The sequence below is a fragment of the Nicotiana tabacum genome, chromosome 24, assembly GCF_000715075.1.
Source record: "Nicotiana tabacum cultivar K326 chromosome 24, ASM71507v2, whole genome shotgun sequence".
In the NCBI taxonomy this organism is placed as follows: Eukaryota; Viridiplantae; Streptophyta; class Magnoliopsida; order Solanales; family Solanaceae; genus Nicotiana; species Nicotiana tabacum.
Window position 1 is genome coordinate 45,063,053 of NC_134103.1, and position 144,179 is coordinate 45,207,231.

Genomic DNA, 144,179 nt, shown 5'->3' on the forward strand with positions numbered 1-144,179 from the left:
CTATCAAGCTCCTTTTCGCGCTTGAATAAGGACCCGTCCCTCTAGAGTCAGATGATAACCCATATTACTTTGGGCCTTACGAGCGTGGTGGATACATGGATTGTATATCGGGTCGATACATGAATTTTGTATCGGATTATGGTGATGCATGAATTGTGTATTAGGTTCAGTGATACACGAATTATTTGTGGTACATGGATCGTGTACTGGTTATGGTAAGAGATAGAGTTTTGAGCATACATAAATATCCTTGACTCATTTAGATGCTAATTGTTGCATGTCATCTATATATGCTAGTTGGGAGCCTCGACTCTGCTGATTGAAGCATGCCATCTTTAAATACTATATCTGAGCAGCGTTATGATTATCTCTTGAATTGAAAAAGCATGCTTTATACCTTTCGACTGTTGATATCTTTGATACTTATTATTCATGAGATTATTTTCTATTCAGTTCCAAGCTCTGTTATCTATATTTGTATTGTAAGTATCTTGATGCCTATAGCCTCGCCACTACTTTTTCGAGGTTAGACTTGATACTTACTGGGTATCGACTGTGGTGTACTCATACTATGCTTCTGCACATCTTTTTGTGCAGATCCTTAGGTGGGTACTAGCAGAGCTTCTTGTTGAGCCTAGGTATTCGCTCTGAGACTTAGGGTGAGCTGCACTCCATGGATTCATTTCGCAGCACCCGAGTTCTTGTCCTTTTACCATTTTCTCTCTATTTTATAATTTCAGACAGGTTTGATCATGTATTCAGACTTGTACTTATTCAGTAGTTGCTTGCATACTTGTGCCACCTAGTTTTTGGGGGTTATACTGTTTTGGTCGTGTTCGGGCCATGTTATGACTGTATCAGACATTTTACTGTTTTGAGATTATTCTTGTTTTTATTTATGATATGACTCTGCTAATTAAAGGAATCTAACTATATTATTTGTTGAATGTGAGTTGGCTTGCTTAGCAAGTACAAGTGTACAACTAGGCGCCAACACGGTCTAAGGTGGGATTTTGAATCGGGTCAGCACATGACTTTGGCCTCTTGTAATTGTGTTAAAACGAAACAATTTCGTTGTCAAAAACAGAATTTTAGTTGTTGTTTGAAAAATAAGGATAATATCAATATATTTTGTTTAGTGTAACATACAAGAAGAAGTGTATCCTTGCCAATGAAGTTTGACGGTAAATCAACATGCCTTCTAGCTAAAACCTTTAAATTTTCTTCAATTGTGAAAGGTCAAGTTAAGGGATGAGGTAATTACTCCACACAAGCTAAGCATAATATGGAGGAGATGTTTTGGGTGATAATGGTGGAAATGCTACGAGCTTCCTAACATATTCACCTATCCTTTTCTCGTTACAGTCTCCAGAGTCAATTTCAAGTTCAGTTTGGACTTCAGAAGCATCTGGTATAATATCACATATCATGATTATTTTTGTACGACATTTTTTTTGTACTCTTAATGTGAAAAACATACTGTAACTAATGATTATGTTATGCTCTTTTGGTCTGATATCTTTTTGTTCACAAATCTCTTTAGCCAATATTCTGCTCTCTTTACTCTTTTGATTAAAGTATGTCGTAGCTTTTCCTGTTTTTGCATCCGGTGATATGGATGCCTCGACATTGTGCTAAAGATAATTCTACTTTACTTGTAAATTCAAGACTCAAAGAAAATGAGGAAAACCGAAATTGATTGTCAAGTTGGTTTGAAGAACCTCACAGTGGTGGAGCTTCACTAAGGGGATTCTAATTATAAAAAAGTAAACACATGAAGAATCCAACGAGATTCACCATCTACTATATATACATAAAAAAATAATTTTAACTTTTTATATACAGTTTAAATATCTAGAGAAGGGAATTTGGATGAACCCTCTTGCGCCTCCCGCTCCGCCCCTGGTATCGACTCTAAAAGAACTGGCAAAAATTGAAACCAGCGCATAGTAAACAAGGGTTATAGTGTTCATAAAGAACAACAATCAGTGTGTTTTAATCTTGAACTAATTAATTAGGTAGACAACATGAATCTTCTTCATTCATAATTTGTCATTATTAACATATTGTAATTAGCCTCCTCCTTTATATGGAGGACCATCGTTTGTAATTTATAAAGAAGCACAAAGAGAGCAAACCAAGGTACCCATCACCCAATACATTTTTGCAAATCAGGAAAGCAATCATAATTGACATATGGCTTAGTAGGGTGCTTTTTAGTATCGTTTACTGAAAGAGATTTCCTCAAGAATAGGTTTGGTCTCTTAAGGGTCACGCAACACAAAGTGCTGAAAGGAAAACTACTAGTACATAATGTTTTTTCAATCTAAGACTTTGAATAAGCATCTCTTCTTTTGGTGGTCTCCACTTATTTTTATATTATTGTGTTTCCTGAACTTTGAGAGCACTTTTCTCTCCCAACACATGAACATATATGCGCATAGGCTCTCAAACTTGTTGATAGACACACGTATTCTTTGAGAGATTACTCTAATCTTAGCCTGTTTTAAGTTGCATAACAAGAGTGCGAGTGTGGTCTTTAGTTCCTATGATCCATAGAGCAAGTCAACTGTTCTATGCGACCTCTCAATCTGTTAACTTTCTTCACTTCCAGCCCCATGAGTTTGTTGGAACAATTTGATCCATGTTCCTTGTCATCTATAGAAGAAGATCTATTGATTAAGAAGATTCTCCAAACCCATGATCCTGATCCTGATGGTCGTGAGCTAGATTCTAGTCAATTGCTTCTTGTCATTGAGAGCACCATGCATTTCATATCACCTAAGGTTATTCAATCTTGTGTTGTCTATCTTCTTTGTTCATGTATATTTCCTTGGTTCCATATGCTAATTAAATAATATTATTCTGCTGTGCCAACAACATTGCAAAAGCAGTTAGCTGTAATTATGAGTTCCTATTCCGGTATTTATGTATTCGTAGAGGTATCATGGTAAACACATGGATTTATCAATTGTTTGGTGATCATAGTACACTGTAGCATGACAACCTCATAATAGTTTTGTTTCAGTTCTCTTATCCTCGAAGCGATTGTATAAATTCATGGAATTTCGAAGTGTTTGGATTAGAAGGAAAGCTTGGATACACCGTTAATAAGATCTCACATGAGGTAAGTAGTGCTTTCCCTCTGTTTCACAATCATAGATCTTTAAGCCGATCATTGTTTATGTTCATGGATCTAAATACAATAATTTGGTTATCGTAGATTCTCTGCAAATGCTATGAGGATGGAGACTTACATGCAGAAACTATGATGTTGTTTGAAACTTTAGGCCCTTTCAAATGGGATGCTAAAGTAGTTTTAACACTTGCAGCATTGGTGTCAAAATATGGCGAGTTTTGTCTCATAATGCTGCTAGTCCATCACAACTCTCTGGCAGCTTTAACTGCAGCACTTAAGCAAATGCCTCGAGAATTAAACATGTTAAATATACAATTTAAAGCTTTGAACTTGTTGTTCAATACTATGATAGAGGCAGCAAATCTTGTCCTCGAGTTTGAAGGCCTGCCTTTGCAACAACAACTTTTGGATGATGAGGCAATCGTTGTTACAAAGTCAAAGATGTACATAACAATCTACTGGATTTTAAGAAGCTCAATCTCATGCGCTCCTCTGATTGCAGATTTCAGAACCATGAAAGATAACCAAGTGCATGTTTTTTCCCTTCATTTACCTCTTCAGTAGTATATAATATCTCATAATTTGGAAGTATCTTTCTCTTCACCAGTAAATAAATTGACTCGAAAAATTTCTAACTCCAGGCATTCAAATTCAACAACCATTGCAGCATGGACTGTATTCAGCTTGGTATACAAGCTAAGTGGCTTATGCAATGACCTCAGAGAGAAATTACATATGTGCCATATGCAAATAGGTGATTTTCTTTCTATGAACTTTTATTATAGAAAATATTTTATTCGACAATAAATTGAAATTCTTTTGTTGCTCTCAGATAGAAGGTTTCCTGAAAAGATAGGCGATCTTTTTAAACTCTCCCATTGTCACAATCAAGAGGTGCTTCATGTGTTATTCTCATCGACAAATGACTTACCATTGAAAGATGGTTCACGAGAAAAGGTACTCTTCTTCGCAAAACTTAATTTGTTACTAATATGTAAGACGGAAATCAATAGTCTTATGAGTTAACACTTGAATGCTGGAAAAGAGACGAACATTTTGATTTATGCGTCAGAATGGTAAGACTTGAAACCAGGAGGCAGCTAGCAGTTTGATGAGTCAATTCTAATTACTTATTAATAACTAGAAACTTGTTTGTCTTCAACAGTATTTTGGCATCCAAGAACTGGAAAACAAGGTGGTCATACTCTTGATCTCAAAGCCAGAACTCTTTGCTGTGGAGAAAATATTTTATCTAGTGCAACAAATGCATGATCATCCCTTACGAAAAAAATTTGGAGGAAGCTATGCAATTTTATGGGTCCCAATTCCATCTTCACACGCCTGGAATTTGACTGATGAGATGAATTTCAAGTTTCTGTCAAATTCACTGCCCTGGTTCTCAATCCGACACCCGTGGTTACTACATTCAGCTGTTATAAACTTTATTAGAAAAGAATGGAGCTATAAAGAGGAACCCCTAATGGTGGTATTAAGCACTGATGGTGTTGTCACAAACTTAAATGCTATTGATATGGTATGGCTATGGGGGGCCAAAGCATTTCCTTTTTCAGCCTCAAGAGAAAAAGAGCTGTGGGAACAGGAAAACAGGATCTTGCAGCTTTTAATTGATGGGATTGACCCTTTATTGACCAATTTGGTAAGCTTCTTATATGTTGCTTTCTGCCCTTTAACAAATAATTTAATACAGTAGCAAATTAAGGTCTTGTAGTTTTAGTTCTTAATCAACAGAAGATCAATTCTTTTGATGTCAGGTAGATGAAGGTAAACATTTTTGCTTTTATGGAAGTGACAAGATTAGTTGGATCAGAGACTTTAACAACATATTACAGAAAATCAAAAATAACATGGGAATTCAGCTTGAAGCTATTTATGTTGGCTATAGAAATCCACATAAAGATGTTGGGAATATTTTAGACATCAGCGTCGAAGAAAATTCGAGTATTTTCCTATCTACGACGAAGATGAAGTTGTTCTGGCTTAGACTGGAGAGCATAAAAAATTCAGTTGCTAGACTAGATCAGGCAGCTCACTATAACAGCATCATACAACCGTTACTCGATGCTTGTGAAACGTCGACTGATTGGATGATAATTGGAAAGGGATCATCAACTGATATAATAATCCTCAAGGGGAGAGAAGTCCAAGAATGCTTAAATCTTTTTCCAGAATGGGCAGAAAATGTCGCGAAATTGGGGTTATTTGGTGCTATTCGATGTGCCATGGGATCTCCTCTGCCTGTTAAACCCTGCTATCACAATGAGATCCTTCAATCTGAAGAAGGATTGACTGAAGAATTTTTATTTTGCTCCCGCTGTAACCGTCCTGTGGAAAAGTTCGTTGTCTATCAGTGTATTGTAACAGAGTCAGTAGAATAGTAGGCCAAGATTGATTAGCTTTGAAATAATATATGATTTTCATAGAGAGGTAAAAGAGTTTGCTTATATTTGCACAACTCATTGTAACTAGGCATTCTGATGAGTGATCAGCACTATCACCTTTAACATCAAATTTCAGAAACAAATGTAATGCAGTACACATGCATGTTTTGTATTTCTGATGATATTGTTTCAATAATATGCTGAAACAAAATAAACAAGTACTCCATTTTAGTTGGAAAACCTTTCTCCCATTGGTTGAAATTTTCTATATAAAAATCGTATAAAAGAGTGAGAGGAGCTGTAATGTCGTTCTTATGTGTGACGCAGATCATAGATAGTCTAAATTAATTAATACTATCAAATATTGAACAATGGATGACATATATAAGTACTTTTAGATTAAAGTACCATAAGTACATTTGTTAGTGCCATGAGACGAATACAAACTATTAGGACTGATCATGATTACACGAGGGATTTTTTATATCTAAATTAAATCCAAGAACCGGTGGAGGTGAGTGGAGGAAGCTATGAAGTTTGTAACTCCTATTACCACCTTGGGACTATAATAGTACGAAACAACACTTTCCTTTACTCAATTCCCCCTCGCTTACCATTATGAACAATAATTTGACCTTCACTTTAGCCTTCGTTATGGGGAAAATGGCCCCTCCCAATGTGTCAATATCGCATCTCGACCTGTTCGTGCTGCAGAGAACACGCATTTTGAGGAAAAATATGATATTACATATCGTGGCCTTCATTTTTTTTGGAGTAGAACCAGAACTTAATGAATTTAAGTACTTTCTATTCCTTAGCCATGCGACTAATACTTACATGTTTTTTTTTGGGCAAACTCAATTTAGCCTTTTCGAGAAAAATGCTATAAATATTAGTCAATTCATAAGATACTATCAAAATTAGGTAATACTCATAAAATGCTGCCAGATTTAACATTAAATTCTATTCTTATGAAAAAATGACCGATTAATCTTCCTTCTTTCTACTTCGTGCTTCTCCTGCCAAATTCGCTTGGCAATAAAATTTTCTATACGAGAACATGATATCATGAAACGAGAAAAAAACACACTAGGTACAATGATTACATGCCAAACAATTGCAATTGGTGACATAATACTAAAAGAATAAACTGTAAGGGTGTAAGTCATGTTAGAGACTTTTTCTTTATTTGTACGTACTCTCTCCGTTTCAATTTATGTGAACTCATTTGACTGGGCACGAAGTTTAAGAAAAGAGAAAAGACTTTTGAATTTGTGGTGTAAAATGAGACATATATATTTTGTGTGGCTATAAATCATTGCGTAAAGCTAAATTGTTTCCAAATAAGGAAATAGATCATTCTTTTTTGCACGGACTAAAAAGTAAATAGGTTCACATAAATTGAAACGGAGGGAGTATGATTCACCATATTTTGCAGATATCTCGAACACAAAATAGCTAAATACAATTAATCTTCCAAATGGATTCAATTGCTTTTCCATTTATATTGGTTATTGCTATTGTTTTCATCTATTTTTTGACTTTTATGATGCTGTTATTATTCCTTTTGTTTCTGTTGATGGTACTGATATATTGTCTTTTTTTTTCATTTTCTTAAGCCGAGTGTCTTTCGGAAACAACTTCTCTACTCCCTCGGGATAGGGGTAAGGTTTGCGTATAAACTATACTCCCCAGACCCCAGTAGTAGGATTTTACTGGGTCATTGTTATTGTTGTTGTTGCTTTTCCATTTTTATTATACAAGTTAGACCAAATTCTTTTATTAAAAGTTATTGAAGCTCCTTTAAACGTGAATCTGAAAACTTGGATTTTGGAAATTGAAATTTATTTCGAGTGGGTATTGTTCCAATAGATTGGGTACATCTTAAAGAGTTTGATTCTCAATTTTGGGACAACGTGGTGGAGATTTGAGGTGGTTTAAATTAAAATTTGAGCCAAATTCGAAGTACACAAGATGAACATGGAAGAAGATGATATGCGTATCTCCCGTGTATGCCCATATGTATCAAATGTATATCGATTGTATATCCCCAGTATATCCATGTATATGTATATGTGAGATACATGTTATAAGATATATATGTTGCAGTCTGCAGAGAATTTTAAGCTCGACTTCAACTACAAATTTTGATTCAAAACTAGTCAAAATTACCTCCAATCTTCCTCAAATTATTAAATCCTCTTCTATGTGTTTCAATAAATTTTGACTCCAAACTAGTTCAAATTACCTCCAATCTCTCTCAAAATCAAATTTTGTATGTTGCCTGATTTATATGTTTTCAACTAACTCCAAAATACCTATTGAAAATAGTCATTGTTTGCCTAGATTTTTTGAATATTGTATATTGTTGGTAACTTTTTATGGCTATCTATGGTAGCATGATTTAATGACTAATTGTTGGTAGATATTATCTATTTAGGATTCATAAAACCTTCTTCTTCATTGCGGACACACTTCACTGAAATTTTCCGCAGCTTCTTTACTGGTTTAATTTCAGTAGATACACGTTTCTGTACTTTATGCCAAAGTTGGATCAGAAAATATACCTATTGGGGAATGCTCTTGTTTCCTACTCCTCTAGATGACTTTAACTTGTTTAAGATTGAGGCGTACTTATTGTTATTGTTAAGTTGTACCAGGTGAAAGTCTCACATATGATTCTCGGGATCAATTAGACCATTTTGCCTAAAGTTTATGTTTGTTTTCAAGTTTGTAAAATTGAATTTGTCCATTAAGATTATCTTATCAATGTCTAACTCTAGATAGTATTTTGAAAGAAAAAAAACGGTTATAATTTGGGGTGATGTCTAAGGACATTGGGCAGAGAGACTTTTCGGTACGAATTCGAATTTAATCAGGTTCGATACGGATATCGAACACCAAGTAGTAAACCAAGAAAAGAAAAGGATGGTAGAACATCTAATTATGAATCATTTCCTTTCTCACCTCGTTGCCCTCGCTGAAATTTAAAGTGAAAACCAGCATGAAAATCTTGAAAAAGCAAAAAAAAATAAATAAATAAATTAATTAAAGGATGAAGCAAATGGCATATTTTTACATTCTGAATAGTTAAATTCGGATTGTAACTAGGTTTGCTGCCAATAAAGCAAAGCACCCCATTTGTGGTCTTTGAGCTGTCATTCTCAAGATAAAGATTTACCTTAGCTTGTACCAAACATTTTATCCTTTTTTCTACAGTATTCAGTTTCGTTTACCAAACAGAATTTCTTGTTCTTCAGATGAATAATTAATAATACTTTGCAATATTCGCAAGCTTCAAAAGGGTCCACAAAATCACCCCTTTGAAGTAACAAAAAAAAAAGTGAAAAGGAAAAAGAGATTCTTAATTCTTAGCTAGCTTTTTCTAATGGGTCTGTATCTACCGAAACACAGGAGCACTTTACGATATGACATGTTTTTGTTTCAACTTGACAAGATCATCTTCCCTCTTTTATTCTAAAAAACAAAACAACTTCTTATGAGAACTTCTCTTATAATAATTGAGAAATTAAGCTTTTATAACTATTGTAGCTACTTATACTAGCTAATCCATATCTTATTAGTAGTAATTGTTTCGGTACCAACTAAAGTGAATAGTCTTTCAGCAGTGAATGAAGAGCTTTACTGAATTGTATCTTCTTGCCTTTTTTTTTTTTTTTTTTGTTTTTTACTTTTCTGGACTTTTAGGGCGTTTGAAGTATAAAATAACAAATCCTTCATTCCCAAATTTAAATGTATTAGGCAATGAGTCTTAACTTGTATCTATCGTCAATGTAAAAAAAATTTAATACTATTAGATTATCTAAAAGATATTTATAGACAGCCTTTCACCAATATTGAAATTTGTTATCTTGAAAATAAGGTAATTATCTGCTAAAATAAATAAAGATGACATGCAAAAATTATTTACAACTTTTGTATATATAATTTAAACTCTTAGACAATTCCAAAACATCTCCAGTTTCATCTAATTTGATTGATACCACCTAGATACTTATTACCCTTCATGTCCTCATTATGCAAATTTTGCTAAGCAAGGATGACCATGTACAAATAAAATTGAGCATTATTATGCTATAGACGCTTTTTTCCCTTTATCCCCTTCCCCAATATTTAAGTGAACATCATTGATAATAGTATGTTGTCTATCACTAACTGATAGAGTTTAATTCTCTCCTTTAATCGAACAAAAAATATTTACATAACTAGATCGCGTATAAGATTGATACAGGTAAATCTCTATAGTGAACATTGGTCAATAACCTAATAAACAAAAATGATAGCTAACCTACTATTACGGTATAAAAATCTTTACACAGTTAGAGTATATAAATTAAATTATGATAATACTCTTGGATGCTGACTCTCCATGTCCTTCATTATGCAAAACTTGCTAAGCTAGGATGATTATATGTGTGCAATAAATAAATTGAGCAATAAGTGTTTAACTGAATTTTATTGATAAAGAGTATGTTTACCCTTTAGGGTTGATACTTCTCATTAATAAGTCAAATTTGTCTTGTTCTTTTGGTATTGATAGCATTCTTCCTACCATCCTACTGAATGGATTAGTCATGTGACCAGATGAAGAGGCATCACACTCTATACTTTTTGGAACTTTAATTAAGACTCAAATTAACAAAACTAAACGGGAACTGTTGTACCATATATATAGATATAGCATGGATCACGTGAAATGAGAAGCAAAATCTTAATGGTAACGATAATGAGAATGCTGTCTAAATTACGTTTTATCCTTTCTACTGTGAAAGAGACAAAGATGTTTGCTTCATAGGAGCCATTCATAGGACCAATTCCAAACCTCTTCACAACTTTAGACCCCATTAGAAGCAAGGAACTTGATTCATACCACCTTTATACTATTTCCAAATGTTATATAAACCCCTCTCATGGGTTCATTTCAACACACAGCTAGCAGTTGTTATAACTACTTGCCTTTTCTAAAACCCTACCATTTTTTAATTCCTTTCAAATGGCTCATGTTAACCAATTGACTGAAAAGGGAGCCATGAACCCAGTGACTAATGATTCAGCTGCTGCTGCCAACAGGATTCATCCAATGAGTCATGATCATATGGTGCCAAGTACTGGCCATCACATCAACCCTCTGAATGCTCAGATCAATCCTGTGATGAATCATCCTGTGGTCAAACCAGTGAGTCATGACATGGTACGATCGAATTTGTGCCACCATTTTATTTAAATGCTTAGTACCCTTTTTAATAATTTAATTCTATTATGTCGTAACATGTTTCTCATGGGTAGGTCTGATTCTTTTTCATGAACCAAAAACACATAGATATGCACCGTATAACCCTTTCTGAAGTCACTCTTTAAATTACTTCTCCGGTAGTCCAATGGCCTAAATTTCTCCTTTAAAAGTATATAGTTGAATGAGTTTCTCTTGTTGCAAACAAATTTAGCCAACTAGGCTAAAATCGATATAATTTAAATACTGGCCTCAAAGAATGCCATTTGTGCACGTGCGCCAATATATTTTTGGGTATTTTGGATAGAAGTGAGGTCCGGACTCAGAACCCCTGCCTACTCTAATACTCCCTCCGTTTCAATTTATGTGAACCTATTTAACTGGACACGAAATTTAAGAAAAGGGAGAGGACTTTTGAACTTGTGGTGTAAAATGAGGCATATATTTTTTGTGTGGCTATAAATCATTGCATAAAGGTAAATTATTTCCAAATATGGAAATGGGTCATTCTTTTTGGCACGGACTAAAAAAAAATAGGTTCACATAAATTGAAACGGAGGAAATACATATTATATATGTTGAATTGTGCGACCAATTGATTTAAAATTTTAAGCTATTAGCAATAACATAATTTTAATTACTTAATTATATATTATGTCTCAACAGGTACCCGCTGTCGCTCATAATACTCATATCAATCCACGGACTCCAAATCGAATTCACCCGAGAAGGGGTGATCATCATCTTTTCTTAACATCTGATGATAACGCAATGATGAAGCACATTGAGGATACTCATTCCCCAGATGGCCGTGACTTTGACGTCAAACCTCTTCTCCATACCATTGAGGATATTGTGCATCGTGCTCCTGCTATTCCTGGCCATCTTCATGTATGTATCATCTCATTTTTCTTGTTATATCAGAACACAGTTTTTCTACGTGAACCAATAAAGGTTGTGATGGAGTGGTAAATACTCTTTCATCCTTAACCAGAGGCTTCGGGTTCGAGTCATGGGCATGGTGTCGCCTTTGTTAGGGAGTGCTTTACCTCCCAATATGGAACTTCCGGATGCGAATTCGGATTTAGTCGGGCCCTAATGTCTATATCGAATACCGAGTTGAAAACAATAAAAAGTTTTTCTACATGATCTTTTGTTTGTTTTTGTTTTGGATATTATAGGGAGGTCAAGCTCAAGCACATCTGGAAGCATTGGAAGAGAAGGTTCCCCACAGTGGACTTTCTGAAATACTCAACTATTTGGCATATCCTATACATAGAATTTCTATGGAGGTAAGTGCATTAAAATTTAAATATAACTCGCTTTGCTATTTAAATCCCAATATTAATAATTCTATACTACTTAAACATTTTTAAACTTGGACTACTTGTAATTAAGAGAACAAGTTCAATTACCATTTCTATATTCTATTTGCGACCTGGTCAATGTGTTAATAGATACATGTAATTTTGCCATAGTTTGGCTGCACTGAAACTAAATCATGCAAACCATTTGATTTAGAAAAGGAAAAAGAGGATCTCATGTCTAGAATGATTAAAATATATGGATCCTAATTCATTTGGTACGGAGCTTGTATACTCTTCCCCTCCTCCCTAGCGTAAAATTACTTCTTTGTTAGCTATTAGATCACCTAATTATAAACAGGAAAAATTAGTAACTTGCAAAATAAGACATATAATAACCTGCTACAACGGGTAGTAATGCACCGATACTCTAAATTCGTTTTACATTCAGCGGATGCAAGTAAAATCCTTCTTGGAAGTCTCCTAGCTAGAGTCAAATATTTGAGATGAATTTGATGGTTGATGTGAATGTAATTATGGTACAGTTGATATGCAAATGTGCTAACAAAGAAGACCCGCACTCAACAACAATGGCGTTGCTTCACTCGCTCACAACCTACGCTTGGGATACAAAAGTAGCAATAACATTTGCAGCCTTCGCTCAGCAATATGGTGAATTTTGGCTACTTGTTCATCAATATCCAACAAATCCACTGGCCAAATCAGTTGCAATCATTAAGGAACTTCCAGAAATCATGGAGCGCACCGATGTTCTTAAGCCAAAATTTGATGCAATCTCTGATCTGATCAACAAAATGTTGGATGTCACAAAGTGCATTATCGAGTTTAGAGACATTCGAACATCTCATCATCAGTATGCTATCACCCAAGAATTGGAAATGCTGATCAATACTGCCCATATTTCCACTGCTGCCTACTGGACTATAAGGGCCGCTGTCATGTGTACAGCCATCATTTTGAATCTCATTGCCACCGGCCACGAGTATGTTTTCTAAACCACTTTAACTTCTATGAGCTGACGGCATAAATTTTTTTTTACATTATCATGCCGCATATGTGATAACTACAACTAACCATCCATTGAAAGTTAGATTAAAAACCTTGAAAATAAGAGAGGTTACTAGGTTAAAATATACAACTTTTTCTACTGTTTGCGCATATGAGTGAACTCCTTTCTTAATTGGGTAGTCAAGCTAAAAAATAACTCTAATATCGACAACACAATGATAGAAATATTAATAATAAAGTGTTATTTCTCCATTTTGACAATTTACCATATACTTTGTGAATGATAAAGGTTCTTGATCAATATGTGTTTTAGGTATATGTCCACAACATCCGAGACTTGGGAGATATCTAGTTTGGCTCACAAGCTTGCCAACATATTGGATCTCCTGAGAAAGGTTCTAAACCAATGTTACCAAAAGATTGGTAAGTTGGATCTCATTAGTTCAGTGGCATGTTTACTCTTTTTAATTAAATTGATGTTTAAAAAACAAACTAGGATATTTTAAACACTAAGCACATATTGTTGTTTGTGATATAGAGGAGAAGAGGCAACATGATGCATTTGAAGCACTTTTGCGACTTCTGAGGACACCCCACATTGATAACATGAAGATACTGTCAATCTTGATTTATTCCAAGGATGACCAGCTCCCACTTTTTGATGGAACTCATAAGAGAAGGGTTTGTATCAATCTCTACCTCTTCTTTTGGTCCTTAACCAAATGATACGTTTGCAAGTTTTAATTGTGTAGTTGTAGTATCAGTTTTGTTCCTTTTTCTATTACAAAAAAATATACTTTAGTACTTATTTTACGATTTAAGTATATACACCAACACACTGAAGATTTTTACCTTTTTTTTACCAGATTAGCAATTAATATCTTCAAGAGATTTAGTTATAATTACTTAATAGATACACTCTTATTTACGACAGGTAAGTCTTGATGTGCTTAGGAGGAAGCATGTTTTACTTTTGCTGTCAGATCTCGACATTGCACCAGAAGAGCTCTTTATTCTCCATCATATGTACGCGGAATCAAAGGCACAACCAAGTAGGCCTGAGAGTAACTATGAGGTTGTTTGGATTCCTGTAGTTGACAAAAGACTAACACCATGGACTGAAGCAAAGCAAATGAAATTTGAACAAGTCCAAGCTTCTATGCCCTGGTACTCAGTAGCTCATCCTTCTATGATTGATCCTGCAGTCATCAGATATATCAAAGAGATCTGGGGATTCAATAAAAAGCCTCAGCTTGTTGTTCTTGATCCTCAAGGTAAAGAAACAAACAACAATGCATACCATATGTTGTGGATTTGGGGAAGTTTGGCATTTCCCTTTACTAAAGCTAGGGAAGAAGCTCTATGGAGAGAACAAACTTGGAATATTGAACTATTAGCTGACTCCATTGATCAAAACATATTTACCTGGGTAAGTTAAACTGTCTTAAGCATTGTATTTATGTACTACTACCATTTTTTTATAAATTATGTTCGGGTAAGCTTATAAACTATCAAACTAAACTTATTGACGCGCGTTTGATAAGCAAAAAGTGTTTATAATCCCAACTTATGACATTTTGGTTATAAGAAATTTTTATTTGATTACCAAAATTTTTACTAGTTTATCCTTAAAATTTTTTTAACCCCCTTCTCTTAACCAAACTTAACCCCTGTCTATTCCATTTATGTCATTCGTCTAGATATTTTAAAATTTATATTTTTGAATATAGATATAGGGGCATTGTGATTATTTTAATGACAAAACTAAACATAATAGTTGTTTATTATCAGTTTCATCATTTTTCAATAAAACTTTCAACACTTAAAAAGTATTTTTCAATCAATTAAGCCAACTAAACTCTCTCACATAGGGGTGTACAAACCAAACCGATAACCCACACCAACCCGATAATACGAGTCAACCCGGAAAAAAAACCCGACTAGTGGTTTGGTTTGACTTGGTTTGGTATTGAAAAATAAAACCCGACCATAATAAGTTTGGTTTGGTATTAACTAAAAAAAAATCAAACTGAAACCAAACCAACCCGACATTACATGTATACATATTTTATATATTAGGTAGATAAAAATATTTATTAGAATGTATGTTATAAATATTTCTTAATTTTTTTATAATTTTTGTATTTAGCATAATATTTTAAATTGGTTATGTAGCCTATGTAAATGTTTTTTTTTGTCTGGCCCATAAAAGAATAATTGAGCCCAAACCAAAAACTAGTCCTAAAGTAGAATAAGACTAGTCCTAAACTAGTTCTAAAACACTAAAACAATCGAAACCATTTTGACTCTTCTCCACTAAATCGTGACTATTTCGCTGTCTCCGGATGCGATTGCAATGGACACTATTAAACATGAGAAAGTAAGAAAATTTGAGGAGTTTGTTGATTGCCGTGTGTACCGGATCTTGTGGATGTGCAAATGTTCTATGAAGGACATCTCTATATGTTCCTTTAAAAAGATTGTCTTTGGAAGAGAATGGATGATTGATTAAAGTTTCCATAAGTTTTCTAGAACGGAAATTGGAACCATACAACCTATTGACTAGCATAGTTGAGGTCAATGCTAAAAAATAAAAACATGGTTGTTATTGGTAAAATATTTTTAGGACTAAAGAAATATTTGGAGCATAAGTTTATCAGAAAAAAAGCCCGAAAACCTCGAAAAATCCGAGAAAAACCGATATTGAAAAACCCGACTTTTGTTGGTTTGGTTTGGTTTATAGATTTAAAAATCCGATACAATTGGTTTGGTTTGGTAATTGCAAAATCCGAACCAACCCTACCTATGTACACCCTTGCTCTCACATACACATAGATCATGAGGTATCATCATCTTTAAAATTTAAATTATCTCTTTTTTTTTCCATGCAGATTGGGGAAGGCAAATGCATATGCTTGTATGGAGGAGAAGACATTGAATGGATCAGAGATTTCACAACTGTGACAAGAGCTGTTGCAAATGCAGCCCGTATCCCTCTAGAGATGCTCTACGTGGGTAAAAGAAATCCAAAGGAAAGAGTTCGCAAGAACAGCGCAATAATCCAAGTTGAAAACCTAAGCCATGTTGTGCAAGACCAAACTCTCATTTGGTTCTTTTGGGAAAGGCTAGAAAGCATGTGGCACTCAAGGACTCAACAAGACATCCCTGGAGAAACAGACCCAATTCTTCAAGAAATCGTCACCATTTTAAGCTATGATGGAAGTGACCAAGGATGGGCTGTTTTTAGCCGGGGATTGGCTGAAATGACTCGAGGTAAAGGTGACCTGATGGTGCAAGTTATGAGAGGATTTGAACGCTGGAAACATGAAGTCACAGATATCACTGAATTTGTTCCTTCAGTGGACCGTCAACTTCGTGCTCTTCATACTCCTCACCATTGTACACGTCTCATATTGCCTGGAACCACCGGTCATATTCCTGAGAGAGTGGTTTGTGCTGAATGCAGCCGTCCGATGGAGAAGTTTATCATGTACAGCTGCTGCATTGATTGACCATCTTTAATTTATTAATTATTGCTCCTAGAGGACCATATGTTTGAATAAAATTACTACCACTTCTAGTCCTCTTTTAATTATTGCTCGCTCTTAATTAACAGTATGCTTAGAATAAAATGCCATGTACTGGCTTTTTGATGTACTTCTTTTGAGATTTGAGTGTGTGATCCATGTAATTCTATAGCGTTATGCATGAGTTAAAATAAATCTGGTGACAACGTGTGTTTCTTAATTAGTTTGTTTCTATTTTGCTCACTACTAGAATTTGCAAAAACCTTCGACGAAAAATTTGAAAAATGTGGTCGATGATAACATATATATATATATATATATATTGTTACCCATGTGGTCAATAAAAGGTAAAATTGATAAAGTAGGAGTAACATGACATATGTATAGAGGGGCAAAGCTATAAATAACAGTAGGATTTAGTGGTTAATTGTCAGGTTGTACACGTGAAGTTAGTTGGAGGTTGGGGAGTTAGTGTCATTAAAGGCAACTAGTATACTTACCCGCGCGATGTGCGGATCGATTCAAAGAAAAAAAGATCGAGGATTAAATTTAGACAACAAAATAAATAGATGAATTTTATCGGGTTGTCTCTATATTATTGTTGCCAAGAACCACCAATCCCAAGTGACTTGTGAAAAAAGGGTTTGAGTTAAAAACTTAGCAGCAAGAGAATAATAAGAAAAAAACATTAACCTCAAAAAGTTTAATTTCTTAATGAGGCGAAAAACCAACTAACTCATTTAGCTTTGCTAATATATCCATCGGCTTGCCACTTTCTGTTAATAAGCTACCTGACAATAAAAAAAAATTAAAGAGAGACAAAATAAATACTCCGACTAATCCATAAGGACTTAAAGTATGCTTCTATATTAGTCGATCAAATAACTCGACCAACTTACTTGAATTACCATCAATAGAATTTTTAAGTACCTCAAATATCAGGGGTTAAATTGGATAAGAACTACTTCATTATTATCTGCTCTATTGAAGGCTATAGTCTGCTCAGAATCTTGTAACCACAAAAGCTGCTAGTGGCATATGGAGTCTATCCGATATTAAAGAATAGATGTGATTTACTGGAGAATATGAATCTCCAGTAAATCATCCAGCATTTTGCAATTGTCTTTTTAATCCTTTCTTCATCAACGATATCAACTAACGCCGAAAGAATAGCACTTGTCTGCAAGAAATACTCTGTAATTTGTGAAAAGTATAAAACGTGATTAAATGACAATATAAGACTGCAATTTGCAATTCAGTCTATAACATAAAAATATATATCACCTTCGTCTAATTGGAATACTAAAATCATGAAGTAAATGAATTGATTTAATAGAATTGCAAATAAACAGTCCAGAGTGAGATTTGGACTACCAACTTCACTCGTAGATGTGCACCAAATTGTGTCCTTTAAATGAAAGCAATTTAGATATCCAGACTCAGTCATTAGAAGAACGGTATGGTAGATGAAGATGTAATACATAGAATTCAAAACCGGATGACTGAAATGGAGGAGCCTTGCGGGCAAGCAACGTAAGTGCGACTTATTACAATAATTGGAAGACCAAAAATGTTACATGTGTGTAAATACTGGGCCTAGGTGTCTTAGAAATTTGAATACTATGAGGGTAATACCAGATTATATCGGATTAGAGATGATTGCGTTGGAAGAGAATGCAACTAACTCACGTACATGTATATGATAAAATGAATAAGTAAGCCTAAGATGATCTGGTTATGCTCCACGTATTCCTATAAAAACATCATTTCGTACGTGTGGCACTACAGACATATCATTTCGTAGTTCTACTTACCTTCAGTTTATATTCTTCAAAATTGAACTGAGAGTGGTGTCCAGTGACCCTGCAGGACAATTAAGTTGAAGGTATAGTTGCATCACTGTCCCTAGTCTATTTTTCTTTACAACTTTGATCTCCCACCAATTTTGTTAACCTGCATATCATCATTAAAAACTGGCAAGACAGTCAATATTCTTCACTTGTATGCTTAAAGCCTATTCCAAGGGGAACTTTCTTAGCAATGATGAACAGTGTGGAATTTTGGTTTGAGAGTTGATGTTTATGCCATCCATTGGCTTGTAAATGGATTAAGATGTCATGAAATACAGTAAATCGTAAAGATAGAACTTGAACTCTTTTTCATGCCAAATCCAAATTGAAATATTTTTTCTTGCAAATTCGAAGTCTCAAATTCCTGAAACTTATTTATTTGAAACAGGAAAGAGTTGAACTCACAAGGGTACGTACAATGCAGAGTCCAAGGGCAGTGCCACATGCCTGAGTATGAAAGTAATCAGAGTATCAAACAATGAAATATCTTTAGTTAGTTATTGTTGTTGAACCTTTAACTCTAATCCCTTTCTTACTCTGAACCACATGGTTCTCATCTTTCACCCTAGACTATTTTTATCTAATATCACATCAAAACAGAATGCACCACATAATTGAAGGCGCTAAAGAGGATTGTTAGAAGATTTATAATGACAGAGAAACATAAGATGCTAAAAGGCATAGCAATTAAAAAATAACACAAGCTAGAAGATGATAGAAAAATAAATTTGTCAACAAAATAGAATTCAGCAAAGAAATTGGATGATTAAGACTTGCTCAGAGATCCGCAAGGCTTGCAATCCCCATTATTATGCTAGAGCGAATGAATTCATGATTTTGCCTATAAGTTCATGAATATATCAATTATCTTAAAAGTTAGTCTCACTACTTGAATATCGACAGGAAATAAGCGAAACATTATAGTTCCATTCCCTTCTACACTTTGGAACACTTTGTGCGGTATTAATTCAACTTGAAGCATATATCTTATGTCCTTTTTGCATCCACTCGTGTATGAAATTTGTGCACTCGGTATCAACTATGCGCCAACGGTTCGTGATACTATAGAGGAGTTATGAGAGAGCCAGGGTTGCTAAACCATTATTACAACGTGTCGTACAGATAGAGGATGCGGAAGTATTGAGAGATCATTCAGTTGTGCACATTGGGGTGCAGCAGTTTCTGACATCTGGTTGATAAGTTTGATATTAAGAAGGTTTAATTAATTGCCTAATCATCATAAATTGTGGTAGAGTCACGAGGTGGATGTAGATCTGAAATAGCTGGTGGTATTAAAGATTATGTAGTTCGTATGGGATTTCTATTTAGCGAAGGGTACGTACGCAACCAAGGCACTAGAGGAAGCGAGTTTAACTATCACGAGGATGACATGCGCCAAATTAATGGTTTGAGATGTCTTATGACCGGAGTCTTATGAGCGATGAAGGTTAGTATTTTGGATCATCATAATGTGCCCTATGTCTTCATGCCAAGTGAGGGGAGTCCACTATCAACGATCAGATTGTGGGGGTCATGTGTTATATCAGTTTTGGCCTGAGATGTATTTATGTGGTATTGAAAGGTTCTCCGAAAATTATATATGATTAAGAGCTGAGATTGGTATGGGATGATGCTGGGACTTGCGGTACTCCCGCTTTCTTAATAATTCTACATTTCAGTACCAGCGAGGTCACAAAAACAATTTCAAAATACTCGGGGTGTTACAGTAAGTTCTTTTAATACACCACCGGCACAGGGTTCCTATAATGGTTATTCCAGTTATCCGACAAAGACTCAGTATGAGCAGCCAAACCCGTAGAGGGGTTGTTATCAGTGTGATTGTACTAGACACATCAAGAGGAATGTCCCAGACTTGGAAGAGACGGATTTCATCAGAATAATTAGGCTACAAGATTTATTCCACTTAATACTCCACGTGCACAGTCAGCTAGAGGTGGAGGACAGGCGGGTAGTGGGCACCTAAGAGGTGGAGACCCGACCCATTGATTTAATCACTATGATTTGGCTGAGGCCAATACACTAGATGGTGTCATTACATGTACGATCTTGATTTTTATTATAAAAGGATATTTTCCTTAATTTGATTCGGTTCTGAATATTGAGGTGAGTCCTCTTATCATGCTCCACTTATGGGTGAGCTTCATAAATTTGTGATCCACTTATATGTTTATCCCTGTTGGGGGATTTGAAGGTGTGAGCTCGTGTCTGTAATTTATTTTTGTACACCATTGAGGGCTATAAGTCCAAAAGTAATTTTTATTATTCATTACAGTGGGTTTAATGTGTTTCCGAATAATTGATTCCAATTTTTATGAATATTACGCCATACCGGTATGAGAGTTAATTATGTATTGTGAAAACTGTTTATGAAATATATTGAAAAGTAGGAAGAAAAAAAATTGAAATTTCAGTTGGCAATGTGCAAAATACTTGTGATTCAGAGTTGAGGACGAGATCCTCGTATTTTATATATGATGTGAAATATTTAGACCGGGCTACAAGTCGCGGTGGAAGTTATATAAGGACGAGGTCCTTGTGGTGAAATATTTATGAGTTTAAAATTCTTCCTTTGTAAAATTTAATTTGTACAATAATATTAATAGGGAGTCATGCCTGTTAGGCTTATTTGATAATTCTTGTATATTTTTTTTTGTTCATATTCAGCCATTTTCGTGTTGTAAACGTTGAGTTTTAGCATATGAGGTGAGTGCCCAGGTGGCGTTAAATGTGACTCATTAATCCGAGTAAGTAATCATGAGGTCTTATGCATCGCGTTCTATTATCAGTGTTGTGAAAATTCGAAATGAGGTGGTGGTTAATATGAGATTAATTGATGATGCAGGAATTAATTATGAATAGCTTTTAAGACCAGAGATGTGGTGATGAGCATACATATGATGTGCTTCATATCCTGATATCATTATGATAATGCAATGCTGAGATTAGTATTATTGATATATACCTTGAGGTGTTTTGTTGGGTTGCGGATGTGTTGTAGGAGTTATTTTGGTGTTACTCTGGCAGGTGGTTAGGCCCAATTACAAGGGAGACTCTGCCGAAATTTTCCGAAAAATTTGGGAGTTAGTAAAATTTGGGGGATTGAGATGTGCGAAAGAAGAGATAAGTTATATTGTGTGTTTGAGGGCGAATGATCCTAAACGGAGAAGAATGAACTACCTCAGAAAAATTTTGAAGTACTTCAACACTATCAAGAAAGTTGATGTGTGCATAGGCACGAGTTGCTATAGCCAGTTGAGACTAATACCGTCCGTCGAAGTGAAAATCAGGCATTTTGGAAATGATTGGAGAGTTAGGGATTTTTGCTCTAAAGCTTATAAGAATAGAGAAAAGAAATAATCTCAATTGAGATGGTGTTGTTGGACCCGTGTTAAATTGCGGAAAAATAGAATCACCCACAAGTATGTGTGCAAGAATATACTCAGTAATTTGAAGTCCTCGGGAAGATTCTTAGCACGTTCGAGGATGAACGTTTGTTTAAGAGGTGGAGAATGCACATTCGCAATATGTATTATGACCCGCGGGTGTGGTCGAGTTTGATTTTCGGAAAGATTCAGAATTTAATTAAAGGAACAATTTTTATTTAGAAGCTTAAATGGAAAGAGTTGACCGGAGAGTTGACTTTTGAGCAAAAGACCTCAGAATGGAATTTTGATGATGTCAATAGCTTCGTATGTTGATTTCGGATTTAGGCGTATGTTCGGATTCGGATTTGGAAGTCCGTAGACAATTCGACGCATTTTGGCGAAACTTAGAAAATAGAAGATTTTGGAAAGTCCGATCGAAGGGTAAAATTTTGATAACGAGGTCAGATTTCAATTCCGGAAATGAGGATAGCTCCATGTCATCAATTATGACTTGTTTGGAAAATTTAAAGTTATTCCAGAATGATTTGATACGTTTCGGCGCAAAATATAGAAGTTGGAGGATTTAAAAACTTATAATTTGATTTGATGCGCGATTCGTAATTTCTGAATTGTTTGATGTGGTTTGAAGCCTCGACTAAGTTTGTATTGTATTTTTGGACATGTTGTTATAATTGGTTGAGGTCCCGAGGGCCTCGGGTGAATTTCGGAAGGTTAACGGAGCAATTCAGACTTGGAAGAAGCTGCTGAAAATGGCAGCAGCTGTTGGAATCGCACCTGCGGAATTTTGGGCGCAGGTGCGACCACGCAGTAGTAAGGGAGCCATTGCAGAAGAGAAGATGGAAGGGCATGGCAGTGGTCGCAAGTGCGAAGAAAATCCCACACCTGCGGAATCGCAGAAGCGGGAAAGGAAGGCATAGAAGCGGCTATTTGCGCAGATGCGCATGTTGCATCGCACTTGCGAATGCGCAGGAGCGGAAAGGATTCCGTAGGTGCGATGTGTTTGTTGGCAGTGGACGTCGCAGAAGCGAGAATTGGCTCGCAAAAGCGAGCTCGGAGGTGCAATAAAATGGTCCTCATGTGCGCAAACTGGGCAGAATGTTAAGGACCAAAAATGGTCATTTCGCCATTTCGTTTTGGGATTTTTTTTGGAGCTCGGATTTGGGAGATTCTGGAGGGATTCTTCACAAGCTTGGTTGGGATAAGTGTTCTATATCCTAAAGTGATTATATTTCATGAATCCACGATTATATTTATCGTTTAATTCGGATTTAAATGGAAGAAATCAAGATTTTTACAAATCCTTTCAAAAATGAAAATCTAAGATTTGGAGGTCGAGTTGTTATTGGAATTCAATAAAATTGTATGGTTGAACTCGTATCGGAATGGGTGTTCGGATTTCGTGAATATTATGTCAGATTCCGAGAAACGGGTCCCGTGTTGACTTTTTGGAATAAATTTTTAAGTCAACGTATTATTATCCGGAATTGTTTCCGATGAATTTTTAACGAAGTTATACAATTATTTTGGATTGATTTGAGCTGTCCGGAGGTCAATTCAAGCAAGAAGGCGATTTTGGGAATATTGGTATAACTTCAAAAAGGTAAGTATCTTGCCTAACCTTGAGTGGAAGAAATTACCCCTTAGGCATTGAGTCTTATGTGTAAATTGTGTAATTTAAAACTATGTACGCGAGGTGACGAGTACGTACTTGGTTTATATGTGCAAATTACATTGGTTAAAATTCTTAGGCGCCCTTATGTATTAAGTCGGAAATTATTGGCACTTATTAAATCCTCTATTTGTCATGCCTAGATCCTTGTTTGTTGAAATTATTTTTATATGATGATTTGGTGTGATTGCCACCTTGAATTTATTAGAAATATATTTTGTTAAGATTTTGTGCACATTATGGTCGAGCCATGGGTTCCTTATTGTGGAAAAATGATGTATAGTTGATTTCTGTGGCAAGTTGAAATATTTGAGAAACTTGATGAGCCATTTGTGATATGTGAGCACTTGATGTGCGGTTGTTGAAATCATATTTACTTCTGGAATACGGAACGGTATTCCGGGAGATCCCCCTGCCCTGCATATTTACTTTGGGATTACGAAACGGTATTTCGGGAGATCCTCCTGCCCTGTATATTTACTTTGGAACTACGGAACGGTATTGCGGGAGATCCTCCTGCCCCGCATATTTACTTTGGGACTACGGAACGGTATTGCGGGAGATCCCCCCTCGGAAGATTCCCCTTGTCTTGCATATTTACTTTTGGGACTACGAGGCGGTACTTCGAGAGTGCCCTTTTGTTGATATTTTTTTCTATGGATGCACTTGCCTTTGGTTATTTTATTTTTCCGTGATTTATAAATTCTTGTGTTCTTCCGTGATGTATTATTTGATTTTATTATTTGTTTTGTATTCCTTGTTGTATCGTGTTGGTTTTGGCTCTTTGTACAAGACTCTACAGATTTGTGTTTATGGTTTTTACTGGTTTTCGAGAATTGAGTTGTTTCGAATAAAATAAATTGCTATTATGTTTTAATTTAATAAATTTTACATCCAAATTAGTAGTCATCAGATGCTTCATTTTAATTGAAATGTCATTTTCTTTACCCAAATAATTTCTAAAATAAATTCATTCCTTTGTTGATTTCTTACTTGATTTAAAGATTTTAACTTTTTTTTAGTGAAAATAAATTGATTCTGTGGATCTTATATACATTGATATTTTGACACGCGAGTTGTCCGTGTGATGGGGATAGAAATATGGGCTCGAGGTGCCGTGGAAAAATATGAAAGTGGGCTGAGACCCGTAATTTTTATGATTGTGATATGAGGTATCACATGGTGACTTTTACTTGAAAATATATTTATTGGAAAGTATTATATCCTGAAGACTTTTATTTGAAAAATATATAGGCGAAAGAATTTATTTTTGGAGGACTTGATTAATTGGTTGTACTTGTGTTCCTTATTCGTCTGAGCAATAATTATGATGTTCTTGTTGCATTGTTGTTATATCACTGGTTGATTTTATTGTTATCATTGCTAGTTATTTTTCAGTATTATTTTGTATACTATATTGCATAGGCTGTTAGACTAGTGAGTGTCTTGACTGTACCTCGTCTCTACTCCACTGAGGTTAGTCTTGATACTTACTGGGTGCCGACCGTAGTGTACTCATACTAAATTTCTGTACATTTTTGTACAGAGCCAGGTATTGGAGGTATCGGACCCGGACAGAGTTAGAGTGTGATCGCAAGGATTCAAGGTAGAGCTGCTTGGTCGTCGCATTCCTTTGGAGTCTGTTCGTTTCATTGTACTATTAATTTTTAATCAAATGGTATTATATATTTTGTCCTCGTGATCATTCCATGTATTCAGCTAGAGTTCATGACTCAGTACTACCAGTCTTGGGGGGAGGGTTGTATGTTCTTATTTCTTCCGCTGTTAGCTTTGATTACTTATTTAATTAAAAAAAATGACTTTAAAAATGTAATTGAAATCGGCTTACCTAGTATTAGAGACTAGGTGCCATCACGACGCATGTGACGGGATTTTGGGTGGTGACAGTCACTTCTTTTGCACGTCTCAATCCCCCAAATTTTTACTAACTCCCAAATTTTTAGAAATTTTGGCAGAGTCTCCCCTGAAATTGTGCCTAACCACCTGCCAGAGTAACACCAAAATAACTCCTACAACACATCCGCAAACTAACAAAACACCACAAGGTATATATCAATAACACTAATCTCAGCATTGCATTATCATAATGATATCAGGATATCAAGCACATCATATGTATGCTCATCACCATATCTCTGGTCTTAAAAGTTGTTCATAATTAATTCCAGCATCATCAATTAATCTCATATTAACCACCACCTCATTTCAAATTTTTACAACACTGACAACAGAATGTGAGGCATGAAGACCTCATGATTACTTACTCGGATTAATGAGTCACATTTAATGCCACATGGGCACTCACCTCATAGGCTAAAATTCAATGTTTACAGCACGGAAATGGCTGAATATGAACAGAAAATATAACAGAATTATCAAATAAGCCTAACAGGCATGAATCCCTATTAATACTATTGTACAAATTAAATTTCACAAAGGGAGAATTTTAAACTCATAAATATTTTATCACAAGGACTTCGTCCTTATATAACTTTTACCGCGGCTTGTAGACCGGTTTAAATATTTCACATCATATAAAAATATGAGGATCTCGTCCTCAACTCTGAATCACAAGTATTTTGCTCATTGTGCCAACTGAAATTTTCAATTTCCTTTCTTTTCTTCTGTTCAATATATTTCGTAAATAGTTTTCACAACACATAATGAACCCCCATACCGATAGGGCATATAATTCATAAAAACTTGAATCAATTATTCCGAAACACATTAAACCCACTGTGATGAATAATAAAATTTACTTTTGGACTTATAGCCCTCAATGGTGCACAAAAATAAAAATGACAGACACGGGCTCACATCCTCAATTCTCCCAACAGGGATAAATATATAAGTTGGTCACAAAATTATGAAGCTCACCCATAAGCGGAGCATAATAGGAGGACTCACCTCAATATTCAGAATTGAATGAAAATAAGAATAATGCTCCTTTTATTATAAATTAAATCATACATGTACGATACCATCTGGTGTATTGGCCTCAACCAAGTCATAGCAATTATATCAACGGGCCGGGCCTCCCCCTCTTTGGCGCCCTCTACCCGCCTGTCCTCCACCCTTAACTGGTTGTGCACGTGGAGTATTAACTAGAATAAAGCTTGTGGCCTAAGTATTCTGATGAAATCCATCTCTCCCAAGTCTGGGACATTCTCTCATGAATTGCCTAGTACAATCACACTGATAACAACCCCTCTGCGGGTTCGGCTACTCATACTGAGTCTCTGCCGGATAACTGGAATAACTATTATAGGAACCTGTGCCGGTGGTGCATTGTAAGAACTTACTGTAGCACCTCGAATATTCTGAAATTATTTTTGTGACCCCGTTGGTACTAACATGTAGAATTATTAAGGACGCGAAAATACCGCAAGCCCCAGCATCATCCCATACAAATCTCACTTCTTAATCATATACAAGTTTCGGAGTACCTTTCAATACCACATAAATATATCTCAGGTCCAAACTGATATAGCACATGACCCCGCAATATGATCGTTGATAGTGGACATCCCCTCACTTGGTGCGAAGCCATAGGACACATTCTTATGATCCACAATGCTAACCTTCATCGCTCATAGGACACCGGTCATAAGACACCTCAAGCCATTTATTTGGCGCATGTCATCCTCGTGATAGTTAAACTCGTTTCCTTCAGTGCCTTGGCTGCGTATGTACCCTTCGCTAAATAAAAATCACATATGAACTATATAGTCCCTAATACCACCAACTATTTCAGATCTACATCCACCTCGTGACCCTACCACAATTGTGATAATTAGGCAATTAATTAAACCTTCTTAATATCATACTTATCAACCAGATGTCAGAACCTACTGTACCTCAATGTACACAACTGAATGATCTCTCAATACTTCCGCATCCTCGATCTGGACGACATGTTGTAATAATAGTTGAGCAACCCTGACTCCCTTATAACCCCTCTATAGTATCACGAACAATTGGCGCATAGTTGATACCGAGTGCACAATTTCATACATGAGTGGATGCAAAAGGACATAAGATATATGCTTCAAGCTGAATAAATGCCGCACGATAAGGAATGAAATAAGTGAAATTTCCTAACAGTTCTGTAGCCTCTCGAAGATAAGTACAGACGTCTCCGTACCGATCCGTAAAACTCTACTAAACTCGTTTGTGACTCGTAGAACCTATGAACCTAGAGCTCTGATACCAACTTGTTACGACCCAAAATCCCGCCACAGGCGTCGTGATGGCACCTAGACTCTAATACTAGATAAGCCGATTTCAATTACATTTTTGAAGCCATTTTTTTTTTGAATTAAATAAGTAATCAAAAGTAACAGCGGAACAAATAAGAATATACAACCTCCCAAGACTGGTAGTACTGAGTCACGAACTCTAGTTGAATACATGGAATGATCACGAGGACCAAATATACAATACTGTTTGATTAAAAATTAACAGTACAATGAAATGAACAGACTCCAAGGGACAGCGACGACCGAGCAGCTCTACCTTGAATCCTTGCGATCACACTCTAACTCTGTCCGGGTCCGATAACTCCAATACCTGGCTCTGCACAAAAATGTGCAGAAGTGTAGTATGAGTACACCACGGTCGGTACCCAGTAAGTATCAAGACTAACCTCAGTAGAGTAGAGACGAGGTACAGTCAAGACACTCACTAGTCTAATAACCTGTGCAATATAGTATACAAAATAATACTGAAAAATAACTAGCAATGATAACAACAAAATCAACCAGTGATATAACAACAATGCAACAAGAACATCATAATTATTACTCAGACGAATAAGGAACACAAGTACAACCAATTAATCAAGTCCTTCAAATATAAATTATTTCGCCTATATGCTTTTCAAATAAAAATCTTCAGGATATAATACTTTCCATTAAATATATTTTCAAGTAAAAGTCACCATGTGATACCTCATTTCACAATCATAAAAATTACGGGTCTCAACCCACTTTCATATATTTTCACGGTACCTCATGCCCATATTTCTATCACCATCACACGGAAAACTCACGTGTCAAAATCTCAATGTATATAAGATCCGCAAGATCAATTTATTTTTACTAAAGTGAGGTTAAAATCTTTAAATCAAGTAAGAAATCAACAAAGGAATAAATTTATTTTAGAAATTATTTGGATGAAGAAAATGACATTTCAATTAAAATGAAGCATCCGATGGGTATTAATTTGGATGTAAAATTTATTAAATTAAAACATAATAGCAATTTCTTTTATTCGAAACAACTCAATTCTCGAAAACCAGTGAAAATCATAAACACAAATCTGAGGAGTCTTGTACAAAGAGTCAAAGCCAACACAATACAACAAGGAATATAAAACACATAATAAAATCAAATAATACATCACGGAAGAACACAAGAATTTACATATCACAGAAAAGCAAAATAACCAAAGGCAAGTGCATCCATAGAAAAATATTAACGAAAGGGCACTCCCGAGGTACCGCCTCGTAGTCCCAGAAGTAAATATGCAAGACAAGGGGGATCTCCCGAGGTACCGCCTCATAGTCCCAAAAGTAAATATGCAAGACATGGGGATCTCTCGGAATACCGTTCCGTAGTCCCAAAGTAAATATGCAGGGTAGGAGAATCTCCCGGAATACCGTTTCGTAGTCCCAAGGTAAATATGCAAGACAGGGGGATCTCCCGGAATACCGTTCCGTAGTCCCAAAGTAAATATGCAGGGTAGGAGGTTCTCCCGGAATACCGTTCCGTAGTCCCAAAGTAAATATGCAGGGTAGGGGGATCTCCCAGAATACCGTTCCGTAATCCCAAAGTAAATATGATTTCAACAACTGCACATCAAATTCTCACATATCACAAATGGCTCATCAACTGCTCAAATATTATAATATATCACAAATTGCACATCGAGTGCTCAAATATTTCAACTTGCCACAGAAATCAACAATACATTATTTTTCACAATAAAGAGCCCATGGCTCGATCATAATGTGCATAAAATCTTAACAAAAATATCCGGGAGTGAACAACTCAACAAAATAATATTTCACATAAATTCAAAGTGGCAATCACACTAAATCATCATATAAATATAATTTCAACAAATTTTTCAGCCCCAAAATTGCTTTTCGCGATCGCGGAAAACCAATCGCAATCGCGAAGAACAAACTCCCCAACTCTTCCAAACAGCCTCTAGTATAATAGTCATAACATTTTGTACAAAACTCCAAATGATGAAATATAAGCTTATATCTCCAAATTATGCCGAGCCTCGTAATCTCGTGCATATCCACGCCGGAGAACCCACCTCCTAGCTAGAGGGAGAAACTGAGGTGGTACATCCGAAGGTAATGGTGGTAGAGGTGGCTGCAACTGCAAGAACCGCTCCCAGGCCCAAACCTAACATACAAAGTTAACGTAAAGTTTAAGATAAATTTTGACTAGATATAATTGGAAGGAATGAACAAAGTATTCGAATGTGTTGTCACCTGTAGAAGCGGCAAAAATCCACATACGTCATGCTGGGTGCCCATGCTCGCCCGGCACAGATGCCTGTGCAAGTAGGCGAGAACAGCAGCACCCCAGCTGTACTGGGTAAATCATCTAGCAGCTAAAGATGATGAAGAAATCGTAAGCTGACTAGGTTCCCCGAAGTGTTCAGGAACAAGAAGGAGCAGCAACAACCTCATATACCGGTGAATATGCAGATCATCTATCTCGCCGGTGATGTCGGGGTGCAATATCTCCAAATGATGTCTAATAGCTGTCAAACTCATGCGATTGGCCCCTGAGTGTGCAGTCTCATCCTGTGGCCTGAAACCAGTGAGCTGCTGCAGCATGTCCAAATACTGCCCACGCGTTATCTCTCTCATAGCTTGAGGCAATGCAACGGGCAGTCCATCAACAGGCATCCCATATAAAACCTCCACGTCCTGCAGCGTGATGGTGGCCTCGCCAATGGGCAGGTGGAAAGTGTGCGTCTCCGGTCGCCACCGCTCTATCAGGGCCGTGATCAAAGACCAGTCGAGCTACAGCCGCCCGATCTCCAAAATTCTGTAGAAGCCCGTATCCCGCAGGCGCTGGACTACATGGGGATGGAGATCTCTGTCCTTCATAAAATTCCACATGTCGTCCACTCTCCTGGCGCGGAGAGTCTGGGCCAGTAACTCTCCCTCCCATACGTCGGCGGACCTTTGATCGCCCTGTAACACTAATAGCTCATCGGAGACAGGTCTGGGATGCATAGGCGGCACGTCCATGTCGTCTACTGTAAATTAAACAACATTAATTGTATATTTGATCTGTAAATTAAATAATTATTTTTTATAATTATATAATATTTAATTGGACAGAGTATATATCTATGGGTTTCAGGCTCGATATTTGAGGCCCAGTAGCACCAAGCTATCCTGAGTTCTTGTATGTATCAATTTTATTATTTTCGTAATTTTGTATATTTGATTTGTAAATTAAATAATTATTTTTATAATTATATAATATTTAATTGGACAGAGTATATACCTATAGGTTCCAGGCTCGATATTTGAGACCCAGTAGCACCAAGCTATCCTGAATTCTTATGTGTGTCAATTTTAATATTTTCATAATTTTGTATGTTTGTTTTGTAAATTAAATAATTATTTTTTATCATATTTAATTGGACAGAGTATATACCTATGGGTTTCAGGCTCGATATTTGAGGCTTAGTAGCACCAAGCTATCCTGAATTCTTATGTGTGTCAATTTTAATATTTTCATAATTTTGTATATTTGTTTTGTAAATTAAATAATTAATTTTTGTAAATTGGATAGAGTTTGTGTTTGATCTATCAGTATAAAAGATACTTAAACTACATGGATTTTATGCTAAAAGGCTCTACATTTTACTACGCTAAAAGGGCACTAGTCTTTAAGCAAATAAATAATCTAAACTAGATAAAAATAACAAATACATTTTAATCACAAAACATTCACTAAAATACATATAAAATAGTAAAAGAAATTTATTAATATTTTTATTAACAAAAAATAATGATTTCTCAATTTTTACATATTTGTTTAGAACACTAATATCTTAGTCTGAATAAAAATAATATACTAGTTTAATCGCAAAAAAAAAACACAAAACAACATGGAAACATATTCAAAACTATTAATATGCATTATTATACGAGTTTCGACATAAACTAAATCGGAATACCTCGATTTATGTTTTTCGGAAAGTCGATGTATTAAAAATTTGAGCCCGAAACGAGGAAACCACAACAATAGAAGGCTTGGCTAGGATGTGGGACCTACAATCTTATCTTTTTGTGTGACGAGTGGGGTCCACTACAATTATTTTAGAAGAAAATTTGGGGGGGGGGGGAGGGGGACCAAAGGAGAATTAAAATGGGGGGGGGGGGAGGGGGGTCGTCTGGTTCTAATGTGAGGAAGAAGGAGGGGAGCGTTTATTTATCTATGTATACTAGTTTAATCGCAAAAAAAATACAAAATAATATGAAAACACATTCAAAATAACTAATATGCATTATTATACGAGTTTCGACATAAACTAAATCGGAATACCTCGATTTATGTTTTTCGGAAAGTCGATGAATTGAAAATTTGAGCCCGAAACGAGGAAACCACAACAATAGAAGGCTTGGCTAGGATGTGGGACCTACAATCTTATCTTTTTGTGTGACGGGTGGGATCCACTATAATTTTTTTTAGAAGGAAATTTTTTTTTTGGGGGGGGGGGGGGGGGTCGTCTGGTTCGAATGTGGGGAAGAAGGAGGGGGAGCGTTTATTTATCTATGTATAGCGCGGTATATAACTGCGCTATACATATATAGCGCGGTTATATACCGCGCTATGCATAGCTGTCTTATCAGCCCTGTATAGCGCGGTTTACCGTGGCGTTATATATATATAACGTTCTTTTAAAGAGCGCTATACTTTAACGGCCAAAATTTCGTTAAAGTATAGCGCTCTTTAAAAGAGCGCTACATATAAAAATATCACTTTTTTTTTAATACACTATATATAGAAAGGTCACTCTTTTTTTTAAACACACATTTCCGTCACACTTGTCCAAAAAACCACAAATGGGTTCTGGACTCAAAACCAATAGTCAGCGCAAAGAAAAACTACCATGTAGCAAACCGCCGTATAGTTTACAAATATTCCTTGATTTTTATTTAAACCTCACTTCTTTTTTTCTCTTCATCAAGAGCTCCTGTTCTTTTTCGTTTTTTTTGCGGGCATGCACTAAATTATATATTAGCACCTCATAAATAAAAAAGTCACTTAATTACATATGATGTGACTTAAGTATTTGAATGTTTATTTTGAAGGTTCAGAAAATTCCCCTTAATTTGAGCTTAAATTATCAAGTCGCTAACCAATGATCATATCTTCATCATTTACGGTTATTCTTCAATATTTATTTTAGTGCATTAAAATATGTTTTAACTAATGATTTTATGTGTTTATTAAAAATTTACTTTTAAATGAATCGAGTTACACCCATTTATTTAAAAGTTAAATTACATATTTACCCTTCTTAATTAAAAACCTAAATACCCTTAAAAGAAATATGCCTAAAAACAGCCTCAACCCAATCGTTTGGTACTCCTCACTAAAAGTCATAACCCTTCATTCAAAACCTTTTTCTTCTCAAGGCCGATTAACATTTTTTATCTATGCTTGGAGTAATGTATTTCAGAATGAGATGAATAAATGAAGAGAGGTTGATAAATAATCATAAATTATTTCTCCTTTCAGTAGAGAAGCCTTTTGAATTAAGAAAATTCAATGGCTTTTGTTGATGCATCGAACTCGAATTCTCTATTGCTTATCGATCGACAAGATCATCATTGCTTCATGGCCAAGGCATGAAGGAAAAACAAGAGACTTTCTATGTGAAAGGGTGCAAAGTGAATAATGAACTGAGCATCTTCGGAAAGTTATAAAGTTTTTTCCTTACAAGATATGATTTTGAATATGGGAATGACAACAACGTCAAAGCAACAAATCAAAATGAAACTGGCAAAAAATTTTGGGTCTTAATTTTTTAAACTCACACCTCTTAAATTTTTAATTTCCTAACTTTGTGTTATTGGAAAAATCAAATAGATATTTGTTGTATTAAGGAAAGGCATATTAGTTAGTGTTATAATTAATTTTGTTTTTCTATTGCTAAGTTGAAATCCATTAATTGACTTATATGGTATATGTATAAGAATTATGTGAAAATTTACGTTTAAGTTGAAGGTTGATATTAAGTGGAGTATCTTATTTGGAGGGATCTTGTCCAAACAATAAAAGTTTTAAGATAGTGAGAATAAATTATATTTGCATTTTAATGCTATAACCTTTTCGGAATACACATGATTCTCGAAAATTACATCAATATTATTTAAACATATTATTCTTTTTGCATAGATTCACACACATATCGATTATTTAAATAAAAAATAAAATGGCATTCATAAATCAATAAATAAAGATAATTTTATAAGAAGATAAAATTGTCATGCTTTTGTGATGTAGTTTGCATGTTAATAATAGTGAAACTACTTATTGGAGGACAGAGCAGGAGAAAAACAAAATAATAATTACAAAAGAAATATAAATGAAAATTACACAAGTTTTTATGATAAAAGTTCATTTGATAAACTATATTGATATAATATATAGATAAATAATGTAATTTTAAATATATATATATATATATATATATATATAAGTATGATCATATAACTCTACTAACATTCTTGAAAAATGTAATGACCCAACCGGTCATTTTGACTTTTACAACCTTGTTCCCCTAAATAAAACTCCATGTATGTGCTTTTATTAATTTATGACTTGCGGAGATGGTTGGTTCGAGATTTGGAAGTGTTCGGGTTGAAATCGGAACACTTGGTTCCGTAAGTTGGCCTTAAAATGCTAAGTTTAACTTCGGTCAATATTTTTTTAGAAAAATGACCCCGGAATAAAATTTTGATGATTCCAACAGCTCCGTATGGTGATTTTGGACTTAGGGGCGTGTTCGGAATTTTATTTGGAAGTTTGTAGTTAAATTAGGCTTGAAATGGCTAAAATAGAAATTTAAGTTTGAAAGTTTGACCAGGGACTTGACTTTTTGATATCGGAGTCGGAACCCAGTTCCAAAAATTTTCATAGCTCTATTATATCATTTATGACTTGTGTGCAAAATTTGAGGTCAATCGGACTTGATTTGATAGGTTTCGGCATCGAATGTAGAAGTTAGAAATTTTAAGTTTCATTAAGCTTGAATTGGAGTATGATTCGTGATTTTAGCGTTATTTGATGTGATTTGAGGTTTCGACTAAGTTCGTATGATGTTTTAGGACTTGTTGGTATTTTTGATTGAGGTCCCGAGGGACTCGGGTGAGTTTCGGACGGCTAACGAATCATTTTTGGACTTTGGGAGATAGCTGATAGTTGCGGGTATTTTTCTTCTGGTTTCCTTAAATGCGATCGCATAGGTTCATCCGCGATCTCGTAAGCTAATTTGGGGCAAAGGCGACTTTATTCTACGTGATCGCGTGAAATGTTTTGCGATCGCTTAGGCTTGTTTGGGGGCAGTGATGATTTTTGTTCTTCGCGATCGCGTGAAGAGGGCCGCGATCGCGTAGCTATGGGAGTTTGTTATTTGCGAACGTGTGAAGAAGGTCGCGTTCGCGTAGAGTAAGTGGAGGTCACGCGTTTGTGCTTCGCGATCGCGTAGGCCTGTAAGTTTGAGCTTCGCGATCGTGTGGACAAGTCCGCGATCGCGTAGGCTTAATTTGGGCAGTGGAAAAATTGTGCTTCGCGATCGTGTAGAGCAAATGACTGGACAGAGAGTTTAAGTCCCATTTTCCATTTTTACCGATTTGGAGCTCGGATTGAGGCGATTTTTGGGAGATTTTGTGATGATCCAAAATGTCATCTTTAAATTTAATAATTAATTTTGTGTTCTAAGACCTCGTAAAATACTATTTATCATTTCTCGATTTGCGTGCGCAGTCCGTAAAATTTTCCGAAAAGTTCTTATGTGAAAAATAGATTAAAAGGTGAATCAGAGCTTTAAAAACTCAACTGAGTTGACTTTGGTCAATATTTTAAGCAAACGGACCCGAATCAGTATTTTGATAGTTTCGGAAGATTTGTATCGTAATTTGGGACTTGGGCGTGTGCCCAGAATCAAATTCTGAGGTCCCTAGCCTGAGATATGGAATTTTGATGAAAAATTAAAAGTTTGAAAGCTTAATAATTTTTAAGAATTTACTGATGTTGGATTTATTGATACCGGGTCAGTATTTTAGTTTCGGATCCCGGTATAGGTCCACTATAATATTTATGACTTGCTTGCCGAATTTGGTGAGAAACGGAGTTGATTTGACGTGATTCGGACGTCCGGTTATAAGTTTTAAAGTTTTCTTTGAAATTTTCTTTGATTTGGGGTCTGATTCGTAGTTTTAGGTGTTATTTGGGCAATTTGAATACGCGACCAAGTTCGTATAATTTTTTAGGATATGTTGGTATATTTGGTTAAGGTCCCCGAGGGTCTCGGGTGAGTTTGGGATGGTTAACGGATCAAATTCGGACTTAGAAAAAAAATCTGAAATTTCTGCCTTCTGGAGTAATCGCACCTGCGGAGCTTGGCTTGCAGGTGAGACCACGCAGAAGCGCAATGAACCTCGCAGATGCGCAAGGTTCGCAGAACCGGACAGGAAACTCACACAAGCGAGCTCGCAGGTGCGAGCTGAAATGCGCAGAAGCGGAGGCTGGGCTGGTGACTGTGGAGCGCAGAAGCAAAAATTTCGCAGAAGCGAGGGAAAAATCCGCAAAAGCAGATGCACAGAAGCAGTTCAAATTCCGCCGGTGCGAGACTCCTGGACAGAAGGTTAAAAACAGAGGAGTCCGGGATTTGGTCATTTTTGACATTTCTAAAAGCGGGTGAGGCGATATTTGAGTGAGAAATCACGGGAAATTTTGAGGTAAGTCCCTTGTGAGCCTTTCTACTCCATAATACAGAATTATCATCGAATAATCCGACTAGATTACATGTTTTTGAGGTGAAATTAGAGGATTTGGGTCTAGGGATTTCAAAATGAGAATTTGAGATTTGGAGGTCAAGTTAATGTCGGATTTTAGTAAAAATGGAATGGTTGGACTCGTGGTTGAATGATCGTTCGTATTTCGTAACTTTTGCCGGATTCCGAGACGTGGGCCCCACATGCTATTTTTGAGTTAATTTCGAATTTTATTGAAAAATATAGTACTTTCTTATGGAACTGATTCTATAATTTTTGTTGACTGTATCGAATTAATTATGACTAGATACGAGTCGACCGAAATCGAAAAATCGAGGAAAAGGCGTACTACTTAGTTAAATTGGAGCAAGTAATAAAAGTCAAAAAATAGTCAACTACCGTTGGAAGGAATGAACGGAGTCTATCTATTGGATCAACAAGAAGTTTGAAATCTAGCCACGAGCTTTGTCACCTGCACACTCAACGCCTATCACACGATGTGGGAAGCGAAGGGCTAAGTACCTCCAAGGATACCCAATAAGTCTTATTGACAACCCCTAAGGAGTGGACAAGACTGGCATGGGCTATACATAAGTATAATAAAAATGTATTAAGTATAGCAGATAATTCACATAAATACTATTAAATAATATGAAATCTGAAACTGATTCTGAGAACAAAACTTAAAACTGAAAGCGATAATTGAAACTAATTCATGAAATCTGAGGTGTGCATTGAATCTGAATTTAGCTTAATTTAATTATTTTGAAGAACATGTCTGACCAAGAGTTGCACCTTCAAGTGTGATGATGTTGTCACATAACTCAGCACTAGCGATTTTTACACTCGGAGAGGTTGGTCATTTTTTCCAAATAGATAAATCTGAACAATCAATGAAACCTACAAGTGTGAGGATGGATGTCCCATTCCCCAGCACTGGAAGCTTTTAAACTCGAGAATGTTAACCATATTTTTCCTTTCTTAATCTGGATCTAAACGTGGAGCACATGTGAGTGTAGGGTACTTAACCCTGTCAACTACGCAACTCACACCCAAGAAGGTTGGCTACTTCTCACATACAGTATGTGGTCACATTTATCTAAGCTGCAACTAAATGAATACAAGCAATGACATAACAATAATCAAATCATACAAGCGGTTCAATCACTTATGATACTCTGAGCTAGCTAAGTTACCAAGGCAATTCAATTTGTGTAAGATAATCAGTATTATGAACTAGAGATGGATCCATAGTATTTAAGCAATCAAGGGTTTTCAAACAAGCAATCAAAATATTTACACTTAAGAATCAGTCAGGTACTTTCTTGTCAAATAGTTTTATTCTTAAGCATTTTCTTATTAAGCTCTTGACTTAGGGAATTATAAACTCACTTACCTTAAAATAACTATCCAACTTTTTTTCTCATCAACCTCGCATAGTTAACTCTTCGGAATCTACGATTTAAGCGGCTAAATATGTTAACCCAAACTATTCATTAATCCAATTCTTTCATCAAAATATCTTTTAGCTATTTAGGGCTTATGGTTGCTTCTACCCATGATGACCATCAATTCGTACATTCTATAGTCATAATATATCGTAAAGATCTAAATTTAATATTAAAAGTAATGAGAATTACCTTTTTGGAAAAATCCTAGTTCTTCACCTCTTGAATTCTTGAAGATAATCTAAGAATTTCAAGATGAAATCTTGTTAAAATTTATGTTGTGGAGCACTAATCCAACATCAATCATGTTAAAATCTCCCTTTAGGCATTGAAAAATGATCTTGGGTCAATACCTCCCTGAATAGAACAAATCCTAACTACTTGTGGTGTTACGAATGAGAAATAAAACACGTTTTTGGACCTTTTATAGGCCTAGGGTAAGTCGTTGCCACAGTTTGGATCTGTGGCCACCGTTGGCCAAGTCCCTTAGGCCTTCCTTCGAAGCCACAAGCTGAGGTTCGCCACAGTTCAACAATGGCCACAGTCGGCCACCATGGTTTGAACCGTTGGCCACTGTTGGCTCGAGGTTCAAGCTACTACTCTGCTGTCCGTCAGCAAAAAGGCCATAACCTTTTGTAGGAATGTCAGAATGATGAACAATTTGAAGTTTTCAAAACTAGACTCAGAGAGCTTTCATTTGGTATATGGATAACCCACCAATGATAGTCATGAGCCTCTAAGTACTAAAACTATGAATAATCTCTTCGGTGCATCCCCATGGAATGAAATAAATGAAAGTCAAAATATAGTCAACTACCGCTGGAAGGAATGAACGGAGTCTATCTATTGGATCTACAAGAAGTTTGAAATCTAACCACGAACTTTGACACCTCCACACTAAACGCCTATCACACGATGTGGGAAGCGAAGGTCTAAGTACCTCCAAGGATACCCAATAAGTCTTATTGACAACCCCTAAGGAGTGGACAAGACTGGTATGGGCTATACATAAGTATAATAAAAATATAATAAGTATAGCAGAAAATTCACATAACTACTCTTAAATAATCTAAAATCTGAAACTGATTCTGAGATCTAAACTTAAAACTGAAAGCTATAATTGAAACTAATTCATGAAATCTGAGGTATGCATTAAATCTGAATTTAGCTAAATTTAATTATTTCGAAGATCATGTCTGACCAAGAGTTGCACCTGCAAGTGTGAGGATGTTGTCCCATACCTCAGCACTAGCGACCTTTACACTCGGAGAGGTTTGTCACTTTTCCCAAATAGATAAATCTGAACAATCAATGAAACCTACAAGTGTGAGGATGGATGTCCCATTCCCCGGGCCCTGGAAGCTTTTAAACTCGAGAAGGTTAACTATATTTTTCCTTTCTTAATCTGGATCTAAACGTGGAGCACATGTGAGTGTAGGGTACTTAACCCTGGCAACTACGCAACTCACACCCAAGAAGGTTGGCTACTTCTCACATACATTATGTGATCACATTTATCTAAGTTGCAACTAAATAAATACAAGCAATGACATAACAATAATAAAATCATACAAGTGGTTAAATCACTTATGATACTCTGAGCTAGCTAAGTTACCAAGGCAATTCAATTTGTGTAAGATAATCAGTATTATGAACTAGAGATGGAGTCATAGTCTTTAAGTAATCAAGGGTTTTCAAACAAGCAATCAAAATATTTACACTTAATAATCAAGCAGGTACTTTCTTGTCAAATAATTTTCTTCTTAAGCATTTTCTTATTAAGCTCTTGACTTATGGAATTATAAACTCAACTTACCTTAAAATAACTATCCAAGTTTTTTCTCAACAACCTCGCATAGTTAACTCTTTGGAATCCACAATTTAAGCGGCTAAACATGTTAACCCAAACGATTCATTAATCCAATTCCTTCATCAAAATCTCTTTTAGCTATTTAGGGCTTATGGTTGCTTCTACCCATGATGTCCATCAATTAGTACATTCTATAGTCATAATATATCATAAAGATCTAATTTTAATATTAAAAGTAATGGGAATTACCTTTTTGGAAAAATCCTAGTTCTTCACCTCTTGAATTCTTGAAGATAATCTAAGAAATTCAAGATGCAATCTTGTTAAAATCTATGTTGTGGAGCACTAATCCAACATCAATCATGTTAAAAGCTCCCTTTAGGCATTGAAAAATGATCTTGAATCAATACCTCCCTGAGTAGAACAAATCCTAACTACTTGTGGTGTTACGAATAAGAAATAAAACACGTTTTTGGACCTTTTATAGGCCTAGGGTAAGTCGTTGCCACAGTTTGGATCTGTGGCCACTGTTGGCCTGGTCCCTTAGGCCTTCCTACGAAGCCACAAGCTGAAGTTCGCCATTGTTCAACAATGGCCACGGTCGGCCACCATGGTTTGAACCGTTGGCCACTGTTGGCTTGAGGTTCAGGTTACTACTCTATTGTCCGTCAGCAAAAAGGCCATAACTTTTTGTAGGAATGTCGGAATGACGAACAATTTGAAGTTTTTAAAACTAGACTCAGAGAGCTTTCATTTGGTATATGGATAACCCACCCGTGATAGTCATGAGCATCTAAGTACTAAAACTAAGAATAATGTCTTCGGTGCATCCCCATGGAATGAAATAAATGAAAGTCAAAATATAGTCAACTATCGCTGGAAGGAATGAACGGAGTCTATCTATTGGATCTACAAGAAGTTTGAAATCTAGCCACGAGCTTTGTTACCTTCACACTCAACGCCTATCATACGATGTGGGAAGTGAAGGGCTAAGTACCTCCAAGGATACCCAATAAGTCTTATTGACAATCCCTAAGCAGAGGACAAGACTGGCATGCGTTATACATAAGTAAAATAAAAATTGCAATAAGTGGAGCAGACAATTCACATAACTACTATTAAATAATCTGAAAGCCGAAACTGATTCTGAGAACTAAACTTAAAACTGAAAGCTACAATTCAAACTAATTCATGAAATCTGAGGTGTGCATTAAATCTGAATTTAGCTGAATTTAATTATTTCGAAGATCAAGTCTGACCAAGAGTTGCACCTGCAAGTGTGAGAATGTTGCCCCATACATCGGCACTGGCGACTTTTACACTCGGAGAGGTTGGTCACTTTTCCCAAATCGATAAATCTAAACAATCAATGAAACCTACAAGTGTGAGGATGGATGTCCCATTCCCCGGCCCTGGAAGCTTTTAAACTCGAGAAGGTTAACTATATTTTTCCTTTCTTAATCTAGATCTAATCGTGGAGCACATGTGAGTGTAGGTTAGTTAACCCTGGCAACTACGCAACTCACACCCAGGAAGATTGCTTACTTCTCACATACAGTATGTGATGACATTTATCTAAGTTGCAACTAAATGAATACAAGCAATAGCATAACAATAATTAAATCAAACAAGAGGATTAATTAAATCAAGCTAGCTAAGTTACCAAGGCAATTAAATTTGTAAGATAATCAGTATTATGAACTAGAGATGGATTCATAGTATTTAAGCAATCAAGGGTTTTCAAACAAGCAATTTAAACATTTACAGTTATGAATCAATCAAGTACTTTATTGTCAAACAGTTTCCTTCTTATGCATTTTCTTATTAAGCTCTTGACGTAGGGAATTATAAACTCAACTTACCTTAAAATAACTATCCAAGTTTTTTCTCAACAACCTCGTATAGTTAACTCTTCGAAATCTACAATTTAAGCGGCTAAACATATTAACCCAAACTATTCATTAATCTAATTCCTTCATCAAATTCTCGTTTAGCCATTTAGGGATTATGGTTACTTCTATCCTAGATGTCCACCAATTCGTACATTCTATAGTCATAATATATCGTAAAGATCTAATTTGAATATTAAAAGTAACTGGAATTACCTTTTTGAAAAAATCTCAGTTCTTCACCTCTTGAGTTCTTGAAGATAATCTAAAAAATTCAAGATAAAATCTTGTTAAAACCTTTGTTGGGGAGCACTAAACCAACTTCAATCGCGTTAAAAACTCACTTTAGGCGTTGAAAAATTATCTTAGGACAATACCTCCTTGAATAGAACAAATTCTAAATACTTGTGGTGTTACAAATGAGAAAAGAAACACGTTTTTGGACCTTTTATAGACCTTGGGTAAACCATTGCCACCGTTTGGATCTGTGGCCAGGGGTGGCCTGGTCCCTTAGGCCTTCCTTCGAAGCCACAAGCTGAAGTTCTCCACGGAACAACCATGGCCACGGTTGGCCGCCATGGTTTGAACCGTTGGCCACTGTTGGCTCGAGGGTCAGGTTACTACTGTGCTGCCCTTCAGCAAAAAGGCCATAACGTTTTGTAGGAATGCCGGAATGACGAACAATTTGAAGTTATCAAAACTAGACTCAGAGAGCTTTCATTTGGTATATGTCTAATCCACCAATGATAGTCATGAGCCTCTAAGTACTAAAACTAAGAATAATATCTTTGGTGCATCCCCATGGAATGAAATAAATGAAAGTCAAAAAATAGTCAACTACCCCTGGAAGGAATGTACAGAATCCATCTATTAGATCTACAAGAAGTTTGAAATCTAGCCACGAGCTTTGTCACCTGCACACTCAACATCTATCACACGATGTGGCAAGCTAAGGGCTATGTACCTCCAAGAATACCCAATAAGTCTTATTGACAACCCCTAAGGAGTGGACAAGTCTGGCATGGGCTTTACATAAGTATAATAAAAATGCAATAAGTATAGCAGACAATTCACATAACTAATATTAAATAATATGAAATCTGAAACTGATTCTGATAACAAAACTTAAAACTGAAAGCTATAATTGAAACTAATTCATGAAATCTGAGGTGTGCATTGAATCTGAATTTAGTTGAATTTAATTATTTTGAAGATCATATCTGACCAAGAATTGCACCTTCAAGTGTGAGGATGTTGTCACATACCTTAGCACTAGCGATTTTTACACTCGGAGAGGTTGGTCACTTTTCCCAAGTAGATAAATCTGAATAATCAATAAAACCTGTAAGTGTGTGGATGGATGTCCCATTCCCCGTCCCTGACAACTTTTAGACTCGAGAAGGTTAACCATATATTTCCTTTCATTATCTAGATCTAAACGTGGAGCACATGGAGTGTAGGGTAGTTAACCTTGGCAACTACGTAACTCACACCCAGGAAGGTTGGCTACTTCTCACATACAGTATGTGATCACATCTATCTAAGCTGCAACTAAACGAATACAAGAAATGGCATAACAATAATCAAATCAAACAAGAGATTCATTCACTTATGATACTCTGAGCTAGCTAAGTTACCAAGGCAATTCAATTTGTGTAAGATAATCAGTATTATGAACTAGAGATGGATTCATAGTATTTAAGCAATCAAGGGTAACTTCAATCATGTTAAAAGTTCCCTTTAGGCATTGAAAAATGATCTTGGGTCGATACCTCCTTGAATAGAACAAATCCTAACTACTTGTGGTGTTACGAATGAGAAAACAACACGTTTTTGGACCTATAGGCCTAGGGTAAACCATTGCCATAGTTTGGATCCGTGGCCACGGTTGGCCTGGTCCCTTAGGCCTTCCTTCGAAGCCACAACCTAACGTTCACCAACGTTCAACCATGGCCACATTCGGCTGCCATGGTTTGAACCGTTGGTCACTGTTGGCTCGAGGGTCAGGTTACTACTCTGCTGCCCTTCAGCAAAAAGGCCATAACCTTTTGTAGGAATGTCGGAATGACGAACAATTTAAAAATTTCAAAACTAGACTCAGAGAGCTTTCATTTGGTAAATGGCTAACCCACCAATGATAGTCATGAGCCTCTAAGTACTAAAACTAAGAATAATATCTTCGGTGCATCCCTATGGAATAAAATAAATGAAAGCCAAAAAATAATCAACTACCGCTGGAAGGAATGAACAGAGTCTATCTATTGGATCTACAAGAAGTTTGAAATCCAGCCACGAGCTTTGTCACTTGCACACTCAACGCCTATCACACGATGTGGGAAGCAAAGGGCTAAGTACCTCCAAGGATACCCAATAAGTCTTATTGGCAACCCCTAAGGAGTGGACAAGACTGGCATGGGCTATACATAAGTATAATAAAAATGCAATATGTATAGCAGATAATTCACATAACTACTATTAAATAATCTAAAATCTGAAACTGATTCTGAGAACTAAACTTAAAACTGAATGTTGCAATTGAAAGTAATTCATGAAATCTGAGGTATGCATTAAATCTGAATTTAGCTAAATTTAATTATTTTGAAGACCATGTCTGACCAAGAGTTGCACCTACAAGTGTGAGGATGTTGTCACATACCTCAGCACTAGCGACTTTTACACTCGGAGAGGTTTGTCACTTTTCCCAAATAGATAAATCTGAACAATCAATGAAACCTACAAGTGTGAGGATGGATGTCCCATTCCCCGGCCCTGGAAGCTTTTAAACTCGAGAAGGTTAACAATATTTTTCCTTTATTAATCTGGATCTAAACTTGGAGCACATGTGAGTGTAGGGTACTTAACCCTGGCAACTACGCAACTCACACCCAAGAAGGTTGGCTACTTCTCACATACAGTATGTGATCACATTTATCTAAGCTGCAACTAAATAAATACAAGCAATGACATAACAATAATTAAATCATACAAGAGGCTCAATCACTTATGATACTCTGAGCTAGCTAAGTTACCAAGGCAATTCAATTTGTGTAAGATAATCAGTATTATGAACTAGAGATGGATTCATAGTATTTAAGCAATCAAGGGTTTTCAAACAAGCAATCAAAATATTTACACTTAAGAATCAATGAGGTACTTTCTTGTTAAACAATTTTCTTCTTAAGCATTTTCTTATTAAGCTCTTGACTTAGGGAATTATAAACTCAACTTACCTTAAAATAACTATCCAAGTTTTTTCTCAACAACCTTGCATAGTTAACTCTTCAGAATCTATAATTTAAGTGGCTAAACATGTTAACCCAAACTATTCATTAATCCAATTCCTTCATCAAAATCTCATTTAGCTATTTAGGGCTTATGGTTGCTTTTACCCTTGATGTCCATCAATTCGTACATTCTATAGTCATAATATATCGTAAAGATCTAATTTTAATATTAAAATTAATGTGAATTACCTTTTGGGAAAAATCCTAGTTCTTCACCTCTTGAATTCTTGAAGATAATCTAAGAATTTCAAGATGAAATCTTGTTAAATCTATGTTGTGGAGCACTAATCCAACATCAATCATGTTAAAAGCTCGCTTTAGGCATTAAAAAATGATCTTGGGTCAATACCTTCCTGAATAGAACAAATCCTAACTACTTGTGGTGTTACGAATGAGAAATAAAATACGTTTTTGGATCTTTTATAGGCCTAGGGTAAGTCGTTGCCACAGTTTGGATCTGTGGCCACTGTTGGCCAAGTCCCTTAGGCCTTCCTTCGAAGCCACAAGCTGAAGTTCCCCACAGTTCAACAATGGCTACAGTCGGCCACCATGGTTTGAACCGTTGGCCACTGTTAGCTCGAGGTTCAAGTTACTACTCTGCTGTCCGTCAGCAAAAAGGCCATAACCTTTTGTAGGAATGTCAGAATAATGAACAATTTGAAGTTTTCAAAACTAGACTCAGAGAGCTTTCATTTGGTAACCAATGATAGTCATGAGCTTCAATGTTCTAAAACTAAGAATTATGTCTCTGGTGCATCCCCATGGAATGAAATAAATGAAAGTTAAAAAATAGCCAACTACCGCTGGAAGGAATGAACGGAGTCTATCTATTAGATCTACAAGAAGTTTGAAATCTAGCCACGAGCTTTGTCACCTGCACACTCAATGCCTATCACACGATGTGGCAAGCTAAGGGCTAAGTACGTCCAAGGATACCCAATAAGTCTTATTGATAACCCCTAAGCAGAGGACAAGACTGGCATGCGTTATACATAAGTATAATAAAAAATACAATAAGTAAAGCAAACAATTCACATAACTACTATTAAATAATCTGAAAGCCGAAACTGATTCTGAGAACTAAACTTAAAACTGAAAGCTATAATTTAAACTAATTCATGAAATCTGAGGTGTGCATTAAATCTGAATTTAGCTGAATTTAATTATTTCGAAGATCATGTCTAACCAAGAGTTGCACCAGCAAGTGTGAGGATGTTGTCCCATATCTCAATACTGGCGAATTTTACACTCGTAGAGGTTGGTCATTTTTCCCAAATAGATAAATCTGAACAATCAATGAAACCTACAAGTGTGAGGATGGATGTCCAATTCCCCGACCCTGACAGCTTTTAAACTCGAGAAGGTTAACGATATTTTTTCTTTCTTAATCTGGATCTAAACGTGGAGCACATGTGAGTGTAGGGTAGTTAACCCTGGCAACTATGCAACTCACACCTAGGAAGGTTGCTTACTTCTCACATACAGTATGTGATGACATTTATCTAAGTTGCAACTAAATGAATACAAGCAATGGCATAACAATAATCAAATCAAACAAGAGGTTCAATCACTTATGATATTCTGAGCTAGCTAAGTTACCAAGGCAATTCAGTTTGTAAGATAATCAGTATTATGAACTAGAGATGGATTCATAGTATTTAAGCAATCAAGGGTTTTCAAACAAGCAATTTAAACATTTACAGTTATGAATCAATCAAGTACTTTCTTGTCAAACAGTTTCCTTCTTATGCATTTTCTTATTAAGCTCTTGACTTAGGGAATTATAAACTCAACTTACCTTAAAATAACTATCCAAGTTTTTTCTCAACAACCTTGCATAGTTAACTCTTCGAAATCTACAATTTAAGCGGCTAAACATGCTAACCCAAACTATTCATTAATCTAATTCCTTCATCAAAATCTCATTTAGCCATTTAGGGCTTATGTTTACTTCTACCCTTGATTTTCATCAATTCGTACATTCTATAGTCATAATATAGCGTAAAGATCTAATTTTATTATTAAAAGTGACGGGAATTACCTTTTTGAAAAAATCCTAGTTCTTCACCTCTTGAGTTCTTGAAGATAATCTAAGGATTTCAAGATGAAATCTTGTTAAAATCTATGTTTGGGAGCACTAATCCAACTCAATCACGTTAAAAGATCCCTTTAGGCATTGAAAAATGATCTTGGGTCGATACCTCCTTGAATAGAACAAATCCTAACTACTTGTGGTGTTACGAATGAGAAAAAAAACATGTTTTTGGATCTTTTATAGGCCTAGGGTAAACCATTGCCACAGTTTGGATCTGTGGCCACAGTTGGTCTGGTCCCTTAGGCCTTTGAAGCCACAATCTAAAGTTCTCCATGGTTCAACCATGGCTACGGTCGGCCGCCATGGTTTGAACCATTGGCCACTGTTGGCTCGAGGGTCAAGTTACTACTCTGCTGCCCTTCAGCAAAAAAGCCCTAACACTTTGTAGGAATGTCGGAATGATGAACAATTTGAAGTTTCCAAAACTAGACTCATAGAGATTTTATTTGGTATATGGCTCATAGTTCAATTCATTACACATTAGAATATATGATCCTTTAAAATTGGGACATGTGCGATCATGTTCACTTTCTTCTCTTGAACAAGTTCCAATTTATTTCATGATACCTCTTAGCTCTTCCAAACATTCATACTACCTTCCAAACTTAGATATTATACATCTTAAAAACTTTCTGAATACCCTTGTGTCCAACTTAAAGCCTAAACAAGAACGTAGCTAAAACAATTCTGATTCAAACTAAAAATGCTTTTAACTCAAAGGGGATGAAGTTACCACTCTTACTTCACGTCTTCTTAATCGTTCATTAGGACTAACCAAGTCATTTACTCCATCACATGCAATTTGGATATTATTCAGTATTATCAAGGCCGTCTAAGGTAATACCTTTCAGTATCAAAATGAAAATCTGAATGAAGAAAAATAATTGACTCAAACAAAACATTTAGTCTTTCTATCACCGCAGAAGGAAATGCAAAGAGCTTGATTATTAGTAAAATTTTATATAATAATCTTAAGTTAACTCTTACATCAACCAAGTCATAATTCTATGTTTTCCCTTACAGTGACTTGCCCTTGGCCTAAGGTTCTATGGAGTGAAAAATGGAAGTGTAGAAATAGAGGTACAAAACTTTCTTTTACAATCGTTAACGATATACAAATGATACAGGAGTTACATATTAAAATTATGGGAACCTAGCATCTTAATGATATCATTAGACTTGAAACAAATTTTCAGTAACTGAAGGAAAAGAAGAAGGGACCAAAGTTTTCTACAGTACGAAACTAACAATAGTATCTATTCTGTTGGTAACCATACTGCTGTTGAGGAGCCGACTCTGGAGTGAAATTGTGTGATTCCAAGTTACTCATGAGGCTCCCGCCTTCAGGTTCCTTCAGGAACTGATTTGACTCTATATAGTTCCGGATATTCACAATCACCTTGTTCAACTTTGCATCACCTCGATCTTTCAATGCAGTTAGAAAATCTTTAGCAATGATATCCAACATCTTTCTGAATTGTGTCTTATACCTTTTGTGTAGAGCAAAACCTGCCATCTGGGTAACCAAGACATTTTCTTTTAACTCCAACCCCATTTCATTAACATAAAAAGAACTGAGAAAGAGCTTCAACTTACTTCAAGAAAATCCTGCAAGGCAGCTGCAGTATATAAATTTGTTGGGAGAACATTTAAGAATCTTGCTATCCATGCACAACCTTCTCTGACGCCATGCAAGTTTTGGAAGCCTTCAACTGCAGTCTGCCACAAAATGCAGTTTACTACTAAATCAGTTACTATACGAATGAAGGAAGGAAAAAAAAATAATTTTGGTCCCTGTATTATTTGGCTGAGCACATCTGACCTCTAATTAAACAAAATGTGCAGTTTTAGTATCACAAAATAAATATAACATGATGGCATAGTCAACTAACAAATATTAGTTTGGAATTCTGTCACTTCTCCATCAAACTCAGGCCAAAGGAGCTCTGCACCAAGAACTCCCTCAACAAAATTCCTATACGTGGAATAACAAATATTAGTTTGGGAAAGCACAAACATATGGCTTTGATAATTTCTGGCAGCTTACTGCTTGGTTCACAACCTGTAGTACTGGTAACTAATATTGCAAAAAGGACATCTTGTCTAGAATGTTTCCAACTCTGCTGATGAAATTGGTTCTGTTTGTGGACAATGATTCAGATACTGAACTGAATGCTAAACCATTTGAAATATTATTTTGTCAAACTAAAGGATTTCGAATAACCTGATGAGATAGTGGCTTTGCTGCTGTAACCTCGGATAAAATTCAGCACTTTCTATCATACAAAGCCCTTTTACTGGGTCGGAGAGCACCATATGTACTTCCCCAACCTAAAATGAAGGCCGCTTCTGCACTTAAGGCTCTTGTTTGGATGAAGCACTAAATATTAAAAAGTTATTGTCAAAACTTTTACTACTTTTTATACAGTCAACTGGATGATATCCTTTTATCAAATAGTGTATGATACGCCAACCTCCAAGTGGCAAGATGAAACATTTAGATATTGTTTTTCTTTCTATTTCTAGTGCTTGTAAATATATGCGTAGATTTCAAGTTTGCAATTTTGGATATATCAGAAAATACAATCAGGGCGTCAGAAAATGCTCAAAAGCTGGAGGAGAAAAGATTGATGATTTACAATGAAATAGCTTCACAGAATGAAGCACTAGGATCGGGTTCTAACAAGGTAACCTTGCAAAACAATATTTGAAATTTCATTGTAGATTTATCAGATTATTATGCTTCTTGCTGCATAAAGTTAAGTGTTCTTTGCAGAGGCTCGGGAATGGGGTTTCCTAAACAGTTACTCCCTCTATCCTAATTTATGTGGCATTCTTCCATTTGGATATCCCAAATGTTTGACACCATTTTATTAATATTGCTATTCTATTTGACTTGCACAGTTGCTAGAGTTAAAAGCCATTGAACTATATACATTGATGTGTTTTTGCTATATCAGACTAATTAATTTTTATATTTTTCTTTCACCACTACTAATATATTAAAAAAAGTAAAAATAACATCTTAAACTCCGTGGTCGGTGAATAAAGTAGTCTCACATTTCATGTTACAGAGGAAGTATTGACTTTTAAAAGTTAACTCTTTCCCTACAAACATTATCATTTACCCATCCATTTGTGTTATAGGAGTTGCAATTCCAAGTTACTGAAACTGCTTATATTTAACTGCTATCCTTGCATGTTTGAAAAAGTTAGTGAGACATTTTGATAAGTTCATTCGAGTCTTCTTTTAGCTGAAATAAACAACAAAAACAACTATATCTCAGCCCGAAACAAGTTGAGGTTGGCTATATGAATCCTCCTGACCATGTTTCTCCATTTAATCTCAACTCATGTCATCTTCATACCAAATAAAAATAAAAGTGAAAAATAAGTTAGGTATATATAGATAATAGTAATAATTATATTTTTACTGTTTTTTTTTTCTTGGAAAGATAAGGTAGTGTTGTATATAAACAACCACAAAAGATGTGTTGCAACAGGTGAACAGTATTTACAGAAGCAACAATAGCAAAAGTTTGCCCCTTCTAATCCTTTAGGGCTTCTAAAATTTGTAGGACTGATTCTGCATCATTTACATTCTCCATTCTAAACCATGTGCAAAACAAAATAATACATCTGTATTTTATCCTAATGACAGAATTAGCAAGAGTCTTCAAAGTATCTTCTATTCCTTTCGGTCCAAATAATGTACCAAATACAAGGTATCGTGTTACACCATCTAAGTTTGCCATTACTAAGGCCAATTATGTTCCAGCAGCTAAGCAAATCAGTTGTTGAACTAGGCATTACCCACTGCAGACCAATTATGTTCATAAAAGCTGCCACAGTTGGACAGTAACTTGGCAATGCAAAACCAAATGACGAATACTCTAGAGTTGTTTCCCGCATAGGAAGCAATTACTGCATAGAGCCGACCCTCTTTTTTGTAAATTCTTGTAAGTAAGACAAGCTTCTTTGCTCACTATTCAGGTAAAACAAGCTACCCTGAGAGGGGCTTTTGTATTCCAGATTTGCTTCCCAGAAGACACAGTAAACATTCCTTTACTGTTGTGATGCCATCTTCTGAATCAGTAAGTTGTTTGAATGTGCTTAAGTGGTTGTAAAATTTTGTAGCCCTGTCGATCTCCTTGTCATTGAACCTCTTTCTGAAGATTGTATTCCAAGTCCCATTTTCTCTATTTTCTGCCACAAAAGCTGAAACATTTGCTGCCACTAAAGATAGATCAAGAAATAAGTCTAATAAAGGCTCATTTCCAATCGTCATTGGAAATTCTGTCTCTCACCTGCTTATCTACTACACTGAGTACCGCTAAAAATGCTCCCAGACACAGATCCAGAGATCTTTTTCTCTCCTACTTTCTAGGACTATAGAACAACCTTTTCCGGTAGATTCTTTCACCAGAAATTAACTTGTTCTTCTTAAAATTCTTCCTATACTAGTCTTCACCCACTGTGAAGACTACTACTCCAACACCCTTTATTGTTCTTATAGCAAGAAATAAGACTTGTAATGGGGGAAAGCAGAATCTTTTTTAATGCTGGTTTCAAATCCTTTGACATTACCAGATGCTATTCCAACAAAGACACATGGTTTGACCGGGTGGAGAGAAGTCGGAACATGATGAGACGATCAACAATGAGCAAAATGATTATGGAATGGATCTGTTTTGTACTCAAAGAGGCCTGAAAGACCAAAGAATATGGTGAGGAGATGGAAAACAAAAGACAGGATTTCAGAATATTTCTGTTCCAGGAAGTACAATGAACACAGAAGGTATATGAGCATCTTGTCACTACAGGAGGTAGCTAGATCAGTTATTATCATACCTGAGTCAGTCATAAATGCAGGATGGAAGGATGTAGCATTCAAGATAGAAAGTTTTATTAAATGCGATTCTCAATTGAATATCCCAGTACCACCCAGAGTTACTGAAATGAACTACCCATATGCCAAAGCAGTCCAAGAGAGTAAATGAAAGTCCAACACTCCTTCTGGAGTAAATGGAAACTCATTAAATGGAGTTATAAAGATTGCGGAAATACCCGGAGTGAAGGACACTGGACTTTTGAAAAGATGCATCATTGGATATTTTGGGAAGGAAGTCAAGGAGAGACCCACTTTAGCAGATATCAGGAGATGGGTCTCTGCTTCATAGAGCAAAGTATTTGGGGTGAATATGTACGACATGACTGGGAATTCGAATCTTTTCGAATTCCCAAACAGGAACATTGCTGAACAGATCATCCAAGGAGAATGGAGATGAAAGAAACATAGGTTCTACCTGGAATGGTGGAACCCCATTGCTGGATGTATACCTAACTCCTTTTCAGTCAAGACCACCTGGATCAAAGCAATGGGAGTGCCTCTGCATCTGTGGAAACAAAAGATCTTCAGAGAAATTGGAGAACTATGCGGTGGGTGGATAGCTACCGAGGAAGAGACGGAACGTAGGAATCATCTGAAATGGGCTAGGATTGAAATAGCAGGCGATGGACGAAATATACCATCTGAGGTTACTATTGAGAGAGACGGGGTAAAATATTTTATCCCAATCTGGGCGGAAAAACAAACGCGTTTTGAATTAGGGTTGCCGAAGAAGACGGAGTTGTCGGAAATACTGAAGACCAACGGAGAATACAATGGGTCGAAGCTTCTTAAAAACCATACGGCAAAGACTTCCTACGTAGTAGGGGAGCAGGACAGTCAGACAACTGTAGACCACGTGGGGTGTAATGACATTTATTTTAAAATAAATGAGAAGGCACGTGCTAGGCATGCAGATGGATTGGGGGAAGGAAAATTATTGGGCTCCTTTAGTGAAACCAACGTTGGCTTTGTAACTCCAATTGGGCCAGATTTTTCGGCCCAAGTCATTTTTTATGACTTTCAACTAAGGCCCGCAGAAGATAAAAGGATTGACTCATGTTTAGAAGAACTGGGCAACTTCTTACTCGAACCAGAAGGAATATCTAAACAGTTTAACCACTAAACTTCGAGACAATCGAAAGAATTGGTAGTTACGATGTGAATTCAATAATTTGCATGGGGCCAGAAGCAGAAATTGGGACAAGGATACAGGGAGAAAAGGCAGAAGATGCTATGGCCATAATCAAAGTGGAGGAAGACCAGCCAAGGGACGAACCTGGGCAACAATAACAATTGAGCCAATTCAACTCGGAGATTAATGAGGAAGATTGGGGAGTCGAAGATGTTATTCCTATCTCAATTCATCATCACAATTCACTCCCAGAAAAAGAGATGAATGCAACACTTTGGGTGCACCAGAATTTACTCAGGTTGAGTAAGATGTTTGGAGTGGATTTTTTGGGTCATGAAGAAGAAGCTTTGGAGCTTCTTTTGCAAATCGATAGATAAAGACAAATTAGAAGGATGGAACCGGAATCAGAAGTCAAAAAGACTAGATTCAAAGGTAAGAAAGAGTTGAAAGATTTAGTTTCTTTTGATGTCAAGTTCAAAAGTAATGGAAAAAGAAGTATGGGGAACAATCTGCCAGCTATTGAATAATGATGATCAATTTAGTATCATGGAATGTTAGGGGTTTGAACGATTTGGCTAAGAGGAGAATTATAAAAAGTTTAGTACTGGAGTGGAAGGCAGATATTAGATATTATTTGCTTTCAGGAAACAAAATTAGAAGGGATATAAAGGAGGTTATTAGCCAGATCTGGGGAGGGAGATGGGTGAGATATGCATGCCTGAAAGCTAGTGGTACCAGATTGGGTATTACAATGCTATGGGATTGTAGAGTTTGGAGAAAAGAGGTGCTACAGATAGGAGCCTACACTCTGACATGTACATTCAAGGCTTTTTTGCATAATTTCATATGTCATGTCACGGAGTATATGCTCCTAATTGCAACATTGAAAGGAGAGCTGTTTAGGAGGAAATAGGAGCAGTAAGAGGATTGATGGAAGGGCCTTGGGCTGTGTGTAGTGATTTCAATGTCACTAGATTTCCTTTTGAAAAATGGAATTGTAACAGAAAATCTAGAGCTATGGTGGAGTTCTCAGATTTTATAGAAGACATGGAGCTTATTGATCTCCAATTAGAAAGGGGGAACCTTTACTTGGTTCAAAGGAGACAATCAGGTCATTGCATCCAGAATTGACAGAATCCTAATTTCAGAAGATTGGGATGACAGATTCAGGAACATAAAACAAGTTCTCCTCCATAGACCGATATCATATCATGTTCCAGTCTCATTACAATGTGGTTCTTGGGAGCAAACCAAATCCTACTTTAAATTTCATAATTGGTGGTTACTGAACACTGAAGGGTTTGTAGACAGGATCAGAGAATGGTGGACATCATTTGAATTTTATGGGAGGCCAGACTATATATTAGCATGCAAACTTAAAGCTCTAAAGCGCAAGCTCATAGAATGGAGCAGAAGTAGCTAGGGAAATTTGGGGGGTACAAAAATCCAACCTGCTAAAACAACTTGCAGCCTTTGATTCTATACAAGAAACAAGAGCATTGACAGAGGAGGAATCTGTGAGGAAGGCATCTATACTCATGGAATATGGGGAACACCTGAAAAATAAAGAAATTGCATGGAGGCAAAGATCCAGGGCTCTTTGGCTTAAGAAAGGAGACAGAAACATTAAATTCATTCACCAAACTGCTAATGCTCATAAGAGATGCAACAACATTGATCAACTAGTGGTGAATGATGAAACAATTGAGGAACCAGGGAGAATCAAGTCTGAGATCATTGAATTCTACAAGAATCTTTATACATAGGCTATGGAATGGAGACCTGAAGTTAACTTTGACAACTATCCCACAATATGAAGAAGAAAATGAGATTTTACAAAGCAACTTTGAGGAACAAGAAGTTTTGACATGTCTGAAGCTATGTGCAGTAGATAAGGCTCCAGGGCCTGATGGCTACACAATGGGTTTCTTTATCAAATGTTGGTATGTTCTAAAGCAAGATATTATGGAGGCTTTTCATAATTTCCACTCTCAATAATTGGTTGAAAGGAGTTTCAATGCAACATACATTGCCTTGATTCCTAAGAAGACTGGAGCCAAGGAATTAAGGGATTTTAGGCCTATAAGTTTAATAGGCAGTTTATATAAGCTGCTTTCAAAGGTTCTAATAGAGAAACTCAAAAGGGTGATAGATAAACAGGTGGATGCACAGCAGATGGCTTTTATCAATGGAAGACAAATAATGGATGTTGTTCTAATAGCTAATGAATCAGTAGATTCAAGAAACAAACTAAAAAAGGCAGGAATTATGTGCAAACTAGACATTGAGAAGGCATACGATCATGTCAATTGGAGATTCTTGCTGAAAATGTTGGAACTAATGGGTTTTGGGAAGAAATGGATCAAGTGGGTGAGTGTTTGTATTTCTTCAGTTAAATTCTCTATTCTCATTAATGGGTCCCCTGAAGGCTTCTTACCTGCACACAGAGAGAGGTTTAAGACAATGAGATCCTCTATCTCCTTTTCTTTTCATAATAGTTATGGAGGGTCTGAACAATATGGTCAAAACTGCAAAAACCAATGGATGGATCAAAGGCTTTGAGGTAACAGGAATTGGAAACAACAACCTGGAGATTACACATCTTCAATATGCTGAGGACACCCTAATTATTTGTGATGCAAAAGAGGAGCAATTGAGGTATTTTAGAATTATCCTCATTTTGTTTGAAGGTATCTCAGAACTCCACATCAATTGGAAAAAGAGCCACCTTTTCCCAATTAATGTAGTACCTGAGATGGAGCAACTGTCACTAATACTGGGAGGTGCAGTAGGATCTCTTCCTGCTATCTATCTTGGCATGCCTCTAGGTGCTAAGTCTAAGTCCAGGAGACGTGGAACACAGTCATTGAAAAATGTGAGAAGAAGTTATCTAGATGGAAAGAACAATATATATTTATAGGAGGAAGACTGATTCTGATCAATTCAGTACTTGACTCACTTCCTACTTATATGATGTCACTCTTTAACTGTTACACCCTATATTTTCGTATGTAAAAATGCGTCGTAAGCAAACTAATGTAGGACAAAAAAATGAGATAATATTTAAAAGTATATAAAGTAAGTTAATCATGTTACCTCTGAGGTTACAAATATTGAAGATCATGAACAACAAGTACAAAGAGGGTTGGACAGTTCAGAAGCTAAAGCAATTAAATAAAACAATATTTCATCGAAAGTCGACAAGTTGGGAATGTTATAACATGTACCTTTGGGGTGAGACTAGGGTGATTAACATGATAAAGAGATTATGTTATGATTTATATTAGTCGTATTACATCCGTGTGTTATGTTTTTAAGTCAAGCGAGTTGTGGAACAAAAGTCGATGAAAGCCATCACAAGTTACATTCATAAGTTTTACTGAAACTTTGGGTCAACTGTAACTGCAATTTTCTCCCAATATACTTAGAGTTATGGTGTGTTCCACCCATCAAATTAAAGATCTATGAGTCTATTTTCCAACGCATTAAACCATTTGTCAATACGACATCGGAGTAGAGAGATATGTGCATTTTTGCGATACTGCGCAAGCTGCTAGGTGACAAGTAGGTGTGTCACCTACTTGCTTAAATGAAAGCCCAAAAATGGGCCATTTCGGGTCGTCCAAAGAGGCCTTTTAAGGGCCTATTTTATTCATATATTAGACTTAAAATAGAGCATAATAACCAGACATAAGCTCTGCAAAGAATCCTCCCAAAAATTTCCCACAAACCCTAATTGATTTTCTCTCCCTTTCAAGTTCCAATTGGAGGTAAAACTTAGAGTTTGAAGAACCAAGATAGGAGCTGAGTTATCCAACAAATAAGGTGAGTTTACTGCTCTCTTTCATCTATTTTTTCTTCTGTAAATTCATGGTAAGTCGTTCTATACTTGTAAGAACTCACGGGATGGTGATCGGAAGTCGTGAGTTCGAGTTATTCACTTGTAGCGGACTGTTTTGTGGACTGTTTTGTGTTGCTGTTGGGCTGCGTGTTTTATTACTATTTTGTGGAGTTTTGGAGGAGGAAGGGGGTTTATAAACACCATATAAATATAGGGTGGTTGGCTGGTCGTTCGTCATAATATTTTCGGGTCGTTTGACACTACTACGGTGGTCGTTTTGTGTACGAAGAGATTGGGGTGTGTTGGGCTGTTTTGTAGTATTTGATGGTGTATATAGGGCTGGAAAATGATGTATATATGTTGTTATTGTTCTGTCCTTGTATTGTTGGTGTTATCTTGAAGTTGGAGGAAGGGCATATTATAGGGGAGATGCTGCCCGTTTTAATACAAAATAGGTTTGTCGTTCGTTGTGCGATAGTTGTACCTTTCGTAACTTAACGATAGTATTATTATCATTCTTGTAGATTAAGGTGCGAAGAGGTGAGTTCAACTTGGTGATTGAAAAGATTGTGATAAGGTATGTTAAGGCTAAGCCTTCCTTCATTTTGGCATGATCTCGTAGCTACATGTGTTAGTAATGAGACAAAGAGAAGTTCATATTCATGAATTTATTCACACTATTCTAGTCTCATAAGTTACAATATTATTCCTTATCGAGACTCTATATTCAATTTTAGTATTGTCTTCTTTCAGTCAAGAGAGCAGCAAGCCTATATATACAGTATTACAGTATTTTCATTACCATCGAGCTATAATCGATGGGCAGGCCCCTATTGGGCAACCTCTGATCAGATGGAAAGTTATATACCGAGCCTACTGTGGCCGAGCGCCTATGAGCGAGCCCAGCATGGTCGAGATACAAAGCCTAGTATGGCCGAGCGCCTATAAGCGAGCCTACTATGGCAGAGCAGTTATATATACCGAGCCTTATAAGGCCGTACAATTATTTTACTTACTATATTGAAGGAGTTGAGTCAGTATCAGCAGGTAAGTATATCTCCAGATCATCTTTGACTCCCAGTTAATTTCAGTTATCATATTATCAGTTCAGTTTCAGATTTCAGTTATTTTATTGCCTTACATACTCGGTACATTATTTCGTACTGACGTCCCTTTTTGGGGGCGCTGCATTTCATGCGTGCAGGTTCAGACAGACAGACGGGTAGACCTCCTCAGTAGGTGTTTTCCGAGTTCCGCCTGATCGGTAAGCTCCACATCTTTCGGAGTTGCCAGGACTAGAGTTTTGTGTACATCTTATGTATATCTGTATATATGTTATGGGTAGGTCGGGGCCCTGTTCCGATCACAGTACATCTATCAGTAGAGGCTTGTAGGCATATCCTGTTGGTTAGTGCAGTATGTTGGGTTTGTATAAATTGGTGGTTTGTCAGCTGTAGTAGCTATGACGGCCTTGTCGGCCTAGCTTTATATTGATATTTAGTTAGTGCTAGTTTCCATTCAGTTTTATATTTTGCTTCGCAAATTGTCTTGCAAGGTGGCCCCATGGCCAAAGTATGACATTATGTGTTCAGAGTCCCTTAGTCGTAATTTGGTACGCCAGGTTAGGTGAGGCACGGGGTGCTTGTCTCGCTCCTAGGTTCGGGGCGTGACAAACTTGGTATCAGAGCAGTTCTGTCCTAGGGAGTCTACAAGCCGTGTCTAGTAGGGTCTTGTTTATAGATGTGTTGTGCACCACATTATATAAGCAAGGAACTACAGGGCATTTAGGAGTTGGTTACACTTCTTTGAAATCTAAATCGTGCTATAGAACTGAGTTATAGGAAATTTGAATTAAACTTATGTGTTGGTGTTTGCATGCACAGATGACGGTGACTAGGAAGACTACGGCTAGCCAGAGGAGAGATACAGTAGTAGGTGAGGGGACCAACAGGGTACCCCCAGTAGATGGGGCCCAGTCTGAGGCTCAAGGGGAGACCCCTACTCAGCCATTACCGGCTCCTCCACCAACTACGGAGATTCCTAGGGAAACCGCACATCCAGTTCCCCTCCACTTCCATCAGATCAGGACTTAAGGAGTGCGGTGCATTTGTTGACACAGTTGGTAGCTACCCAGCAACATGCTAGGGCATCAGCTAGTGCAGGAACTTCTGAGGGGTCTGGGAGTTCAAGGGGTCCGAGAGTTTATTGCTTTGAGTCCCCCAGAGTTCACGGGGACAGATCAGAGGGAGGACCCGCAGGATTTCATAGATCAGCTTCACAGGATCTTTCGTGTTATGCATGCCACGGAGAAAGAGGCAGTTGAGCTAGCAGCTTTTCGACTCCGAGATATAGCCATCCTTTGGTATGAGGGATGGGAGAGGTCCAGGGGACGTGATACACCTCCAGCTATTTGGGAGAATTTTCAGATGCTTTCCTTGACCAGTACTTACCGCGGGAGATCCGACAGGCTCGAGTCGATCAGTTTCTAGCCCTCAAGCAGGGTAATATGAGTGTTCGAGAGTATAGTCTCCGTTTTGACTCATTGGCCAGATATGCACCATCCATAGTTTCTACTATGCGGGACAGGATTCACAGGTTTATAGCAGGGTTAGCCCCAGAGTTAACCGAGGCATATGCCACCGCTGCATTGCAGGATAGTATGGATATCTCCCGGATTCAGGCATTCGCCCAGAATATAGAAAGGGGTAGGCGTCGGCAGCAGGGTACAGAGAGGGCTGAGCAAGGGCAACGTAAGAGGATGAGATTTCCCAAGTCTCAGGAGCAATCTCAGGGTAGTTATAGGACCCAGTACTTCGGACGGCCACCTAGGCCTCCGCCACCTCAGTTACAGGGTTACGGGTATGACCGCTATACTCAGTCAGGACCAGGTGAGAGCTCACGGGCGTCGGGTTTGCAGCGACAACGAGGTTCTGCACAGACATGGTCATTTCCTCCGCGGTGTGACATCTGTGGTAGAGGACACTTGGGTCAATGCCGAGCAGGTTCTGATGCTTGTTATACATGTGGGCGTCCGGGGCATATGATGCGAGATTGCCCAAATAGAGATTCTGGGGGAATGGCACAACCAGCGAGTTCAGCAACAGGATTGTCTATGTCCGTGCATCCTTCAAGGCGTGAGTCTCAGTCTTCGGCTGGTAGAGGTCGAGGCAGAGGTAGAGGTTCCAGTTCAAGTGGTAATCAGAACCGTATCTATGCTTTAGCGGGTCGATAGGACCAGGAGTCTTCACCAGACGTTGTGACAGGTATATTAACCATTTGCTCTCACGATGCTTATGCTTTGATAGACCCAGGATCTACTTTATCGTATATTACCCCATTTGTCGCGAGGAAGTTTGGTATAGTGCCTGAAATACTAAGTGATCCTTTTGCGGTATCTACACCGGTCGGAGAATCGATTATTGCTAGACGGGTTTACCGAGGTTGTACGGTGACAATTTGTAGTCGTCAGACCTCAGCTGACCTAGTTGAGCTAGAGATGATGGACTTTGATGCTATCATGGGCATGGACTGGTTGGCAGCTTGCTATGCCACAGTTGATTGCCGAGCAAAGGTAGCCAAATTTCATTTTCCGGGTGAGCCAGTCCTTGAATGGGTAGGTAATACACCAACACCCAGAGGTAGGTTTATTTCCTATCTGAAGGCGAGGAAAATGATCGCAAAAGGGTGCATTTATCATATTGTGCGAGTTAGAGATGCAGATGCTGAGATACCTACACTTCAGTCTATTCCCATAGTCAAAGAGTATGCAGATGTGTTTCCAGATGAGCTTCCAGGTATTCCTCCAGAGCGAGAGATTGATTTTAGCATCGATTTGCTTCCAGGAACTCAACCAATATCCGTCCCTCCGTATAGAATGGCACCTGCCGAATTGAAGGAGTTGAAGGAGCAGTTAAAAGATTTGCTGGAGAAAGGTTACATTAGGCCCAGTACCTCACCTTGGGGTGCACCGGTACTATTTGTGCGGAAGAAAGACGGCTCGCTGAGGATGTGTATCGATTATAGGCAGTTGAACAAGGTAACTATTAAGAATAAGTATCCACTTCCAAGGATCGATGACTTGTTTGATCAGTTGCAGGGAGCTAGATGCTTTTCCAAGATTGATTTGAGGTCGGGGTACCACCAGGTCAGAGTTCGGGAAAAAGATATTCCGAAGACAGCCTTCAGGACCCGATATGGCCACTTCGAGTTCCTTGTCATGTCCTTCGGGTTGACTAATGCACCCGCTGTATTTATGGACTTGATGAATAGCCTATTCCGGCCATTTTTAGATCTGTTCGTGATAGTATTTATTGATGATATTCTGGTTTATTCCCGTTCAGAGGATGAGCATGCGGACCACCTGCGAGCGGTACTCCAAACCCTCCGTGATCGTAAGTTGTATGCTAAGTTTTCTAAATGTGAGTTCTGGTTGAAGTCTGTAGCATTCTTGGGGCATATTGTATCAGATGAAGGGATAAAGGTGGACACTCAGAAGATTGAGGCCGTGAAATCTTGGCCTAGACCTACCACTCCGACAGAGGTTCGTAGCTTTCTAGGCTTAGCAGGATACTATCGGAGGTTCGTAGAGGGTTTTTCTTCCCTTTCGGCACCATTGACGAAGTTGACACAGAAAGAAACTAAGTTTCAATGGACAGAGGCTTGTGAGCGGAGTTTCCAAGAGCTTAAGAACAAGTTGACCTCAGCTCCAGTTCTAACACTTCCAGAGGGTCTAGAGGGTTATGCCGTGTATTGTGATGCATCAGGTGTCGGGTTAGGATGTGTCCTGATGCAACATGGGAAGGTAATTGCATATGCTTCAAGGCAGTTGAGGAAGCACGAGAGGAATTATCCGACCCACGACCTCGAGTTAGCTGCGGTTGTCCATGCACTTAAGATATGGCGGCATTATTTATATGGTGTTCATGTTGATATATTTACTGATCATAAAAGCCTACAATATATTTTCAAGCAGAAATAGTTGAATTTGCGACAGAGGCGATGGCTTGAGTTATTGAAAGATTACGATGTTAACATTCTCTACCATCCAGGGAAAGCTAATGTTGTAGCAGATGCCTTAAGTCGCCGATCTATGGGTAGCTTAGCACATGTAGAGCCCGAGAAAAGACAATTAGCTAGAGATATTCATCAATTGGCTTCGTTGGGGGTTCGGTTAGTAGATTCTGAGGATGGTGGAGTTGTAATCCAAAACACTGCAAAATCATCCCTCATAGCTGAAGTCAAGGAAAGGCAGTACGAGGACCCAGAGTTGGTCGAGTTGAGAGAGCGAGTTTCGCAGCAGAAGAAGCCATTGTTAGAGCTCAAGGGAGATGGGGTTCTCAGATACAAGGGTCGTTTGTGTGTTCCAGATGTAGCAGGGCTACGAGACAGGATTATGTCAGAGGCACATTATTCATGGTATTCCATCCACCCTGGATCGACGAAGATGTATCATGACATTAAGGATATGTACTGGTGGAATGATATGAAGAAGAACATTGCTGAGTTTGTCGCCCAATGTACTAGTTGCCAGCAAGTGAAGGTAGAACACCAGAAGCCCGGAGGGCTAATGCAGACTATAGAGATCCCGACATGGAAATGGGAGGCGATAAACATGGACTTTATCATGGGTTTACCTCGTTCTAATCGTAAGTTCGATTCCATATGGGTGATAGTCGATAGGCTCACGAAATCAGCTCACTTCCTACCGGTCAGATCTACATATACAGCAGAAGATTATGCAAAGTTATATATTAAGGAGATAGTGCGGCTACACGGAGTACCAGTTTCTATTATATCTGACCGTGGGGCTCAGTTTACAGCACATTTTTGGAGGTCATTTCAGAGAGGTCTAGGGACTCAGGTGAATCTCAGCACAGCTTTTCATCCACAGACTGATGGACAAGCCGAGCGCACAATTCAGACGCTCGAGGATATGTTACGAGTATGTGTGTTGGATTTTAAAAGAAGTTGGGATGAACATCTACCTCTTATCGAGTTTGCATATAATAACAGTTACCACTCCAGTATCCAGATGGCTCCGTACGAGGCTTTGTATGGGCGTAAGTGCAGATCTCCTATAGGGTGGTTTGATGTTGGAGAATCTGGGTTACATGGGCCAGACCTGGTTCAGCAGGCCATAGAGAAAGTAAAGGTTATCCGGGAGCGACTGTTGACAGCTCAGAGTCGTCAGAAGTCATATTCTGACGTGTGGCGACGAGACTTAGAGTTCAGGATTAATGACTGGGTATTCTTAAAGGTATCACCTATGAAGGGCGTGATGAGGTTTGGCAAGAAAGGAAAGCTTAGCCCACGGTATATTGGGCCTTATAGGATCATTCGGAGAGTGGGCCAACTAGCTTATGAGTTAGAGTTGCCCTCAGAATTGGAGTCTGTCCATCCGGTTTTTCACGTATCTATGCTACGGAAGTGCATTGGCGATACTACCCGAGTGGTGCCCACGGATGATGTACAGATTACAGAGGACTTGTCATATGAGGAAATTCCAGTTGCCATCCTAGACCGATAAATCCGCAATCTACGAAATAAGGAGGTAGCTTCCGTAAAGGTTTTATGGAGGAGCAAGAATGTAGAAGAGATGACGTGGGAATCGGAGGAAGAAATGAAGTCTAAATACCCCCACCTATTTCAAAATGAAGATATGGTTCGAGATGGGACGCTACAACATAGCTCTATGTAGGCTAGCAGGTCATCAGGTAAGCTTTTATTTTTCACATTCAATATTTATGATTTACGGTCGGTGAGGCAAATTGCTGCTATTTATAAAGATTGGCCATGTGTGGCATGCATAGTATGTTTCTGGCTACGTGCAGGTTGGTTTTAACCTAGTGTACGAAGGATACTCTGGAAAAAGTTTCCAAAGTCTCCAAGAGTAAACATTCGAGGACGAATGTTCCCAAGGGGGGAGTGATGTTACACCCTATATTTTCGTATATAAAAATGCGTCGTAAGCAAACTAATGTAGGACAAAAAAATGAGATAATATTTAAAAGTATATAAAGTAAGTTAATCATGTTACCTCTGAGGTTACAAATATTGAAGATCATGAACAACAAGTACAAAGAGGGTTGGACAGTTCAGAAGCTAAAGCAATTAAATAAAACAATGTTTCATCGAAAGTCGACAAGTTGGGAATGTTATAACATGTACCTTTGGGGTGAGACTAGGGTGATTAACATGATAAAGAGATTATGTTATGATTTATATTAGTCGTATTACATCCGTGTGTTATGTTTTTAAGTCAAGCGAGTTGTGGAACAAAAGTCGATGAAAGCCATCACAAGTTACATTCATAAGTTTTACTGAAACTTTGGGTCAACTGTAACTGCAATTTTCTCCCAATATACTTAGAGTTATGGTGTGTTCCACCCATCAAATTAAAGATCTATGAGTCTATTTTCCAACGCATTAAACCATTTGTCAATACGACATCGGAGTAGAGAGATATGTGCATTTTTGCGATACTGCGCAAGCTGCTAGGTGACAAGTAGGTGTGTCACCTACTTGCTTAAATGAAAGCCCAAAAATGGGCCATTTCGGGTCGTCCAAAGAGGCCTTTTAAGGGCCTATTTTCTTCATATATTAGACTTAAAATAGAGCATAATAACCAGACATAAGCTCTGCAAAGAATCCTCCCAAAAATTTCCCACAAACCCTAATTGATTTTCTCTCCCTTTCAAGTTCCAATTGGAGGTAAAACTTAGAGTTTGAAGAACCAAGATAGGAGCTGAGTTATCCAACAAATAAGGTGAGTTTACTGCTCTCTTTCATCCATTTTTTCTTCTGTAAATTCATGGTAAGTCGTTCTATACTTGTAAGAACTCACGGGATGGTGATCGGAAGCCGTGAGTTCGAGTTATTCACTTGTAGCGGACTGTTTTGTGGACTGTTTTGTGTTGCTGTTGGGCTGCGTGTTTTATTACTATTTTGTGGAGTTTTGGAGGAGGAAGGGGGTTTATAAACACCATATAAATGTAGGGTGGTTGGCTGGTCGTTCGTCATAATATTTTCGGGTCGTTTGACACTACTACGGTGGTCGTTTTGTGTACGAAGAGATTGGGGTGTGTTGGGCTGTTTTGTAGTATTTGATGGTGTATATAGGGCTGGAAAATGATGTATATATGTTGTTATTGTTCTGTCCTTGTATTGTTGGTGTTATCTTGAAGTTGGAGGAAGGGCATATTATAGGGGAGATGCTGCCCGTTTTAATACAAAATAGGTTTGTCGTTCGTTGTGCGATAGTTGTACCTTTCGTAACTTAACGATAGTATTATTATCATTCTTGTAGATTAAGGTGCGAAGAGGTGAGTTCAACTTGGTGATTGAAAAGATTGTGATAAGGTATGTTAAGGCTAAGCCTTCCTTCATTTTGGCATGATCTCGTAGCTACATGTGTTAGTAATGAGACAAAAAGAGAAGTTCATATTCATGAATTTATTCACACTATTCTAGTCTCATAAGTTACAATATTATTCCTTATCGAGACTCTATATTCAATTTTAGTATTGTCTTCTTTCAGTCAAGAGAGCAGCAAGCCTATATATACAGTATTACAGTATTTTCATTACCATCGAGCTATAATCGATGGGCAGGCCCCTATTGGGCAACCTCTGATCAGATGGAAAGTTATATACCGAGCCTACTGTGGCCGAGCGCCTATGAGCGAGCCCAGCATGGTCGAGATACATAGCCTAGTATGGCCGAGCGCCTATAAGTGAGCCTACTATGGCAGAGCAGTTATATATACCGAGCCTTATAAGGTCGTACAATTATTTTACTTACTATATTGAAGGAGTTGAGTCAGTATCAGCAGGTAAGTATATCTCCAGATCATCTTTGACTCCCAGTTAATTTCAGTTATCATATTATCAGTTCAGTTTCAGATTTCAGTTATTTTATTGTCTTACATACTCGGTACATTATTTCGTACTGACGTCCCTTTTTTGGGGGCGCTGCATTTCATGCGTGCAGGTTCAGACAGACAGACGGGTAGACCTCCTCAGTAGGTGTTTTCCGAGTTCCGCCTGATCGGTAAGCTCCACGTCTTTCAGAGTTGCCAGGACTAGAGTTTTGTGTACATCTTATGTATATCTGTATATATGTTATGGGTAGGTCGGGGCCCTGTTCCGATCACAGTACATCTATCAGTAGAGGCTTGTAGGCATATCCTGTTGGTTAGTGCAGTATGTTGGGTTTGTATAAATTGGTGGTTTGTCAGCTGTAGTAGCTATGACGGCCTTGTCGGCCTAGCTTTATATTGATATTTAGTTAGTGCTAGTTTCCATTCAGTTTTATATTTTGCTTCGCAAATTATCTTGCAAGGTGGCCCCATGGCCAAAGTATGACATTATGTGTTCAGAGTCCCTTAGTCGCAATTTGGTACGCCAGGTTAGGTGAGGCACGGGGTGCTTGTCTCGCTCCTAGGTTCGGGGCGTGACAAACTTGCATTGTAAGTTAATCATGTTACCTCTGAGGTTACAAATATTGAAGATCATGAACAACAAGTACAAAGAGGGTTGGACAGTTCAGAAGCTAAAGCAATTAAATAAAACAATGTTTCATCGAAAGTCGACAAGTTGGGAATGTTATAACATGTACCTTTGGGGTGAGACTAGGGTGATTAACATGATAAAGATATTATGTTATGATTTATAACAACTGGGTTTCAAAGGAAGTCAACACAACATGTGGGGTTAACTTATGGAGATCTATCAGAACACTTTGGCCTACAGTGAAGAGCCAATCCTACATCAAAGTGGAAAATGGCACCAAAACTTGCTTCTGGAAGGATAATTGGTTGGGATCTAGAAGTTTGATGGAACTATTCCCTGATGTGTATGGCTTAGCTCAACACCAACAAAAGACAATAGCTGAAATGTGGACTCCTTAAGGTTCGGTCTGATACTTAAAAGAATGCTGAATGATTGGGAATGGACTATAATGGATGAGCTGTACAAGCAACTGGAAGTCTTCAAAGGCCTTCGGAATGTAAGGGATTCACTATGGTGCAAGGGTTACAACAGAGGCATCTATAAGGTGAATGTTGCATACAAGATGCTTAATCATATTAACCTATAGATTACTAATTGGCCATGGAAGCATATCTGGAAAGTCAAGATACCTTACAAGGTATCTTGTTTCACTTGGTTACTAGCGAAAGAGGCAGTTCTGACCCAGGATAATCTCATAAAAAGAGGGATCCCACTACGCTCTAGGTGCTTTCTATGTGGGGAAACATCTAAGATACTTAGCCATCTATTTTTACACTACAGAATTACAGATCAACTATGGAAGATATTCATTAATCTCTGAGGTATCTCATGGACAATGCCCTCTAAGATTACTGAGGTGCTCACTAGTTGGGATGAAACTGGAATTGGAACCGGAAGTAAAGATAGATGGAGGACTGTCCCTGCATGTATATGGTGGACAATCTGGAAGGAGAGGAACTCTAGATGTTTTGAGGACAGTAGCAATTCAGTGTAGAAGATCAAAATGAATTGTGACTTTTTTTATTTTTGGTGTAAACAGAAGTGGCCAGAAGATACTGTATCAATCCTAGAAGTTTTAGAATACTGCTAGGACTGTAGTTCAGTAGTCTTTCCTTTTGTTATCTTGTAAATATGGTTTCATTACAACCTATGTACTGTTATATATTAATACACACAAATGTTACCTTCTCAACAGACTGAAGGCTCATTTCCAATCCACATATCCTTCCAGAAGGATATCCTCATCCCATTGCCCACCTTGAACCCTATTCTAGATGTGAAACAAGACCAGTGAGCTCGAATTATTCTCCAAATTGAGACTCTATATACAGCTTATACTTATCTGCTGCACCATTGATTCTCAACTCCATTTTTTTTAATCACACCAACTCAAAGGGCATCAACCTCCGAGTTATATCTCCATGGACACTTCATCAACAAGCTTTTATTGTGTTTTTTGAGGTTTTAATCCTCAGTCCACCATTTTCCTTAGCCTAGATAGGTTCTATTCACTAAAGTAATGAACCAGGAGGTCACGGGTTCGAGACGTGGAAATAACCTCTTGCAGAAATGCAAGGTAAGACTGCGTACAATAGCCCCTTGTGGTCCGACACTTATCCGGACCCCACACATAGCAGGAGCTTAGTGTACCTGGTTGCCCTTAGTCTTTATTACCTTGCCAAATAAAGTTCCTTTGTAGCTTGTCAATTCTTTTCTCAATCTTAGTAGGCAAAGAGAAAAGAGACATCACATATGTTGAGCCCAGCACACTGTTAACTAGTACCAATCTTCCTCCTTTGATAAATACTACTTATTCCATCTTTCTAGCCTTCTTTCACATTTCTCCAAGACCGCATCACATATACTATTAGCTCTATTCTTGGCCCATAAAGGCAATCCCAAATAGACAGTTGGCCGAGTACCAACCTGACATCCTAAAGTTCCAGTAGTTCTGCTGCAATTTGTGATGACATTAACTGGATATGAAAAGCTTATTCTCTAGTTAACATGAAGACCATAAATTGCTTCAAAATATACAAATTTGAGCCGCAGATGCCTGAGTTTCTCAATCTCCATATCACACAACATAGTACCATCAACTTACAATAAATGTGATATTTCAATGGCATTTTGGTTACTATTTTGACTCTGAATCCTCTTATCCCTCGATTCACATATGTAACAGATAGCATTTACTAAAACATTCCATCACTAGTAAGAAAGGAGAAAGAGGATCTCCTTGTCGTATACCTCTGTGAGCTGGAAAAAAAAACCCCACTGGTTTCCCATTAACAATGACAGAATATCTAACTGTACTGATGTAGGAAATCCACTCGATCCATCTTCTACCAAATCCCAAATCCTCAAGCATGTTCATCAGAAAGTTCCAGTTGACATATCATAAGCTTTCTCAATGTCTAACTTGCATAAATACACCGCTTGTTGCTTTTCTGTCTAGAATCTAAAACATTCATTAGTAATGAGAGTCGCGTCCATGATTTGCCTTCCTCTTATAGAAGCTTATGTCTCAAATCCCTCAACTCGAAAACATTATTTCTTACTGGCATAGAAATCTATAATAAGGTCAAAATACTCCTAGAAAAGCAATAGGTCCGAAATCGACATACTAACAAGACTAAAACTTGTTCCAAGTAGTAAATATCACCTATATGGATCTTTTTCTTCCATTGTGTCTTATTTTTAGCGAACTATTGATTGATTTCAGGTAATTGTAGGTCTTTTAAGACAACTTCCCTCCTTGTATTTTAGGTCTACCTCCTCTTTTTAACACCTTCACTCCCCATAATTTCACACCTATGGACCGCTGCATCTGTAGGTCGACGAAGGACACCACCGTACCATCTCAAGTGATCTTCTCTCATTTTACCCTAAATGCATGCTACTTGCATCTTCAGGCTAATGTGGTCATTTTGTAATAAAAGAAACAGAAATAGTTACTTGTTTAGGTGGAATGTCATCAGATACATTTGGAATTCTTATATTCCATCTTAGCGTACAGAGGTCCATAGTTCTATTTGAGATCCTAAGGATGTTAATTTAGGTTAAGTAAGTTCTGATGTTTTTATACAACTACTACTACTACCACCCCACAATCCGGATTTGGGGTACTTCTGATATTCTATAGTAGCACAAGTTTGTTCTTAACAGGCTTACCGAAAATATGAAATAGAAATAGCCAGACGAATCAGAACTATAACTGGTACAAAAGAAAATGTCAGGTACCTGGATACTCATCTCTTAGATTATTAGCCCTATCTCCTGTAGCTTTAATGATTTTTCTTGTTGAAACCATTTTCTACCTCCCATATTTAAGTCGCGTATTTAGTTGCTTTGACCTATATTTTTGAATAGTTTTGGGAATAAACTTCAGGAGGTGCAAGAAATATATTGCTGTTTGATACATGTATGTTAATTTTTCTTGTGCGGAGTGAAAGCAAATGAATTAATTAAGCCTATCAGTGATTCAACATGTCCACAATCCATCAACATTGCCATGTTTGCACAGAAGGTAAGATCCTGAAGTACTTCAACTGGGATTCTTTCGGAGTCTCTTATGATGTCATTGTTTTTACTTCTTTCTCTTTTTCCTTTTCTCTTTCGGGAGGGGCACGGGACGGGGGCTGATGTTGGGGTTTGGGGTTTGTATATGTTTATGCTTGTAGAAAATTATGGGTTCTTGATGCAGCAGTTGATTAGTGTATATCACTATATTGATTATATTCTACTATTGGAGCTTTGCCCAAACATATAAGGATATTAACTGTGATTCTGGATTTCAATTTTATAGGTTGTGTCCCTGTGTGTGAACAAAACAGGAAGCTTTAACAGTGCCGTCTATGCATATGGTCGTGTAATTGTCCTTGTTACTTCAAAGGTAATTATGATATTGTTCTGGACTTCTGGTCCTCTTGCTATTATAGGTCAATATTATTTCTTGTTATTTTATAATCAGGAGGTTGACGTCAATAACTGAAAAGAAAGCAGTTAAACCATTTTTGTTCCTTCACTAATCAGTAAAAAACCATTATGCTTTCATCTAAACCTAGCCATGCTCAGTCCCAGATTGAGTGTCACGTTATGACTTCACATTGAGGGTGCTTGTTTCTTATACCAAACTTTCTAACCTAAACTTGTTCCCCACAACCAAACCAAATTGGGGTCTCAAATTTTCAGGCAAGCCCCTCCGCCCGCTAAAGTGGCTGGTGAAGTACTAGTTACATCTCCACTTTACACTTTAGACTCCCACTTTCTTTTTTCTTCAACAAAATATTTGTTGTTTCTATTCAACCAATTCTTTTAATTTTCATCCATTTGAAGGCCTAAAAAATTGCTTAGGGATTTAGTGATATCCTTTACCAAAAGCCATATCCAAACACAAACCCGAAATCAAATTTTCTAAAACCACCAAAAATAAATTATTTTCTATCCAAACGCAATATCCAGATCTGAGCCCAAAAGGTGAATTGCTGGAAAAAATGGTGAATACCTTCGAATTTAAAATAGATGTCACGAATTTCTAACGAAGGAAAATCTAGAGGTTGTATTGATAGCACGAGAAGAGGCTCTAGGATTGTTAAACAACATAAAAAGGTATAATTTAGGACAGGAGACTTTAGTGTTTGAAAAGGGATCATGAATATGATCAGAAACTACTAACTAATGTAGATTACCATTGTCATGACGACACGACCCAAATTCTCAACCAATCAGGTCGTGATGGAGCCTAACACCGCTCGCTAAGCAAGCCAACAGAACAAATAATACGAAAAGAAAAGTAATAAATATCTGACAACCGATCAATAACATAATGTAAAGTCAGCTCTGTGATAACATAATAAAGCTCTAAAACCAATAACTAAAATAAAGCTCTAAAACCAATAACTAACGTAAACCACCCCAAGATTTGATGTCACGAGTACATGAACTTCTAGGTCCAACTAAAGACAAGGTTATGAAAGAAATGCAACACTGTCCGGATAAAGTGGAAACAGTATAATAGAGGTAAGATAATGACTCAAGGCCCGCAGACTGGATGTCGCTCTACCTCAAATCACCAACGCAGTATCTGCTAAGCACCTCTCGGGGCTCCGCTGGTACCGATATTCTGCACAAAAAGTGCAGAAGTATAGTATGAGTACAACCGACCCAATGTACTCCGTAAGTGTCGAGCCTAACCTCGACGAGGTAGTGACGAGGCTATGACAGAACACTTACGTAAATATACATATACAAGTATATGTAAAGCAATAATAATAACAGAGAATGGTTACAAACTGGGAAAATAGTTTATAGTCAAATGAAACAACGGGATAGGGGCAAGTATAGGGGATAATAGACGGTACAGTAAATAAAGAATCATAAAGTAAACCTCTTTCCAAAAGGAGCAACAAATCCCCAAGTCAAGATTCACATTACAAAAATATTTAGTAAAACAACGAATTCAACAAACTTGTACGGTATCACCATTCGTGCTTTTACTCTCATCCTCACCATATCAGATAAATACAAGTGCACGACATCACTTTTCATGCTTTTACTCTCATCCTTATTTGATCATAATAAATAAGCATGTGCACGACATCACCCTTCGTGCTTTTTTCCTCACATTCACTCAATAAATGATATCAATATGCAAAATGAGGCATGGCAACACCCTTCGTGCTCTTCACTCTTCCTCACCAAGCAACAACAACACAAACTTCAAGCAAGGTGGGAAGCAAATTCACTTCAACAATAGTATTGAACTCCACTTGTCATACGAGAATCTTTCCACAATTAGAGCCAACAACAAATTACAAATTCCACATTCTCAACACCCAATATCGCAACAATTCAATATAAGAAATAACTTGAAAGCAAAAAGTCAAAGAATAAGAGATCTATCTAAAGCATAGTAAATAAAATAACATGGTGCAAATAAGGAAAATTCCACCCGCATGCTTATCCCATGACCAATACATATACACTCGTCACCTTGCATATACGCCGCCCCAACACATAGTTCACATAGAAAATAGGCTCGTTTCTACCTTAATTCTCTCAAATCAAGGTTAACCACGACACTTACCTCCTTCCGCAATAAAATCAACAATCAACCACGGCTTATTTCTTTCGAACAAGCCTCTAATCCAACTGAATCTAGACAATTATCAATCAAACAATCCAAAATAAGCTTTAGAAATTACCAACGAATAAAAAGGGTTCAATTTTGATCATATTTGAAAAGGTCAACAAAACTCAAACTCGGGCTCTCTTAGTCGAAATACGAGATTCGGATCAAATCCCGATTATCCAATCACTCCAGTCCAGTTGTGTGATTTGTTTCAAAATTCGACCTCAATTCGAGGTCTAAATCTCAGTTTTATCAAATTCCTAAATTTTATCCAAAACCCTAATTTCTACCTTGAAATTCATAGATTTGATGTTAAAATTCATGAAAAAGTAATTCAAAATTGATTGAAAACTAGTTAAAGTTGCTTACCAATGAATTTGGGAAGAAAATCCTCTTCATAAATCACCTCGAGAGAGTTTAGGGTTGAAAAATAGTGTAAAATGAGCTAAGTCCCGAAATTCCCCACTTTTACCCAGCTGCAAGTATTGCAATTGTTCGCAATTGCGATGCTTGCAAATGTGAACAATCGTCCGAAAATGCGAACAGTGCCACAAATCCTCAGAAGTCGCAAATGTGACATAGACCTCGCATTTGCGAAGCTCCCAACCATCGCAAATGCGGTGCAATGCGAAGCACTCCAAGAATCTCAGTCATCGCAAAAGCGACAAAATGGTCGCAAATGCGGACCATCTCCAAATCGCAAATGTGATGGATTCTTCGCAAATGTGATGGATTCTTTGCATTTGCGAGCCTGACATCGCAAATGCGAGGCTCGCAATTGCGATCAGGTCTTCGCAAATGCGAGACCTGCAACTCACACCAGCAACAAACTTGCACCAACAGTTCCAAATCAACCAAAACTCATCTGAAACTCACACGAGCCCCTCGGGCTCCAATCCGAATATGCACAAGTTTAATAGCATCCTATAAACTTGCTCGCTCACTTAAATTATCAAAACAACATCGATTCAAAACTCAAGATTTCAACCTTGAAACTCAATTTTTGCCAACTTTCACGTAGTGCGCCGAAACGCCCTTGGGTCACCCGTGACCCCAACCAAACATGTGTACAGGTCCAATATCATCATACGAACCTATCAGAATTATCAAAACATCAAACCGGGGTCGTTTACCAAAAATGTTGACCGTGGTCAACTCTAGCCTCATTTTAAGTCAAAATTCACATTTTCTTCAAAATTTCATATAAAAGTTTTTCGAAAAACAACACGGATCACGTACGCATGTCGTATAATATCAAATAAAGCTATGAGAAGTCTCGGATCACAGAAATAAAGGCTAGTATTCAAAACGATATATCGGGTCGTCACAACCATTCTAACATATTGGTTTGCTTTTCATCACAAGTCCCTCTTGCCATGGATATTCTCATAGGCGAGTTGAATAAAGTTTGCATTCACGCAGTTCCTAAGTACATTATTTACTCAGAGGTACTTCTTATTACCTTAGTTTTACAGGCGCTCAACCAAGTAAACCCGACTGAGCAAGCCTGTTAGATTTCATTCTACTCAAATTCATCCCTGAATAAAGAGGAGATGTACTCCATTAATCAAACTTTCAAAAGATTTCATTAGCAACTCCCATTTCATTCCCATTAACAGCATCATTCAATATTTCCAAAATAGTATGAGTTTATAGATTTAATGAAAAATATGTTGCCAAATATCTACAGTTCTAATACAATTCCCAACATCAAATACCACCCACAACCTGTCTACGGAGCCTCTAAGTACAACTGAAGAGTAATATGGAAATGCCGGCAGCAAGGCCCCGGCTATAACTCAACCACAAAGTACATGAGAAACAAAAGATGCATGACCCCGAAATGAAGTGGGGCTCACCGAATCAGCTGAAAAGAGTGTATTGCTATCACTGATCAATGCCACATGCTGTAGAACCACCTGCATCCATTAAAGATGCAGCGCCCCCGAAAAAAGGGACGTTAGTACTGTCGAATAACACTAGTATGTATAGCTAGAAATCCTCTTTCAAAATAGAATGCCCATATGATCTATACGTGGAACACATAATATAATATAATTGAAACCACATGTACAAACAAGGACAACGAAAGTGGCACCTATTGTTTGCATTAATAGTGCGTCTCATTAGACTATTCTTAGTATTCACATATCATATTATACACGTATGCGTTTCATAGACCGTCCATAGTGTTTATTCATATCATACACCTATACTTCTCATACGCAATGCACCTATGTGTTTCATAGATCGTCCACAAGATTTCATAAGACAATATACCTATGCGTTTCATAGACCGTCCACAGGATTTAATATCATAATATACCTATGCATTTCATAGACCGTCCATAGGGTTTCATAACACAATATTTCTATGCATTTCATAGACCGTCCATAGAATTTCATAACACAACATTCCTATGCGTTTCATAGACCGTCCATAGGGTTTCATATACAATGCACCTATGCGTTTCATAGACCGTACATAGGGTTTCATAACACAACATTCCTATGCGTTTCATAGACCGTTCATAGGATTTCATAATACAATATTCCTATGCGTTTCATAGACCGCCGATAGGATTTCATAACACAATATTCCTATGCGTTTCATAAACCGTCCATAGGGTTTCATAACACAATATTCCTATGTATTTCATAGACCGTCCATAGGGTTTCCTAACACAATATTCCTATGCGTTTCATAGACCGTCCATAGGGTTCATTCATTATTATCGTTTTGGCAAATGACCACAATTTGATTTCACAACACAATATTCCTATACATTTCATAGACCGTCCATAGGATTTCATAACACAATATTCCTATGCATTTCATAGACCGTCCATAGGGTTTCATAACATAATATTCCTATGCGTTTCATAGACCGTTCATAAGATTTCATATACAATGCACCTATGCGTTTCATAGACCGTTCATAAGCTTTTAGCCAATTATAGTATCGAAGTCAATTTTGGAATAGTTGAGTCAAAGCTCATTTCATAATCTTTCTCACATTATTTCATTTTATTGGCACTATTGGCCACAAGTATAACTTTCAGTATTGGCACGTTGGCCACACTTTATATCCTCAATTCACTAATTTCACTTCCAACCATCTTTATAGGTTATTAACAATAAGACATTTCTAATCAAGATTTTACATACACATATGAGCAATTAAGAGTCTTAAGAATATTGAGATTTTCTCACACAATTTGGCATACTAGCTTTCATTTGAAATACGATTCAAAGCCACAATATTTTAATACGCAACCCATACTTTGAACATCTATCTTTCGATATAAGGCTCATTCGGGATAATCAAATTTATAGGGAATAACCCGGAATATAGAAGTTAGGATCTTGAGCCAATCATACTTGATCTTACGGAAATATTATGGAATTCGATTCTAAGAGAGAAAGTTTAGCCAACATACCTCGCTTTGAGCTTTTCTTAAATTACTACAACGTTCCAAAAATTCTATCAATCCCAATCTATTTTGAGACATAACAAAATTGAACACAAATTAGGAAGATATTCATGGTTTCAGCTCATCTGAGCATTTTATTAAACACCTAGTAGGCATGAATCTATACATCTCTTAACCATAGAATTAGTTCATCCAAATACTACCATTTACCAACAATTTATCCCACCATCATTCTTAAACAATTCTTAACTTCCAACATCACATACATGACCATCCATCCACACCCAACCAATAAAATGCCATCGAATAATCACCTTTCAATCTCTACAATGGTTATGTATTTAAATTGAGAACTTATGGCTTCCAATCACCATACCCTAAGTTATAACACATATTCCATACATAAATAATCCTCATAGATTAGTTAGAGATGGCAGACATACCTCTTGTAGTGAGACTCAGGAAAATCCCAACTTGTAGTGTTCTTGACCAATTTGGGGATTTAAATGAAAATCTATGGATCTTCAAGATTAATCCTTGTTAATACAAGTGTTTAGGAGTAGTAATCAACTCAAAATTACTCCAAAATCATTACCTTGGTTCATGGGAGGGAAGTGTTGGGCGGATTCCCCTTGATATACAAGCCCTAGCTCAAAGAAATGACTTATATCTCTCTCTACCCGGTCTTGGAGGTATTTAATAGGTTCCTACGTGCGCGGCCGCGCACCTGAGGCAGAAACTCTCAAATATGCGCAGCCGCGCATCTAGGCGCGCATATGACACAGGTCCAGTAAAATAGCCATAACTTTCTGTATACATATCCAAATGATGAACAGTTTGATGAATTGGAAGCTAGATTCAAAAGGATTTAATTTGATAGGTAGATCACCGCCTAAGTCATTATATTGAGGGAGTTCTATTCATTTGAAGTTAGGTCTTGTGCCAATTAAAACATCATTTCCACTTAATGTGTCCAACTTGTTCCACACAAGTTCTTGCCATTCCCAAGACTCCTTACTATGTTCCAACACACCTTAAACATACATTATCAATTCAACATTATGTGGCTCTATCCCATGGGTGTCCTTTAATACTCAAATATGTCATTCCCAAATACTGTTGGCGCACTTTAAAAACATAAATCATTAGAAAAATTTTACGGGGCCTTACATTCTCCCCCATATAGGATCATTCGTCCTCGAATGAGGAGTAGAGTCCGTCCCAAAACACTTAACATAACTCGACTCTTCTTTCAAACATTTCAATCCCCCAAATTTGACTAACTCCAAAACTTTTCAGAAATTTCGGCAGTCTCCCCTGTAAATTGGCTTAACCACCTGCCAGAGAATCACCAAAACCACCCTAACAATATATTCATAACTCAACAAAGCATCACAGTATATTTCAACAACACTGATCTCAACATTAAGGGCATTACATTATCAGAAGTGGTATCTAGACATGAGTTGCACATATTTAAATCATAACATATAACAAGTACCCTTTTGAATCACAACCATAACATGTTTCAAGAATCATTCAACATAAACTGAGTGGCTAAACCAGAGTGACTCTTCTTTCACATCAAACATTTCGGCTTATTGATGCCTATAACCTTCTTTCATTTCTTAGGTGGTCTCACCACATAAACTAGTGGCGGGGTAACATTAATAAAAATAGGGACACTTCCCCTAGCAACTGGTTCTTTCATTCACTCCTCGCTGCCTCGAACCCGTAGGTTACTCATATAAAAATTGAGACATGACGAGGAATTTAGCTTCCTACCTTGAGCTCTATCGCACGATCTAGAATATCAAAGAAGGGTGCAATTCCTAAATAACCAAGTAGCCTCCTCATTGTAGATGTGATCGGCATCACACCGATAAGAAGGACTCCACTAGACACGGCTCCGAGATATGCTAGGACACTTTAAAACCTTAAGCTATGATACCAAGTTTGTCACGCCCCAAACTCGGGGAGCGCGATCGACGCTCAACCGAGTAAACCCGACTGAGCAAGCCTGTTAGATTTCATTCTACCCAAATTCATCCCTGAATAAAGAGGAGATGTACTCCATTAATCAAACTTTCAAGAGATTTCATTAGCAACTCCCATTTCATTCCCATTAACAGCATCATTCAATATTTCCAAAATAGTATAAGTTTATAGATTTAATGTAAAACATATTGCCAAATACCAACAGTTCTAATTCAATTCCCAACATCAAATACCACCCACAACCTGTCTACGGAGCCTCTAAGTACAACTGAAGAGCAATATGGAAATGCCGGCAACAAGGCACCGGCTATACCTCAACCATAAAGTACATGAAAAACAAAATATACATGACCCCGAAATGAAGTGGAGCTCACCAAATCAGCTGAAATATGTGTACTACTATCACTGATCAATGTCACCTGTTGTAGAATTACTTGCATCCATTAAAGATGCAGCGCCCCCGGCAAAAGGGAAGTTAGTACTGTCAAATAGCACTAGTATGTATAGCTAGAAATCCTCTTTCAAAATAGAATGCCCATATGATCTATACGTGGAACACATAATATAATGTAATTGAAACCACATGTACAAACAAGGACAACGAAAGTGGCACCTATTGTCTACATTAATAGTGCATCTCATTAGACCTTCTTAGTGTTCACATATCATATTATACACTTATGCGTTTCATAGACCTTCCATAGTTTTTATTCAAACCATACACCTATACTTCTCATACGCAATGCACCTATGCGTTTCATAGATCGTCCACAAGATTTCATAAGACAATATACCTATGTGTTTCATAAACCATCCACAGGATTTCATATCACAATATACCTATGTATTTCATAGACCGTCCATAGGGTTTCATAACATAATATTCCTATGCGTTTCATAGACCGTCCATAGGGTTTCATAACACAATATTCCTATGCGTTTCATAGACCGTCCATAGGGTTTCATATACAATGCACCTATGCGTTTCATAGACCGTTCATAGGATTTCATAACACAATATTCGTATGCGTTTCATAGACCGTTCATAAGCTTTTAGCCAATTATATTATCGAAGTCAATTTTGGAATAGTGGAGTCAAAGCTCATTTCATAATCTTTCTCACATTATTTCATTTTATTGGCACCATTGGCCACAGGTATAACTTTCAGTATTGGCACGTTGGCCACACTTTATATCCTCAATTCACTAATTTCACTTCCAACCATCTTTATAGGTTATTAACAATAAGACATTTCTAATCAAGATTTTACATACACATATGAGCAATTAAGAGTCTTAAGAATATTGAGATTTTCTCACACAATTTGGCATACTAGCTTTCATTTGAAATACGATTCAAAGCCACAATATTTTAATACGCAACCCATACTTTGAACATCTATCTTTCGATATAAGGCTCATTCGGGATAATCAAATTTATAGGGAATAACCCGGAATATAGAAGTTAGGATCTTGAGCCAATCATACTTGATCTTACGGAAATATTATGGAATTCGATTCTAAGAGAGAAAGTTTAGCCAACATACCTCGCTTTGAGCTTTTCTTAAATTACTACAACGTTCCAAAAATTCTATCAATCCTAATCTATTTTGAGACATAACAAAATTGAACACAAATTAGGAAGATATTCATGGTTTCAGCTCATCTGAGCATTTTATTAAACACCTAGTAGGCATGAATCTATACATCTCTTAACCATAGAATTAGTTCATCCAAATACTACCATTTACCAACAATTTATCCCACCATCATTCTTAAACAATTCTTAACTTCCAACATCACATACATGACCATCCATCCACACCCAACCAACAAAATTCCATCGAATAATCACCTTTCAATCTCTACAATGGTTATGTATTTAAATTGAGAACTTATGGCTTCCAATCACCATACCCTACGTTATAACACATATTCCATACATAAATAATTCCCATAGATTAGTTAGAGATGGTAGACATACCTCTTGTAGTGAGACTCATGAAAATCCCAACTTGTAGTGTTCTTAACCAATTTGGGGATTTAAATGGAAATCTATGGATCTTGAAGATTAATCCTTGTTAATACAAGTGTTTAGGAGTAGTAATAAACTCAAAATTATTTCAAAAATATTACCTTGGTTCGTGGGAGGGAGGTGTTGGGCGGATTTCCCTTGATATACAAGCCCTAGCTCAAAAAAATGACTTATATCTCTCTCTACCCGGTCTTGGGGGTATTTAATGGGTTCCTACGTGCGCGACCGCGCACCTAATGCAGAAACTCTCAAATATGCGCGGACGCGCATCTAGGCGCGCATATGACACAGGTCCAGTAAAATGGCCATAACGTTTTGTATACATATCCAAATGATGAACGGTTTGATGAGTTGGAAACCAGATTCAAAGGGCTTTAATTGGATAGGTATATCACCACCTAAGTCATTATATTGAGGGAGTTCTATTCATTTGAAGTTGGGTCTTGTGCTAATTGAAACATCATTTCCACTTAATGTGTCCAACTTGTTCCACACAAGTTCTTGCCATTTCCAAAACTCCTTAGTATGTTCCAACACAGATTAAACATACGTTATCAATTCTACATGATGTGGCTCTATCCTATAGGTCTCCTTTAATACTCAAATACGTTATTCCCAAATACCGCTGGCGCACTTTAAAAACTTAAATCATTAGGAAATATTTACGGGGCCTTACATTAGTATTACCTGTTTAGCATCTACACATCTCATTATTGTCTTTTGTGGGATTCTTTTTACTTGATTGTCTTGGAGCATGATATTTCTTCAATTAAGTGGTGAGGAAAGAACCTGTCGCAGACATTAGTTAACCTTATTCACCCCATATTCACATCTTATTATGCTACCTCCACGAAAATTAACTTTGATGTGTTCTTTCACTTCAGGCAGCATTTCAGACAAAAGAAGCTTATTACAAAGCTATTGGCTATGCAGTGGAAGATGGGAAGATAGAAAGTACTGATAATTATGTGGATTGCTCAAGTGCATACATGAAATTATATGGTGCTCTTGTTCAGGACAGTTGCTTAGACATTTGTTACTTTTATCCTCAAGAATCCTTAATGCTTGTGTTGTTGAAACTCTCGTCTATCTAACTCTTTCGGGAAAATAGTGGTTTTGGTCTCTAAGTTTTTCTTTATTCAGGTTTTAGTGCCTGCATTATTTGCATAAGTATATCTGACCTTCAATTTAACAAATGTGCGGTTTTGGTCCAATCACTCATTGAAACTAACAGATGTTATCTTCTGCTGACGGACATCAATTTGGGTTCAGTTATTTCTCCATTAACCTGGCCATTCTTCCTCTCTCAGTTCGCACCAACATTATCAGTTTCTATGTGTAACGACCCGGCCGGTCATTTTGAGCATTTAAGTCCCGTTCGGCGGCATAAGGCCCTGGGCAGCTTCGTATTATGTGTATTGACTTACGTGCATGGTTGAATTCAGTTACCGTATGATTCAGAGTGATTTGGGACACTTAGTCCCTAAAACGGAAGCATAAGCCTTAGGATTTTGACCGTAGTCGGAAATGTGTGAAGACGACTTCAGAATGGAGTTTTGTCGGTTCCGTTAGCTCTGTTGGGTGATATCAGGGTCGGAATCCGATTCCAGAAGTTGGAGTAGATCCGTAATATTGCATATGACTTGTGTGCAAAATTTGGGGTCAATCGGATGTCATTTGATAGGTTTCGGCACGAGTTTTAGAAGTTGGAATATTTAAAAGTTCATAAGTTCAATTCATGGTGCGATTCATAGTTTCGACATTGTTTGATGAGATTTGAGTCCTCGAGCGAGTCCGTTTTAAGTTATGAAACTTATTGGTATGTTTAGACGGGGTCCTGGGGGGCTCGGGTGTTTTTTGGGTGGGCTACGGGTCCTTTTTCCCCTATTTTTGAACTGTTGTTCCTGTTTTCTGGTGTCCTTCTTCGCGATCGTGAAGCGCCTTTCGCGTTCGCGAAGTGTTACTGCTGACCACCTCGAGATCCTTCTTCACGTTCGCATTCGCGAAGGTTTGCTTTTCCCGTTCATCGCGTTTGCGATTAGCCACCCGCGTTCGTGAAGCTCTTCCTAGCAGCCTCATATTTCTTCTTCGCGTTTGTGTTCGCCGTCTCGCGTTCGCGTAGGTTCCGTCCCTTGTTCTTCGCCTTTGCGCTCCTTCCCTCGCGTTTGCGAAGGGTTTTTCTGGACAGCCTTACTTTCCTTCTTCGCGAACGCGAGCCTTTCTCCGCGTTCGCGATGTTTTCAGACATGAGAAGAATATAAGTTTTCCAAATCGAGGGTTCGGTCATTTCATCATATTTTGACTTGTGAAGCTCGGTTTTGAGCAATTATTTATGGGGTTTTCAAGAAAATCGATTGGGTAAGTGTTCCTCACTTAGAATTTATTATATTGCATGATTTTATCTTTATTTTTATCATTTAATTTGTGTTTTGAGTTGAGGAAAATGGAGATTTTTGAAGAAGAATTTCAAAATACGAAATCATGATTTGAAGGACGAATTGGTATCGGAATTTGATAATTTTAGTATGGTTGAACTCGTATCGGAATGGGTGTTCGGGTTTTGTGAAATTTGTCGGGTTCCAAGGTGCAGGCCTGGGGGTCGATTTTTAGATTTTGATAAAGATTGAACCTTTATGATCCGAAATAGTTTCTTATGAGTTTTATTTGTGCTTTGAAGTTATTTTGGTTAGATTTGAGCCGTCCGGAGGTCATTTCACCGAAGAAGTTCATTGTAGAGTATCGATTTGTCTTCTTTGAGATAAGTATCTTGCCTAACTTCGTATGGGGGAACTACTCCTTAGGATTTGAGTCTTCTATGCTAATTATAGTCCGTGTACGCGAGATGACGAGTACGTGCTCGAACATATTTGTGGAAAATTGGCCTTTTAGGATTCTTAGGCCCTTGTATTCACTGAATATACAGTTGTTCTTGTTATGATTACGCTTCTTAATTACCAGTTTCACCTCTATCTGCTTAAATAGAATTAATTGCTTCATGATTCACTCTTATTGCTTATTTGATTCATATGTGCCTTAACTAAAATTGTTACCTTTCTATTGCCATGTTATCTTTTCCCTAAGTGCTTATTTTTAATTGAAATTATTACTATCTCTTCTGTAATTGTTTAGCCTTAATTGAGGTTATGGTTACCTTTCCGCTGTTTCTTCTTAGCTGAATTTATTGTATTTTTTTCCTAATTGCCCAATCTTAAAAGAAGTTAGATATCCTATATTTTGGTTGACTTGTCCTTGTTTGGAATTATTCGACTTGTGTTAGCTTCCTCGTTGTCGAACTGTATATTGTGGACCATTGTTACATAGTATTTCCTTTCTTGTTGGGATGTTCTTATTATGACTAGCATTACCCGATTATGGCTACTCCTTGTGAATTAGTTCCTCCGTTTCTTTAAGTTCTGGAATCTCTGAGTTGACTCATTTGTCGTACCCTTGTATTATTGTCATTGTTGTTGTTGTACTTGCTGTTGTGATGCACGAGGTTTCTGTAGTGCGAGTGTCATTGGGTTGCACGAAGTTTTTGTCGTGCTATTGTTACTATTGATATTTCCACATGCGGCGTGACAAGGCGGGATATATATATGTGGGTTGCGCATGTGGAGAGACAAGGTGGGAACATTATTATGCACGTCTGGCAAGACAAGGCGGGCATTTATTTTACTATTTCACACTTGGCGAGACAAGGTGGGTTGTGTCACGGATTGATTTGTGATGACTTGTGATGGCCTGGGGCATTCTCGTTGTTGATACTTGTATAGTGGTACACTTACCTGTGTGAGCTTTATCTTGTGGAAAGTTGTGTGAAAATATTCTACGTGCTGTCCATTTCTTTTCCTGTACTTACTAGCTGGCATGAACGATGTTAGGACACTTGCACAAGCATACACATAGCTGAGCACTCTTACCGGTTAAGAAGTTTTCTTGATATTGTTGAGTATAGATGAACACCCTTGTTTACTTGCCTTCTATGTGAGAATGGCTCTATTTGGCACGTGAGTCGTCAGTGCGGTTATGAAGTGTAATGAGGGCACAGGATACCAAGTGTTAGGGTTCAGGTATTGGAACCCGTGAGTTGTGAATAGTATGAGGTTCGGTACCTCGTAGAGTTTATTAACTAAAACCCGGTGTGAAAGTTTTCGTATTATTGAGTTGTTACTTGTCCTTTCTTTATATGTGATTATCGGACTTAGGATGTGTTTCTGTTCATTCTTCTATGTCATTATTATGGTGTTCCGCTGATAGTTGTTATTTTCATTCCCTATTGCAATTACCATATTAATTGCCACTTCACGTAGTATTTATGTAGATATCATACTCTGTTGGTTCTATACTTATACTTGTTCAGGTTACTTATTCCAATAGGTGTCTTGATTGTTCCTCGTTACTACTCAACTGAGTTTAGTCTTGATACTTGCTGGGTACCGTCGTGGTGTACTCATACTACACTTCTGCATATTTTTTGTGCAGATCCAGGTATTTCGAAGTTAGTTGATCATTAGCTAGCTGTGCGGACTTGTTGCTGTGGAGACTCAAGGTAAACCTGTTGCTGCGTTCGCAGGCTTTGGAGTCACCTCCCTACTTTGTATTCATACTGTCTTACTTATTTCCAAACAGTTGTATTTAGAAATTAGTAGCAAACTTTGTAGAGCTTATGACTTGTACTACCGGTTTTGGGAATTGTAAATTTTATATAGATTTCCATTTCTAAAATTGTTAGATGTTATTTAATTGTTGTTGTTATTCAGTAAATGTTAGGTTACCTAGTCTCTAAGATTAGGTGCCATCACGATACCCAACGGAGGGAAAATTGGGTCGTGACAAGTTGGTATCAGAGCTCTAGGTTCATAGGTGCTACGAGTCATAAGCGAGTTTAGTAGAGTCTTGCGGATCGGTACGGAGACGTCTGTACTTATCTTCGAGAGGTTACGAAACTATTAGGACAATTTAACTTCCTTCATTCTTATCGTGCGAGTTCATTGATCTCGAAGTTTGAACATTTTTTTCATTACATTCTCTCACAGATGGCGAGGACACGAGCTTCAGTTCCTGATGACGTTACCCCCGGAGCAGATGTCGCTAGGGGCAGAGGCAGAGGCCGACGAGGAGCATGTGCCCTAGCTAGGGCACCTACCAGAGCAGCAGTTCAGGAGCCGCCAGTAGTTCCAGTTGGGGGGCAGGTACCGGAGGCGCGTGTTGTTACCCTCGGACTTCAGGAGACCTTAGCACAGTTCCTGAGCATGTTTGGTACATTGGCTCGGGCGGGGTTGATTCTGGTTGTACCAGCTATTTCACAGACCGGGGGAGGAGCTCAGACTCCCGCCGCCCATACTCCAGAGCATCGAGTTCATGTTGCCCAGGTTCCAGGTGTCGTGGCGACACAGCTCGTGGTCCCAGTTCAGCCCGTGGTTAGGGCAGCAGCATCTGAGGAAGAACAGCTTAGACTTGAGAGGTACAAGAAGTACCACCCTCCTACCTTAAGTGGATTGGCGATAGATGAGGCCCAGGGTTAGGAGTGTCACCGCATTCTCCGTACTATGGGTATTGTGGAGACGAGCGGGGTTGCTTTTACTACGTTCCAGCTCAGGGGAGCGACTTATCAGTGGTGGCGGGCATATGAGTTAGGTAGCCCGACCGAGTCAGCTTTACTTATATGGGTTCAGTTTTCAGAGATGTTCCTGAGAGAGTTTGTACCTCAGTCCCTTCGAGATGCATGGCGCGCGAAGTTTGAGCAGCTGCGCCAGGGCACTATGTCAGTGTTAGAGTATGCCGTTAGATTCAGTGATTTGGTCAGACATGCACCTGCTTTGGTCGCTACAGCTAGAGAGCGTGTCCGTAGATTCATTGAGGGGCTCAGGCATGATATTCGGTTAAGCATGGCTCGGGAGTTAGAGTCGAATGTTTCGTTTCAGTAGGTGGTAGGGATCACTCGTCGAGTAGAGGGCATGTGGAATCAGGAGAGGAGACAGGCGGGGCCATGAGAGAGAGGACAGGCGAGGTCAGGAGAGAGAGGACAGGTAGGCGAGTAGGCCTCGTAGACCGGAGAGATCTGCTGGTCCTTATTTTGAATGCAGGGTACGACATGGTAGAGGTTTTGTGGGTCAGCCAATTCAGTTTGCACTTCAGGCTTCGCACAGTGTTTCAGGTGCTCATGGGTCTCAGAGTACCTGTACCGCACAGTTCCCACAGCCACGTCAACAGAGAGGTTGCTTCGAGTGTGGAGATACCAGCCACAGGGTGAGAGATTGTCCTAGACTCCGGACAGGTGTGTCACAGCAGAGTATTCAGGCGAGTAGAGGGTGCCCAAGAGGGGAGGGCCCGACTCTTGATGTGTTTCATATAGTAGGCTTGAGGCCGCTGCGCCAGATGATGCCATACAAGTATGCTTTTGATTTGTTACACAGGGGCACCATTCGTATTTTGTTTCAATTCTGCTTATCGGGGTGAGTCCCCTATTTGTTGTCCCACCTATGGGTGAGTTCATAACCTAGTATTATATTTATGTGTTTGCCCCTATTGGGAGATTCTATGAGTGATAGCCGTGTCTATCGTTGTTTTAATTCATTATTGAAAGTTACGATATTAGAAGTGAATTCATGTTGTCTATTATGGCAGGTTTGATGTGATTCCTGAGTAATTTGGTTATGATTTGTGATTTGATACTCTACTGGGGTGAGAGTTCAGTAAGTGTTGTGATTTTATTGGCAGAATTGAGTTAGTGGAAGATTTCAATTGGTATGATGTGTATTCGGCTTGTGATTCAGAGTTGAGGGTGAGACCCTCGCGATTTCATGTGATTTGATATGTTTGAGCCGGGCTGCGTGCCGCGGTGGAAGTTATATCAGGATGAGATCCTTGTGATTTGTTCATATACTTTGATTTTTCCTTTTTTAATTGATTCGAAGTATGGTGCTGATAGAGAGTTGTGTCTGTCGGGCATGTTTGATATTTCTCTTATGTGTTTCTCATTACATAATCAGTCATTTTCGTCTTGTGCTTATTTGAGTTTAGCTTACGGGGTGTGTGCCCGGTGGCGTTAGATGTGACTTGTTGATTCCAGGTGTATAGTTATGAGGTCTTCGTGCTTCTTGCATCATTGTCAGCATTGTGGAGGTTTGAAACGGGTCTCTAACGGATATTAGGCTAATTGCTGGGGCTGGTTTTGATTACGGGCATCTATTGTGATCAGAAATGTTATTATGGGCCTATGTGTGGTGTGTCATATTGGGTGGTCGTACCTTGTGGGTTTAGGCATGAGTTGTTACAACTGGTTGAGACTGATACCGGGTATGAATTTAGAATCGGGTCTTTTGGAGATGAATGAAAGGTGAGAATTTCGACTCTAAGGCTTATCGGTGTTGGTAGAAAGGGTGAATTACAGTTGAGATGGTTTCGTCAGGTTTATGTGGATTGGGGTGACATGGGGTCACCCACAGATGTATGTTGGATATGTGCTTTCAGTGATTTGAATACTTCGAGGCAATTCTTGGCACGTTCGAGGACGAACGTTTGATTAAGAGGGGAAGGATGTAATGACCCGACCGGTTGTTTTAAGAATTTAAGTCTCGTTCGGCGGCATAAGACATTGAGTAGCTTTGTATTATGTGTATTGACTTGTGTGCGTGGTTGAATTCAGTTACCGGATGATTCGGAGTGATTTGGGACACTTACTCCTTAAAAGGGAAGCTTAAGCCTTAGGATTTTCACCGTAATCGGAACTATGTGAAGACGACTCCGGAATGGAGTTTCGTCGGTTCTGTTAGCTCCGTTGGGTAATTGTGGACTTAGGGGCGTGTCCGAATTATCTTTTGGAGGTCTGTAGCTCATTTAGGCTTGAAATGGTGAAAGTCGAATTTTTGGAGATTTTGACCGGTAGTGGACTTTTTGATATCGGGGTCGGAATCCAATTCCGGAAGTTGGAGTAGGTTAGTAATGTTGAATATGACTTGTGTGCAAAATTTGGGGTCGATCGGATGTGATTTGATAGGTTTCGGCACGAGTTTTAGAAGTTGGAAGATTTGAAAGTTCATAAGTTCGATTTATGGTGCGATTCGTAGTTTCGACGTTTTTTGATGAGATTTGAGACCTCGAGCGAGTCCGTGTTAAGTTATGGAACTTGTTGGTATGTTTAGACGGGGTCCCGGGGGCCTCGAGTGTGTTTCGGGTGGGCTACGGGTCCTTTTCCCCTATTTTTGAACTATTGTTTCTGTTTTCTGGTGTCCTTCGCGATCGTGAAGCGCCTTTCGCGTTCGCGAAGTGTTACTACTGGCCACCTCGAGATCCTTCTTCGCGTTCGCGAAGGTTTGCTTTTCCCCATCATCGCGTTCGCGATTAGCCACCCACGTTCGCGAAGCTCTTCCTGGCAGCCTCATATTTCTTCTTCGCGTTCGCATAGGTTCCGTCCCTTGTTCTTCGCATTCGCGCTCCTTTCCTCGCGTTCGCGAAGGGTTTTTCTGGAAAGTCTTACTTTCTTTCTTCGTGAACGCGAGCCTTTCTCCGCGTTCGCGATGCTCTCAAACCTAGACAGAATATATGTTTTCCAAATCGATGGTTAGGCCATTTTTCATCATATTTTGACTTGTGGAGCTCGGTTTTGAGCGATTCTTTGTGGTTTTTTCAAGAAAATCGATTGGGTAAGTGTACTTCACCTGGAATTTAGTATATTCCATGATTTTATCTTTATTTTTATCATTTAATTTGTGTTTTGAGTTGAGGAAGATGGAGGTTTTTGAAGAACAATTTCAAAATGAGAAATCATGATTTGAGGGACGAATTTGTATCGAAATTTGATAATTTTAGTATGGTTGAACTCGTATCGGAATAGGTGTTCGGGTTTTGTGAAATTTTTTGGGTTCCAAGGTGCGGGCACGAGGGTCGATTTTTAGATTTTGATAAAGATTGAGCTGAGCCTTTATGATCCGGAATAGTTTCTTATGAGTTTTATTTGTGCTTTGAAGTTATTTTGGTTAGATTTGAGTCGTCCAGAGGTCATTTCACCCGAGAAGTTCATTTTAGAGTATCGGTTTGTCTTCTTTGAGGTAAGTATCTTGCCTAACTTCGTTTGGGGGAACTACCCCTTAGGATTTGAGTCTTCTATGCTAATTATAGTCCGTGTACGTGAGGTGACGAGTACGTGCTCGGACTTATTTGTGGAAAATTGGCCTTTTAGGGTTCTTAGGCCCTTGTATTCACTGATTATGCAGTTGTTCTTTTTATGATTACGCTTCTTAATTACCAGTTTCACCTCTACCTGCTTAATTAGAATTAATTGCTTCATGATTCACTCTTATTGCTTATTTGATTCATATGTGCCTTAACTGAAATTGTTACCTTTCTATTGCCATGTTATCCTTTCCCTAAGTGCTTATTTTTAATTGAAATTATTACTATCTCTTCTGTAATTGTTCAGCCTTAATTGAGGTTATGGTTACCTTTCCGCTGCTTCTTCCTAGCTGAATTTGTTGTATCTCTTTCCTAATTGCCCAACCTTAAAAGAAGTTAGATATCCTATATTTTGGTTGACTTGTCCTTATTTAGAATTATTCGACTTGTGTTAGCTTCCTCGTTGTCGAACTGTATATTGTGGACCATTGTTACATAATATTTCCTTTCTTGTTGAGATGTTCTTATTATGACTAGCATTACCCGATTGTGGCTACTCCTTGTGAATTAGTTCCTCCGTTTCTATAAGTTCTGGAATCTCTGAGTTGACTTATTTTTCGTACCCTTGTATTATTGTCATTGTTGCTGTTGTACTACTTGTTGTGATGCACGAGGTTTCTGCCATGCGAGTGTCATTGGGTTGCACGAGATTTCTGTCGTGCTATTGTTACTATTGATATTTGCACATGCGGCGTGACAAGGCGGGATATATATATGTGGGTTGCGCATGTGGAGAGACAAGATGGAAACATTATTATGCATGTGTGGCGAGACAAGGCGGGCATTTATTTTACTATTGCACACGTGGCGAGACAAAGTGGGCTGTGTCAGGGATTGATTTGTGATGACTTGTGATGGCATGGGAGCATTCTTGTTGTTGATACTTGTGTAGTGGTACACTTACCTGTGTGAGCTTTATCTTGTGGAAAGTTGTGTGAAAACATTCTACGTGTTGTCCATTTATTTTTCTGTACTTACTAGCTGGCATGAACCATGTTAGGACACTTGCACAAGCATACACGTAGCTGAGCACTCTTATCGGTTAAGAAGTTTTCTTGATATTGTTGAGTATAGATGAACACCCTTGTTTACTTGCCTTCTATGTGAGAATTGCTCTATTTGGCACGTGAGTCGTCAGTATAGTTATGAAGTGTAATGAGGGCACAGGATGCCAAGTGTTAGGGATCAGGTAATGGAACCCGTGAGTTGTGAATAGTATGAGGTTCGGTACCTCGTGGAGTTTATTGACTAAAACCCGGTGTGAAAGATGTCGTATTGTTGAGTTGTTACCTGTCCTTTCTTTATCTGTGATTATCGTACTTAGGTTGTGTTTCCGTTCATTGTTCTATGTCATTATTATGGTGTTCCGCTGATAGTTGTTGTTTTTCTTCCTTATTGCAATTACCGTATTAATTGCCACTTCGCGTAGTCTTTATGTAGATATCATACTCTGTTGGTTCTATGCTTATACTTGTTCTAGTTATTTGGTCCAGTAGGTGTCTTGACTGTTACTCGTCACTACTCTACTGAGGTTAGTCTTGATACTTGCTAAGTACCGCCGTGGTGTACTCATACTACGCTTCTGCACATTTTTTGTGCAGATCCAGGTATTTCGAAGTCAGTTGATCATTAGCTAGATGTGCGGACTTGTTGCTGTGGAGACTCAAGGTAAACCTGTTGCTGCATTCGCAGGCTTTGGAGTCACCTCCTACTTTGTATTCATACTGTCTTACCTATTTCCAAACAGTTGTATTTAGAAATTAGTAGCAAACTTTGTAGAGCTTATGACTTGTACTACCGGTTTTAGGAATTGTAAATTTTATAGATATTTCCATTTCAAAAATTGTTAGATGTTATTTAATTGTTATTGTTATTCAGTAAATGTTAGACTTACCTAGTCCCTAAGACTAGGTGGGACTAGGTGTCATCATGATACCCAACGGAGGGAAAATTGGGTCGTGACACTATGCATTGATGATTTCAACTTTAAAATAAAGGGAATACCAAGTATACATATAATCATCATAATTCGTGCCCATCATCTTTTTGAGTTGTGGTTTACTTCAACTTCTTGTTAGGTTCCCTTTAAAAAGGGCAGTCGCACAAATCATCCCGCATTCACGCAGGGTCCGGTGAAGAGTCGCACCTCAAGGGGTGTGATGTAGACAAGCTACCCTAATGCAAGCATTAGTGGTTGCTTCCACGACTTGAACCCGTGACTTATAGGTCACACGGAGACAACTTTATCGTTGCTCCAAGGTTCCCCTTCTAATGTTCCATTTAGGTTCCCTTTAAAGCCTCCAAATAGAGATCCAATTGTCTTAGAGAATGTGTCTTTCCTTCAAAATGGAAATTATGTTAGCATTTCCACCTACACGATATTTGGAGTGGATCAGTGCTTAATTGATACTCTACGTTCAATAAGAAGCCATCGCCAGTGTGATGAACCCATATTCGTCACTCGCTCCCAGGTATAAGGAACATAGAATTGAGCATGACAAATATAAGTTGGGGACTTTTGTATGCATGTCTGGTGTATCTTACTGGTTAACATTGATTGCGATTTGCGATGGGGTGCAACAAATGAAGCCCTAAGGGCTAAAGAGCTCTGCGAGAAGCAAATGCAGAATAATGACTTTGAAGGGACTCAAGAGGTTGCGTTGAAATCTGAAGGACTTTATCCTCAACTATAGAACATATCTCAACTACTTGTCTCCAATGTTCATTTTCTAGCTCAAAGCAGTGGAGTGGGATTAAAAAAAATTACAATGGATCCCTTAAGTTGATAAAGTCACCATTAGACATCAATATTGGAGACTTGTAGACAATAAAGAAAAAAAACCAGAATAGTCCTTTAAATATAGGGGTTGCTCTAACTTGGTCTTTTGTATATTTCATTGAGCATGAACACTCCTTTATCTTTATAATTAGTGAGCACCTTTAGTCCAGGTTAGTCTCAAGACCTTTCACTAACATAAAAGATTCACCTAAGGCTAAAAAAACTAACGAGACTAATGGAACTAATGGGAGAAGAGACTACACTAATGGAACAGAAAGAAACCGCAAGTATTAGCTTATGTAAATTTGCTTACCAGTAGACGAAATTATCAAGCTAGTGAATTATGTTTCTCTGTTCTATCTAACCAAATCATGTCTAATTCTAAGCAAAGCATATCTATTAGAAAATTATGACTAGTGCATGCATATTAAATGTTTGCCTCAGTCTACTATTATTATTGATGGTAGAAAAACCTTTTCCAAGCAAAGAAAGAGATGGACTCTTGCCTAATCAAATTTGAACTCAGAAATATTCGATCCCAGGAGGAAACTATTGAAGCTGGATTCTTGATATTTCTTTCATTAATGGTGCTTCTTTTGTTTATGAAATTTTCTCTATAAAAATGCATGTTAATGCATGCATGGTATACACATCTAATAAATATCTGGCATCTAATACACAATCTAAACCAGATTCTTTAATTTGGAAAATGGGTGCCAAGGGGAGATTCAAGGTTAGAGCTTACCATCAGCTTTTAAGGTCTTCTGTTGGCAGCATACCCAAGTCGCCATGGAAATGCATCTGGAGAAACAAAGAAACCCTAAAGGTGGAATATTTCACATGGTTGGTAGCACATGGTGGATACCTAACTCGTGAGAATCTCCAGAAAAGAGGACTTCATATATGCAGTAGGTGCCCATTGTGCGAGAGAGAAATAAGGATGTTAACCACCTCTCCATTAATTGCTCATTCACCATGCAGATCTGGAATATCATTCTTAACATAGTAGGGATCAGCTGGACAATGCCTGAGACAACCATAGAGCTACTGCATAGCCGGTATATGGAAGGGATGGAAAAGGATAAGCTGAACACTGGAACTCACTACCTTCAGTGGTGGATCATTTGGAAGGAAAGGACCACTTGAATTTTTTAGAGCAAAAAAAAGAATCTGTAATTAGTATTAAGTATAAATGCATTTCTTTACTGTTCTTTTGGTATAATATGGCAAGTGCAGATGAACAACAAACATGATTGACTTTTTGAGCTCATTACACAATATGTAATATGGCTATTCCTAGTAAATATTTTGCAGTACTTTGCTGCCAATTAGCGTTTACCAATCAAAAAAGGAACCAATGTTTTACTTTTTCTCATCCTTCACTTAAGTCTTTCTCAATTATTTTTCTGTTTTCGATTGGTTAGTCTGTCCATACTAATCTCCCCCCCCCCCCCTCCCCCCACCTCTCTCTCTCTCTCTCTCTTTGGCATTTAGATTCTTGGATATTTGAACGGTACAAACGAGAAAAACTAGTAGGAGGTAAATTTCCAAGAAAGGAGTTTGTGGGAGCCTGGTGATGACATTGACAGATAGCTTTTGTTTGAAGAAAGAAGACCGTGAACAGAATCACAGATATATTTTGCATAAAGATGAAGACATGAACATATTTACTAGTCAAGTGATCGGGTTACTAGTAAGAATATTCTCTTTTTTTGGATACCTTTATGCTTTACTCAACCTAAAAACTTAGGGAAATTCATCTTCTAAGTGTATTTTTCTCAAAAGTGCTTTTCAAAAAAGTGCTAATGAGGAGAAGCGACTTTTTTCTGCTTCTCAAAAACTGCTTCTGCTCAAAAGCATTTGTGTTCCTTCTAAAAGTTTGGTCAAATACCTTAACTTTGGGAAAAAACACTTTTGGCCCCAAAAAAACATTTTTGGCCCAAAAGAAGTTTGGCCAAACAGGCTATTATTCAGTCTATTGTTCAGAATAAAGACTGACATTTTGCTCTGAAAGATAAAATAACAGATGAGAAAGGCAACACCAGTGAAATGATATCCATGTTTCTCCCTTCGAACTGATTTATTAGACTTGCTGACGAACAATAGCAACAACAGTAGTTCTACATCAAATCAAGTTTTCTCTCTGCTTCATCATGCACTTCATCGGCATTGGTTCTCATAAACTGGTACACCGCAATTGCATGGTCCTTGGCCCCAAAGAAGTTTCGCAACTTTGAAGGTGACTTGTAAAAAGCCAATGGTTCGTCAGACACATATATATTGATCAGTCACCCGCTTAACATTTAGGTAGTTCTCAAGACTCCATTCCCCACGTACGCCTCTAAAACCACTATATTTTGTTACCACCCCACATCCCCCTAATGAATGCTGTCAAAAGCATGGTTCTGAACAGTTGACCCGGCTAATCCCAGGTAAGAATATTTTCATTAGTATATTTTCCAGGAATATTTCTTGGAGAGAGTTTTATTTTCAGAGTTAGTCTCTTTTCCAAAGGCCTAGTTCCCAGCTTTTAAATATCGTTATCTTTTGCGTCAGTGAATAGCCTGCAATCTAGCGCTAGATCAAAAGGGATAACTTTTTACAAAGATACAGGACTGTTTATGTCCAACTTTAAATATAAGGGATCAAAACAAATCTACCTTTAGGGCATATATTCCTTTTAGGATTTTTTCTCTTAGATTATGATGCACAGAGCATTTTTTGATAAGGTAAGGTAGTTTAAAAGGCATGACCATTTCTCGATATGCGTGTAATCCTTGCACAGGGGCCATAATGCTAATCTTATCTGTGTCGTTCTAATTTTATCGGATGTCCCCGAAGGGACATGCACAGAGAATTTTATTTTAAGTTATTATTTATTTGAAATGAAATGCCTAGAATATAAAAAGAAAAAGAGGAGTAGGAGGAAGGTCAAATCTCCATTTTCACTCCCTAACTAAGATTACACAGTGAGACATACCTGCTGAATGTTTATGATTAGTGACTTCCTTTGGAACCTTGTTAGCCTCCGAAGGAACATTCATCAATGACTCAGATGCCTTCTTCTCCGCAGCAGCTGCAGCTTCTTTTGCTGCTTTCCTCTCAGCTTCCAGAGCTACGACTTTTTCCTTTTCAACTCTTTCAGCATCTAGCCTAGCCTGGACCTGATGAAATAAAACTTATTATTACCCACAAGGAGAAAATTCAATCACAAACAACAATTTTGTAATAGATGTAGCATGAGGGGAGACAAATAGACAGCTAGATTTCACAGGAAAGCAGGGATGCTAGAACCAGGGAATGTGAGCATTAGCACTTGCAGAAGTATGCCACAGAGAAGAAAAAAAAGCAGTTTCAATAAAAATTAAGTTACTAAATTAACACAAGCAGTAGTCTTTTGATCGGAATTAACATATCAGTGGAAATGGATGACAATGCAATTTACTTTACTGTAGGTTCCAGATCATACGACATAATCAGGGAGGAAACTAGAGTAGAGACATGGTATAACTGGACAGAACGAGGTTATAACGTGTTCATGAGGACTTTCTTCAGCCAGAAGATGATGGAATGGTTATGCTATGCACTAACAGAAGCTTCGAAAGGGAGGGGTAATTCAGTGAGAAGATGGAAGTCCCAAGACCACTTCTCTGAGTTCTTCTGCTCGAGAAACTTCAACAAATATGGTCGCTACATAAGTATTATAAACATGCAAAAGAGAAGGAGATCTGTTATTATTATACTTGAATTGGCATTTAATATAGGGTGGTTGGACATTGCACTTAAAATATCAAGATTCATTAATGGCAGAGCCCAAAGGGCAGTTACAATTGTCCCTAGGAATACAGAGGAAGGACTCCTTCATTCAGACACAATTAGAAGAAACAAATGGACAACCAGAGAAATGAAAAAGGCCTCTGTGCATTAAAAAGAGGGTATCATCAAAATCTCTAGAGGAATCAGCATTGTCCAAAATGAACTCCTTTCCAGGAGTGTGGTGGGTAGCCTTCCAGTTGGGATTTCTGACATCCCCTACCCTCTCGGAGATCTGGCAGTGGGCCAGCAGCACTTGGAAGCAAGCTCATGGGGTAAACATCTATGAGATGTGCCAAAATCACATTCTGTTTGAGTTTTCCTCGAAAACAACTGCTGAACATAAGCTAAAGGGGAACTGGAGCTGGAAGTTTCATAAGTTTCATCTTCAATGGTGGTCGCCGACAGTGGGATCTATATCAAAAATTGAGAAGATAGAACATTTTTGGATAAGACTTGTTAGACTCCCACTTCATCTCTGGTCCCAGAAAGTCTTCAAAGAGGTTGGAGATCACTGTGGAGGTTGAGTTCAAACAGAGGAAGAAACGGAACTCAAAAATCACCTGAAATGGGCCAGATTGAAGGTGAGAGGAGATGGGGATTTTATCCCGAGGGCAGTAATCATTGAAAATGAAGGAATTACTTACACGATCCAAGTCTGGTGTGAGTCGCCGGTAAGATTTTCCTCCGGTGAAGGAAGAGAGATGAAGGTCATGGACCAGCGGGTAATCGTAGACTCTATGTTGGCAGTGGGAGGGGCTCAAGAATATGGAGATGGGATGGGGCACGTGGGTTGCTCAAAAGCCTTACAGCCTAGATTTTTTGAAGATACACGTGACTGTGTGAGGGGGCATTTAAGTTAAATGACCCGATACAAATAAGGTCCATGTTACATAATAAGCAATCTTTGGACCCAGATATCATGGCCTAAGTCATTTCAGAAGACAAGCCCAATTTGGAACACTCTAGTAAATACAGACCAGACCCACTAATTGAAGAAATATCAGCAATCTCTCTGCCTCCTAATATTTTGCATGCTGCAAACATCGAACCAGAGTCAAACCTGATCGAAGAAAGGGCAACATTAGAGGAAGAAGAAGGAAAATAAGAAGCCCAACTAGACCCAGTTGACAAGGAAAGTGCCATGATCATTGCGGAAGAACCAGAATGCTCTCCACTAGGTTTCCAACCCTTGAAAAACACATAAGGGGAGGAAACTACTGAGTGGGCCATTGAAGAGGTTGAATCCTTGAATTCACACACCCAAGAGCCTAAGAAGGACCCTGACTTTTGATACACCTATCTGGGTGCACCAAAACATCATCAAACTTGGCAAAGAATTTGGGGTTGATTTCCAAGGTTGTGAAAAAGAGACTTTACAGCTTTTCATAAAGATTGATCAAAAAGACAAACACATATGGGTATTGCAGGAACAATAGGGACAATAACTCCTAAAACTAAGGGTTCTAAAGAACTGAAGAACCTGGACATCGGGAGCAATTTCAAAAGCAATGGTACCAGAAGTAGAGGGGACTACCACATCAATCAAGATCAATGATAGTCAACATTGTATCATGGAATGTGAGGGGATTGAACAAGGCAAGGAAGAGGAGACTAATCAATAGCTGCATTAACACTTGAAAAGCAGATGTCTACTGCTTAATTGAAGAAGATATCACAAGAGTTATGAGAGAATTATGGGCCAATAGATGGTGAACATTTGCACAACTAGATGCTAGCGGTACTAGGGGAGGCATTTTACTGATGTGAGACAGTAAGGTATGGGAAGGTGAAATAACCAACTTGGCTTCCTACTCTGTCACATGTAAGTTCACTGGAAAAACACAGGACTTATCTTGGTAGTTAACAAGTAATTATGCTCCTAACGACATGGCAGAGAGAGAAGAAGTTTGGTGGAAAATTGGTATAACAAGAGGCTTGTTCTCGGGTCCCTGGGTGGTATGTGGGGACTTTAATAAAGTTAGATTTCCTTCCGAGAATAAAAACTGTAACAGAATCTCCAGATCGATGATTGATTTCTCTGAATTCATCGAGGATATGGAGTTGGTAGATCTATAACTACTAGGAAGTAAGTTCACTGGGAGGAAAAGAGACAGACATGACATTGCATCTAGACTAGATAGATTTCTTATTTCTGAAGACGGGGATGAGGACTTCAGGAGTATCAAACAATCAACCTTGCATAGAGTGACTTCTGATCACACGCCTCTGTTACTTCAATGTAGAAATTGGGAGCCTATCAAATCCAATTTCAAATTAGAAAATTGGTGGCTGCAGACAGAGGGTTTCAAAGAGAGAGTCAAAGAATGGTGGGACTCTTTCAATTGTGAAGGAAGACCTGACTATACTCTAGCTTTCAAATTGAAGGCTCTGAAAGGAAAACTCAGAGAATGGAGCAAAACTATTCAGGGAAATCTAGAAATGTAGAAGCTTAATATTCTCTCTCAATTAAGTTAATTGGATGAGATTCAGGACCTCAGGAATACAAATGAAGATGAAATACTCTCAAAAGCAACATTAACAGTGGAATTTGAGGAGATCGCAAGAAAAGAAGAAGTCGCATGGAGACAGAGATCAAGAGCTCTTTGGTTAAAACAATGAGATAACAATACCAAGTTCTTCCATAGAACTGCCAATGCTCATAATAGGAACAACAACATTGACATGTTAGAAGTTGAAGGTGAACCTATCAGAAATCTTGCAGATATCAAGATGGAAATCATCTCATTCTATCAAAACCTCTACGCTGAGTCAGAATAATGGAGGCCCCATGGAAACCTCAGAGTTTGTCCTATGATCACTCCAGAAGAAAACCAGATACTACAGAGTCCGTTTGAAGCCCAAGAGGTATGGAGCAGTGTTCAAGCATGTGCTGGGATAAAGCTCCTGGCCCTGATGGCTATACCATGTCCTTCTTCACTCACTTTTGGGAGGTAGTCAATGCTGATGTTATGATAGAGGTGTTTTTGAAAAAAGCTTCAATGCCACCTATGTGGCTTTGTTTCCTAAGAAGGTGGGGTGCCAAGGAATAAAAAGACTTTAGACCCATCAGCCTAACAGGTAGCATCTACAAAATCATATCTAAGTTGGTGGTACGTAAATTGGTGGATGCTCAACAAATGGTCTTTATCAAAGGGAGACAGATAATGGATGCCATACTTATAGCAAATGAATGTGTAGACACAAGGATCAAAAGGAAACTCCTAGGCATCCTATGTAAGTTGGACATTCAGAAGGCTTTTAATCATTTGAACTGAAGTTATCTGCTTGGAATTTTGGAGAAAATGGGGTTTGGAGGCAGATGGATCTCCTGGATCAAATTATGCATAAGCACTATCAAATTCTCCATCCTTATCAATGTCTCCCCAGCTAGCTTCTTCTCATCCTAGGGAGGACCGGGACAAGGTGATCCCTTATCCCCTTCTTGTTTATCATTGCTATGGAAGGACATGTTGAAAACTGCTCAGGGTAACACCTGGATCAAGAGATTCAATGTATCTACTAGGGCTATCAATAATCTAGAAATCACACACCTTCAGTATGCCGATGACACTAGTTTTTTGTGAAGCTGATAGAGATCAACTGAGAATTCTGAGGGTGATATTTATTCTATTTGAAGCCATATCTGGGTTGCATATTAATTGGAGCAAGAGTCATCTATATCCAATCAATGAGGTCCCTGATATCCAATACTTAGCTAACATTCTGGGAGGGAGAATTGAAGAACTTCCTTCAGTGTATCTTGGAATGCCTCTGGGAGCAAAGAGTAAGTCAAAAGAAATTTGGAATGGTGTACTAGAGAATGTGAAAAGAAATTAATTAACCGGAAAAGCCAATATCTTTTTTCCCTAAGGGGCAGATTAGTTCTAAGGGGGGCTGGGCATTAGGAACCTAAGAATTCAGAACCACGGCCTAATGATGAAATAGCTCTGGATATTTACTTCGAGTGAACGCTCACTATGGAAAGATGTCATTAGAGTGAAGTATGGAATGGAAAGTAATTAGACTACCAACTCTACAACCAGTCCTTATGGTGTCAGTCTATGGAGATCAATCAGGAACTTGTGGCCAAAGTTCAAAAATAAATCTAGATTCAAGGTGGGCAATGGAATGAAAACTTCTTTCTGGGATGACACCTGGCTAGGCCAATGTCCTTTGAAATAGACTTTCCTAGACATTTATAGCTTGAACCAGGAGCAAGGAGCAACTGTGGGAGATGTATGGCCAAACCAAAGATGGAACCTTAGGTATAGAAGATTATTCAATGACTAGGAGATCGTCAGGCTAACAGAATTCTACAACACCTTGGATCAATTCAAAGAGATATTCACTCCTGAATATTGTATGTTCTGACAAAGGGATAAGCAAGATAAATTCTCAGTCAAGTCTGCCTACAAGGAATACAACACCTTTAATAATCAGATTGGAAGTAGGCCTTGGAAACTAATTTGGAAAGTCGAAATTCCATACAAAGTTGCTTGCTTCACGTGGCTGCTAGCCAGAAAAACGATCTTAACTCTGGATAATCTTATCAAGAGGGGCCTCCACATATGCTCCAGATGCTACTTATGTGGAGAAGAGGCAGAGAAAATCAACCATCTTTTTTTGCACTGCAGGATAACAGAACAAAGTTGGAGGATTTTCATTAACTTGAAAGGAATCATGTGGGTAATGCCAAGGAGTGTTATTGAACTTCTAGAATGCTGGAACAGACTTAGTAGCTCCCCTAATCAGAATAAGAGATGGAAGATTGTCCCAACTTGCGTTTAGTGGACTGTTTGGAAAGAGAGAAACCTAAGATGTTTTAAAGATAGACATAGTACTATCCAGAGAATGAAAATGCATTGTTTCGCTCTTTTTTATTTTTGGTGTAAGCAAGAGTACATGGAAGATCCAGAATCTTTTGTTGATGTTTTAGGATCCTTGTAAGGACTAGATAATCTTCTTGTACCACCCTTTGTAATTATGGTTAACTTACATGTTTTGATACAGTTAATATATATGCAACAAATATTACCTTCTCAAAAAAAAAATAACACAAGCACAATTACTTACTCGTTTGATGATGATTCTCACAAATAGCTAACTTTGTAAAATCTATAAAAATCACAAAACAGCGGGCGACCAGAAATGCAATTGGATAAATATAGCTTTCTAAACTTTTTTTTTCCTTGAAGAAACTCTTCTACTAAGCATATGAGAGAATTTCCAATAAGCATATCAAATTGTGTCTCTCTCTCGATAGGAGTAAAACACATACCTTGGCTTCTGCTCTGATCATTTCTTGCCGGGCTTTTTCTTCTTGAAGAGTTTTTTCTTTCCTCTTGGCTTCTTCACGAGCTGCATCATCTCTTATTCTCCTTTCTTCAATTTGGGATCTGTGTTCGTGATCCCTTTGCACAGCAGTTAGGTGATCATCAAGTGCTTCTGCACTACAGTAATACAATTGAAGTCAAAAGTATATTTTTACTAAAATTAAACTGTAGGAACATGCAAATGGTGATTAAACTTCAAATTCTGGGTACTCCGAGCATGTATAGAGTGAACAAGAAACATTAACAAAAATTTAATATTTATTAATCGCAAAGTTTTTTTTATAGAGACCAAGGGCATGCATGTTGTTTGAATCAGAAAATAATCACTTGCAATCAAAGTGACATGACTTCCTGTTGGTGTCCCTTCTATACAGTAACTCGGCTCGCTGCCCATACCCCTGAATCTGTCTTACACCTTCATCTGTAATTCATGTCAACAAGAAATGATGAACAAATCACCCTATTCACTTTCATTCCCAACCTAAACAACATTAGTGGTTTATGATGTCAATCTAACATCCTTAGTGAGTTTTTTTGTAAGTAAATTCCTCACAAACCAGCTCTCATTTAAGTAATTTAGATTTGATTGGCATGTCTTTGGCAAATATATTATTTTCATTGGTCCTAGAGTAGCAGCAGCAGCAACAACAGTTGAAGTGAAGTTCACAGTACGGATAAAACAAATATCCTGGTCTTTAGCAACTAAATAGATAATGTTTTCATCAGTTCCAGCAGACCACCATTGGACCAAAACCCACTGAAGAACATCTACCTTGTTATACATCATTGAACAAAGAAAAAACTATTAACTAGATGACTAACTTAATGCAAAAATAAGTTTTTTTTTTCACAAAACCAGAGTAATACGCCTGACATTTTACGCTGGTACTGCATGTCAAATTTTCTGTTCATTTCCCTTTGAGCTTCAGTATTTCTCTCAACCCGTTCAAGTGTGGAGGCAAGCTTCTGATTTTCATCCATTAACTCAGCTTCAATTGCTGATAGTTGATCTCTCATTTCCTCCTGTTGTAAGGTAATAAGAGAAAGAGATTCGGTTTAATATATTCATCCCTTCTTTCTTTTTCTAAGTGAAGAAAGGTGGGGACATGGTCAGAGAAAGTTAAGGAAGCATATAAGTGAAGTTACAAACCGCAATAGTAAGCTGGTGCTCATGAGCTAATTCAGATAAAGCACTTTTCACTAATCCCACTTTATCCATTAGATCACGTTGAAGTTCAATGCCCATGCCTTCTTCAGAATGGTCGCTATCACTGAAACAACATGAGAAATATTGCACTAAGTATTAATCAAGAATGAAACGAAAGTTTATTATTAATAAAACGGAAGTTAATAGGAATAACTTCATGACGCATCTGGAAAACAAACTATGAGGTAATATTAAGTGCTTAAGCAACCCCTCCCCCCAACCCACCCCATCCTAGCCACACATACACCTATCCTCCTTAGTTGGCTAAGACTCTTGGCTCAATAAGTAAATGCTATAAACATGTAATGCCTTAAACAATTATAGAGCCAAGCAATTATGAGATATTTAACATGGGGAAGGGCATTTGTAGCAACATATTTCATAGCTTGTTTCTCTGTTCTAATAGACCTCCTCTCATTCTTACACTCTATAATGTTTGCAATTGTTGAGTACTCACCTCAGATAGATTTCGTCACAGGCAAAACGTTTTCTCCCCAGAACAAAATGATCACCAACTTCATCCTTATTGTTTCTTTCCACATCCTCCACGTCGTCATCAGACACTTGCATAATAAAGCCTCTCCAAGTATTATTCTTTGAAGTCGAGAATTCTCTAAGTAAAGACAGATTAGACAATAACACAGAAAATTTACTATCCAAATGGAACTAAAATGCTTGATGTGATTTTCACTAAGAAACCTTGTTAAAATAACATACTGAGATTCTGCTTTAGTAAAAGGTAATGGAAATTTCGATGATCCATTGAGCTTCTTCTCTATCGAGTTGAGCTCGACCAGTAAAGCATCAAAGCTACAATCATGGTTTGGATCCAGGGTCATTCCATTAACATTTTTAGGCAACGGCAGTTGCAGTTTAACAGTACCCCTGAGGAAAATAACCATAACTCAGCACAAACCAAGCAACAAGTTGAATATTATAGTTACAGAGCTTATAAAAAAAAGTTATAGTTCCAGAATTTCAATAAACTTGTTGCAATAAAGGAAAAACTGACATGTGATGTTGTTATCACTACAACTATGAGAAAGGTATTTTGTCAAACATATGCATAGAGGTCACATGAACCAACCCCTCCCTAAAAGAAAACTAAAAAATGGCATCAATTTTTCGTGGACTACTACAAATAGAGAAAGAGATGAAAAAATGGATATAAGAAAAAAGTACTAACTTACATTATTCTTTTCCAGCCTTAAGAACACCTTTAAATAAAGTTGTGTACAACGCTGGCTTCACACACTTGAGTCTTGAAATTTGACATATAATTAATTACATGTAACAATTGAAAAGCAAAAGTTACAAACAGAAAATGTAAAAGATCATAGCATGAACACTCATAAGGGAAATTTGAAAGCTAAACCCTGATATTACTAATACAGACAAGAGTATGAATAGAGGGGGGAAAGATAGCACAAAAAGGGATAAAGAGGGCGCTGATTTGAGATTAAAGTTTCATTCTTTATATTAATTTCCTCCAAGATTTACTCAACAAAAGGCTCTGCTCTCTGTGAAGCGTCTACTTTTGAAGTTTTCTTGGATTTACAGTTGTGGTTTCTTGAAATAATAGCTATAGAAAATTCAATAAAATCAAATGGATTTTTTACTATTTCGAATTGGATAAACGGAATGTTGAATAGATCATAAGCTGAGGGTATGAATTTTGAGAAATTGCGATGAAGGGCGGGAGAAAAGGAAGCTTAACGTGAAAGAGAAAGTGAAGGTGCTAAAAAGTAAAAAATGAATGTACTACGCTGATGTAGCTAATAGGTATTCCTTTAGCTAAAAAGGTAACTGGATCACATCCATATCTATCCATCTCTCCCTCAATTTACAGTCTTACCCCTAACTTTTCTTCACTGCATCCTCTTCTCAGACCTTCTCTTCCCCATAAACTTTGTCACGTCATATTTTTTTAATTACTATTTTCTCTTTTATTTATTTTGATATCTTACTACAACTAATTAAAAACAATTAAATGATAGAATCATACTCGTCTCTAAATATTTTCTTATTTGATCATAATAATAATGTCCCAAAATAATAAAATCGGAATAAGCGAAGCTAATAGGTATTCCTTTAGCTAAAAAGTAACTCGATCACATCCATATCTATCATTCATATATCTTTAAATTTAAATTATATGAGAAGCACCATTAATAGAAATTCTGTAATCGATAAATCAATTAATCGTTTAGGACAGCCTAACATTCAAGTCAATCTCAATGCATAACTAAATAAGATAAACAATAACTTCTCAAAAAAATTTAATTTATCTTTATATGGAGAACTAAGTCTAATCTCAACTTTATTTATTTGCATCTTGTACTTTCATTGTATTTTATCTTAGCTAAATCTTCATTAATTTTGGAAACATTAGATATCTTGAAAAGATATTTTTTATTATAACAATATATTCATTTGAAATATTAATTTTAGCTATTAAAGTAAGACCTAAATTAATCCAAAAATAATTAAAATTTAATATGTTAAATTAACACCTAAGTCAATCATAAAATGATGGAACATAAAAATAGGTAAATACCGTTCATATTAGATGTTAGATGTATCATATAGGCGACTCATTTATGACGAACTAATGTCCTATGACAAAAATATGATTGTCTTGAAAAGTACATTGTAATCTAATTAATTGTTACATCTTTCTCTTCTCTCTTGAGTTCCTTCCACTTGTTTGGAAGCTAAGAAAATTTTAGGCTATTTTTCCTAGCTTATTTGATAGCTTGACTAATGGAATTGCCTTAACTGGCCTCACTTTACCACCTGGGATCTCTAATATCATATTTCTTCTCGGATTTTTCCATTGCTCAAAACCTTTCTTTTAGCTTTTCCATGATAGTTCTTGATTCTAGTTGAATCAGCAGCTAATTAAAAAAAGTCAATTCGATATACTATCTTAAATGCAAAAATGGGAGCATATATTAGTAATTCTAAATTACAACTGAAACTTTTGTCCTCACTAGTTTAACATAAGTAAAAGTTTATTGATTCTTAGTTTATCGTCACAAAGCTTACATCTACAAACTACTATATTTGGCAGAATAAACTATATCCCTATATTCATGAAACTACAATCAAAATATAAGGTAACCTATGTAGGCATTCTCACATTAGAATCAAACAAATAAAGTCAATCAATGATGGTACCATGAGACGAAAAGTCAATCAAGAATTCAAATCAGCTTATTCTAGTGCAAGTTGTATTAGCTGCTAAGAAATCGTAAAAAAATATCATAGGGATTAGATACACACATGTTAAAGCATGTAGTTTTACATATAAAACCAACTATTGCATATTGAAGGAAGCAGAAATAACCCTAGAGATGACAGAATGCAACATTTAGTATGTACCACGACAACCTTTTGCACCCTCTTAATATACTGCCACCCCTGCCAAAAAGAATAACAACAACAAACCCAGAATGAAACTCCATATAGAATTCAATTAAAACTAAAACAAGCATTCTAAATTATTTCCTGAAGTCTAATTTCAGTGACAACTTCAACTCAACTGGTGTATGGTTGCGAAGGTTTATGGATGAAAGTAAACTAAGGTGGCATGATTAGCATAACAGATAAGTAAAAATGCTATAATTATATAATCGTGTGAAATAAAAGAAATTAATTTTCTTCTCTAAAGAGAAATATTAGTATAAACTTAAACTGGTATTATACCTATACCACGTCTTAGTTTCTCACAAGTAGAACAACTTTCCGCAACTGCATCTACAGCAGTAAAATCACAATCAACAGTCGTCCGCACAACTCTAACAGCTTCCGAGAAAGGCCAGATGCCTAGAACTAAGGATATTGCAAAGAAACACGAACTTAATTACCAATTCCTATGCCCATAATAACAATTTATAAATGATACAAATTGCTTGAGAATATTTATTTGATAAGAAAAGATCCTAAAGTTAAAATTACTGCTAGTTCACTGTATCCCCAGCCAAGGTCAACCTATCAAGCGCTCTACCGCAAGATTCAATGTAGCATCCTTCGTGAACTTGACTAAGTCAAAACATTTGGTTTTCATGTTTTCTCTGGACTCCGTATCTTTTAGCTTGACAATTCGTACAAGGGTTTGAAAAGAATTCAAAGTTTTACAATTTATGTTGCGACCCAAAATCCCAACCCGTCATGATGGCGCCTAACACATTTGCTAGGCAAGCCAAACATAACAATAAAGAACTAAAATAACAGAATTTACAGAATAGCATAAGTTTGAAACCTCAATATAACAAAATACTGTTAATACATGATAAATCTCCTAGAAACTGGTACATACAGAGTCATGAGCTCTAATACGGAAATACAAATCTAAAATGACCAAGTACAATACTGTCTGAGATAAAGACAACAGTACATAAGGAAAGAGACGCCAAGACCACGGTCAAGAATGCAGTGCTACCTTGACTCTCAGCAATCAACTCGGCTACTGATGACTGGGTCCGACACCTGGATCTACACAATTAAGTGCAGAGTGTAGCATGAGTACAACCGACCAAATATACTTGGCAAGTATCATGACTACCTCGGCGAGGTAAAAGAAGCAAGAATTATAAATGATACTTGCTATAACTTGTTCAGTTTCATAAATTCAACAAGTACATAATAGTAATATGATCAAGTATAATGCACAAAGAGAACAACCTATGTGTGCACAATTACTCAAGTACTCTGCTCGGTAAATGATACGGCATATAAGGATGATATACAAATAAATCAGGTAAATAACCACAGAAATTGCAAGTAAATATGCAATGCAAAATCCAAAACAAACACTGCCAGATTCTTCTCAGTATTTTCATATTCGTACCAAACCACTGATTAGTTTCCTGAAAACCGCGTGTACACCATCAAGAGAGAAACATGAGAGGGTGGCCCCTGGGGGGATGGATCCATATTCACATGCGGTACGAACAACTCGCGTGCTAATAATATCAATCGTACGGACAACTCACATACTGCACAGATAACTCACGTGCTAATAATATCAATATCTGGATCCGTACGGATAACTTACGTGATGTACGGACAACTCACGTGCCAATACTATCAACCGCACGGACAACTTACGTGCCAACAATCAAGATCCTCCCGGCGTGGTCATAGGCTACCAGTCCAGATCATAACTCACAGAAAGCAAATATATGAGAATACATATACATGATCAATGATTATCAAGTTTCATACTCCTGGACTGGTATAACTAACATGTCATAGGAGAATAACCTTAACGAGATCTCAAATGTGGTACAAGTAGCTCACAGAGGGGTATAAACAGGAGAAACATCACAACTTGAAGCTTAGCAGCTAATTCAAGGCATATCATAACCTAAGCACTACCCCCGAACATGACAATAGTACCCTGGTGCACGCATATAGGCTCAACCCCACACATATACGCCAATCATAGTATGTAGTTATCATAAATAATTCAGGCAACTAGTGCCTCAACCAAATTTAGGTAAGATACTTACCTCAAGCAAGCCAAATCACTCCTCTAACAAGTCCTTCCCACGCGTATCAATCTCCAGGCGACTCGAATCTAGCCAAAATAATGTAATACCATCAATAAAAACCATATGAAGTGATTCCAAAAGACAAAGCTAAGATCTTTAACTCAAATCAAAAAGTCAATCCAAAAAGTCAACCCCGGGCCCGCACCTCGGAACCCAACAAAATTCATAAATTTCGAACACCCATTCAATTACGAGTTCAACCATACCAAAATCATCCAATGTCAATCACAAATCGGCACTCAAATCCTCAAATCTCACTCTCCAATAACATAGTCCAAACATCCCCAAATTCCATCTTAGATTCATGAAAATTAGGCGTAATAATCAATGGGTAATTAATATCTAATACCAAAATTGAATAAACTTCACTTACCTCTTCAATTGGGATGAGAAACACTCAAAACATCGCCTTAGACCGAGTTCCACAGTACCAAAAATGAGAAAAAAAACACAAACCCTCAACATATGTAGCCTATCAAGCAAAACCGCATATGCGGTCCAAGTAGTCGTACCTGCGATGCTGCATCTACGAAAATTTCATCGCAGATGCAGATTCTCATTAATACCCGACCATCCACTTCTGTGGTTAGACCCTCGCACCTGCGGAAGCGCATCTGCGCATTACCGTCCGCTTCTGCGGTTTCCCCTGCCCCAGCTCATCCTCCGCACTTGCGCACAACTGGCCGCATTTGTGGCACCGTACATGCGGTCCAAGGTTCACATTTGCAGACTTCTCGTAAAGCTCTTCCCTTCGCTTCTGCAATCACTAGGTCGCTTCTGTGGCCTCGCACCTGCGGCCACATCCTCGCAGGTGCGATTGCACCAGACTTGGTAATCCCCAGCAATTCTTCTAAGTCCAAACATGGTCCGGCATCCATCGGAATTAACCCTGAGGCCCCCGGGGCCCCATCCAAATGTACCAACAGGTTTTAAAACACAATACGAACTCGCTCGAAGCCTCAAATCACATCAAACAATATTAAAACCACGAATTGCACATCAATTCAAACCTAATGAAACTATTGAACTTTCAACTTCTAAAACTTATGCCAAACCATATTAAATCAACTCCGATTGTCCTTAAATTTTGCACACAAGTCATAAATGACACAACAGGCCGATTTCCAACTCCCGAAACCGAAATTCGAACCCGATATACAAAGTCAACTATCGGTCAAATCTCTCAACCTTCCAAACTTTCCAACTTTCGCCAAAATGCACCAAATCAACCTACAGACCTCCAAATCCATACATACGCCTAAGTCCAAAATCAGCATACGAAGCTATCGAACCCATCAAAATTCCATTCCGGAGTCGTTTACAGAAAAGTCAAATTTCGGTCAATTCTTCCAGCTTAAACTTCCAAACCTTGAAACTAAGTGTCTCAATTCACTTCGAAACATCCCCGAAACCAAACCAACCCCCCATCAAGTTACATAACCACAAATAAACATAAAAGAAGCACGGGACTACGATACACAAAACGACCGGCCGGGTCGTTACAATTTATTACTTTACAATTCCAACAATTTGAAACGACAAATCGCAAAATCCCTAATTTGGCTAATCTGGGGTTACAACTTACAATCCAAACTAGCAAAATGAAAAGGAAAAACAAAAACAAATAGAGAGGATTGTCAAAAAACTTACTGGAGTTTCACTGCGTTGGAGTTTTGGAATGAAGTCTTGAAGTCTGAATAGGCCGTGAGAGTTTCACAACGACTCTGTCTCCTCTAATCACTCTATATTCCTTAAAAATTCAGATAGTAGGGTTACATATATCAACCGGTCGCTTACCGGTTCTCGCACTTTGCAGTTGGAAACTTCATAAGAGACTAAACTAATTTAAGCACAATACTTTTCGGAGACACAGAGAAAGCCAGAGGACGAATCAGGTTGGTGGGCCAGCGGGAAACTGATTTTATGGGAAAATGATTTCGAGAATTTGAGAATTTGGGAGAAAGGGGGGAGGGGGAATTTGGGGGTTGGACATTTTGTTTTATTTGTCTTTTGAATTTTCAATGTAGTGTGTTTTTCTTTTCAACACACAACTTCAAAAAAGAAATTCCAACAAGTTCAATGTGAATTGAAATGAGAAACTACAAAACAAGATTCTGGTAGATTTAACATTCTCTCAATAAAACAATGATTTTATTGAAAATTTATTTTCATAAGTCAAAAGTATTGTACAATTTATGCTTATATAGCAAAATACAAGGAAATATTGATTTTAGCTAATAAAGTAAGAACTAAATTATTCCAAATTTATTAATTCATCATACACTAGATTAATAGCTTTGCCTTTCCTCATCCCATTTTTTTCTCTTTGATCCCACGCTAATAAAAAATTGTTTGATATGGAAAATTAAGACCTAAGTCAAGTTGAAAATGATAGAATATATAGATAGGTAAACGTAATCCATAATTGGATATATCATATAGGTGACTTATTGTAATTTATAAGTATATGAAAAAATTATTTTAAACTATTAAATCAACACCTTAGTTGAAAATTTTAATTTTAGCTATTAAAATAAAATACAAATTAATTTAAAATAATTAACTCATTATACCCTAACAAAAATATTTCAATGTGAAAAAATTAACACTCAAAGCCAATCTTAAAATGATGGAGCGTATAGATAGGTAATTATTCATATTTAGATGCATCGTATAGCTGTCTCATTGTAATCAATATTTGATAATATATATATATATATATATATATATATATATATATATATATATATATATATAGGTAGTTGTAGTTCATAATAAGATGTATTATATAGGTGTCTTATTACAATTCGCAATTAGATGACACATATGTGTAGATAATAGTAATTCATAATTTGATTTATCATATAGGTGGCTAATTGTAATCTATAATTAAATAAAATATATATGTAGCCAATTATAATTCATAATTAGGCAATTGTAATTCATATATGTGTCTCATTGTAATTCATAATTAGATGAATTATATATATAGAGGCAATTGTAGTTCATAATTACATATATCATACACGTGTCTCATTGTAATCCTTAATTAGATAAAACATATGTGTGGGTAATTATAATTCATGACTGGATGTTATTTACGTGTAAAACAGTACAGTTGAATTTATAAGTGGTGTGATCTTGAAATAATGCAATAATTCAACAAATGTACAATACTTAGCCTTAAAATGTAGATGAAACAGCAGAGATGACAGTTTCGGGAATAAGGTTTCCGGGCATAGCAATGATGAGATCAAAAAGCGGGAAAGTAAGATTGTATTAAGTTTTGTATAGAATGTAGTGTAAGTTTAGCCAGAAAATTCATGTCTTTTACAATGATAACTGGGCTCACTATTTATAGTTGTGTCTAGGAAAGGAGGTCCTAGGATCGTACCCTCCTTTAATGTCAATTATGAGGGTTATTCATGAAGATATAACGGTGAACATAAATGCTAAATTCTCTGTAACGGGCCGTCACTCTTAATGCTGCAGAATATTCTTTATTAAATGCTACCGAGCGTAGAGCATTTAATATATCTTTATAAACGTACCTTTTGGTGACAAGCGGAATGGCTGCGTTCGGTCTTCGGTCATCCCCGTCTTGGGTTCCACGTGTATTTCCTTTAGATGACCACGTATCATATCATATTTCACCCTATACAGATAGTCCCCCTGCTTTCCGGTGACATAACTTTGTGTTACCGAAAAGTTGGTAGAAATACTCTTTTGGCGGAAATTACTATAACTCCCTCTGAAAGCTTCTGACGGTTGATTCGTGAGAAGGAGGAACTTACTTCTAAACGGAATCAACGTTTGGTGGAACAGGACCAAACTATTCTACGCCTCTCGGAACTGAAAATCAAAGTTACTGAGGCCGTTGTTTTGGAGGCTCATTTGCAGCAAAGCGAGCAAGAAGTGGTAACCCTTAGCCAAGAAATTGGCCCATTGAGGGTTAGATTTGATGAAGTCAAGGCCAAATGGGCTGAAGTCCAGGATGTCGTTCTTGCTACAACCGAGCGCGAGGCTTCTACTGCCGAAAAAGTGACTGACTTAGAAGCGACCTTGAACTCCAACATTGAAGAACTTGCTGCTGTGAGGGCGAAACATGCACAATTGGACGAGAAGTACAAGAAAACTATCGAGCACAACAGGCTCTTTAGTTCTATCGTCCGTGACCTTGATGTTAGCCTTAGATCTGTTAAGTCCGCCCGGGAAAGCCTTTCTGCCGAGGTTACCCAATTCAAACAAGAACTTACGCACCGAGCGGCTTCCCTCGTTGTCGAAAATACTTATGTCATGTATAGCATGAGAAGAAAAACCTTGGAAGAGGCCAAAGCACGTATCATTAACTATGATGCCAAAATTGCTAAGGCCCGAGAGCTTGAGTTGGCTGCTAAAAATGGACTCTCGGCGTAGTTTGATGCTCCTAGTTCTTCTGGCTTCGGTTCTGAGTTTTTGGGAACTAAAGATGAATCGGAGAGCCACGATGCTGAAAACCAGACTGGGAAAAACGTCGAGCCATTGGTGGACCCACCTACTTTTCCTGGGGATGCGGACACTTCTCTTCCTCCTGGTTCCGAAGACACTGCAGTTTAGCTTTTTTTTCTTTTTCCCATTTTGTACTTTTACAGTTTTGGCATGTTCTTGTAAATAAAGACATATTTTTGCTCAAGTATTGTTTGAGTCTTACTTTCATTTGAATATCCATGTAAGTCTTTAACCTTTGCATCTGCTTAAGAATTATGTGCACGTTTTCTGTTCGCTCTTTACTATGTGTAGTCTCGGTCTCTCAGATGCATTTTTCTCGAAGCACTTTGGTTCCGAGCATTATCCCTTTTACGTGAGGGTTTCTATAAGTATTTGCGCAAGTTTACATTTTGCGTCCTTTCGTGTACGTCTTCGGGTGCATTTTTCCTCGAAGGCATTTTGATTCCGGGCACATATTCTTCCGAAACCAACCCTTTAACGTGAGGTTTTAATAAGAGAGGGCCCTCTTATATTTACAGTGCTCTTGAAGAGGACGTCTCATGTTCATTACGGCACTAATATTTGAAGTACTTGTTTAACTTTCAAATGACAAAGTTAGTTCATCGTTCAAACAAGAAACAAGATAAAAACAAAAGAATTGATTCTTTCTATTTTCAAAAGTACACAAGCATTTATTATGCTAAAAATAAATTGCCATTACTTATGGCTATCTTGTATAACTTGTTTTTACGGGGCTGGCTGCACAGTCCCCAGTCCGGATGATGCATTTTGTTTTCAAATTTTTTTTTTTTCGGTTGACGTGGCAGTCAATGTTGTTGTATCCTCATATCATTCCCCCCTGTGTTCGAATACGAAGAATGCGAATTGGAACACTATAAGTCTTGCGCCTTTAAAGATTCCACCAATGAATTGCTAGATAATCCTTAACTCAACAACATACCTTACTTCCCCTTAGGAATCCATGCTATCGAGCAAAAGACTATCTAACAATCTTCGAGTGATTTGTGCTCGTGAACAGTCGGGTAACATTTGTTCGGTAGCAAACTTAACTTTCCAGTGAGAATTTGCTATCGAGCCGAAGATTATCTAACCGTCCCCGAGTGAAAACTTGTTTGTTTGCCTTGCTATCAAAGGTCTTATTGTTATTGTCTTCATAGTATGCTTTCTATCGCTGCCTCATTAAAAACCTTACCAGAAAAACCCAATTGGGACAAAAACTAAACGAAGGGAAAAAGAATGCAGCACATACTTTCCGCTTGAATAATGTTCATCAGCAATAATATCTTTTGAGGTATGCCACGTTCCAGTTGCTAGGAAACTTGTCTCCATTCTAGTTCTCCAACTCATATGAACCTTTCCCGGTGATAGCTAAAACCAGGTAGGGACTTTCCCACGTTGGACCTAGCTTCCCCGCGTTGAGCTCTCGGGTATTTTGGGTTACTTTCCTCAGAACCAAGTCTCCTACTTTAAAATAACGGAGGTTGGTTTTTCGATTATAATATTTCTCCATTCTTTGCTTTTGAGCTGTCATTCTTACACGCGCCAAGTCCCTACATTCCTCGAGCAGTTCCAAGTTGTTTAACATGCTTCGTTGTTCGATTCTTCATCTGCCCAAAAATATCTCAAAGTGGGTTCACCCACTTCCACCGGAATTAGGGCTTCAGCACCGTACATAAGGGAAAACAGAGTTTCTTCTATGCTCGATTTGGCCATTGTTCGGTAGGCCCATAGAACTCCGGGCAATTCTTCGGGCCATTTGCCTTTTGCTGCTTCCAACCTTTTCTTGAGGTTTTGAATAATCACTTTGTTTGTTGACTCCGCTTGACCGTTTGCGCTGAGATGATAAGGAGAAGATGTGATCCTCTTTATCTTCAAATCTTCGAGAAACTTTGTAACTTTTGCACCAATAAATAGTGGCCCATTGTCGCATGTTATCTCTTTTGGTATTCCGAACCTGCAAATTATATTTTCCCACAGGAAATTGACCATTTCGCGTTCTCTGATCTTCTGACCGTCTTCCACCAATTTAGAAAAATAATCAGTCAGAATTAAAAGAAACCTTATCTTTACGGGAGCCGGTGGAAGCGGTTCGACGATGGCCATCCCCCATTTTATGAACGGCCATAGGGATAGAACCGAATTTAAGGGTTCTACCGGTTGGTGTACTAGTGGTGCGTAGTGTTGGCACTTATCACATTTTCGTACGAAGTCTTTGGCATCTTGTTCCATGCGAGGCCAGTAATATCCTGCTCGTACCAACTTCAGCACCAAAGAATATGCGCCCGAGTGATTGCCGTATATCCCTTCGTGGACTTCTCTCATGACATAATTAGCTTCTGACGCTCCTAAGCACCGGGCCAGCGAACCTTGGAAGGACTTTCTATACAATTGGCCTCCCTTGAAGCTATAACATACAGCTTTAGCGCGTAACGTCCGTGATGCTTTGGGGTCTTTGGGCAACTTTCCATGCTCGAGATAGTCGATTATTTCTTTTCTCCAATCCCATACCAGACTAGTCAAATTTACTTCATAGTAACCATCCGTATCTAGGACTGAGTTCATCAGTTGCACTACCGTCCCGGACTCCGATCCCTTTATTTCCATCGATGATCCTAAGTTTGCTAATGCGTCCGCTTCTGCGTTATCCTCCCTCGGGATATGAGTAATTAATTGACCACTCTCGGAATCGTGCCAAAAGAGCCTAAACCTTTACCACGTATTGTTGCATACATTCTTCTTTGGTATCAAAGATCCTATAGACCTGATTTACCACCAGCTGTAGGTCACATTTGATTTCGATAACCTCGAAATCAAGTCCCCGGACCAATTCGAGCCCTGCAATCAAAGCTTCATATTGTGCTTCATTATTAGTTAAAGGGATCATTCTGATGGCTTGCCTTAAGGTTTTCCCCGAAGGCGTGATTAAGACTATTCCAAGTTCGGGCCCTTTTACGTTGGAAGCTCCATCCATAAATAAGGTCCAAACCCCCTGATGTCGATCCCGACACCATTACTGCCTCCTTGGTTGCCAGAGGCAGTAGTCCTAGACTGAAATCAGTCACGAAGTCAGCCAAGACTTGCGACTTAATTGCAGTCCTTAGTTTATATTCTATGTCGAAGTCACTCATTTCGACAGCCCATTTGGCCAATCTGTCCGAGAGCTCGGGTTTATGGAGGATGTTCTATAAAGGAAAAGCAGTCACCACAGTTATCGGGTGGCATTAAAAGTAGGGCCTTAGCTTCCGAGCGGTGACTACGAGAGCTAAGGCCAGTTTTTCCAAATGTGGGTAGCAAGTTTCTGCTCCCGTTAAAAGTTTGCTAACGTAATAAACGATAAATTACGTACCTTTGTCCTCCCGGACTAAAACCGCACTTACTGCAACTTCTGAAATCGCGAGGTAGCTAGCAATGTTTCACCTTCTTTTGGTTTGAAGAGAAATGAAGGTCTTGATAAGTACTTCTTCAGGTCCCTCAGTGCTTGCTGGCACTCTGGTGTCCATTCGAAATTATTTTTCTTTTTTAGTAGTGTGAAGAAGCGATGACAGTTTTCCGACGACCGAGAAATGAACCTGCTCAAAGCTGCTAATCTTCCTGTGAGTTTTTGGACTTTCTTTACGTTTGACAATTGATCCGGGATATCCTCTATGGCCTTGATTTTGTCGGGGTTTACCTCAATTCCTCTTTGTGAGACCAGAAATCCTAGAAACTTACTAGAACTAACCCCAAACGCGCACTTCTCGGGATTAAGGTTCATGTTATGCTTCCTCAGGATGTCGAATGTTTCTTGCAAATGCTTAAGTTAGTCACCTTCTTTCAAAGACTTAATGAGCATATCGTCTATATAAACTTCCATAGTCTTTCCTATTTGCTTTTCAAACATCTTATTTACGAGCCGTTGATAAGTGGCTCCGGCATTTTTCAACCCGAAGGGCATCACACTGTAACAATATGTACCGAAATTCGTTATAAACGAAGTCTTTTCTTGATCTTCCGGGTTCATCTTGATTTGGTTTTAATCGAAATAAGCATCGAGGAAACTCATTAACTCCTGCCCGGCCGTGGCATCAAACATTTGATCGATATTTAGCAGTGGGAACGAGTCTTTCGGGCACGCCTTATTAAGGTCTTTATAGTCTACACACATGTAAAATTTATTATTCTTATTAGGAAATACTACTACATTGGCTAGCCAGTCCAGATATCTAACCTCTCGGATCGAACCGATATTACGCAAGCGGGTTACCTCTTCTTTGACGAATTTATTCTTGGCCTCGGCAATAGGGCATTTCTTTTATCTTACCGGAGGTACGTTGGGATCCAAACTCAGCTTGTGCATGGCTACTTCCATCGGGATACCTGTCATATCCTCGTGCGACCATGCAAAATAATCGGCATTAAAATTAAGAAATTCAATAAAACCAGACCTGAGCTCCGAGTGCAATCCTGTCCCCAAATGGAATTTGCTTTCTAGGAATTCTTCGAACAATACAACTTTCTCCAATTCCTCTGCCGTGGACTTCGTTGTGTCCGTCTCTTCTAGAACTTGGAAATATCTCGGCACCTAATAATGTTCTAACGACTCTGTTCCCGAGCTAACTTCTTCTAGCTCGGGAGTATGTGTCGGTTCCTGTAATTGCTATGTCGTGTGCTCCTTCCCTTTGCTACTGGAAACCAAAATTGCATTCATCTCCCTTGCTACCGGTTGATCACCTCTTATCTGCTTGATTTCTTTGGGCGTTGAAAACTTCAGTAATTGGTGATATGTTGAGGGTACAACTTTCATCTCGTGTAACCATGGCCTCCCCAGGATGATATTGAATCCCATGTCACTATCTACTACTTCGAACAGAGTTGTTTTCATTACTCCTTCAGCATTCGTGAGCAGCAAAATCTTTCCCTGGGTCATCACGCTCACAACGTTGAATCTAGCGAGGAGTTTTGTTGCCGGAATAATGCTTCCGGTGAGTTTAGCTTGCTCCAATACTCTCCATTGTATGATATTAGCCGAACTTCCTAGATCCACTGGAACATGTTTAATCTTAAAATCCAACACATTTAAAGAAATCCGTTGTGTGGTACCAACAATTTGTCTGCGTCCTCCTCCGTGAAAGTGATATCGTCTTCCCGGACACTTTTACTATGAGTTATTGATACTTTCGTCTTCTTCGCTGCCGAAAAGGTGACCCCGTTAATCTCATTCCCTTCGAAGATCATATTGATCGTTTGGCGTGGGGGTTCTTCTCTTGCTTTCGAAGGTTCCGCGTTATCTCTATTACGACCATAATTGTTCTTAGCTCGGTCACTCAAGAATTCTCTGAGGTGACCATTCTTCAATAGTGTTGCCACCTCTTCCCGGAAGTGTCAGCAGTCCCCTGTTCGGTGACCGTTCGTCCCATGGTATTCACACCATAAGTTGGGATCCCTCTGGCTGGAATCGGATCTCATAGGTCTCGGGAATCATGCCTCTTTAATGTTTCTCGGCTGACACCAACTCCACTATACTGACGTTGAAGTTATATTCTGATAACTTGGGGTAAGAAGAATCCCGAGACCCTGACGTCTCTTTATCCTGAAGTGATCTATTATTTTGACCACGATCGGTCCCTCTATCAACGGTGAACTTGTTTGCTGCCCGAAAGTTTCTGCCACGGACTTCGGTCCGCTCGTAAGGCAAAAACCGGCCCCTTGAAGTCCGTCTGTCCGCATCGTAGTCATCCTTTGATTTTTCTCTGCTCTTCTCCTGTCCTTTGACTGATGATGTAGAACCGACATGGTCATCTTCGATCCTTATCTTTGACTCGTATCGGTTGTGGACATCTGCCCAAGTTGTTGCCTAAAACTCAAGAAGGCTCTCCTTTAGCTTCTAGGAAGCGTCTGAGCTTCTCGGATTCAATCCTTTGGTGAATGCTTCAGCTGCCCATTCAACCGAGACAACCGGGAGCAACATTCTTTCTTTTTGAAATCGGGTAACTAACTCTCGTAATAATTTGGATTCTCCCTGTGCGATTCTGAATATGTCAGCCTTTCAGGCTTGTACTTTTTTGGCCCCGGCATGAGCCTTGATGAAAGAATCCGCGATCATCTCAAAGGAATCAATGGAATGCTCGGGTAATAATGAATACCATGTTAGATCTCCCCTTGTGAGAGTTTCTCCAAATTTCTTTAGCAACACAGATTCAATTTTGTGAGGAGCTAAATCATTTCCTTTTACCGTCGTTGTGTAGGTGGTAATATGCTCCTGTGGGTCTGAAGTCCCGTCATACTTTGGAACTTCCTGCATTTTGAACTGCTTTGGGATTAGTTCTGGTGCTGCACTCGGCTTGTACGACAATTAAGTATACTTCTTCGAGTCCAGGCCTTTCAATACTGGTGGCACGCCCATGATTTGGTCCATGTAGGCATTTACTTCCCTCATAAACCGTACAAGTTCATTCTTGAACGGGTCATTTACGTTGTTGAGACCCGATCCGCTCCCCCTAGCCCCGTCAGAGCCAACTTCACCCCTGGAAGTGTTGTTATCGACTCTCTGCGTTGTTTGGTTTGCGGGAACACCAGGAGGAATTGGATATCGTCTGTTTGCATTATTCGAAGCCCCCGATAGCGCCTGCTTCAGCTCCGTTATAACCTTATCGCATGTTGCTCTTGCTGGACCCTCACCGCACCCAGGACATGCTCCTCATCAGCATCATCGGGAGTTGTCTCCCGAACCTGTCGAGGGTACTGCCTGTCATGCACCGCGCGTGGCGTCATTCCCCTCATTGCGGGTGCCACTGATTGAATCCTCGAAATGAGGCTGATCCCCTCGAATTTCAGGGTTGTGCGTGTTGTTAACAGTGTTATCTGTCATTTTTTGTGATTTTTTCTAAGACAAAATAATCAAATCACGTTAGTAAAAAAGGCAAGGATCAATTTAATTGCACGGTTGTCTAGGCCCCATGGTGGGCACCAAACTGTTTACCCGTAAAATGGTACAGTTGAATTTATACGTGATTTCTAGACAAGTGAACTAATTTGATCCTGAAATAATATAATAATTCAAGAAATGTACAATACTTAGCCATAAATGTAGATGAAACAACAAAGATGACAGTTCCGGGAATAAGGTTTTCGGGCACAGCAATGATGAGATCAAAAAGTGGGAAAGTAAGATTGTATTAAGCTTTGTATAGAATGTAATGTAAGTTTAGCCAGAAAATTCGTGTCCTTTACAATGATAACTGGACTCACTATTTATAGTTGCGTCTAGGGAAGGAGGTCCTAGGATCGTGCCCTCTTTTAATGTCAATTATGAGGGTCATTGATGAAGATGTAAAGATGAACATAAATGCCAAATTCTCTATAACGGGTCGTCGCTCTTAATGCTGCAGAATATTCTTTATTAAATGCTACCAGGCGCAGAGCATTTAATACACCTTTATGAACGATATCCCTTCCGGTGGCAAGCGGAATGGCTGCGTTCGATTTTCGGCTATCCCCGTCTTGGATTCCACATGTCTTTCCTTTAGATGACCACGTGTCATATCATATTTCACCATATACAGATGTATTTGTCATTTTAACAAGGGTCAAATTAGAGTACAACATATTAGTGATTCCCAAGTTAATTATTAACTAAGGAGTCGTCACCTAATTATTTTAAAGGTGAAATAGGGAACCTATTAATTATTCATTATTTACTCCGTAAGATCCACTAACATTAGAGTTCCTAGGTAAGAGATCTAGTTAAATTAAGGGGAAGGTGTGAGGCACCCCTCAAAATCCGCATCAATCGTGGTAGGCTTAAGTGTTTAAAGACATATGATTTAATAACATGTTTCAAATTAACTGTAACAATTACAAACTCAACGTGATAGACTCTAATTACTTAATCCAATAAAGATTCATGGATTTACAATTCCAGTAGCCTTACGTTAAAAATTTACAAACTCACCATTAAGGACTAACTTTCTAGTGCTTGAAAAAGAAATGGACGAAAGTTTCTCTTTTAAATGAAAAAAGCAATTTGAACGTTGTGACTGATTATATATGTATGGAACATATTTATTCCAAGACTTGGGACGAGACTTTAAAAATCAGAAACTACTTTAAAAGAAGGGAGAAGGTCCAAATATAGCCCTCTACTTTCATATATTGTTTATATTTAACCTGCGTTATATTATCGGGCTAAATTTACCCCTATCGTTATACTATCAGGCCAAATTTACCCCTACAATCAGCAAACTTTTAAAAATATCCCTTGATCTGTTAAGTAATCCAAAATCTCCCAAATTTTTTTTATTTAAATCAATTGTTGTCCTTCTTGGTCCACTATTTTTGAAATAATTGGCATTTAAATTAGAGAAAAAAATATTAAATAATACAACCGAATAAACAAAGTACAGTAAATTAAAAAATTAAAATTAGGTAGCTTTTCTAAATTCTAAAAGTATTTACAACATCCCAATTTTAATGAATTCGTTGCACCAAATGTATGGAGACTTTGCAAGAATTAGTGATTGAAGTTGAAGTTCCTCGGAGACTTTACATTGTCTAATTCAACTTTGCTTTAATTAAATGCCTACACATTGTGCACTCTTAAGTTAGTCGATCGAACTCTACACTAACCAGGCAATGACAAAATATATTTGAATATACATGTATATACATGATGATCACCTGCATATAATACATAATAAATATACCCACTAAATTCTACGGTATGTATATGATTGAAAAATAAATAAAATTCTAAACTAATTTTATTTATTACAAGAAGAGAAATGGGTGCATTAGTAATTAAAAATAATTATGAATAATTTGTATAGTCCAGTAACTTTAACATTCACATCAATAGTAATTTTTGAAAATAATGGAGCAAGAAGTGTAACAAGTGATTTAAATAAAAAGAATTTGGGAGATTTTGGATTACTTAACAAATCAAGGGGTATTTTTAAAAGTTTGCTGATTGTAGGGGTAAATTTGGCCCAATAGTATAACAGAGGTTAAATGTAGACAATATATCAAAGTAGAGGAGTACATATGGCCATTTTCCTTTAAAAGAAAGCAGATTCGGCAAAATATTGTTTTAACGGGAAAATGGTCAAATATATCCCTCTATTTTCAGATATTGTCTACATTTAACCTCCGTTATACTATCCGGCCAAATTTACCCCTACCGTCATACTATCAGGTCAAATTTACCCCTACAATCAACAAACTTTTAAAAATTACCCCTCAGTCCGTCAAGTGACCCAAAATCTCTCAAATTATTTTAATTAATTTACTGATTCTTCTTTTTGGTCCACTATTTTTGAAATAATTGGCAGTTACCTGCTTTCTGAATTGGAGAAAAAAATATTAAATAATACAACAGTTAATAAACGAAGTATAGTTATTTGAAAAATCTAAATTAGATAGTTTGTCTAAATTTTAAAAGTATTTACAATATTCAATTTTAATGAATTCGTTGCACCAAATGTATGGGGACTTTGCAAGTATTAGTTTTTAAAGTTGAAGTTACTCGGAGACTTTACATTGTCGAATTCAACTTTGCTTTAATCAAATGCCTACACATTGTGCACTCTTAAGTTAGTCGATCGAACTTTATACTAACCAGATAATGACAAAATATATTTGAATATACATGTACATACATAATGATCAGTTGCATATAATTCACAATAAATAGACCACTGAATTCTACATTGTGTGTTTTGTTGAAAAATAAAATAAAATAAAATAAAATAAATCAATTCCAAACCCATTATTACAAGAAGAGAAGTGGGTGCATTGGTAATTAAAAATATTCATGAATAATTTGTATAGTCTAGTAACTTTAGCATTCAAATCAATAGTAATTTCTGAAAATAGTGGAGCAAGAAGAACAACAAGTGATTTAAATAAAAGAAATTTGGAAGATTTTGGATTACTTAACACATCAAAGGGTAATTTTTAAATGTTTGTTGATGATAAGGGTAAATTTGGCCAGATAATATAACAGTAGGGATAAATTTGACCGAATAGTACAACAAATATTAAATGTAGACAATATTCGAAAGTATAGAGTTATATTTGACCCTTTTCCTTTCTTAACTAGGTCTTGAAATCTACCGCCGGCCTAAGAATAGCTTGGTCATTACTTTTCATTAGCTGAAGCCTCCTCGCTAAACATTTGAACAACAAATCAATTTAAATTCATTACACTTTTAAGTCTTAAAGCAAATCACCACGAGTAAACATCTACAATAAACTACTGAAATAAAACTAAAGCAAAATATAATACTTTCAAAGTAAGTGTTTGAAGGCAGAATGTTTCCCATATCCTCTCGCCCTTCTTCGTTTTTTTTCCTGATGTATGGACAGGGTGAGAGAAAGATACAAAGACGCGAATAAAGATGTAAATGCGGATCCTTGGTCCAGCAGCAGCGTCAAGTCTTGCATTAAGACTCCGCGCGGCTCTCGTGCATGTAAAATGAAGAAAGAAAAGGAAAAAAGAAATGATTAGAAGTGTAATTTGTTCTAGTACGCAGAATGAGGAAATAACCGAGGGTCTTTAGGAAAAAGCCTCTATCTTGAATGTAGGGGTAAGGTCGGCATACATACTATTTTTTCAAGACCCCACTTATGAGATTACACTGGGTCTGTTGTTGTTGTACCCGGAATGATGAAATATATAAAATTCAAAGTAACAAACTTACTAACTATTTTGAGTACATTTCCTCTTTTATCTTTACATCTAGATAAGTACAGCAAGGGATTAGAACTGAAATTATACTTTCCTATGCTAATTTGAGTTTACCCAAAAGAGATACACACATATGAATCTAGTTTCTACTAAGAATGATCCTAATTTTTTTTTATATGACAGACATAAACCCTTTTAAGTCATGGCGTCTGGAGATTGATAAAAACCACAAACAACATATCTTGACATCTAGCCATTCAAATAATAATTGAACATCCTATTTCAAATAAGCTCCGACTCTAACTATTCAAGGAAACCTAAAGACACGATTTCTAGAGTATAACTATCGAAAAAATAATTCATGACATTTATTTGCATAACAGGCTGTAGTCAAGGATATACGCTAAAATGCTTAAAAACAGAATGTGTGTTAAACATTAAATCCTGAAGAACATGGTTTTCTATCACATTTGAAACACTATCGGTCATTGAGTACTCAAAGAAAACAGCAACAAGTAACATGATTTCAGTTAATTACAATAAAAGAACGTATGCCAAGCATCTAACATGATAAGTCTTCTCTAAATCCTGATTACTAATTGTATACGGTCGAACTCGGGCATGTCAGATTTCATAGGCACGAGCAGCTGCCTCGAGAGTAAGCTCGTAATAAACCAGGCTCGAGTTCAATGGCAAAATACGGAGCACGAAGATCGAAGTGCTCGCTGAAGATCGAGACCGAGCATGACCGACTTCGAGTAAGGCATAATAACGGAATGGAGAGATATTAGCAACCGACCGAAAATCTCGGCGGAAATCTCGGAACAGATCAAATCAAGCGGTTATTTACGTCAATCATGGGGATTGTTTTCGTGATTAGAATTGTACCTTATTTAGGATTCCTCTACTATATAAAGAGGGACCCTATTCATTTGTAAGCGACATTGATTCACTGATAAAGATGTACAAAAACGCTACTCTCTATGTTACTCATTATCCATTACTGTTCATCATTGTTCTTTACTGTTCTTCTTATCTAACCTCGAGACCATCTCGAATCGAGGTCGAAAGCACTGCTAGAACATTGGTTTGATTTATTTTACTATTCAGATTATCTATTTCAATTACTTGTTTCTCAATTGGTATTGGATTAAATCACGTATCCTTAAAATCACTAAACACGTTTAATTGTTACTCGAATTTTAGGTTAAACAGTTTGGCGCCCACCGTGGGGCTAAGGATAATAGTGATTGTTCAGTACTGATTTTGGTAAAACATACTATTTTACGCTTGTTCTTGTTGAGTGGCTTTGCTTTTAGGTTAAAACATGTCAAACTCGCAAAACGCATCCACACACGATAATAATGGCCTCGGATTCCACGATGAAAACAAAAATGTAATCGCACGAGGAGTCGAGGTTCCACAGGCTAATCTCGGGGCAGCACCGGTTGCCAACCCGGTCGATGTCAGTTTGCACGTTGCTCTAAATGCGAACTTAGGCACAGATCTCGAAGGGAATGTACGCAGAGAAGGCCGATCTAGTGGCCAAGGAACACATGGCAGAGGAGACGAAGGAGTCAGTCTCCAATTGATATTCGAGATGCTTCAGGCTCAGCAAGCCGCTATTGCTCAGTTACAAAATCAACATAGAGCTCCGAATAGGGTCGAGCCGGAAATTACTTGCCATACCGAGCCAATACCGGAGAGGTCGAATGGTAACGAATCAGAGACTAATCCTGCGGTAATGAAAATGCTTGAGGAGCTCACCAAAAGAATTGAATCAGGGGAGAAGAGATTCGAAGCCAACGACAAAAAAATAGAGACATACAACTCTTGAGTTGATCTGATACCAGGGGCACCGCCAATCTTGAGAGGGATGGATTCAAAGAAGTTTGTACAAAAGCCGTTTCCTCCAAGCGTGGCTCCGAAGCCTATTCCAAAGAAGTTTCGTATGCCATACATACCCAAATACAATGGGACTACCGATCCCAACGAGCATGTTACTTTGTAAACATGTGCCATTAAGGACAACGATTTAGAGGATGATGAAATCGAATTCGTGCTGTTAAAAAAATTCGAAGAGACCCTTTCGAAGGGAGCAATGATTTGGTATCACACCCTGCCACTAAATTCCATTGATTCATTTGCCATGTTAGCAGATTCTTTCGTAAAAGCACATGCCGTGGCCATAAAGGTCGCAACGAGAAAATCAGACATTTTCAAGGTAAGACAAAGGGATAATGAAATGCTAAGGGAGTTTGTGTCCCGATTTCAAATTGAATGCATGGAGTTGCCACCGGTCATAGATGATTGGGCCGTTCAAGCTTTCACCCAAGGATTGAACGATCGGAGTTCGATAGCATCACGACAGTTGAAATAAAATCTGATAGAGTATCCAGCTATAACTTGGACAGATGTACACAATATCTATCAGTCGAAGATCAGGGTCGAGGACGACCAATTAGGAGCCCCTTTCGGTTCAGTATATCCAAACAAGTCGACAGTTAAAAACGAGGGGACTAATTCTGCCCGAACGATCGAAGAAGTGATCGAGGACAGAATTCTCGAGGACTTATGAGCAAAAGTGGTTTCGACAAGTATGCTGATCCCACAGAGGCACCTCGGTTTCAGAATATAACTTTAGCATCGATGCATCAGACATTGTTTCGGCAATCGGAAGGATCAGAGATACTAGGTGGCCCAAACCCATACAAACCGATCCTTCCCAAAGAAACCCAAATTTGATGTGCAAGTATCATGGCACGCATGGTCACAAGACCGAGGCTTGCAGGCAATTAAGGGAGGAGGTAGCCCGTCTATTCAATGAGGGTCACCTTCGGGAGTTCCTCAGCGATCGAGCCAAGAATCATTTTAGAGAAAGGGATGCAAATAGGAAAAATGAACAGGAGGAACCCCAACATGTCATTCATATGATCATCGGTGGGGTTGATATCCCACATGAACCCATATTCAAACACACTAAGGTATCAATCACTAGGGAAAAATGAACCCGAGATTATGTGCCCGAAGGCACTTTATCATTCAATAATGAAGAAACAGAAGGGCATTTCTCAGCCCCACAACGATGCTCTGGTAATTTCTATCTTATTAAATAAAGTTCAAGTTAAGCGTGTTTTAGTGGATCTAGGTAGCTCGGCAAATATAATCCGATCGAGGGTCGTGGAGCAGCTCGGTCTACAAAGTCAAAACGTACCTGTAGCTCGAGTCTTAAACGACTTCAATATGGCCAGTGAAACAACTAAAGAGGAGATTATTCTACCAGTGAACGTGGCTGGAACCATTCAAGATACCAAGTTCAATGTAATCGAGGGCGACAAGAGGTACAATTACCTGCTCGGAAGGCCTTGGATCCACAATATGAGGGTAGTCCCTTCGACTCTCCACCAAATAATGAAATTCCCGATGTCGGACGGTGTATAAACAGTATACGGGGAGCAGCATGCTGCAAAGGAAATGTTTGCGATCGATGAGGTGACCCTGATATTGACATTATCAACCTCGAAAAGGTCGAGCATCAAAGATAAATAGGAAGTCAAATAGCAATCACAGCCACCAGCCTCGACCGAATCAGGGAAGCGGAAGATAGAAGAAGAAGATGAGGATTTTCTGACCCCTCAAACTTTTGTTGTTCCTGAAGATACTGACGCCACCAAATCAAAGGTTGAAGAGCTAGAACAGGTTATATTGATCGAGTACCTGCCCAAGCGAAAGGTATACCTGGGAATGAGATTAACCCCCGAACTCAGGAAAAAACTTATCCAATTTCTTGTTGATAACATAGATTGTTTTTCTTGGTCCCATTTAGACATGACAGGGATTCCACCGGAGGTAACGACACATCGACTAAGCCAGGACCCTAGATTCAAACCGATAAAGCAAAAGAGAAGACTCTAGTCCGAAGTAAAGTACACATTCATAAAGGACGAGGTAACTAAACTTCTCAAAATAGGATCCATTCGGGATGTGAAATATCCCGAATGGTTAGCTACTCACCAACACCTAGTGAATAAAATGTTCGAAGAACAAATAGGTAAATCAATGAAGGTTTATTTTAATGACATGCTAGTTAAGTCCCTGCGCGCAGAGGACCATTTGGCTAATTTGCAGGAAACGTTCGAGATTTTAAAGAAATACAACATGAAGCTCAACCTCGAGAAATGTACTTTCGGGGTTGGTTCGGGCAAGTTCCTTGGATTCATGGTATCAATTCGGGGGATCGAGATCAACCCCGATAAAATCAAGGCCATCGAAGACATCACCGTCGTGGATAGTATAAAAGTCATACAGAGGCTAACTGGACAGATAGCTGTCTTAGGCCGATTCATTTCGAGGTCATCGGATCGAAGCGACAGATTTTTCTCGTTACTCAAAAAGAAGAGCGATTTCGCATGGACCCCTGAATGCCAACAAGCATTGGAAGATTTGAAGCGATACCTATCGAGCCCACCACTGCTTTACACTCCAAAGGCAGATGAGAAATTTTACTTGTACTTGGCAGTATCAGAAATCGCAGTAAGTGGTGTCCTAGTTTGGGAAGAGCAAGGTACACAATTTCCCGTTTATTATGTAAGTCAAACCTTAGGAGAAGCAGAAACTAGATACCAACACTTAGAAAAATTGGCACTTGCAGTGATAAGAGCCTCTAGAAAGTTAAGACCATACTTTTAATGTCACCTTGTATGTGTATTAACCACTTACCCACTTCGTAATATTTTGCACAAACCCGAACTGTCGGGCCGATTGGCCAAATGGGCCATCGAACTCAGTGGGTATGACATCGAATATCAACCCCAGACGGCCATCAAGTCTCAAATTTTAGCGGACTTCATGGCAGATTTCACGCTAACCCTCGTACCCGAAGTTGAAAAGGAACTCTTGTTAAAATCGGGTACGTCATCGGGGGTATGGACCCTTTTTACAGATGGTGCTTCAAATGTGAAGGGGTCCGGGCTAGGCATCAGTTTGAAGCCGCCCACGGGTAGCACTATTAGACAATCTATCAAAACTTCTAGGTTGACTAACAATGAGGCCGAGTACGAGGCCATGATTGTAGGTCTTGAGCTAGCTAAAAGCCTGGGGGCAGAAGTCATTGAAGCCAAGTGTGACTCTTTACTGGTGCCACACCAAGTAAATAAAACCTTCGAAGTTCGAGAGGATAGAATGCAAAGGTATTTGGACAAGCTGCAGGTAACTTTGCACCGTTTCAAGGAATGGGCTTTACAGCATGTACCTCGAGAACAAAATAGTAAGGCCAATGAACTTGCAAACTTGGGGTTGTCGGTCGAGGAAGACGAGATTAGCTCGAGAGCTGTCGCTCAACTCTCGAGATTCGTGATCGGGGAAGGCCATGCCGAGGTAAACTCTACAAGCTTAACCTAGATTGGAGAAATAAATATATTGAATACTTGAAGAATGGAAAGCTCCCATCGGACCCTAAAGAGTCAAGGACCTTACGAACCAAAGTTGCTCGATTCACATTGGCTGAAGATGGAACATTGTACAGAAGAACATTCGATGGACCATTGGCAGTGTGCTGAGGGCCAGGAGGCGCCAATTATGTTTTATGAGAGGTCCATGAAGGCACTTATGGGAACCACTTCAGCGCCGAATCACCGATTCACAAAATCATTAGAGCAGGGTACTACTGGATAGCATGAAAAAATATACTTAGGAGCTTGTTTGAAAATGTGATAAATGTCAAAAGTTTGCACCGATGATCCATCAGCCCGGAGAATAACTTCATTCAATCCTATCTTCATGGCCATTCATGAAATGGGGGATGGATATCGTCGGCCCCCTTCCGTCGGCGCCAGGTAAAGCTAAGTTCATTTTATTTATGACTGACTATTTCTCTAAATGGGTTAAAGCACAGGCGTTCGAGAAAGTGCGAGAAAAAGAGGTAATAGACTTCATCTGGGATCACATCGTGTGTCGATTTGGGATACCCACAGAAATAGTATGCGACAATGGTAAGCAATTTATCGGCAGTAAAGTGACGAAATTTCTTGAAGACCATAAAATAAAAAGGATATTGTCAACACCGTATCACCCTAGTGGGAACGGACAGGCTGAATCGACGAATAAGACTATCATCCAAAACCTGAAGAAAAGGTTGAACGAAGCTAAAGGAAAATGGAGAGAAATTCTGCCCGAAGGCTTTGGGCATATCGAACAACATCAAAGTCCAGTACAGGGGCAACTCCGTTTTCCTTAGTGTATGGCTCCGAATCCTTAATTCCAGTCGAAGTCGGTGAACCACAAGGTTTCGACATGCATCGGAGGAATCGAATCGCGAGGCTATAAATACTAGCCTCGAATTATTAGATGAAAAACGAGAAGCAGCATTTGTTTGAATGGCTTCACAAAAGCAACGAATCGAAAGGTACTACAATAGAAGAACCAACCTTCGCCACTTCAGGGTCGGGAACTTAGTCCTAAGGAAGGTCACCATCAACACTCGAGATCCTAATGATGGGAAGCTCGGCCCAAATTGGGAAGGACCCTATCAAGTCCTCGATATAGTCGGAAAAAGGTCTTATAAACTCGGAACGATGGACGGCGAACCATTACCAAACAACTAGAACATATCACTTCTCAAACGATATTATTGTTAAGGTATGACTTTCTCCCTTCTTTCATTTATATATATTCGGTGCTAACTCATTGTAGGAGTTCGACCAAAGACACCGAGACCTCAGTTTTTAAAGTACACATTGCACTCTTTTTCCCTTAGATCTGTTTTTATCCCAACTGGGTTTTCCCGATGAGGTTTTTAACGAGGAAACAATTATGTGCTACCTGAGGACAATTCAATAGTATCCAAGGCTTCTTTGCAATCAACCTCGAATACCTGAGGGCATCACCCTTGGATGTTGTATTTTCGAGAATAGTACTTCATGTCAAAGGGCCTCGATAAAGAAGCTTGTAATAGACCAAAAGGTCAAGTGAACCGTGTCCATATAAATTAGTCGAGCCCCGATGGCAAAACATGTGCGTATAAACTATTCAAAGAAGCATTCTCTCTTCATTTAAACATTTTGTGTCTCAAAGAAAATTATCTACTATACAAACCTCATGCTTATGATATTGCGAAAAAATGGCTCAAGATCCAAAGTGCAAGTATACACTCGGGGACTATCATCGATGATAGGCATATCCGAGTTATCTAAACACAAATGTATAAGACCTCAAAGAGGCACCCCTCGATCTATAGGCCAAGGCCACCATTCTCGGGGACTGACATTTCAAACAAGTTCGAAATTTTATTGGGAAATAAGCCCAAGAGGCGAACCCAAAGGCTACGACCTAAATAACGCGGTTCGGAGACGTCCGAATTCCGCAATAATGACAGGCCTTCAAATTCTTTGAAAAACCGGTTAAAAAAGTCTACCCTCGGCAAATAATTAAAATGGCTTCGATAAAATCAACCCTCAAAAAACCTTAAGAGGTATCAAATTATCTTTAACACAAACGTGCTAAGGCACAAAAAGCAAAAGGGTTTCAACCGACGTCGGACCCTCAAAAAACCCAATGGGTAATAAGCCGAAAGGGGGAAATAATAGCCATCTTTTAGAGTCCATATGGGCCCAACCTAAAAGAGCCTAAGGGCCAATATATTTAGAGTTCGAGACTTTGTTCTCACTCAACTCGGACCTAAGGTTTCTACTATCCCGAGTTCAAATAAAGTTGATTTGAACTTAGCTCAAGGATCCGCCAAAAAACCTTAAAATTACCCATTATTTGATAAAAACCTAAGGGTTTATTCTATTCTAAGTTTGAAACATTCTCGAACTCAGTTATAAAAATAGTGCATTCATGGTATCGATCAAGCCATCCGAAATCTCGAATATATTATTGAGCTCGGGGACTCGCCTTGCGTGTCTAGAAAACCTATGGGTTTTGTTCTAATTTCGAAATAGTGTTCACTCGATTACGGATGCTGCAACAACAAAACTTTCACAAGGCAAAAGCACAAAACACATTTGAATATAAAATTTAGAAGACATTCAAAAGAAGTTTTTCTGTTATATATTGATAGAAAAGGTTATGTACAAGAGACCGATCAAGGTCTTACAAAAAGAGAAACTAAGTCCTATCTACGGCCGATTTCGACCTCTTCTTTGAGAGCAACTTCTCCTTCAGGCCCCTCATCGGATCCACCTCAATTGCCTTCTTCATCATCGTCTTTGTTATCAAAGGAGGCAAGCTGCCTGGCTTCAGCCTCAAGCACCTTGGCTCGGGCTATCTCCTCGGAGAGGTCAAAACCTCGACTATGGATTTCCTCGAGGGTTTCCCTCTGGGATTGACACTTTGCTGAGTCAATGATCCATTTCTCTTGGTCAGAAGCCTCCCTTAGCTGCATTTGAACAGCCTCAACATCGGCCCGGTACATGGCAATGGACTTATCTGCCATGACTTTTGTCTTCTTGATCTCCACCTTGGCCTTAGTAAGCCCGGTTTCAAGCTCCTCGATCCTCTTGGCTTGGGCCAGACTTTTCTCTTTGACGCCCCGAAGTTGAACCTCGGTCGATGACAATTTGGCCAATGTAGTTTCTTTTTCTGCAGCCAGGCAGTCCATATTCTCCTTCCACCGATCACAATCGGCCTTTACTTGATTGACTTCTTCTCGAAGTAGCTCGATCCTTTTAACTTTTTGCTGCAACTGAGATAATAAAGTGTTAGCCTCCACAGTTGGGCCGAGTCCGTACTTTACCAAAAGGATGCTCACCTGCTTATCAAACTCGACCTCTTCCTCATGAGCCTTGGCCAAATCCACTTGAAGGTCCTTTATAGTTTCGTCCTTTTGGCCGCAAAGAAGCTTTAAAGCATTCCTCTCCTCCGAGACCCTTTGGAGCTCGGTTTCACACTGGCTAAGGTCAGCTCGAAACTTGGCAAATGCCTATACAAAAAAGGAAAACACAGGTCAGATTTAGAGAAAAAGAAAAAGAAGAGTAAAGAAAAGAAGTGCAGTAAACTGATTCTTACCCAAGATAAGAGACATTGGGCCTCTTCTAAAAGAATAGAAGCATCACCGATATCAGAGGCATCATCGAATCCAGTAAAGCAATCCCGAAAGGGATCCCCTACACTAGAGCCTCCGCATATATCGGGAGTCTTCAACTCTCGAGCTTCCCTTAGTGCCTCCTCAGAAAAGGTCGAGAGAGAAGGCAAGTGACCTACTGTCATGGTCCCAAGCAATTCACTTGGGACACTCTAATCGATCTTCGGGGTCTTAGAACCGGCCCCGTCCGGTGGAGAAACGGTCTTGACCTCTAGTAATTCGGGATCATCACCCGATTTCTTTTTGGAAGCCTCCTCGACACGAGGCTTCATTTTAGCAGTCGTCGTCAGCTCAGAAGTTTTGGTGACCTCAACGGCTTTCCTAGGTCGGACCGTCAGTGCCGAGGCATTTTCCTCCTCTTTTTCTTCTTCGTTTCTCAGTTTTTGGATCGAGTCCATCGTGAGAGCGATTACTTTCCTCCTCACCCTCCGAGGTTTGGGCTTGGGGTCCTCGGACTGTGAGGCAGTTTTCCTCTTCTTGTCTTCCCCCGGCTTCGGAACCGGGGACTTGGTTTCTTCCTCGCCACTTGAAGGCCTCAAAATGGCATCCTTAATCAGGCCTGCATGAAACAAAATTAGTGATGAATGGAGTATAAAAAGTGTTTTAGAACATGAAAAAGGAGATCCTTACCGTGGTTCTTGGCCTCCCATCTGGCCTTTGCCAAATCACGCCATGCGCGTTCGGCATATGTGGAAGTTGAGGCTAACTTCCGAACCCAATCTTCGAGGTCAGGTACCGCTTGAGGCATCCAGGAAATAACTACATGTCGAAAGGAGATGTCAGGTGAAGTCGAAGAAGGTACGAAGGGCAAAGTTTAAAAGATCACTTACGGTTGAAGTTCCACTCCTCATGGAATGATATCTTCTCTTCTGGGCTAATGTCGCAGGTCCTTACCCGTATAAAATGGCTCATCCAACCCCGATCCTTGTCCTCATTGATGCTCAAGATCAAGGCCTTCGTAGCCCGGCGTTAGAGCCTGATTAGTCCTCGGTAGATTCGAGGCCGGTACAACCGCATGAGGTGATTTAGAGTGAACTCTAGCCCCTCGGCCTTGCTAGAGAAGAAGCGCATCTTGATTACTATGTACCATAGAGAGGGGTGGATTTGGCAGAGGGTGACCTGATACCTTTTACAGAGATCAATAATTACTGGGTCTAGGGGACCCAATGTGAAGGGGTAAGTGTAAACACTTAAGAACCCCTCCATATAGGCAGTGATGCTCTCTTCGGGAGTAGGAATTTGCACCACGGCCTCGGGTCCCCAGTTGCAGTCCATCTTTACGGCCTCGAGGTGGCTCTTCGATATTGAGCACATGTACATCGACACATGTTCACATCGGCCCGGGATCGATGAAGGGTTTTCGACCTTGAAGTCAGATTAGAGTACACGGGCCGGGAACATATTCATGGGGAAGCAGCTCCGCCTTACGCCTTGCGCCGGACGGCCTGGAAGAGGAGCAAGAAGCTTTTTCCTTCTGCGGTACAGTCTTTGAGGTTTTCTCCATTTGTATAAGTAAAGAAGAATGAAGAAATATGAAAAACTGGTGGTTTCGGTGCTAACAACGGTGGTTCTACAGGCGGTGAAAAGGAGGAGATGAAAAGAGTGAGAATACTTAGAGATTTGATTAGAGCAAAAGTAAAGTTTGATTCAATGAAGGAGCGGGTATTTATAGGTTCACGGCGACAATTCGGTGGAGTTAGTGGCCGACCAATAACTGACAAGCATTAATGATTTGGGAAACTGCACTGACGGGACGTTTCGATCACATCCATCATAAGGACGACGTCATGATCGAGGTTTCATAAAATCAAGGCTCAAACTATTTCCTATCATTTTATTCTAAGAAATGAGGGGACTATTTGTATACGGTCGAAATCGGGCATGTTAGATTTCATAGGCACGAGGAGCTGCCTCGAGAGTAAGCTCATAATAAACCAGGCTCGAGCTCAATGGCAAAATAAAGAGCACAAAGATCGAAGTGCTCGCTGAAGATCAAGACCGAGCATGACCGACTTCGAGTAAGGTATAATAACAGAATGGAGAGATATTAGCAACCGACCGAAGATCTCGATGGAAATCTTGGAACAGATCAAATCAAGCGGTTATTGACGTTAATCATGAGAATTATTTTCGTGATTAGAATTGTACCTTATTTATGATTTCTCTACTATATAAAGAGGGACCCTATTTATTTGTAAGCGACATTGGTTCATTGATAATGATATACAAAAACGCTGCTCTCTATGTTACTCACTATCCATTACTATTCATCATTGTTCTTTACTGTTCTTCTTATCTAACCTCGAGACCATCTCGAATCGAGGTCGAAATCACTGCTAGAACATTGGTTTGATTTATTTTACTATTCATATTATCTATTTCAATTCCTTGTTTGTCAATTGGTATTGGATTAAATCACGTATCCTTAAAACCACTAAAAAAGTTTAATTGTTACTCGAATTTTAGGGTAAACACTAAGTTCGAAAGAAAACGTTTTAAACACAGAAACATGCATATAGACACGATTTCTATAGAGAAAATCCCCAAGTCATGCTATCTAAGCATATGAGAGCCTGAATTAGAATTTCAATTGTACTTGACAATACTCAAAATCAGTAAGCATTTCCAAGATTAATGTAATGACCCGACCGGTCATTTTGATCATTTGCATTTTTGTTCGGTGGTTCGAGACCGCGAGCAGCTTCATATGATGTGTTATGACTAGCATGTATGGTTGGTTTCAGTTTTCGAGCGGTTCAGGATTGATTTGGAAGAATGATTCTCATTTTAGAAGCTTTAAGTTGGAAGAGTTGACCAAGTTTGACTTTTGCTTATTTGATTTCGGATCAGAATTTTGATGGTTTCGTTAGGTCTGGATGATTAATTTGGACTTAGGTATATGTCCGAATGTGGATTTGGAGGTTCCTAGGTTGTTTTGGCGTGAATTGGCGAAAGTTGGATAGTTGAAGATTTGGAAGGTTGATAGGTTAGGCCGAGAGTTGACTTTGTTAATATCGGGTTCGGATTGTGGTTTTGGGAGTTGATATAGGTCTGTTGTGTCATTTGGTACTTGCATGCAAAATTTGAGGTCATTCCGAGTTTATTTGATATGGTTCGACACGAGTTTTGGAAGTTGAAAGTTCATTAGTTTATTATGCTTGAATTGATGTGTGATTCGTAGTTTTGATGTTGTTTGGTGTGATTTTTGTGAAGATCCGATAGGTCTTTTTGAGTACTAACCTTAATTTGCATGATCTGAGACCTCCCATAACTTCATTTGATATTTCTTGATTTGCATCCGTGGTCCGTGTCGCTTTTCTATGTGAAATTTTGAAAAAAATAAGAATTTTGACTAAAAATAAGGCTAGAGTTGATTACGGTCAACATTTTAGGCAAACGACATAGGATCAGTATTTTGACAATTTCAATAGGTTTGTATTGTGATTTTGGACTTGGCGTATTCCCAGAATTAAAATAAGGAGGTCCCTAGGTTGATTTAACTTGTTTTGCCGAAAGTTGGCATTTTGAATATTTAAATTTTTTTTAAGTTTGACCGTAGGTTGACTTTATGGTTATCGGGTTTCGATTATGGTTTTGGAACTTGGAATAGGTCCATTTTGCTATTTGAAACTTGTCTGCAAAATTTAGTGAAATTCCGAGTTGGTTTGATAGGAATCAGACGTTTGGTTGTGTTTCTAGCTACTCTTGAGTTTCCTTTCAAACTTCATGTGTTTTAATGTCCGAATCGTGGTTCCAGAGGTTATTTTGGTATTTTGATCACGCGAGTAAGTTCGTATGATGTTATTATACTTGTGTGCATGTTCGGTTTGGAGCCCGAGGGATTTGGATGAGTTTCAGATAGGCTTCGAACCATTTTTGGACTTGTAGGAACTGTTGGTTTTTGCTTCTGGTGTTTTGTGCTTCGCGATCCTGAAGCTTCTCTCGCGACCACGAAGGGGAAACTTGGACTGGGGGCTGGTTACTCTTCGTGAACGCGAGTGGTAGGTTGCGTATGAGAAGCGTTGGGGGGGGCTTACCCTTCGCGAACGCTATGCTTTGGGAGATCTAGGGGAAGACAGGTGGTCCTTCTTCGCGAACGCAACCAACGGGCTGCGAACACGGAGGCTTGGCTGGGGATGCCTTCGCGAACACGAAGGTTAATTGGACACAGCTCTTCACAAACACATCAGGTGCTTTTCGAATGCGAAGAACACTTGACTCCGAGCTATTTAAAAGCTGAAAGTCGAGATTCTTTTACTCAACTCGATTTTTGAAAGATAGAGCTCGGCCTAGAGAGGATTTTGAAGAGATTTTATCCCCACTTCATTGGATAGTAAATTTTAACTAGATTTGATGTATTTTCATAATCACTCATTGATTTTAGCCTTTAATCTATGAATTTTATGGTAGAAATTAAGAATTTTGGGTAGAAATTAGAGATTTATGCCAAATGGAGATTTAGACCTTAAATTGAGGTTGTATTTCGAAATAAATCACATAACCGAGCTCGGGGGTAAATGGATAATCAGGTTTTAGTCTGAATCTCAAGTTTTGACCAAGCGAACCCTGGGTTGACTTTTGTTGACTTTTTCTGATTTTATTAAAGATTGAATCTTTTTCACTCGTGGATAATTTCTAAAGCTTATTTTGAATTATTTGAACTACATTTGGCTAGATTTGATTGGTTTGGAGGCTAATTCTAAAGGAAAGCCGTGGTTAAGCATTGATTGGGTTACAAAAAGAGGTAAGTGTTGGGGTTAACCTTGACTTGAGGGAATTATGACTTGATTGAATTATTTGCTATTTGATTTATGCGTGGGGGCGACATATATGAAATGTGACGAGTGTATATGCATATTCACGGGTTAACATGCGGGTTGGGATATATATTATTGTTTTCAATTATTTCATGCTTTCATTTAATCCATGTTATTAATTGTTAAATACTTTTATTGTTAATTGCATTTACTTGTTAAATTCATGCCTTTATCTGTTACTTCCTTTAAATGCTAATTATTTTTATGTATCGGTGTCTTTATTTATTAACTGTCATTACTTGCTATTTGACCTTGTGTGCTATTAGATAACCACATTTATCCGGTTTGTGACTTTATTTGTGTAGTTCTCATGTTATTTAGATTACACCGTAGTTGGTTGTAGATGTTCATTTATATTATTATTGTGTGGGATCGGGTTGCGCGCCGCAATGATTATTGGTGTTATTGTGTGGGATTGGGTTACACGCCGCGACAGTATATATATATTTGTGGATCGGGTTGCGTGCCGCAATAGAGAAGAAATGTTAATTATATATTTGTGGATCAGATTGCACGCCACAATAGAGAAGAATTATTATTTATATATATTTGTGGATCAGGTTGCGCGCCGCAACGGAGAAGACTTATTTTACTGTGTTTGACTTTTGTTACTGTATCCGTGTTGATTTGAAAAGATGAGCATAAGCGTTATTCTGGGGCCCTCTGTTATGTGTTTTTAGTTTCAGTATTATGTTAAATTCTTGTTTTTCCTCCATTTCTGCTATTGTTTCATTTATATTCGCTCAGGTTTATAGTAGGTGCCTTGTTATAGACTCGCCACTACTTCGTTAAGGTTAGGCTCGACACTTATATAGTGCATGGAGTCATGTACTCATGCTACACTTCTACACTTCTTGTGCAGATTCTGGTATTGGTCCCAGTAGCAGCTAGTGGAGGCTCGCTTGGATTAGCTTTCTTTCACGGAGACTTGAGGTATAGTTGTACGGCGATTGCAGCCCTAAAGTCCTCCTCGCTATCTAGTTCTACTATTTATTTTTGTTTCAAACAGTTATACTTTCATTCAGACTTTGGTTGTAGCACTGTTAGAATGCTCATGTACTTGTGACACCAGATTCCGGAATTTAATTAGTCAGTGTTTGGAGTTATTATATCTGCTTTTGAAACTCTATAGCTTTAATGTTCGTTAAATTGCTTTCAAATTTGGTTTTAAAATGATTAATTGTGTACTATTGTTGGCTTGCCTAGCAAGTGGACGTTAGGCGCCTTCACGACCCCGCGATAGAAATTTTGGGTCGTTTCGGATGAGTTTCAGAGTTTCAGAGTATTTCCTCTTATTTTGGATTCCTTGGACTGGGTTCGGGAGGCCTCGGGTGTGTTTCGGATGAGTTTCAGAGTATTTCCTCTTGTTTTGGATTCCTGTTAGCTGGTATCACGTAGTGCTATCTGGTGGCATGTGAGTTTTGTTCTATGCGTTCGTGAACCATTAGGGAGGTTGTGCATCGGGATCGCGAGCAGGGAGCCGCGTTCTCATAGAAGGAAGGTCTGGGTGAGTATGGCATGCGTTTGTTCATCGCGATCACGTAGTCTAGGCCGCGTTAGCGTAACTATTGTGAGTTTAGGCATCACGTTCGCGACGGGTATGTCGCATTCGCGTAGGAGGTTTTTGGAAGTTGGGCATTTTGTTCTTCGCAATCGCGGTTTGTATACCTGGGCAGACTTATATAATACTCTATTTCGAGGGCTTTTGTTATTTTATCACATTTTGAGTTTGAGAGCTCGATTTTGGGCGTTTTTGGAGGGGTAAGTATTTTTTACTCATATTTGTTTATATTTCATAATTCCAACCTCGATTTTGTGTTTCATTAATGATTTAAATTGGAGAAATTAGGGATTTTAGTAAAAGCATTTCTAAAATATAAATTGATGATTTGAAGGCCGATTTGAGGTCAGAATTGGATGATTTTGGTATGGTTGGACTCGTATCAGAATGAGTGTTCAGAATTTATGAGTTTTATCGGGTTCCGAGGTGCAGGCACGGGGTTGAGTTTTGGGTTGACTTTTTTTATTCTTGTTCAAGATCAAAGCTTTATTATTCGAAATTGTTTTCTATGGCTTTTATTTATAATATTAAGTTATTTTGGCTTGATTTGAACCGTCCGGAGGTTATTTTGCATGGGAAAGGCTTTCTAGTACATTGATTTAGCTTATTTGATGTAAGTATCTTGCGTGACTTTGTGTGGGGGAAACTACCCATAGAATTTGGTCTAATTGTATTATTTGTATTATATGAAAGACGTGTACACGAGGTGACGAGTGTGTGCCCGGGCTTATAAGTGAAAATTGACCGATTTAGACTCTTAGGTTATTAATATGCTTTTAATTAAAGTTGTTGTTATATGGAATATCTCTCATTGTCGAGTTATTTACCATTTTTTGTTTGTTGTTGAAATTCTTGGATACGTTGTTGTTGAGCCGTGGGCTATGTTTTATGGTAAAATTGGTATTGTTGATTGTGCGGAGCATAAGGGTGGAAATTACTGATTGTGCCAAGCGAAACAAGTGGCTATTAATATATTGTCAGGGAGTAGTGATACAGGTGGCTATTGATATACTATCTGGTGGAGTGATACGGGTTGATACAGGTGGCTATTGTATTATTGTCAGGGCAGAGCGATACAGGTGGCTATTGATATATTGTCTGGGCGAAGTGATACGGGTAACTATTATGATATTGTCAACCCAGTGAGATAAGGGTGGCTATGTGGGGATGATATGTGATGGCCTGGAGACATGTTGTTGATGAAAAGGGGTATTCATTTTTGTGCTCATGAATTCCTTGTGTGTGTCATGCATATTACATAATTTGTTATGTTGTTCTCTGTGTGCTACTCGATGTCTCTGATATTACTTGATGATTCTAGCTGTGATAGTATACTTGCACATGCATACACCACAATAGGTCATTTATACTAGTCCAAGAGGATGAAACTTGACGTTCATTGATCATGTACATGTATTCTTGTATATCTATTTTCTCTGCGATATGGTTTGGACTGGTAGCCTGTGACCACGCCGGGCGAATTGTGATATTAAGCATGTGACTACGCTAAGCGGATTGTGATATTGAGCTTGTAACCATGCCGGGCGAATTGTGATATTAAGCCTGTGACTACGCTGGGCGGATTGTGATATTGAGCCTGTGACCATGCCGGGTGAATTATGATATTGAGCATGTGACCACGCCGGGCGGATTGTGATATTGGCATGTGAGTTGTCCATGCGATTGTGACTTATGTTGTGGCACGAGGTCTTGGCCGTGCGAGGGAGATTGATAATGTGGGCACAAGGTGTCATATGTATGAGATTCGTGATTTGTGACTTGAGATTTGTGATTATGAAGTGTGGTGCCTCGGGTTGACTCTTGTTTTAAATCCTGTATCAGAACGGTTTGATGATTTGAACTGTCATGTTTTCCCTTAATTGCTTTCATTTATGTTTTATCTGTGTTTTGATTATTTTTGTTGTTTATATCACATGATTTCTCTTTGTTGCCATTTATATATTTGCTTTCCGTTGTTAGCTTTATATTGATATTCTACACATGTTATTTAATTAGAGAGTGTCTTGACTTGAACCTCGTCACTACTCCACCGAGGTTAGACTTACTTACTGGGTACCGATCGTGGTGTACTCATATAAAACTTCTGCACATTTTTGTGCAGACACAAGTGTTGGAGGCAGTTATTCCAAGAAGTATTCGCAGTCCCTTGGATTCCTATCCTTATGCTTATACTTTTAATTCTCTATCACAAAGTATTGTATCTTTGTTTTTGAGATATTTTTATGTATTCAGCTAGAGTTCGTGACTCTGTACTATATAGTCTTGGGAATTTGTAGTGATTATCGCCGTGTTTGCTTGTATCACCTTTACTTTTTGCTTTTATATTAAGTTCTGCTTCATAATATCATGTTTAATTGGTTTAGTTGTTGTAAGTGATCGACTTACCTAGTTTGAGAGACTAGGCGCCCTCACGATCCTTAATGTGGGATTTTGTGTCGTGACAAGTTGATATCAGATCTCTAGGTTCATGGGTTCTACGAGTCACGAGCAAGTTTAGTAGAGTCTTGTGGATCCGTGCGGAGACGTTTGAACCTATCTTCGATATTTTTCTTAAACTATTAGGAAAATTCCACTTATTTTATTCCTATCGTGCAGATTTATTGATTTCGGACTTTGAGCCTTTGTATTTCTATTCTCTCACAGATGGTGAGGACACGCACTACTAGCAGACACCCGCACCCCTTGCTAGAGCTGCGAGAGGTCGGGGCCAAGGTAGAGGACGAGGAGGGGCACGTGCTACAGCCAGAGCACCTGCTAGAGCAGCAAATGAGGAACCACCAGTAGCTCCGGTAGGGGAGCAGGCACCCAAGGTGCATGTTGCTATCCAAGGACTTTAGTAGACCTGGCACATTTTCTGAGTATGTTCGGCATATTGGCTTAGCGGGATTGATCCCAGTCGCACTAGCTACTTCTCAAGCTGGGAGGAGGAGCTCAGACTCTCCCTCCCTGTACTCCAGTGCAGTGGGCCCATGTTGATCAAGTTTCGGGTGTTATACCGGCACAACACACTATCACGGTTCAGCTTGAGGTCAGGTCAGTGGCATCAGAGGAGGAGTAGAAGAGGCTTGAGAAGTTCAAGAAGTATTTTCCTCCTGCTTTCAGTGGTACAGTTTTTGAGGATGCGCAGGGTTTTCTAGACCAATGTCACCATATTATGCACACTATGGGCATTGTGTAGGTAAGCGGGGTTACTCTTGCTACTTTTCACCTGATGGGATCGGCATATAGGCGGTGACAGGCTTATGAGGAGGGTAGGCCAGCTGATGCAATGCCACTCACATGGCTCAATTTTTCTGATCTATTTTTGAGGGAGTTCATCCCACAGACCCTCGGGGATGTGTGGCGCACCAAATTTGAGCAGTTGCGGCAGGGGACTATGACCGTGTCCGAGTATGCTATCAGGTTCAGTGAGCTATCTCGTCATGCACCTACTTTGGTTTCTACTATTAGAGAGAGAGTCCGCAAATTTATTGAGGGGCTCAGTTATGGTCTCACACTTGGGATGGCATGAGAGTTGGAGACTAATACTCTATTTTAGCAGGTTTTGGAGATTGCCAAGAGATTAGAGCGTATCCAGGGTCAGGAGATGGGGGATAGGGAGTCTAAGAGGCCTCGAGGTCCAGGAGGATTTAGTAGATTCTACTTTTCGGCTCTGACCTATCATGGTGGAGGCTCTGTCAGTCGGCCAGTTCAGTCCGCACTTCAGGTTACCCGTAGTACTCCAACTAGCCAGGGACCTCATGATGCTCGTATTGGACATCTATCTTTCAATGTGCCTACTTCACGGGGTTCCTACAACGATTATTACAGTCATCCAGCACAAACTCAGTACCAATAGCCACGACCGCAGAGGGGTTGTTATGAGTGTGGTGATACCAGTCACATCATGAGAGATTATCCCAGGCTCCGGAGGGGTGGACTTCATCAGAGCACTCATGCTATGGGTTCCACTCCAGTTGTTACTCCACCTGCACATCCAGCTAGAGGTGGAGGCCAGGCCTGTTGTTATGCTTTCCCTGGTAGGGCCAAAATCATTGCACCAGATGATGTCGTTACAGGTAAGGTTCCATTTTTCATAGAGATATAATCAGTTTTATTTGATCTGGGTCCTATTTATTGGTATGAATCATCCTATCTTGATTCACATATGGATATGTTTCATGATTCTTGTACTCTATTTATGTGTTTGCACCTGTTGAGGGGTCCTACTGTGGTAGACCGTGTCTATCATTTTGGTTTGTTCACTATTGAGGGTTATGAGACTAAGATGAACTTTTTGTTACTTAATACGGTAGATTTTGATGTGATTTAGGTGCTCTACAGGCATGGGAGGTCCGTTATGTGTTGTGATTTTATTTCGCGGAATTGAGTTAGCGAAAGGGTTTTGGTTGATGGGATGTTTATCTTACTTGTGATTCAGAGTTGAGGATGTGATCCTCGTATTTTTGTGTGGATTGGTACGTTTGAACCGGGCTATGTGTTGTGGTGGAGTTAAGTTAGGATCAGATTCTTTGTGATTAGTTCGTATATTTTGTTTCTCCCTTGTGGAATGGATTCATAGTATGGTATCGATGTGGAGTTGTACCTGTTAGACTTGTTTGATAGTTCTCTCATGTGTTTCTCTTTCTATATTCAGTCATATTCGAGTTGTGCTTGTAGGGTTCAGATTGCGATGTATGTGTCTAGGTGGCGTTCAGTGTAGCTTGTTGGTAGGGTGAGTGGTGATAAGCTTCAAATGTTTCTTACATCATTATCAGTGTTGTGAAGATTTGGAACAAGATTCTAGTTGTGATGAGGCTATTTACCGGTATTGGGTTTGGTAATGGGCAACTATTGTGGTCAGAGTTGTTGCTATGCGCATATGGGTGTTGCATCCTATTTTGCACAGGTCAAAACAAGATTCAACTAATGGTTCTTCTATTATTTATAAAAGAGAGTCACCACCTAATATTTAAGGTATATCATGGTACCTATGTATTTGTTAGATTATTATCCTATTGGTCTTCTAACCGATGAGATTTTGGGTAAGGGTTCTTGTTCTTCTAAAGGAAATATGTTGGGCACCCCCTAAAATCTACCTGAGATAGCTTCTTAAAACTTAGGCTAGTTTCGGGGAACAATGGTCTATATCTTCTTAGTCGGGTGCTTAAGGTCTGTAGCATATTCTAGGTCTTGTTTAAAGTACTTATTTTGAAAGACAATAGTATATGTTATTGGAAAGTAGTTATAGGGTTTATAGGGTTTACAACTTGTGAAAATCTTTTGAAATGTTTATACCCTCAAAGTTGAGAAAGACTTGTAAAATACTGCTATGTTTTGAATATTTTGTCTCTTGAAACAATGTGGTTATTCATGTAATTTAGTGGAATAAAAGACTACTAGAAGATGATGTGTCATGGATATACCTTTGAAAATCAATTTTAATTGAATCCACGTTTTCGAAAAATTCATTGAAGTTTGAAAATTCTTAATCCCCGGCCGTGTTTGGTTTTATTTTTCTTTCTTGAAAATCGGCCTTGTATACATCCTTTCGATT

The 144,179-nt window shown here is 38.3% G+C and overlaps 2 protein-coding genes, 2 long non-coding RNA genes, 1 other non-coding gene and 1 pseudogene across 11 annotated transcripts; 3 read left to right on the plus strand and 3 right to left on the minus strand.

The window, feature by feature from the left end:
* Positions 1 to 2,464: 2,464 nt before the first annotated feature.
* LOC107805282 (protein SIEVE ELEMENT OCCLUSION C-like) lies at positions 2,465 to 5,538 on the plus strand (annotated as a pseudogene).
* Positions 5,539 to 10,501: 4,963 nt separating this feature from the next.
* On the plus strand, positions 10,502 to 16,869 carry LOC107805284 (protein SIEVE ELEMENT OCCLUSION B-like). The gene is given in 8 exon segments (NM_001325768.2): positions 10,502 to 10,750; positions 11,456 to 11,680; positions 11,971 to 12,081; positions 12,639 to 13,096; positions 13,436 to 13,545; positions 13,661 to 13,803; positions 14,057 to 14,551; positions 16,014 to 16,869. Coding segments are annotated over 8 exon segments (2,361 nt in total). The 5' UTR covers positions 10,502 to 10,552; the 3' UTR covers positions 16,635 to 16,869.
* Positions 16,870 to 48,247: 31,378 nt separating this feature from the next.
* On the minus strand, positions 48,248 to 104,230 carry LOC107790159 (mRNA export factor GLE1-like). Of its 7 annotated transcripts, XR_012706815.1 has the most exons (10): positions 103,644 to 104,229; positions 103,171 to 103,338; positions 102,911 to 103,066; positions 102,397 to 102,517; positions 102,121 to 102,269; positions 101,192 to 101,363; positions 95,078 to 95,261; positions 92,843 to 93,238; positions 48,767 to 48,889; positions 48,248 to 48,686 (listed from the first exon to the last, which is right to left on the minus strand). XR_012706815.1 is itself a non-coding variant. In XM_075248364.1 (8 exons), coding segments are annotated over exons 1-8 (984 nt in total). In that variant the 5' UTR covers positions 103,646 to 104,230; the 3' UTR covers positions 74,260 to 74,563. The 7 variants fall into 7 exon arrangements, 4 of the variants coding, with proteins under 4 accessions (XP_075104465.1, XP_075104464.1, XP_016467549.1 ...); XR_012706817.1 differs by lacking the exon at positions 92,843 to 93,238 and having other exon boundaries at positions 103,644 to 104,230; XR_012706816.1 differs by lacking the exons at positions 48,248 to 48,686; positions 48,767 to 48,889 and adding an exon at positions 74,260 to 74,595.
* LOC142178564 (uncharacterized) lies at positions 71,861 to 87,249 on the plus strand. Its single transcript, XR_012706818.1, has 2 exons — positions 71,861 to 74,124; positions 81,029 to 87,249. It is a non-coding gene; the product is annotated as an uncharacterized LOC142178564 (long non-coding RNA).
* Positions 94,839 to 94,942, minus strand: LOC142178763 (U6 spliceosomal RNA). The gene has a single exon (XR_012707017.1). It is a non-coding gene; the product is annotated as a U6 spliceosomal RNA (small nuclear RNA).
* Positions 104,231 to 106,690: 2,460 nt separating the features above from the next.
* Positions 106,691 to 110,077, minus strand: LOC107790158 (uncharacterized). The gene is made up of 2 exons (XR_001648973.2): positions 109,662 to 110,077; positions 106,691 to 106,950 (listed from the first exon to the last, which is right to left on the minus strand). It is a non-coding gene; the product is annotated as an uncharacterized LOC107790158 (long non-coding RNA).
* Positions 110,078 to 144,179: the final 34,102 nt, after the last annotated feature.

Bases quoted from the DNA above. Each gene is read 5' to 3' on its own strand.
- LOC107790159 (XM_016612062.2), bottom strand. The intron at 102,270-102,396 runs GTTTGTAACTTC...ACCTTACAACAG, and splicing joins AGCACCAGCTTACTATTGCG to GAGGAAATGAGAGATCAACT. The intron at 101,364-102,120 runs GTCAGGCGTATT...GTATTACTGTAG, and splicing joins ATGCAGTACCAGCGTAAAAT to TGCAGAAGCACTTGATGATC.